This window comes from Mucor mucedo (genome assembly GCF_025094135.1).
Source record: "Mucor mucedo strain NRRL 3635 chromosome Unknown EV154scaffold_121, whole genome shotgun sequence".
NCBI classification, from domain to species: Eukaryota; Fungi; Mucoromycota; class Mucoromycetes; order Mucorales; family Mucoraceae; genus Mucor; species Mucor mucedo.
This window is the reverse complement of record NW_026252405.1, coordinates 1-131,398: the sequence shown is the minus strand read 5'-3', so window position 1 is coordinate 131,398 and position 131,398 is coordinate 1. Positions and strand designations below refer to the sequence as shown.

At 36.4% G+C, this 131,398-nt stretch overlaps 29 protein-coding genes and 2 non-coding genes across 31 annotated transcripts; 13 read left to right on the top strand and 18 right to left on the bottom strand.

Moving 5' to 3' along the window:
• Positions 1–1,205: 1,205 nt before the first annotated feature.
• EV154DRAFT_575419 (uncharacterized protein) lies at positions 1,206–4,169 on the bottom strand (the record flags this gene model as incomplete). Its single annotated transcript, XM_051606452.1, has 2 exons — positions 1,206–3,497; positions 3,543–4,169. 2 exons carry the CDS (start codon positions 4,167–4,169, stop codon positions 1,206–1,208), a joined length of 2,919 nt encoding a protein of 972 aa, XP_051453218.1.
• A 1,140-nt stretch (positions 4,170–5,309) lies between these two features.
• EV154DRAFT_485736 (uncharacterized protein) lies at positions 5,310–6,640 on the bottom strand (the record flags this gene model as incomplete). The annotated part of the gene is made up of 4 exons (XM_051598776.1): positions 5,310–5,395; positions 6,104–6,329; positions 6,467–6,490; positions 6,527–6,640. The coding sequence occupies 4 exons, from the start codon at positions 6,638–6,640 to the stop codon at positions 5,310–5,312; spliced, it is 450 nt and encodes a 149-aa protein (XP_051453217.1).
• Positions 6,641–15,733: 9,093 nt separating this feature from the next.
• Positions 15,734–15,805, top strand: EV154DRAFT_t108. The gene has a single exon. It is a non-coding gene; the product is annotated as a tRNA-Asp (tRNA).
• Positions 15,806–28,567: 12,762 nt separating this feature from the next.
• EV154DRAFT_523339 (uncharacterized protein) lies at positions 28,568–30,143 on the top strand. The gene has a single exon (XM_051603087.1). It carries the CDS (start codon positions 28,619–28,621, stop codon positions 30,002–30,004), a length of 1,386 nt encoding a protein of 461 aa, XP_051453216.1. The 5' UTR covers positions 28,568–28,618; the 3' UTR covers positions 30,005–30,143.
• A 37-nt stretch (positions 30,144–30,180) lies between these two features.
• Positions 30,181–34,882, bottom strand: EV154DRAFT_450422 (uncharacterized protein). Its single transcript, XM_051597206.1, has 9 exons — positions 34,671–34,882; positions 34,505–34,603; positions 34,261–34,422; positions 34,078–34,194; positions 33,919–33,997; positions 33,694–33,821; positions 31,786–31,967; positions 31,596–31,731; positions 30,181–31,508 (listed from the first exon to the last, which is right to left on the bottom strand). Exons 1-9 carry the CDS (start codon positions 34,875–34,877, stop codon positions 30,666–30,668), a joined length of 1,953 nt encoding a protein of 650 aa, XP_051453215.1. The 5' UTR covers positions 34,878–34,882; the 3' UTR covers positions 30,181–30,665.
• Positions 34,883–35,583: 701 nt separating this feature from the next.
• Positions 35,584–39,354, bottom strand: EV154DRAFT_41275 (uncharacterized protein; the record flags this gene model as incomplete). The annotated part of the gene is made up of 7 exons (XM_051595528.1): positions 35,584–36,010; positions 36,068–36,689; positions 36,760–37,618; positions 37,696–37,777; positions 37,842–38,277; positions 38,370–39,117; positions 39,193–39,354. Coding segments are annotated over 7 exons (3,271 nt in total), but the record flags the coding sequence as incomplete, so codon positions are not given.
• Positions 39,355–40,016: 662 nt separating this feature from the next.
• EV154DRAFT_523320 (uncharacterized protein) lies at positions 40,017–46,080 on the bottom strand. The gene is made up of 6 exons (XM_051603086.1): positions 45,815–46,080; positions 45,618–45,755; positions 45,447–45,560; positions 40,973–45,378; positions 40,241–40,908; positions 40,017–40,183 (listed from the first exon to the last, which is right to left on the bottom strand). The coding sequence occupies exons 1-6, from the start codon at positions 46,003–46,005 to the stop codon at positions 40,049–40,051; spliced, it is 5,652 nt and encodes a 1,883-aa protein (XP_051453213.1). The 5' UTR covers positions 46,006–46,080; the 3' UTR covers positions 40,017–40,048.
• Positions 46,081–47,642: 1,562 nt separating this feature from the next.
• EV154DRAFT_568262 (uncharacterized protein) lies at positions 47,643–48,207 on the bottom strand (the record flags this gene model as incomplete). Its single annotated transcript, XM_051606067.1, has 2 exons — positions 47,643–48,051; positions 48,116–48,207. 2 exons carry the CDS (start codon positions 48,205–48,207, stop codon positions 47,643–47,645), a joined length of 501 nt encoding a protein of 166 aa, XP_051453212.1.
• Positions 48,208–50,038: 1,831 nt separating this feature from the next.
• Positions 50,039–50,597, top strand: EV154DRAFT_523316 (acyl carrier protein-like protein). The gene is made up of 2 exons (XM_051603085.1): positions 50,039–50,260; positions 50,334–50,597. The coding sequence occupies exons 1-2, from the start codon at positions 50,093–50,095 to the stop codon at positions 50,508–50,510; spliced, it is 345 nt and encodes a 114-aa protein (XP_051453211.1). The 5' UTR covers positions 50,039–50,092; the 3' UTR covers positions 50,511–50,597.
• Positions 50,598–50,746: 149 nt separating this feature from the next.
• EV154DRAFT_540017 (peptidase M24, structural domain-containing protein) lies at positions 50,747–52,865 on the top strand (the record flags this gene model as incomplete). Its single annotated transcript, XM_051604391.1, has 7 exons — positions 50,747–50,763; positions 50,823–50,850; positions 50,914–50,977; positions 51,040–51,188; positions 51,251–52,274; positions 52,335–52,511; positions 52,576–52,865. The coding sequence occupies 7 exons, from the start codon at positions 50,747–50,749 to the stop codon at positions 52,863–52,865; spliced, it is 1,749 nt and encodes a 582-aa protein (XP_051453210.1).
• A 157-nt stretch (positions 52,866–53,022) lies between these two features.
• EV154DRAFT_606117 (uncharacterized protein) lies at positions 53,023–56,078 on the top strand. The gene is made up of 3 exons (XM_051607517.1): positions 53,023–53,881; positions 53,949–54,251; positions 54,310–56,078. The coding sequence occupies exons 1-3, from the start codon at positions 53,123–53,125 to the stop codon at positions 55,921–55,923; spliced, it is 2,676 nt and encodes an 891-aa protein (XP_051453209.1). The 5' UTR covers positions 53,023–53,122; the 3' UTR covers positions 55,924–56,078.
• Positions 56,079–56,480: 402 nt separating this feature from the next.
• On the bottom strand, positions 56,481–57,436 carry EV154DRAFT_428512 (uncharacterized protein; the record flags this gene model as incomplete). The annotated part of the gene is made up of 3 exons (XM_051596423.1): positions 56,481–56,883; positions 56,944–57,263; positions 57,344–57,436. The coding sequence occupies 3 exons, from the start codon at positions 57,434–57,436 to the stop codon at positions 56,481–56,483; spliced, it is 816 nt and encodes a 271-aa protein (XP_051453208.1).
• A 1,875-nt stretch (positions 57,437–59,311) lies between these two features.
• On the top strand, positions 59,312–60,676 carry EV154DRAFT_540015 (kinase-like domain-containing protein; the record flags this gene model as incomplete). Its single annotated transcript, XM_051604390.1, has 6 exons — positions 59,312–59,535; positions 59,602–59,683; positions 59,741–59,831; positions 59,943–60,034; positions 60,094–60,121; positions 60,198–60,676. The coding sequence occupies 6 exons, from the start codon at positions 59,312–59,314 to the stop codon at positions 60,674–60,676; spliced, it is 996 nt and encodes a 331-aa protein (XP_051453207.1).
• An 855-nt stretch (positions 60,677–61,531) lies between these two features.
• On the top strand, positions 61,532–63,416 carry EV154DRAFT_568255 (coth protein-domain-containing protein; the record flags this gene model as incomplete). The annotated part of the gene is made up of 3 exons (XM_051606066.1): positions 61,532–61,559; positions 61,629–62,715; positions 62,792–63,416. The coding sequence occupies 3 exons, from the start codon at positions 61,532–61,534 to the stop codon at positions 63,414–63,416; spliced, it is 1,740 nt and encodes a 579-aa protein (XP_051453206.1).
• EV154DRAFT_41166 (ATP-NAD kinase-like domain-containing protein) lies at positions 63,099–65,819 on the bottom strand. The gene is made up of 6 exons (XM_051595467.1): positions 65,515–65,819; positions 65,321–65,459; positions 65,084–65,228; positions 64,389–65,012; positions 64,141–64,330; positions 63,099–64,071 (listed from the first exon to the last, which is right to left on the bottom strand). The coding sequence occupies exons 1-6, from the start codon at positions 65,651–65,653 to the stop codon at positions 63,479–63,481; spliced, it is 1,830 nt and encodes a 609-aa protein (XP_051453205.1). The 5' UTR covers positions 65,654–65,819; the 3' UTR covers positions 63,099–63,478.
• Positions 65,820–66,572: 753 nt separating this feature from the next.
• On the bottom strand, positions 66,573–67,483 carry EV154DRAFT_523294 (uncharacterized protein). The gene has a single exon (XM_051603084.1). The coding sequence runs from the start codon at positions 67,287–67,289 to the stop codon at positions 66,753–66,755; it is 537 nt and encodes a 178-aa protein (XP_051453204.1). The 5' UTR covers positions 67,290–67,483; the 3' UTR covers positions 66,573–66,752.
• Positions 67,484–67,709: 226 nt separating this feature from the next.
• Positions 67,710–68,262, bottom strand: EV154DRAFT_485721 (uncharacterized protein; the record flags this gene model as incomplete). Its single annotated transcript, XM_051598775.1, has 2 exons — positions 67,710–67,873; positions 68,100–68,262. 2 exons carry the CDS (start codon positions 68,260–68,262, stop codon positions 67,710–67,712), a joined length of 327 nt encoding a protein of 108 aa, XP_051453203.1.
• Positions 68,263–72,123: 3,861 nt separating this feature from the next.
• On the top strand, positions 72,124–72,674 carry EV154DRAFT_540013 (uncharacterized protein; the record flags this gene model as incomplete). Its single annotated transcript, XM_051604389.1, has 3 exons — positions 72,124–72,215; positions 72,274–72,498; positions 72,539–72,674. The coding sequence occupies 3 exons, from the start codon at positions 72,124–72,126 to the stop codon at positions 72,672–72,674; spliced, it is 453 nt and encodes a 150-aa protein (XP_051453202.1).
• An 8,550-nt stretch (positions 72,675–81,224) lies between these two features.
• Positions 81,225–83,460, top strand: EV154DRAFT_606111 (Dbl homology domain-containing protein). Its single transcript, XM_051607516.1, has 6 exons — positions 81,225–81,702; positions 81,759–82,032; positions 82,101–82,152; positions 82,218–82,325; positions 82,390–82,586; positions 82,647–83,460. Exons 1-6 carry the CDS (start codon positions 81,438–81,440, stop codon positions 83,251–83,253), a joined length of 1,503 nt encoding a protein of 500 aa, XP_051453201.1. The 5' UTR covers positions 81,225–81,437; the 3' UTR covers positions 83,254–83,460.
• Positions 83,461–83,625: 165 nt separating this feature from the next.
• Positions 83,626–84,489, bottom strand: EV154DRAFT_523269 (PIG-X). Its single transcript, XM_051603083.1, has one exon. The coding sequence runs from the start codon at positions 84,324–84,326 to the stop codon at positions 83,673–83,675; it is 654 nt and encodes a 217-aa protein (XP_051453200.1). The 5' UTR covers positions 84,327–84,489; the 3' UTR covers positions 83,626–83,672.
• A 3-nt stretch (positions 84,490–84,492) lies between these two features.
• EV154DRAFT_523266 (prohibitin-1) lies at positions 84,493–85,972 on the top strand. Its single transcript, XM_051603082.1, has 4 exons — positions 84,493–84,629; positions 84,706–85,127; positions 85,192–85,382; positions 85,461–85,972. The coding sequence occupies exons 1-4, from the start codon at positions 84,545–84,547 to the stop codon at positions 85,585–85,587; spliced, it is 825 nt and encodes a 274-aa protein (XP_051453199.1). The 5' UTR covers positions 84,493–84,544; the 3' UTR covers positions 85,588–85,972.
• Positions 85,973–86,498: 526 nt separating this feature from the next.
• On the top strand, positions 86,499–87,320 carry EV154DRAFT_575382 (concanavalin A-like lectin/glucanase domain-containing protein; the record flags this gene model as incomplete). The annotated part of the gene is made up of 3 exons (XM_051606451.1): positions 86,499–86,650; positions 86,716–86,953; positions 87,010–87,320. 3 exons carry the CDS (start codon positions 86,499–86,501, stop codon positions 87,289–87,291), a joined length of 672 nt encoding a protein of 223 aa, XP_051453198.1. The 3' UTR covers positions 87,292–87,320.
• Positions 87,321–88,011: 691 nt separating this feature from the next.
• Positions 88,012–89,907, top strand: EV154DRAFT_428537 (major facilitator superfamily domain-containing protein; the record flags this gene model as incomplete). Its single annotated transcript, XM_051596424.1, has 5 exons — positions 88,012–88,386; positions 88,454–88,790; positions 88,850–89,061; positions 89,114–89,411; positions 89,552–89,907. The coding sequence occupies 5 exons, from the start codon at positions 88,012–88,014 to the stop codon at positions 89,905–89,907; spliced, it is 1,578 nt and encodes a 525-aa protein (XP_051453197.1).
• Positions 89,908–89,966: 59 nt separating this feature from the next.
• EV154DRAFT_40860 (thaumatin) lies at positions 89,967–91,151 on the bottom strand. Its single transcript, XM_051595355.1, has one exon. The coding sequence runs from the start codon at positions 90,720–90,722 to the stop codon at positions 90,027–90,029; it is 696 nt and encodes a 231-aa protein (XP_051453196.1). The 5' UTR covers positions 90,723–91,151; the 3' UTR covers positions 89,967–90,026.
• Positions 91,152–91,581: 430 nt separating this feature from the next.
• EV154DRAFT_428500 (uncharacterized protein) lies at positions 91,582–93,327 on the bottom strand (the record flags this gene model as incomplete). The annotated part of the gene is made up of 4 exons (XM_051596422.1): positions 91,582–92,160; positions 92,260–92,846; positions 92,889–93,123; positions 93,217–93,327. 4 exons carry the CDS (start codon positions 93,325–93,327, stop codon positions 91,582–91,584), a joined length of 1,512 nt encoding a protein of 503 aa, XP_051453195.1.
• A 708-nt stretch (positions 93,328–94,035) lies between these two features.
• On the bottom strand, positions 94,036–95,937 carry EV154DRAFT_545573 (uncharacterized protein; the record flags this gene model as incomplete). Its single annotated transcript, XM_051604663.1, has 3 exons — positions 95,282–95,937; positions 95,015–95,131; positions 94,036–94,780 (listed from the first exon to the last, which is right to left on the bottom strand). The coding sequence occupies exons 1-3, from the start codon at positions 95,836–95,838 to the stop codon at positions 94,036–94,038; spliced, it is 1,419 nt and encodes a 472-aa protein (XP_051453194.1). The 5' UTR covers positions 95,839–95,937.
• An 804-nt stretch (positions 95,938–96,741) lies between these two features.
• EV154DRAFT_540005 (WD40-repeat-containing domain protein) lies at positions 96,742–98,215 on the bottom strand (the record flags this gene model as incomplete). The annotated part of the gene is made up of 5 exons (XM_051604388.1): positions 96,742–97,335; positions 97,397–97,728; positions 97,780–97,902; positions 97,975–98,096; positions 98,166–98,215. The coding sequence occupies 5 exons, from the start codon at positions 98,213–98,215 to the stop codon at positions 96,742–96,744; spliced, it is 1,221 nt and encodes a 406-aa protein (XP_051453193.1).
• A 128-nt stretch (positions 98,216–98,343) lies between these two features.
• On the bottom strand, positions 98,344–99,682 carry EV154DRAFT_523257 (fatty acid desaturase-domain-containing protein). The gene has a single exon (XM_051603081.1). The coding sequence runs from the start codon at positions 99,598–99,600 to the stop codon at positions 98,437–98,439; it is 1,164 nt and encodes a 387-aa protein (XP_051453192.1). The 5' UTR covers positions 99,601–99,682; the 3' UTR covers positions 98,344–98,436.
• A 2,848-nt stretch (positions 99,683–102,530) lies between these two features.
• EV154DRAFT_40769 (putative peptidase) lies at positions 102,531–103,889 on the bottom strand. Its single transcript, XM_051595345.1, has 4 exons — positions 103,583–103,889; positions 103,390–103,496; positions 103,158–103,323; positions 102,531–103,090 (listed from the first exon to the last, which is right to left on the bottom strand). The coding sequence occupies exons 1-4, from the start codon at positions 103,700–103,702 to the stop codon at positions 102,956–102,958; spliced, it is 528 nt and encodes a 175-aa protein (XP_051453191.1). The 5' UTR covers positions 103,703–103,889; the 3' UTR covers positions 102,531–102,955.
• Positions 103,890–103,915: 26 nt separating this feature from the next.
• EV154DRAFT_568237 (uncharacterized protein) lies at positions 103,916–107,177 on the top strand (the record flags this gene model as incomplete). Its single annotated transcript, XM_051606065.1, has 3 exons — positions 103,916–103,978; positions 104,046–104,115; positions 105,418–107,177. The coding sequence occupies 3 exons, from the start codon at positions 103,916–103,918 to the stop codon at positions 107,175–107,177; spliced, it is 1,893 nt and encodes a 630-aa protein (XP_051453190.1).
• Positions 107,178–123,148: 15,971 nt separating this feature from the next.
• EV154DRAFT_t107 lies at positions 123,149–123,220 on the bottom strand. Its single transcript has one exon. It is a non-coding gene; the product is annotated as a tRNA-Asp (tRNA).
• Positions 123,221–131,398: the final 8,178 nt, after the last annotated feature.

Below are 131,398 nucleotides of genomic sequence, written 5' to 3'. Positions count from 1 at the left end.
AGATCCTTTGAAGCTGATATGGGATACTGACTTATAATTTAGTTCAATGTTGTATACGTTTTTTAAAGAGGGAGGTATTTACCTATGTAATGTTTGTTCCCAGCACTACAGGACGTTTTGGGGAAGACCAGATATATCGCTTTGGTTTCTTTTACAGGGTATAAGGCCGTTCTCAGAATTTCAATCTTATCTTGTACCTAACAATTAGAACCAAAAAGTTATTCGTTTTGTAATGATTAATATATTATGCAGAGTACTTAACAAAATAGGGAGCACCTGGTGAAGCAATCAATATGAAGGAGAGAACCGAAACGCGTTTGTCGCTTAAAATACTGATAGCAAACATAGGACTACCGAAAAAAAAAAAAAAAAAAAAAAAAAAAAAAAAAAAAAAGCCTATAAACTCTCAACGGACCTAAATCTACTTGAAGAGAGCGTTTGAACTATTCAGCAAATTAAGTAGCTAATACGTAGGATGACAAAAAAGGCATTATTTGCTTAAAGTGTTTGTAACCAGCTTCGCATTACTAAGTACTACAGTCTATTAATTCTCAACGGACCAAAGTCGACTTGGAGAGAGTTTTCAAAGTATAACCGTTCGTCAGCGCATCCTTCAGCCCATACAAGTCTTACCAGATTACGCATTCCCCGATGGCAACAGCACCTTAATCAATAAGCGTAGGAGTGATCCCATAGAATGAAGAAGAATTCAGAATGAGTAATTGTTATAAATTAAAGAAAGTTCGAGAGAAAAATTAAGTCAACAAATACCCCAGTTATTTTCTAGCTCTAGAAAAACCCAGTCACACCTGAAAACAATTTTGGCTCAATTTTCCTCAAATTTTCGTCCGATATAGACGGGCCTCCCGCTCCCTCAAGCATATGGCTTATAGTATTAGGCTTGAAAGCGCTAATATCTTAAAAAACAGCATGCTTGTTTTTTTTAAACAGCGCAATTTTTAACACCACCGTAGATTTTTAGGGCCTAAAATTAGAATAGGCATTTTTCTGTGTTGTTGATTGGCTCAAATAAAAATACTTTGTGTAATTAGTGTTTTTTCAAAATAGACCTTCCTTTGAAGGCTTAGGGTCCTATAACGAGGTTTTTTTTGGGATTTTTGTGTAATTGAAAAAAAAATAGACATAAACATATTTATTAAAAGGGAAAACTTTGTTATACAAAATTCTTTGAATTTTTTTTTTAATTACTGCATGTTTTTGATTGGCCAGTAAGAACCAAATTTGTAAATATTGATGATAAATGTACCATCACCTTGCTTATAAACATTTAACACACCCTCCACCTCGAGTTCAGCTTGGGATATTACCGTCTTGGTGTTGTCAACTTGCACCAGCAGGTAGCCTCTTTCTGGAGTTCGCTCATTTAGCTCTACAGGCAACACATTGGGCCCTTGAACGATACCCACAAATGATTTCGCATGGCCTGGGTTATGTACATCAGTACTATTGGGATTACTTTTAAAAACAGCGAAGCTGCCTTCTGATATTTTTTTGTAATTTGGGTCAGTATTGTCAATAAATTCCCTTGATCCACCCAAAAGATTGAGATAAAACATTGACTCGTTAGTTTTAATAAAAGACATCACATCTTCTGTTGTTTTTTCCCGGATGCCATCTTCATTCAGCCACGAACCGCCTTCAAGTACATGCCGCATCATAGATTGTTTAGCAAATTTTAGCCCAACGTCTCTGGAAGGATTCAGCTTATTGGTGTAGGTGATATGCTCCCTAATGTGCTTGTTAAACTGTTCTCCTTTTTCGGTCTCATAATGCAACACTGTTCCAAATCGACGTATGTCTTCCGGAATGTGTGTCAATAAATGAACTTTGACTTTTCCTACGTATGCATTATGACCAGGAATATTACAATTCAGATCATAGTGGTGAAGTGCATTGATAAAATCCTTGATAGCCAATTCGACAGATGTTATATATTCGTTCAGATCTGCCTTCATCTCCCTTACAAAAAGTAATGAGCATAGCTTTCCGAGATAAACAAACAAAGTTGTAATATCCCTCAAAACTGCCTCGTCAGAAAAATACTTCGTAAGCACAATAGGAAGAATTTGGACTAGTACTTTGAAGTCTCTACCCAAAAAGGAGCCACAATGTCTCAACTGTCTTGTGAATTTTCTTGATAAGCCCATGCTACCTTCTTGAAACTGATCAATGGTTTCTGAAAGTCTGTTTAATAGTACGGCTTGATTTTTTAATACTGTCTTCACTAGATCAACGACTAAATATTTACTGATTCCAAGCAAAATCGCGTGAAGAACCTCCACCGGAGTGTCTTTTGCCGGATCGTATGCTTGCAATTCTAATAATTTGTCAGTCTTTCTGTCCTTAAAACATAGATCTTTAGCAGAAAGACTTTCTCCGGTTTTGGGTGCATTATGTATAATCGTAGCTCGTCGGGAATCCGAGGCCGCATTCCAATATTGATTCCTGGTTCGTTCAGTATGCGTTGAAGTGAAGTAATCAGAAGGTTTGGAATTGGCAATCCGCTTTCGAAGTAAAACGTAGCACTTTCTACAAGGATATAAGCAAGTAGGAGAAAGCAATCCGCATAGCTCTGAATGACATGGAGTATCAGCTTCAATCCATAAAACAGGTGCTACAACTAAAACGTCTTGATCTTCTTCGGCCGAATAGGCTATAATTCCACTTTCTAATGTTTTCAAATCGTCGACAATAGCAGGCAGGAGAGATATACCACTTCCACCATTTTTTTTTGGTATAGCAGAAATGAAGTGCACGTTTTTGATTGACGATCTTTGATCAAAATTCAATCCAGCAAACTTCATCGACCAGCTCTCATAACCATTGAACTGTTTAGAAATATTACCAGAGGTGTCGTCCGTAAATAAAATTATTGGGGCAATTTTAACTTTATAATATTCCTCTGTTCTTTGGTCTTTGAGCTTTCTCCAACGATGTGAACCACGTAACAAAGCAGCATGACTATCTGTCAGTGGAGATACCTCAGTGGGACTAATGCTGAAGCATACACCAGGGTTTAAATAACCAATCTTACACATCAAAGCTTGTGCCAGAACATCAGTCTCTTTTAATTCAATACCAATCTGGTTGCTATTGCGAGCTTGGTAAGTCAAATGTCCCCTTGCATACATATCTTTGTTGCAACTGTGGAAAGATTTAACCAAGAAATTCATATTTGGAGGGGTATTTGACAGTCGCACCCAGTCTCCATTCCAATAGTCAATGCTGTTGACTGTCCACATGGGCTGCTGAAAGTATTCATGCGACCTCCATTTTTCCCCTTGCTCTAATCTGTCAAACATGTTGCTGCTACGATCAGGTACAGAACAAATCAAAGCAGATTGGTTAGGGTTGGCCACGGAAAGTCTTACGTGATCCGATGGTAGATTCAAACATGCAGTAATTGTACTATTGTCGGTCAGCGAAACATCTACTAGCTTTGATGGAAAGATAGGCATGTTGTTTCCTTGTCTTTTCTGGTAATTTATAATATTATCTAGCCTTGGTAATACGAAACTTACACCTTCATTATCAGCTTTTTCTTTGACTTTCATAAGAAGCGATATGACAAACAAAATCTTCTTCATTATTCTGCGAGATATCATGTCATTGTCACCATCCACAAGGGCATGTAGAATCATAGTCTGCATATTTGCAAAAGGATGCGTATCGGAGACATTGCTATTCCAAATTGTGCTCTGCGTAAAAGAGCTAACATCAGCTTCAACATCGGATGTCGGATTATCCATTGAATACGACATTTGCCGACGCAAAGTTTGAAACATTTCATCCATTGGATTTTCATTGCCAATTGATTCGTCTTCATCATCAAAATCATTGTCAGCAATATCATTGTCTTGATATTCATCAAGCTCATATTCTTCCTCAACGTCTGAGTCCGTATCTGTATCGAGAGAGCCCTCAGGATAATAATCTGCAATCAATTGCTTGAATCCATCGGTCGTGATATGATGTCGCGTAATCAAATGCCTTTTAAGGTTCCTTATTGTGTCAAACGAACTATTTTCACAGAGCGAGCATTTAGGTCTTTCAATATCAGTCTCAAGCCGAAAGTTGATCTGACTACTGTTTTTCGCGACCGGAACGGGAGTTTTTCGTTTTTTATAGCTTCTTTTATCACGCTGCATTATAATATCTACTTGGTAAAGAAAATCTTTAAATAGAGGGAGAAAAACAGTATTTCGATTATTAGATGAGTCAAATATATTTCAATTACATAATGCATTGTTTACTATTCGCATCTTGTGGCGTAGATAAGAATTTTTTTTTTATTTTCATCTTCTTTTTATTCTTTTTTTGTTCCATTACAAGACTAAAAATCTCAAAATTCTAAAGAAGTAATGTCTTATATTAGTCTCTTTTATTAAAAATTAAGTGTAGGTGTCTGTGAAGCGTCGCAACTTTTTAATATCGGGTCATGGACGCGTGTCATTACAGAGTTTTGCTATGTATATAAAATGTTGGTATAAATATAAAAGGCTATTCGTAACTATCCAGTCTTCTTACCTCTAGTTTCTATAGATCAAGCAAAAGACTTATGCGATTCATCGAGTACGGTAACTATGCAATATAATTTTCGTTAGTAAACAGCTATTAATTTCATTTCAAAGTAGATAATGGGATTCTTATGTGCTCCATCAAATAGGGTAACTATGCGATAAAAGATTTTATTGGTAACAACCTATTAACTTTATGACAGAATAGTTAATGCCGTTGCAAGAGACATATTAAACATTAAATCCAGGTAATAATGGTTTACATTCAGACTAAAATTTATACTAAGAACCATCATCTTCTTGATCATAGCTACATCACCTTGATTTTCCTGTAGGCTGGAAAATACGTCCTCTTCCTTTGGCCAATGTAATCCCATGAACGGTGGATTCCGTGATATGCACAATAGCTTTATGAAAACTCCTGAAGTAGAATACCATCTCTAGCCAGACTGGGCTTCTATTTAAACTAAATACGATATGCTGTCGACAACTGATAAAGGATTATGTAGTATATATTATATTTTAAAAATAAAACCACTGTTATTTTAATCCTGAAACAAGTTTATAAAAAAAAATACTTAAAATACGACTTCCATAAAAGTCAACCGAAATGGTCCTTACACAAAGGCCATTTTTATTTTTAGAAATAAACAAAAAAATCTTTGGTGGTGAAGGAGTGATAAAAAAATTTGGGGGTGCGCGGTGAACCCTTCCACCCAAGAATACAGCTCATAGTGTTAACGTTATCCCTTTATTTTTTTCTAAAACTTGTCAAATAATACTGCAAATTATGCGTCCTGTGGTCAAAAGGTCATAGTCGTAGATCCCACCTAGATGTTCCTCTAAATCCAGTAAACCTAAATACGAATGTAGTCATCTCTTCTTTTTTTTTTTTTTTTTTTTTTTTTTTTTTTTTATTTGAAAATACTGACGTTCTTTTAGGTGACATCTTCATTGAATAACCATGACAATGCACTAAATAACCCAACCTCAGTTTTTTGGTACAGCAAAAAGAAATTTTTTTGTAAGCATTTTAACTAAGATTGATTCCAAATAGGACATGGAGGTAGACGAACCTGAGTTCATTTCAACTCATGAGCCAGTCCAAGAAAGAATATTCCGCTGTTGAACATGCCAACAACCTGGGCATTTACGGAGAACTAGCCTTTTGTGCCGCCAGAATAGTAATCGTGGCCACCAGACTATAAATCAAGCAAAGCAAACTCAAATACTGCCCAGTAGACATTGTTTGGGAAGAATGACGACGATGTGTTCTGAATGTAAGGTATTCATGTGGGTCGAAGAAAGATTAGAAGCTGGTCTTGACCCAGGCAGGTTTCAACTCTGTTGTGAATTGGGAAAAGACAAAGTGACACCATTTCACCCTACACCAGGACTTATATCCAACGTAATACGCGGAAATGATCAAAGAAGCAAGGCGTTTGAAAACACATACCGTCTTACAACAATACCTTAAGCTTTACGTTACAGAGACCAGGTACACCAAACTAGATTTTTGTTTTTTCGATGAGTTCTTAAAAATCCTCAGATTAATATATACCTACCTTGGTTAATGGGATGGGCGACCTTTAGTGTCGGATAATCCGTTTGTTTATGTTGCTTAACGCATATGAGTGACTTAATACTTATAGACGAATACTTATCCAGTTGACAATAACTGAGATGGATCAGGCAACTTTTAGGTTTTAGTGTGCTCCTGTTTTTTATTAATCGAATGAGTACGTATTCGCCTACTGACAGATACTCGTCTACTGCAGGTGTGGTGATCTGCTATTTTGTTGCTACATTAAATAAATCCATATCTATGACATCAATAAATTAAGAATGATTAAGGAATTAATTACCCAATATAGATAGTTAGTACTATCATATCACAAGGTTACAAGAACACAGTGACTAAGGCTTACTAAAGATATGGAAGTACAATGTGTCTAAGATGACAGTAATTCCAAGTGTAACATATTTACAAAATATGCAGTTAAAGGTGACAGGATACACACTGGGAAAATGATAACAACCTCAAAGATACACTTAAGATAGTGGCACAGCAGATAGTCATTTTTATATAAATACTTGTTCATTTTATTTCATAATAAAGACAATCTTATAAACAGTCTCAAATTACTTATATACTGCCTTATAATTTTACATACCTATAAACACAACAGCAAGTAAATGGAACAGACAAAGACGTTTAGAATGCTATGCTATAGTCTTGTTTTACTCAAAATGAATGGGCAATAACTCTTGGGCTGTTCTCAAGTAAAATTTTCTTCATGTATCGGGGGTAAAGACTTTTCACTCAAAATAGTAGTTTTTTTTTTATTTTGTCAACCAAAATTTATGGGGGGTTGAATATTTTACAAAAATGTAAAAACAAGTGCGACATGACTTAAAACAATATCGCTAATTAATAAATTAGCATGTCTAATTTACTGGTTGTATGTTGGCCACATAGTTATCCTGAATATAGTATAACTATAAGCTAGTACGTACTGTATACTGGGGGAACTATTTTTCTTCACAAATTGAGCAGCTTTTTTTTTAAAACATAGATTGCTTGGGAACGGCCTGGACGGATATCTACTCTTTTTGAGTGAATGAAGTAAGTCTATTTTTGTATTAAATTGTTTATTTACCCAAAATAAATTGATAATCGCTCATGGGTGGTTATCCCCCCTGATTTGAATGGATGTTTATCCCCTGACGGCCATCCGCCCATCTGTCCCCTATTACTTGGTTTAATTAAGTTTTTTTTTTTTTGGCCTAGGGGTGTGCGGCAATAGAGTGTCTTTCTTCCTTTTTTGTTGATGTTGTTGAGCCCTGAAATACGTCTACGTAACAAATAAGGTCTTCCTAAGCAGTGAATTATACCGGCCCAGTGTTTGTTTAAGGAATCAAATAATTTAATCAATTCCTATTTTAAGCAGTGAAATGATGAAATCTATTTTAGTATACGTTTTTCTGTGGCAATAAATCAATACTGTTCCATTTGTTTGTCAAGTTCAAATTTCAAAGACTCTTTACCCCTCTAATGAAATGACTATTTTAGATGATCTGCATAAAAAACAAAAAAAAATACTCACATGGTTGATAGCGCTTAAAAATGTGTATTTATCAAAAAGAATGAGTTTACTTACAAGTATTTCAAATCCATTCTGCTTGGTATCAGATATCGCTAAGTTTTTATAGCCATTGATCTTGAATAACATTTTAAAGAATTTTATTGTTCTTGTTACAGTTGTGTATCTCAGGTGTCACTATTATAAACGACTTGACATTGTACTACTTTTGATGGCAAAGGCTGTACAGTTTTATTCCCACAGTCACAATAGCCATTTCTCATGTGTTTTCTTTCTTTTTGTTTCTATACCTTATTCCTTCCCCTTTTTTTTACCATCCCTTGCTCATCCCTTTCTCATTCCTTTCCCATTCCTTTGTCATTCCTTTGCCATTCCTTTACATCTCTTCACCTTTTCTTTTTTTTTTTTTGTCTTCCCTTTTTTTTTTCTTAATCCTAACCCATCCTTTTTCCCACCCTCCCCCTTATTTTCCCCTTTCACCCTATTCCTTCATTTACCCTTCCCCTTTTTACTTTCTTTTCCCCCCTTTTTTTTTAGTTCACAATTGTTGCCAGGTTCATTCTACAACTCGGGAAGTGGGCCGAGGGTTGTTGGCTTCGGTGAGGGTACTTGATCGTCTTGCTTGTTCTGAAATGAAGGATTAAAGTGACCGTTCTTATCTGGTGAAACTGTCTCTTGCGGAAAGGGATTGGCGGTGTGGGTGTCCACGTACGGTGTCAAGGGATACTTCCTAGATTTGGTCAACTGCACTGAGTGCTTTCTGAAGAATGCTGGTGTCTGGTAAGCCATCCTTATTTATCCTTGTTTATGTATAAGAGCCAAATATTGACATATAATATTATTTTAGGGATTACCTGCTTGCTTCCTTGTAGATGAAACCTGTGATATATTCACTTGTATGGGAGATCATACTGTATGGATACTTGTAGTCTTGTGGTGAAGCGGTCTTGTACTAGTACCCGTATTGGGCGTGTGAGAGTATTTATGACTCCTCCCATAAGTGGATGCTGGCTAACTTTAACTTGAAAGGTAAGATTAGTTGGGGTTGGTTGAACATGAGGATCTGTTTATGTTTTCCTTTTCTACTAGATATTTCCCAAAGTGCTGGTTTCTCTTGGTCAAGGTATCTTACCGTCTTGTAATCTTCTGGAAACAACGCAAGGTCTTGTCTGTCTTCTGTCCAAGTTTTGGTTGGGTTCAAGTCTAGCACCACCAAAAAAAATATAAAAAAAAAACCAAAAAAAAAAGGCCTGGTGCCACCCTTCCTTTGCTCCTTCCGCTCCCTTCCTGTTTCCTTTCCGCTTCTTTCTGGCCTGGTGCCACTCAAACTTTGTATATACTTTCCCTTTTGTAAATATCTCGCAAGCCTGGTGCCCAAGTCTTTTGTATATAAAACATCCGCTGTAAATAGCCTGGGGGGACTGGTGCCCCCTACCTCATACTGTAAATATGTTATCTACTGGTTAGGTGCCAAAACTGTACATACATGGAGGCTTCGTGCCTCCGCCCCATACTGTATATATGATATTTACTTGTACTTTTTCTCTCCTGGCCTGGTGCCGGGAACCTTTGTTTATATTGGCGGCCTGGTGCTGTCCTCCGGACCCATTTGTATATATTTACCCTCCCACACTGTACATATTAAAAAAAATTTAGAAAATCCATGAAAAAAAAAAAAAAAAAAAAAAAAAAAAAACCCTAAAAAAAAAAAAAAAATTTAAAAACATTTAATGTTGGAAAAAAAAAAAAAAAAAAAAAATTCAAAAAAAAAGCAAAAAAAAATAAAAAAAGGTGTTGGACTTGGACTCGACTGAAATGAAGATGGAAGACTTTCAAGACTTTGTGTTGTTCCCATGAAGAATACAAGAGGGTAAAATATCTTGAACAATTGAAACCAAATCCCAAGGCAATATCTGGTAGAAAAGGATGTAATTCACAAGCATTTCCAAGTGTTCGATCAGCTCCTTCTGGTCTTATCTTTCCTGTTAAAGCGCCGGTAATTGCTTATGGGTTGATGTCATGGGTACTCTCTTAAATTATGACCAAACGTGTGCTTTTACTTGTACCGTGGATCTCCAAGGCTACTTGTTGAAGTACGGTATGGTTGAACATGCAAGTGGATGTATCATGGGGAGTAGTTTACTTGGTGGTAGGTAGGTATGAAAGGGCATTAGCATTTGGATGATTGCACTTGGTGTTAGGAGGCTGGGTCTAGGAGGTGTTCGTTGATATCTTGCGTGTCTATCGCCTACAGCGTCAGTTCTTTTCTGGTAAAAGCAGACAGCATTGGGTAATTACGTCGCGCCGTCCTTCCTTAATGGGTGTGAAGATTGGTCGGGATTCAAGCCAGGTTGATAATACTAAAGTTCGCGGAACTTGTTTAGGGTGCTCCTTGTAACGTTTTTATCCCCCGGTAAGTATAGCCCTTGTAAACTCCGCCACCATAGTATCTCGTTGTAAGTATCACCCTTTCACTGACCACACTAATTCCCTTTCTCGTCGTAAGTATAGCCCTTCCACTCGCTTCTTCTATGTTTTCTTTTTTGGGTCAGGATGTGCTTCCACCTTCTCGTGGTCTGACCTGTTAAGCCTATATTGGTACCGAGTGAAGCACACAATTAATATTATTAATAAAAACCAATTATATTATAAACATAAAATGAGTCTTCTACTTCTCCTTACTTCTAAAATATGATACAACGAGGCTCTGTATAATTATTTTCTTATTAAACCAACTGGTCTACAGGAGATACACAATTGGTGAGGTGATACAAGTTATTAGCGGGTAACCATCTAAAAATAGTACAACCGTCCGATAAGATGAATGTTTTGGTATTCAAAAATAACAAAAGGTTATCCATCTTGCAATAGCTATTTAATGCTAAAGTCAAAACTAGTTCATTGAGAAGTGCTTATAAGGGACAGACTCGATTAAAGCTTCCACTACAATTTTATCATTTGTGACCAAATTGTTTGGGTTACAGATAGATTAGCTCAGATTACATTTTCCTGTGACACGAGTTATTTAGGAATACAAGGGGCTGTTTTGGACAGCAATTTCAGAGAAGGGCGAATAACTGACAGTAACAGAATTATGCTCTTGATGAACTGTATTTCACTTTATGCATACACATTATTCCATAATTCGGTTATCTGCCTACTGCTTTTGCCCTACTGATGGTTTCCGCATATGCGTTACCTGTGGTAGGGGCCTTGTAATGGCAAGAAGCTTTGCTAATTTATTTAATGGTAGATCCCTTAAATGTTGTAAATAACATCTTTTATAGCTTTATGTACAAAGAAATCAAAATGGTTTAACGATCGTAATGATCCAAACTTTAAAAGAAAATTCACCCTTACGCTTTTTTAATCTTGAAATGAACTCTTGCGCAAAGTGCGTCAAGAGTTCATTATCTGGATCAATAATGTCGTATTGCGACGGGTTCATTCACAGCTACTACAAACATTATTAAAGGCAAATAGACTCATAACAAGTTAGAAAAAAGGGAAGATCTTCTTTGACCTTCTTTGGGTACTTTATTTAAAGGAGGGCATTCTACTTTGATGTTAAAAATCTCTTAGTCAATTGATTAAATAGCTCAAAAGGTTACAACGTATCGGTATTTTTATATCTTACATTAATAAACATTTCCCTTACTACCAAAATGGCCAATTTCTTAAAGGATTTTTTTGTAAATTACAGCCATCAGATAGAAGTGGGCTTTGCTACGGTAAAAGTAGTTGTTATAAATGAATACATGTAAATTAACAACACTAACGCATGTAGATATTTAGGAATGACACCATGTTCTTAGCATCCCCAATGCCATTTACTTTAGTCTTCTTTAATCCAACTTCATCTTGCCGTAAGCAAGTCTCCAATCTATCTTTGTAACAGTTAGTTTTTCATGGCTCTTAATTTAAGAGTAAGTTCAAACACTGATATCTAAGAAATGTGTGATAGTTGAGGATAGAGTTTGATAGAGAAAAACAAGAAAGTACATTGAGACTGCTTATAAGTTTTTATTAAGAGTAAAAGTAGATTCCAAGATTGAGAGGGTTCTATTCTAACTATCAGTTTGCATATTTAAATATGTTGAGAGAAATTGGATTATGAATTTAGTTTGATGGATAAGTTACACAGCACTAAAATAGTGCTTGTAGTTGGATATGATATAATGCATAAGAAATTAGTTCGTGTATAGGATGATGAAATGAGATTTAATTTAGTATTGTTTTATGGTGTGATTAATAACAACAGTATGTGATCACCACACGAGTATTATCTGGATAAATTTACCCACGACCGTCATCAGCCCATCTGTGATCAATGTCTGAAATAATGTGTATATAAAGACCACCTTTAATTTGTTTAATAAAGCCTTAGTTAATTTTTGCAAGTTTGATAATTTTCTTGTTTTATTTATAAATCTACACCGATTTCCACAGGGCTAGATTTCCAATGTAAAGCAATTGGTCAATAACTTCTGTCGCAGGAGGTCACGTACTAAAACAGTTGACATTTATTTTCATCTCGCTGAGCTGGATTATAAGGCCTATGTAGAGAGAGAAGAGGAGGACTTAGAGCTTTGTCCCATTGCTAAAATATACAAATTACCTTAGTTTTTCCAAAGAGTAAGTGAATAACAAGACAAGTAATAAGCCACCGTGCCTAAGATACACCACGTTGTATGTGAGAAGCGTAACCAACCCCTTTACTGTGTATAAAAGGCTCTATCAAAACGAAGTGATCTTCCTTAGGAATCACCCAGAGACCGTTTCCGACCTTCGTTTAAAACACTCCCAAAGGAATGTTCCCAGGTCGCTATGCACTGGAACAGCTGGTAGTTATTCTTATCTTGTTGAGGTTTAATGCTTTCAAAAACAATAACAAAAAAAAAAATAAAAAAAAAAAAGTTAAGATTATAAAATATGATGATGTCAGAAAAAAATAGTTCAGTGCGCAAAAATTATTTTTGGTCCGACTCGGAATTTATTATTTGACTGGACAAAAAAAATGGTGCGCGAGATTTTTTTTTCAAGCAAAAAGTATGGTGCGCGTATAATTAGCCATAATGTAAGGGATGATGAAATGAGATTTAATTTTAATATTGTTTTATGGTCTGATTAGTAACAACAGTAGGTGGATTACCACATTATCCCCACCCAGGTATTGACTAATACCGACAAAATTATGAAAATCTTTTTATTGTTCTTTATTTAGAGTTTTGAGGATCATTCTTATTTTTAGTCGATTTATTTTTCTTTACCGGGCGAGAGCTTACTTTGTGACTTAAATCCTTCATCTCATTCAACTTACGTTTATTGGCCTTATTAATGGCTTTGATACTCTCAGGGGCTTCACCTATTCTTCTGTAATAATCAGAGATGAACTTTGGATCAGAAAGGTTTTCCCCAGGTTCCAAAGTATCATCAGCTTCGTTGTAACCTAAACATCTGCATCTATATTGGAACTTTTTATTATCATCTCTACCATGTCCTATTATGGCTTCCACTTCGAAGTATTGTTCCTGAGGGATAATTTTATCGGAGACAATTTTTAGGTTTAAAGGTGGAAAGTTCCTAGGCACAATAAATCCTTTTTCATTTCTTAATACGTATGTGCCAGGAAAAGTTTTTCTTACGACAGTGTAATATCCTTCATAGTTAGGATATAGCTTATTTTGCTTTTCTTGAATTAAGATTATTACTGTTGCATCAAACTTTTCCTTTTGTTTATCAGTGACTTTCTTTGTCCGCTCATAGATTGCAGGGTACACTATTTCTCTCATGAGTTTTATTTTGTTTTGTAATTCATTATTTGTTCTTTCCGTGGTTATTTTATCCGTTTCTTTTTTATAATCTGTGAAGTCATTCGGACTCCTTCCGAACATTAACGAGAATGGTGTACTTTTAGTTCGACTATTATACTTGCAATTTAATTCCAACTGTGTGGTGTTTTCATACCGTGAGACTTTAAATTAGTGGCCGTCTTTAACATTTTTTTTATGTCTGACAATGATATAGCAATCATTTAGCAGTAATGTCGAGATATGAATTTATCGTACGTATAATTTTTTTGTGTTATTTAGCATACTCGTATCGTTGGTGTAAGTTTTATAATTTCCAGTTGTGCTTTGAGGTAATTTTAATTGCAATGCAGTTAAAGAACTAATTGAAATTCTTCATACCGTGTTTAGTTCAAGAAAAATAGGTTTCAAGTATCTATATAAAATATCAGTGACTTTGCAACGTTCTTAAGATTAGGCGTTGTTAATATCATCCGAATATTTAAGTTTCTATCTTTGTTGCCTGTTTTATATATGTGTTGTACTCATTTTTAGACACTTGTATTGTTACTCTACCTTTTTTTTTTTTGTTAACAGTCTATTCAGCCTTAGAAACCCATTGTTTTTTGACTGCATTCTTATTCTTTTTTTTTTTTATTATTATAAAAGGACCTCAAAAATATTAGTTTGTTTTAGTGTTCGAACTTTTCGAGCTTGCACAGATCTTGCGCCAGTTCGAACGAAGCTCGAACGAAGCTCGAACCAAGATTTTGTACTCGACCTGGCGAGCATCGATCGAAGCTCGCTCGGCTAAAATGTCGATAGTAGTCCTTTTAAAGTTAAGGTCTGTTGTATACACAAATATCTCGTAGTGTATACAAGCACTATTCTGTGAGTTACTTTAGCGAAGAAACTCGAAATAGTTATTTTGTGTCACCTCACGTACACGCGGTTTACACGCAACATCTGCATTAACAAATGATAAAAACAACTTATAAATAATATCACAGCTTACAATGCACGCATGGTCCACACATGCTTACTGCAATATGTTCACATTATAAATCATTCTCTCAGCCTGCTCTATTAATTGACAAGTACCGAAAGGACTTTGTCAATTCCTATATAAACCATCCTCTAATTCAATAATAAAACGATATTCAATTTAGCCAGTCTCACAATTACCTTTTTTTTTATCTTATAAACTGTCTATCTTGTTTGATAGAACAAGGTCCTTGAAAGACTAGTGATGGCATTTCCCCTTTGATTTTAATCTTTTCTTCCCTTTACCATTTTTTTTTATTTATTTATGCTCTAATAATTCGAACTAAAGTGCTTTAGACTTTTATTTAATTGTACAACCAACAAACACATTTAGCATAGAAAATGATTCACTGTTGCGCACTTAACCCAACTAAGCCAAATTTTTACAGCAACCATAGTAACATGACGTAGCAGAGTTAATTTATACTTTCATGTTCACAAATTCAACTGTATTATATTTATAGATGCAGTAATAGTTTGATTTAAGTATCCGAATTTGGTGTTAAGGCGGGTGAAAAAAAAGTTTTTTTTTTTTCTTTTTTCAACTTCTATTTCAATAAATAACAATTTTATTATCATAAGTTTCTGTAATTAACATCACTTTGACGTGCACTTTGTGTGAGCGAGTTCGAGCTATCGTATTTGTAACCGAGCCGAGCTTAAGAAACTTCGAGCGAGCTCGAGCTGCCAAAAAACGCATTCGAGCGAGCTTCGACTGGAACACGATCGAAGCTCGCTCGAGAGTTTCGATCTTCATTCCGAATACTAGTTTGTTTCTTACGTAAATCTGAATAAGTTTTAATACTTTACGTCTTAGTGATTTCATTTTTATTAAAATTGCTCGTAATATCCTTCCGTAAATCAGCATTGTCAGCTATTCTGTCTTGTATTTAATTATACCCCTACGAATAACACTCTTATATGATTCTGTCGTATATATTACCCTCGTATACATATATTATCTTTTTTAGTTGACAGCTGTATTGTTTGGTACTCACTTTTCTAAGAACTTTTATTTTAAATTATATCTTTATTTTATTCTATACTTTTAGTGAAACTTGCCTGTAACAGTATTTGTAAATCATGTTGTGCAGTTTTATAAGGCAGCGTTTGCCCCCTTTTTATACCCATTAACCTCGCTTGGACCAAAGGCAGTTCAATGGACGAATAAGAATGCTTGCACGTGGTTATCACGTGATACGTTAAGGTGTTTGTTATGTGGTTTTGTATTATTGACACTCTTTTGAAACATAACCAATCTTCGATAGTATAGTGGTGAGTATCCCCGCCTGTCACGCGGGAGACCTGGGTTCAATTCCCAGTCGGAGAGTTTTTTATTTTGCCTGAGTCGTTGGCGGAGTGTCGTGGCTTCGGTCACACAAGTAGTTTAATATTTAAAATAGTGTTCACTAAAATATAATAAAATCATCTTTTGATCTCCTAAATAATCTTTGATATATTCGGTCGTTACATAACAATAGTTCCTCGACAATTGGTAGCACCAGTTTATTAAAAAGAATTGTTTTTGTAAAAATAATAGAAGTAGTAACAACAACGATAACAAGAATTTCATGTTGGAACAATCTCAAGAAAATTTAAACAAATTTGAAATTGAGGAAAGAATTGAAGCTGCCTTACCAACTGCATTAAAAGCTGCTTACCATAAATTAAGAATTATAAAAGCAGAAGACATTATTGTACGAATTAAATCAACAGAGAAAAGAGAGGCACATTGGAATTCAATAATCAAACCATTAGTTGGAAAATATATATTGGAATTATCGAAACAACACTTAGAACATAACAACCAAGAATTTTCGAAGCAACACTTAGAACATCACAACCAAGGAGCATCAAATATGGCTGATCAATATACAAACGAATTATCCATAGCAAACACTATTGCACTTGCGGTGAAAGAAGGAATAGCTCAAGCAATTGGGGCAATCAATGCTTCCAATACAAACCAACAACAAAATAACAATATGGAAATAGATCTTATTATCAAACCGATGAAATACAATGGATCTAGGGATCCTTTCGTTATCGATAATTTCATCAAGGGAATAAATGATTACAAAGCATATAAAGGATGGGATGACGAGCAGACGTTTAAGTTTGCTCGTACGTTGATGTGCGACATTGCATCCATATGGCTGCGTAACTTGGAATTAAATGACAATGATGCACCAACTACTTGGACTAGCCTGCGTGCGAAAATTATTTCAGGTTTCAAGCCAACGAATTCAGCTTTAGTGTTTCGAGAACGTTTAGAAGAATTGCGACAAACAACCACCATATCCCAATACATTCAAGACTTTTTGACTCTAAAACTTGGTGTGCCAACAATGACGGACGATGAAGCGGTATCTAAATTTATCAGACATCTGAAAAATAAGGATGCGCGTGTACATATTCGAAATTTGTATAGAGGTGACAAATGTCCTACCATGGATGAAGCAATCCAAGCTGCTTATGTATTTGAATCTGCCCGTAATGAGCATGGAACATATTCATTTTTGCCGAACACCAACTCCATGTCTGTACCTCAACCAATCGATGATCCGATGGATCTCTCCGCACTTCGTGATATGGTCAATTATATCAGTTCCAATAGCCGCGGGATTCAACGTGGTAATTATCGTGGTGGATATAGAGGTAATTTTCGTGGTGATTTTCGGGGTGGTTTTCGTGGTCGTGGATTTTCTCGTGGGGAATCTAGAGGTGGATTTCGAGGGGGTTTGCGTGGGCGTGGTTTCTCTCGGGGACAATTTAGAGGTGGCTATCAAGGACATCAGCAGTATTATGAACAAGAAACTCGGTCATGTTATCAATGCCAGCAAGTTGGACATTTACAGTACAATTGTCCGCAAAACCGCCAAGAAGCTCATTATATGAATGATGGTTTTTATTACAGCGACAATTATGATTACGATAATGAACAACAACATGACTATTATCCGCAATCACATCCCTCTTCCCACCCCAATCCTACCCCTACCCCTCAACCAATAATGGATAAATCTACCAATAAAGATAAATCTTCTCAACAGTACTCTCAAGAGCCTTTTATTCTTTATGCTGTATTGCCATCATCGGCTTCCTTTGTGCAACCGTTAAAACTAAATAAGGATATGATACAAAAAGATGTTGAATTCATGTTAAATGCAAATTCTACTCCTAACAAATTACCACTATATCGCATACTTATTAACGGTCATCCATGTAGCGTATTAATTGATTCTGGGGCTAGTGCAAATTACATTCATCCTCGACTTATTCCATACGTATCCAAAACAGCACCGACGATACAGGGTCAATCGGTTGAAACGGCGAATGGTCAATTAACAGCAATTTCAAAAATCGCATCGTTTTCAATAGCACTAGGAGATTATACTGATCGAATTGAAGCCTATGTATTTGATACAAAATTCGATGTTATCCTCGGTCGATCTTGGTTATCACAGGTTCAACCTGTTCCTCATTGGCCTACCGGTGAATGGCAAATCCGAATACGCAACAACCCATACCAGATAACAACTATTCGTCCTATGAAAATCCAAGTGCGTCAAGCAATAAATGAATTAAGTATCAAGTTAGCAGATCAACAGGAATCAAAACGGGATAAGCCAAAAATTACTGATATAGCAAATAGTACTAACAACGATCTCGATTTTTTGTTGACGGCTAAACAGCTCGACACATTGCTTAAGAAAAAGAAAGTAGAAGAATGCTTTTGGATCGACATTTCGGCAATCTATAGTCCAGAGGAGCTTCATGTTATGATGGAGACAGAATCAACAAAGACGCTTACGGATGAAGAAGCTGCAACAAAGAACATGAATGAGGCATGGTGTCAAGAATTCGCGGCCGCCTACCCAAAGGTTTTTAAAGGTTGCATTGACAGTTTGCCTCCAATGCGTGAATCAGTTGAGGACATGATTGTATTGGAACCTGGTGCCAAACTAGAATCGCGAGCTCCTTACAAAATGAGTCCTATTGAACTGCGTGAGTTACGACGACAATTAGATTTATTATTAGATCAAGGCTTAATTGAACCAACATCGTCGAAATACGGCAGTCCGGTTTTATTCGTAAAACGTGCGGCGGAAGGGAATCAACCAGCCAAATTACGCATGGTATGTGATTTCAGATCGGTAAACAAGGCAACAATATCTCAACGTATTCCTGTTCCCCGAATCGATGAATGCTTGGAACAGCTTCATGGCGCGCATTTCTTTACCTCGTTGGATTTGCAAAGTGGATTTCACCAGCAACGATTAACAGACGCTGACGCGGAAAAAACCACGATTAATACTCGATATGGGCAATTTCGATGGAAAGTAATTGCTTTTGGACTACGTAACTCGGGTGCTCAATTTATGAAAATGATGACATCTGTTTTAAAAGAATATATTGACAAAATATGTATTGTATACATAGACGATATTCTGATTTTCACCAAAGATAAGGATATTGATGTCCATAAGCAACATGTCCACCTCATTATGAAGAAATTAGACGAAGCTGGATTGATTGTTAATCGTGATAAATGTAAATTTAATCGCAAACAATTGACATTTTTAGGATACGATATCATTGCAAATGTTGGTGTCCTTCCTTCCAAAAAGAAAGTAAGTGCTATTATTTCCTGGCCGATTCCGAAAAATGTTCAAGACGTGCGCAAATTCATTGGCCTATGCCAGTACTATAAGTCATTTTTGCCTTCCTTTGCATCAATCGCGGCTCCTATTACGGATTTAACGAAGGGTGGTGGATTTAAGCGTAGAGAAATTGATTGGTCAACCGAATGTCAAATTGCATTTGATAAAATCAAACAAATGATAACATCGGCCCCAGTATTATTAACGCCTTGTATGACTCGCCCATTCCGCATAGAAACTGATTCTTCCGATTTTGGTTGTGGTGCAGTATTGTTACAACAGGACCCAGATGATAACAATCAATGGAAGCCGTTAGCATACGAATCGCACAAATTTAGTACTCAAGAACGTGCCTATCCCGCTCAAGAACGAGAATATTTGGGAATACTTCATGCATTAAGAACATGGCGATGTTTTATCGACGGTAATGACTACGAAGTGTATACGGATCATTTACCGCTAAAATATTATCAGGATACCTCAAAAATCTCACCTCGTTTAGTTCGCCGGATGTCCGAATTGAGTATGTTTTCCCCGAAAATCATATACAAACAGGGTGTGGATAATATTGTTCCAGATTTTTTAAGTCGTCGTGATGGATCCAATTGTACTCCGAATGATATATCCTTTGAACCAAGATATTTGTATGATTCACCTGACACTTGCGCTGCAGTGAATTCGCTCAATAATGATCGGTCCGATGATCCTTTGATAACTGACCCTCTCCAAGACTGGCCCCTACATTATTTCAAAAATGAAGATGAATGGCCAGAACATTTCAAAACTCAATTAAAACAACAGCAAGATCGCTTTATGGTGAAGGATAATCATGTGTGGCGTCAATTTGTGGATAAATCAAAAACTACTGCTGATATGCCGGTCAAGGAAACATGGGTAAAATTTATTCCTTTTAAACGACGAGCAGACCTTGTTGAAGATTTTCATCGTGGATTTGGACATCAAGGAAAAATAACAATAAATCAACTCATGAAAACACGGTTCTGGTGGCCTAAAATGTTAAATGATATCACAAACTGGCTGTCTCAATGCCCAGAATGTCAATTACATTCACGCAAAGAAAAGAATGTTCATCATGCGCCAATGAAACCTTTGGAAGTCCCTCCTCCTTTTTCTCGCTGGCATCTGGATTTTATCGGTGAGCTACCTTTAACCAAGAACGGAAATAAGTGGATAATTATGGCAGTGGATTACAACACGAATTGGCCAATAGCTAAAGCCCTTCCCGTTGCTAGTGCGTCGGCTATTGTCAAATTTATTTATGAGGAAATAGTGATGCGTTTTTCTTGCCCTGTTGAAATTGTGACAGACCGTGGAGCCAATTTTATGTCGAAGATATTGAAGCAGTACATGGCCAAAATCAAATCACATCATATTTTTACCAGTGCCTTCCACCCCCGTACCAACTCGAAATGCGAAAGATTAAACCAAACATTTAAACATATGCTTACCAAATATGTTAAAGGAGAGGTACACAGCTGGGACGAATATTTGGAATCTGCATTGTTTTCTTGTCGCATTCGCAAGCATGCAACCACAGGTCTGAGCCCTTTCTTCATGACGTATGGTGTCAATCCTGTACTACCAGGCGATTTATTACGACCTTTCATGGATCCGTTAACCGAAGAAGATCCTGAATTAATAGCGGAAGATGCATTAACCCACCTACGCTATTTACGTGAACAACGTTTTCAAGCCGAAGACCGTCTTAAAGTTCAAGCTGAAAAGGATAAGGAAAAATGGGATGCACTCATTAAAGGACAAGAAACTCAAACTTTCAAAATTGATGACTATGTGATGCTTCGACACGAAAGTAAAAAGGGTCTGGAATTCAATTGGATGGGTCCGTATCAGGTTCTCAAGCACAACCTAGACTTTAACACGTACCAGATTAAAGAAGTAGATGGAAAGGTTTATTCGTCCTGGGTACACACTGACAGACTCCATCCTGTAAAATATGACGGCTCCCCAATCGACAAGGCATGGTATATTCCGCGTATAGCAAGAGCAAAAGAAAAATAATATTTTTTTTTCCTACCTTGAGCTCTTTTTGGAAAGGGGGTATTGTCGTGGCTTCGGTCACACAAGTAGTTTAATATTTAAAATAGTGTTCACTAAAATATAATAAAATCATCTTTTGATCTCCTAAATAATCTTTGATATATTCGGTCGTTACATAACAATAGTTCCTCGACAGGAGTATGAAATATAAAGATAGAAAGTTGAGTAGTTGGTAAAAGATGATCTTTATTATTTTGCATGATTAAGAAATATATATGCATATGATTTGTACTCTGAAAATAATTTATTTCTTGATCTTTGGTTTCGTGATAGTTGTTATAATATTTTAGTACATTGATACAATTCGGCTACTTGGGGTGTAGTTTTATTGGTTGTGTTCTGAGTTTGATGGAATAAGGATTCAAATACTCGATAAATATATATCACAACGGCGAACGTTTTGGTGAAATTATGCTTCTCGAACACATGTTTTACACAAATTATTTAGCCTGACTAAAACTATTTTAATACTTTGATCACTTTTTATTATATATTCCAAAACTTTATAAATGTTTTGGGGTTTTAACATAAGCTTTGATCACAAAACCAAAATCAATCGAAACGAGTTGCGTTTTACGGCCAGAGTTTTTTTCACGCAACAAGTATTTATATTGCCCAATAACTTTGTCTGTAACGATATGCAAATATGTCGTGTTGATACATCAAACTTTTAATAAAAAGACTATGCATTTCAGTTACGGATAAAAAATATTTTGTCACAAACAAATTATATTATTCCATTGTGACATATCGTGTTATTATATTTTGTGAGGCATTTTATTTAATTGATACAGAATATATATATTTGTATGAACGAGTCTATTTACAGTGTCATAGAACTAGTGAGTAACGTTAGTTATGCGATCCGTATATCATCATATCTGGATTATGTCCATAATTGAATGAGTCTGTTCATAGTTATTTCATAAACCAGCAACGAACTTTGGTTAAGCGACCTACTTATCACGATATACAATATATGCATTAAGTAACTTGTTGAATGTATGTAATGCCTTTTTGTGAAATTTCACAAATCTACCATACGTAATGCTTAAACAATTCTAATGTAAAGGGTTTTTTAATGTATTACAAGAACATATATAATGAAAATTGATTCAATTCCATCAATACTTATGGTTATGATACAGAAGATAGAATGGTATCTAGTTAGGGTATGAAGGAGCTGAGGAGTATAAGAAGCCTGTGATATAAGTAACGATAATAGTATCTTTATCAGAACAACAAAAGCAGGAATTACTGATTGGTTAATTTTTTTTTTTTTTTTTTTTTTTTTGAAAAATATGCAAAAGAAAAAGGAACAGAAGTATAACGACGGATAGCGCACCTTTAGGTTTTAAAAAAGGAGTCTAGTTTAAATTTATGAGAGTTTATACAAAATTGTTAGCCTAATATATTTAGTTTTATTTTAGTAGATGTTCCAGCATTCATCCAATCAACAAATTAAGGAGAAGTAGATCAAAAAAAAAAAAAAAAAAAAAAAAAAAAAAAAAAAAGAGAAAGAGCAAAAGAGGCGAAAGTAAATGAATTCCACAAAAACAATTCTTGTCCATGGTCTTAGCTGAGCCTGAAAATCATGGTTTGTTGGAAAGGTACAGTGATTTATTCAGCACAAGCAGGAAAATGAGGCAGCCCTCTTGGCAATAATTGATACAAAGGAAAAACACTGTCTTGGTAACATTGGTGTCCCAGCTGTGATCGAGAAAAACAAAAGGCAATAGGCCTGCTGCAAGACTGCTGTGCGTGATGTGATTGACAACATTGTTGAATCTGTTGACTTTGTGCAGTACTCTGCAACGAAAAGCAAATTTGAAGTTGTCTGGCCAAATAAATAATTTCATACAAAGCCTTGGACGAAAAATTTTGTGGGCAAACAACTGATTACTTGTAAATGAAATACAACGTTTTAGATCAAGTTTATCTTCAGTGTTTAGAGTCTCAAATTTGTAATATATTAAAAGAAAAATTGGAAGGAAAAAAAAAAAGCGCAAGAATTTATGTCGTATTTGGGTACAATTCACCTATGTATAAATAAGCAAATCGTTTAAATAAATAAACTATGGAATTAAAACAACCTTTAATGTTGCATATCAGTATAAACTTGTATATTGCTATATACTTCCCCTACTATGTGTACACATTTTGGTATTAAAGATTGCATGATTGGTCTACATATATATAAATAGTAAGTGGTCATGCCTGGTCAAAAGTAGGAGAATCAGCTTATGTCAAATATACATTGGAAAGATATGGGGATTAATTTGAGTGTTGTCGGTTGTGTTTCTTCATTTAGTACTTTTAAAAAAAAAAGACGCATGAGAGCAGGCCTTTGAAAGAAGAAACCGCTTCCTATGATACTGTTAATTTGCTCGAAAATGGTATGGATGTTCTTGATAAACACAAAAATTATAGACTGTTGAATGTTATAGATAATTAAAGAATTCGTCATTACACTGTTTTTTGAACGCTATATTTTAGAGATGCCACAAATATCTATTTATATCACCTTACTTACTTTTTTTGAACCCTATGCATGAATTTTGGTCTAAAATTGAAGGACACAATAAAGGAAACACTTTAGACAGCAATTTAATGTTTTCACCTAGTATCATCTGGTGTCCGTATGTTTGGATTTATACGGACACCGTTTTTTTTTCGGCCCGGATTTTTTTTCTTTTTTCTTTTTTGAATGAAGAGATAAACAATATTAGTAAACATGGTAGAAGTAAGAAAAAGTATAATGGATTTCAAAAAGGATAATATTTATTTGAGTTTTAAAGTGATAGAAAAGAGTGAAATTTCGATAAAAATCAGAAAACTCGCTTGTACAGATATCTTCGTGAGCTGTTGCAGCTTTTTTGTGAAGACAGTCTATTTCTGACCAACAGGTCATAGGCAATGAGCTTGTTGATTTTGATATTGCTTTTTCGTTCTAAAAAGAAAGAAATGGGAATTTCTCAAAAAAATATATCATTGAGTTGGTCAAATATTAAGTGTCCAAGTCAAAAAATTGGGACAAGAGTTTGTCTCAACTTGCTGTATACAACATTTACTTGATCATATTTGATACCAGTTTCTCAAAAACATTTGGCAAAGGAACTTAAAAGTGCTAGTCTTTAAATGTATCAGCCACCAGTTGTGGGGAGCCGATAGCACGAGACCACATGTAATTTGATCTTCACTGTCAAGACATAGACAATTTCTGGCATGCCGTTTGTTCTCGAAATATTATATATCCAACTCTACAGTTTCATATACGTTTCGGTAAGAGCGGAGAGTGCTTAGCATTGCCGTTTTTGCTTGAATACAATCCTCTTTATGACCGAACAATAAAAGGCCGATTGCTTGAAATCCATAATTACCATCACCTTAGACCAATCAAAGCTAAAGCTTGGTTGGCATCAAATGGATCCAGTTGTCCAAAAAAAAAGCCGAATCATTTCAGAGCAGTACCGTTGTATCTTTTATAACACATATACGGTTTTTTTGGACCAATTATTAGAAAAATAGATACTTCAAAGAAACCTCCTTTAACAAGCCTATGCTTCCTGCTTTATATTCCTTTTTTTTTTTTGTGGGTTTGCGTTTGGGAAGCCATTTACTGTATCAGCCTTGCGCTTCTTACTTCTTACTTTATGGCATCTTCTTCAGGTCGAATCCTCAATTTCTCTCTCTTATTACTCTTAGGACGCCTCTTTTGGGACACGGATTTTGCCGGAGGGAGTGCTGGTTTTCTTACAGTATTCCCGTCAATATTTTCAGTTCAGTTAGTGAAGCAAAATATCTGACATTGCTATGATCTTCAGAGCTAAACATCGATTTCTGGTAGACCGCACCACATTTTTACAAGTGGGCTATGAAGAGAAAGAAAGACATACTTAAAGCCTAACTTTTTTTTTTCTCTGTTCAAATCCTTCAGATAAAAGAGTATATTCTAATGATTGACTATACAGCATGCTTTTTTTCATCAATGTTACGAATCCTTTCTTTTTAACCTTGTATCCTTTTTATTTAATTTGATAAGCCCTAAATCATATCTTTTTCTTGGAGGACACGTCTTTTGTTTTTATTAACATGGTGAACTGTATTACCTTTAAATCACAAGTAATATTTCATATTATGGCAGAAAGGCAGAAAATCAAAAGAAAAGAAGACAGCGAATCAAACTAAAATCCAAAAATCCAAAAAAAAACCCAAATAGATTAACCAAAGAAAGTATGACCAGCATTCCTTAATGAACGTAGGAAAAGTGAAAACAAAAAGGAAGCGAACGGAGAATCAGTACATTGCCTTTGGCTTAGCAATGAACCCAATCATGCAAAAGACATGATCATTACATACTCGATGATTACTACATTCTGATGCTTAGTTTTCATGGTAATACCGTACTCCTTAAATTAAAACCTTCTCAAGACTATTTAAAGGCTACTTGGATGTAATTAATAGTTTTTAGTGACAGCTTGTGTAATTGGTGTGATATTCAATAGGTGATACTTTCCTACAAAAAAAAAAAAAAAAAAAAAAAAAAACTCAATATTACCTATAGATTTTACTCTAGATGCCGGTTTCTTCCTCCAAACTATTGTATCTTTACCATATCAGGCCTCTCACTCGTTTTTTTAATCACTGTCTTTAGTAACTTTTTTCCTATTTGACTTTTTCAACCAGACGATGGAAATGACTTTTTTTTTTTGCTAGAATTATGTAAAAAATAGCCGCTGTCTGTAAGACTGTTTTATTAGATATTGGATGAACCATATAATAAGAGAATATGATGACAATTAGCCATCGAGGTTGCATGTCTTGATACAGAGAATAAAGACTAACTTGGACCTCTAAATATATTGTGTCTTCTTTTTGATTTGTCTATACGTCTTTGGGAGATCATGTGTCTGAATTCAAAGTACGAATAATGTATAAAAACACACACTCTTCTTTTTAGTGTCAATGGTACCTGTAATTTTTTTACCTTATATTAAAAAATTATTTGGTGGGGGAGCTAAAAAGATCAATGCCATGTCTTGTGTTCAGAAAAAAAAAAAAGCTTGTGGGGTTTGTTCACGAGTAAAAATATTGCCTACGATATATGGCTAGCTTGTATTGCCTTTTTTTAATTTTTTGCTTTGACTAAGCAGTTATTCTTTACATTTACGGTATGATTAGCCATGTGTACATAAGCATTCCGATGCCCCGGCGAAATTTTAGAAGGGTTATTTTAACAATCAGTGATATTCTTTAGATAAAATGGGCGGGAGGGGAGTTTTTATTGAAGTGGAAAAACAAAGAGTCCCCCGCTTCTAGAATAGTAAAAGATCTTTTTTCTTGATTGTTTTTTGGACTAGTGATAAATTATCTCATCACTGAAAAAAAGTGAGTGTCAGCTTTTTTTTTTTTTGGCCTATTATAAAGATGTATACTGTAAAAAAAGCAAGAACCATGGAAACAACGTCTATCTGTATCCGTGCTACTTTACCTCTTTTTTTTTTTCGATAGCTGAAGTTCTATAAAAAGTAAGAACTCCAGTTCTAAATAGATAAGGTTGTTTTGGTGTTACAAAAAGGAGGATCCTGCTCTCTTCATATGGGCATGAAATGAGGTCATTTTTTTTATTTTTTATTTTTAAAAATAGGATCTGTTACACCCACATGGCACCACCTATAATGGGGGGTTACTCTTGCCCAATAAATTAACGGAGAAACAGTTTTAACTTTTTTAATAATGTGGCTAATGTACTGAGAGAGAGAGAGAGAAATTTAAGGTTTTTGGATCTTTATATGTTTTAGCATGGATTACACCAGAAATGAAGAATATCTGTTTTTGATCAACATGTTTAATTCAACCTCGTGTAGAAACCTACCTAGATACTTAAATCATGATGTGGTTGTATCCTGATTTAAGAGAAAAGAAGACACGGCCTACGTTTTTTAATCTATCTTATTGTCCCCCGGAAATAATATTTAAAAGTAAAAAAAATTAAGTATAAGCCCAGGACCAGCATCGCCATGGTTTCTATTTACACCCAATGAAAAAATCAAGATTTTCCGATCAAAAGTTATACCATGCGAGAGATCCCCGATTCTAAAAAGCGATTTCGCCCCGCCCCGTCCTCCTTGGGTGATAAGTGGGTGAAGTGATGGGGGTCCTCTTTATTTGTGACACTCGGCATGGCCTTTGACCATCCTCAGCAGTTTAGTACGTTCGTTGATCTCTCACAAAAAAGTCTCTCCAGTGTGGATATCGTGGATTTAAAAAGAATAAAAAGGCAAACACGCGTGGGGGGTTTTAGAAAAGGGTGTGTGTGTTTAACACCCCGCTTTTTTTTTTTTATGAGGAGTGTGCCACCATTTAATTTTGCATTAATAAGCGAGAGTAAAGAGAAAAGTCAAAGGGGGAGAAAACAATAAGATTTTATTTGTTATACGAAATGGAAGAAGGTTTTTTTTTAAGTAGGTGTTGTAATTGATGAATAGGGTCAGTATTAATAAAAATAAATAATCTTATCCGTGGATTTATGATACAACGGTTTAAAAAAAAAAAAAAAGTTGCCTAATTTAACCACACGAACGGGTGTAAAAAAAAAATAGAAATAAATAAAAAAAAAAAAAAAAAAAAAAATGAAAGGGAAAGGCAATGAATTATCCTAGAGAGTACTCGTGTACCAAGTGCTCGGATAAAGAGAGGACTCTTGCTAAAAAAAAAGACGATAGGCGGTGATTCTAAAAAGACAACAAAAAGAAAGAAAAAAAGGGCGGGAAAGTTTAGTATTCTAGAAAAAAAAGACAGAGCCATGTTACACATTTCAATGAAAAAGGGAGACTCAAATAAATCGAATGACTTTTTCTTAAACTGAAACATTAAAAAAGAATTAATGTCATTTCGATCATGGTACAACATGGGGGATAATATCAGACCATTCTGTCAAAGGCCAATTGAATGCATCTTGACTTTTTCAGCCATGCATATTCATATTATACATTGATCATGTTCCTGTTTATGAATGCATTGAGTCTCACTACTATTACCACTCTTCACTAACCGCATTCTACTACTACTAATTCCCCTTGAATCTTCAAATAACACACTCATATTCCAAGGGGGGGTCACTTTATACAAGAGAGGTAATTAAAAAAAGAATCATTGTAACTAAAAAAAGACGTATGATTTTTCATTTTGAATGTGATGATGGGAGATCCAAACACACCTTGTGTTGAGAAAAGGGATGTGTAACATAAAAAAAATACTATTTTGGATGAATCGCTTCTACTCCCCCCCCCTTTTTTTTTCAAATATAAAGGGGGGGGGGGTGAGATATCCTTTATAAAAAGGGGGGAAAGAAAAAAAAAAGTGGTACAAGTTTTATGCATCTTTTCTCTCTTGTTTAAATGACAACAATGGTTTCCTTAGAGCCAACATTATCCACGCATACTTTATTAAACAACGGACAACATGAATTATCCGACTTACAAAGATCCATCATCGATTCATTTGCACAAGTTTGTTCAGTTGAACAAATGGAAATTTGTCAACGATTAGGCTTATTATCTAAATCAGAGCAACAACAAACTTACAAGATGGCTAAATCATTAATCGAACACGGACATATGCCACAAGATTGGAACGCCTTAACTGAATGGGTCATCATGCTGAGAGAAAGATACACTGCACAATTAGAATTACAAAATATCCGACAAATCACCAACGATGGAGAGCGCTTAAGCCATCTTGACAAGGTTCAATATTTAAGCGGATTATTAGAGGAATACGGTCAAGCCCATGACGATTTAACTGATTTATTACAAGCACTTAAAAAATTACGTAACGATTGGAAGCATCGAAAGCGAGATGTAGAAAATATCGTTCTCTCCATTTTATCGTCGTGTTCCAAGAATACCGAATACCGCGTCGTCAAGGTGAACCGAACTCATTTAGCTACCTTGGGTCTTGGACTTGGTTCGATTGGAAAATACTACATCATTTACGAAAATTCAATGACGGACGAATCCAAAAAAGATATATTAAATAATCTGGCCAAGGATTTTAGTATGGTGTTTGGAGAAAATGCCGCTCAAAATTTAGCAAGAATGGCTGGCAGTTATCAACGCATTTTCAATCAAGAAGAACATGTCGATCTGACGGGTGAAATTCAAAAATTGTCTCAGCAAATACATACAAATCGACCTCATTCAGTGATATTACCTTATCCTCCTAGTTTACCCATGTCTTCTACCGTGCTGGACACCGAAGAAGGTCATGCTGAAAGTAGTAGTCATTCACCCACAAATAAACGAGAATCTACCTTTCTGGAAAGAAGAAAATCCGTCATTTTGTTGGACAATGAGCAAGATGAATCCACTCTCTTTCATATGGCCAAGCCCTTATTTGAACCTGCTGGCTGGGATTGGGCAAACATTCTCAAATACAAGCGACCCAGATCCAGAAGTAGCGGGTCCTACTACTGGTGCAGACAAATGCTTTCTACACATCCATCCGGTAACAACGAAAAGGCAAGAGAGCAACAATTTGATGGTGTCTGGTCCACTTCGATTTCAAGATTGTCAGAGCATTTTGCCAAGGTTGGACAAGAATATTACTCCAACATGCTGAATAATGCTAGACTGATGCATTCTCACAGAGCACAAATGTTTGAATTCGCTACTCATTCTTTATTAAAAACTTATCGTGCGTTACAATTAGAACAAGGCTGTGCCAATCTAAGTCGTACTTTAGCCTTCTTGTACAGACTCGAGCAAGAGTCACAAGGAATTTAATCATCTCTTTCGTTTTTTTTTTAATTTACTATTTTCATCCCTTATATATTTCTCCCTCTACTGTAAATAATAAATCCTATATTTTTTTTTTTTTTTTTCTGTTTAAAAACATATTTATAAAAAGGGAGGCATTTCATTTATCCCCTCTCTTTGTCTCTCTCTCTTTCTGTTTGTTACATTTTAATTTAATAGCTTACAAAATTATATTATGCAGGTGCTTTTTATCGAGAAATGGTGTGGTCCAAGAGTTTTTAATGCATGTGGTGTCAAATAGACTTTTTATAAATGTAGTACCACTCCCAATTATAAAAAAAACTTTTTTTTTTTGGCTGGGCGCGTCTTTACAACCCCGAAAAAAGCTCCAAACATTTATCAGTGTGATACGAAAACTTTCTTTGCACATGTTTAAATTCTAATAGGAAACAAAAAGAGAGAGAGAGAGAACAAGGTTTTTTTTATATAATATATACAAGGTAAAGAGATAAGTTTCTTGGTAAAAAAAAAAAAAAATGTATAAGAACTATAGCTAGATGGGTGTGTGTGGGATATATGTGTTATGATATAAGAAAAATGGGTGATATATATATAGAAAATAAAACAACGAGAAAAAAAAAAAAGAGTTAAGAGAGAGAGAGAGAGAAATGGAATAAACATATACATTTTACAAGAGACGTGTTGTCTTTTTCGGTACAGCTAATGAAGGTCTCCCCAAGGCTCGTGTAGAGTTTAGAATGGTTTGCTTTTTGGAGGCAAGTGTAGCAGAAGGCACAACAGTAGGTCTTCGGGAGGTTGGAGTAGGTCTTGTCACAGGATTGAGGGAAGGTCTTGTCACAGGATTAGGGGAAGGTCTTGTCACAGGAACAACAGAAGGTCTTGACAAGAGGGCGGTTTTAGAAGAAGGTACAACAGAGGCTCTTCCTGACACGGGTTTTTGAGCTGTCATCGGTTGGGTTTTAGAAAGCAGAGAGGAAGGCTTTCTCGTACTTACAGCGGTTGGTGTTGATGGTTTTACAGAGGTAGAAGGTCTTTTGGTTTTGGTGGCGGAGGAGGGAGGAGGAGGTCGTTTACTACTGATGAGCACAGAAGGTCGTTTCCGATTATTATTATTAGAAGGAGTTGAGGACAGATTAGTAGACGTAAACAATGGATCGCGTTTCATGGCTTGTTCCAATTGGGCTAATAAAGTTTGATTCGTTTCTTCCTTTTGATCCATTTGCAATGATTGTTGTTGTAACTGCTCTTTATAGACGGATTCCAACTTATGCATTGTATCTTCCACTAACTGACGTTTCTTTATCTCTTGGTGAAGTACAGATTCCAACTCTTCTGCACGGTCGACTAATCGTTGCTCTAGTTGTTTGTTCGAAGTCATGATCATTCCAATCAGTTGTGCTAAACCCAGAATAGGTGTACGCTGACCCGATGTAGCCATCGCCGTCATGGCAATTTGGTTCTCTACCATGGCCGCGGAAGGTCGATTGGTGGTCTGATAGTCGCCTAAAATCTTTTGTATCTTGGAAGCTGTAACCATGGTGACATCGTGATGTTGAGACGTACTCTTGTTGTTTGTAATCACGGTGGGTATGGCAACGGGAGATCGAGAGAGTAATAATCTTCTGGGCACATAATGCTTACGACAGGTATCATCGGGTGGAAGAAGTGATGTATTTGATGTGATGGAGTTAGCCCAACGTTTTCCAGCGTCTGATTTGAATTGAATCTTGTTGCTGTAACAGGAGGAAGGAGAGGGAGATGCTGATGGTTTATGAGCGTGTTTCAACAAGATATTTTTGGAAGATCGTTCGACATCGTTCATCCAATCGATGACGACTCTATCCTTGTTGGAGTGACTGAAATCGTCCTTCTTTGCAAACCATTCTTGAAGAGCTAATTGATCTGGTTGAGGCTTCATTTGTTTATCATCCACAAGGACAGTAGCGGTTGGACAAGGAACGATTTGATCCTGAAGAATGGACAGTCTTTTACGTTCGGCGGTCGAGGTGGCTAATTTCTTTAGGAATCTTGATCGAGGTGGAAATTCGTAATGTTCTTGTTCTGCTGTTAATGTTTGTGGAACAATGATTTCCTGCTTTCCGTCAGGGTAATTCTTGATGATGGCCTAAAAAGAAACAAAAAGAGAAAAGAGAAAAGAAGAGAGAGGGTGAATAAGCCGTAATAATTGATTTATGAAACACATTTTGTTGTACTATTATTATGTTGAAATATTTGTTCACCTTCTATCCTCCCTAATTTTTTTTTTTTTTTTTTTTTTTGGTCGTAACACGAATGAAATTGATCCAAATTAGATACTCCAAAATAACAACCGCAAAATTTAGAAAAGGTCATTTTTTTTTTTCACGCAAGAAAAAAAAAAAAAAAAAAAAAAAAGAGGAGAGAGAAGGGTCATAATAATAGTAACAAAAAAAAAATGTGCCTAATAAAGTATATGTGTGGAATTAATGATATAAAAAAAAAAAAAAAAAAATCGGCGCACCTTCTTCCGGTCGCCCCACATCATAAGTGACCGGGGTTCGCGTCTACGATGTAGCACTTGTGCCATTGCTGTTGCTGCTCTGGCTGCTATTCTTTTTTGTTGCTTCTCTTCTGTTGATAACGACATACTGTTGGATAATGCGGTGGGGCCCGTGCGTGTCTGTTGTAATGGCCGTGCTCTACTCTCCTTTTTTTCATTTTTAACCAGCTCATGCATTTAATTACGAAAAGCCTTGATAAAATGTAAAAAAGAGGCAATCGCCTTTTTTTTTTTTTTGTTTCTTGTTGCGTCTCCCCCTTTTTTTTTTATATATCTCTTTTCTTTTTTTTTTTTAAATGATTGAATAATAAATTTTTCTTTTAAAGAGAGGTTGATGAAAAACTCGCTCCTTGTTCACCAAACGTATATATGAACATGTAAAAAAAAAAAAAAAAAAAAATAGAATATAAAAGATGAAAGATGAATTTGCTTGTTATAAAATAAAAAAAAGTAATCTTTGTAAGTGTTGTCTACCCCTTTTTTACAAAAAAAAAAAAAAAAAAAAAAAAAGAAGCGAAAAAAAAAAAAAGTGAAGCACAAAAGAAAAAAGAACAAGTTAAATGTAACAAGAAAAAAAAAAAACCTTGTTGACAATCCATGCAAAAGGTTACACACTACGATTAAGACTCACATGAGTAAATTTTTTTTTTTCTCTCTCTTTAATATTTGCATTGGTAACCCATCATCTGCTTTGATTTTTACTCGTTGTACATTTTTTGAGGGGTAAGTGGTGGTGGTAACGTATTTCTAAGGAGAAGAGTGTGTTATTTAAAAAAATAATAAAATAATCATACTATTATTTTTCCCACAAAAACAAATTTTTTTTTTTTTACCCTGCAGTGTTTGCTGATGTAGCTGTTGGTACCTGATTTGTATCAGCAAAGGGATCAAATGGATCATCACTTTTTATTCCCCTCTTTTTCATTAGTTCATTTATTCTCTTTTCTTTAACATCATGTGTTACTTTTCTTTTTTTTTTACCTTGGCTTGTATTGGTGTCGAGGAACGGCTGATGCATCTGACGAAGAGTTAACGGGAATTAATTCTTCATCAGCCTGATATGGTTGTTGTTGTTGTTGTTCATCCTAAAATCACGATGAATAAACATACACTAAATAAACTGGTTTTTTTTCTTTTCTCTCTCTCTCTCTTTTACCTGACCACGCGTATGTTGATAAAGTGTTTGCGAATTGACAGTAGCTTCATTGACAGCATGCTGTTCAAGCATCTCATCATAAGATTTAAAGCAACTCAAAAGTTCATTATTAGCATTAATCAATCCAGCTATTTTTAAACCATTTAAAAAATTACAAATTAAATTAATGTGTAACCCAGCTTTCCTTTCCCTCCCTTCCCCTTTTTTTTATATTAAACACCTTACATATGACGTCGGAATCTTCACAGGTTTCTAAATGAGAGGCCAACAATTGCTGTGCCTGCTTGCATTTTCCATAAAACTCCTATTTACTCTGCTATTTCAGTACTTTCTCTTTCTCTCTCTCTCTCTCTCTCTCACACACACACACACACGTTTCTTTACCTGAATAAGCTCATTCTTGGAGATATCTTCCACTGTTGGGTCGGTGAAAGAAAGCGTCTGAGAGAATAATTGCGCACTGTTCTTTGCAAGCTCAATATCCCCCTTTACATCCACAGGCTAGTTTTATAGGGTGCGATTAATAAATATAAAAAAGAGTCATGTTTCTCAACTTACACGAGCCACTTGTCTTGGCAGGGAGGGTTGTCGCCCTTGTTTAGGTGTAACATGATTTAGCATAATATCATGAGCTCTTCGAATAGCTCCGAAATTAACGTCATTTCCAAACTGTCCATACCATGTCTCCAAGCACTGTGCTAATTTACCATGCACTCTATCATCCATCGTCTGTCATCCACATGTTTATTAGTACCCCCCGCCATTTTAAACTATCTTACTCCCGTGTGTCACTTTCCCCCCCCCAGCTTACCTTGGACGAAGCCAAGTGGTAAAGGTCTTCACCAAACGACTTGGCGGCTAATTGTGTTTGAAACTTTGCAGTACAGTTTTCTGCTAACGAGTTTAAAATCTGTGAAAGGGGTGGGAATTAGAACTTTTGTCACTTTTTTTTTTTTTTGGTTAAGTTCTAATGTTACCTCAAGAGCCAAGACTTGTGTGTTGGGATCGTTCGACATCATTTTCTTTTGTAATAGCTTACGTGCTTCTTTCGCACCCAAATCAGTGGAATTGACGGAATCGCAGATTTGAAAAACAAGAGCCCAGTCAAGCTCGTTGCCATAGGTGGCCTTTTCAATACTGGCAGTAATGTCAGTAGGGACTATCTTTTTGGAAAACAATGGCATGATGGGAAAAAAAAAAAAATTAGAAAGAAAGATAAAAAAAAAAGTGGTGAGTTTCAAAAAAAGAAAAAGAAAAAAAGGTCTATTGTACTCCAAAAAAGCATTGATGTCAGACAAAAAAGATTTCAGATAAAGGAGGGGTGTGCTTCTGCATTTCTCATCTTTCCTTTTAAAAGAGATACATGCTATTTTCCTTTTTTAAATGATGATAGTCTGGGTGTTCAACTTGATATACATAAAAAAACAATTCCTCTTTATCTCATGTTACTACCTTATGTTATTAAAGCACGTCAACAGAATTCTGGAATAATGGTGACCTATTTTAACTCCAGCGGCATGAAATCAAAAAAGATCAAATTTCTTTTTTAAGAAAAAATAAAGTGCGCGAGCTTATTTTACATAATTCCCCCCATGATTTATAATAATAGAAAGACAGAACTAGATGCTGTATTTGGACATAATACTCAATGACTATGCCATCATCAGTAAGAAGCTGAATACAAATCCAAAAAAAAAAACGAATGCTCCGTGCGTCTGTTGCAGATGACTGTCTTACCTCAGTCTTGTACAAGTGATAAAAAAAAATCATTTTAGAAGAAGAAAACGTAATTTGGCTGTACTATGTTTAAACACACGCTGCCTATGACTTTTTAAACTGTAAATCTATGTTTTGTCAGCAGTGTGCATATATAATCATGAGAAAGTCAAGTTTAGAATTTATTTATTATCGATTAAATATATATATTTTTATTGGAGCTTTTTTTTAGTTGTTAATCAGCGACTTGGCGAATTTACTCGTAATCCATAAACAGCATTCTCTTTTGCCATAGAAGGATGCATATACATAGGTTTCTTGTTAAGTACATTGAGTGTACATTTATTTTCAACCGCCAAAGAAAGTTTCTCATTACTGGCAGCTACCTTGATATTGTCATTGATCAAGGCGTTTTGACACTCAACACGAACATAAATACTGGAGCCCTTCATCTGTAGACTCACTTTAAAATGAATCATCTCTCCCTTTTCTATTCCAGTCACTGTCGGCGGTGTAACTACTCTTGCTTCCAATATCTTTTTATGGCTGCTCGTTACAAATCGACTGTCCGAATTCTCTCTAGAGTCACATGAAAATATAGCTATATATATATATAAAGGTGAGCCAGAATACCACATTTCACATTATCAGATATTACCAATGACAGCTTCTTTAGGGTATTCAATGTATACTTCTTTGGTGTAGATACTACACTGTCCATTGTGTAACTCCTGATCCAACTTGACAAAATAATCCAGACAATTCTTGGCATAAGTCATACCATGAGGTCCATTGACAATCTTGCACATGGAATCTGCTATATCCGTCTTTTGGAATGGAGCCTGTACTTCTAAAGCGAGTGATTGTCCTGCATATCCCTTGACTACCATACAAGGATTCAAACCAAAAGAGACCGCACCGTGTGAAATAGCAGTGGCGTTAGTATAGGGAACATGAACAGCACATTTGCCTTGAAATTCATCACTGATTCGTTTCTTTAGGTATTTGGACTGCGAGAATCCACCAAACAACAAAATGGCATCTATCTTTTGGTTCCCGTTGGCTTCTGCCTGTCTTTTCTTTCGATAGAGGAGATCGAGAATGGTATCCACGATAGGGTCAAACACCTTTACTTGCATATCTTTGTTGGACATGCGAAGTGTACTATCATTGTTAACTAATACGTATTGGTTGGATTGCTCAATGTTTTCCCTGGGAATACTGACTGGCAATGGAATATCATAATAACTGTCAGCACTTGTACTCGGCATAAAATTATTCTTTTTGCAGAAAAAAAAATGTGTGAGTATTCTAGTAATATGAATGCAATACAATGAAGGGAAAATCTACCTTTTGATAACTTTCAAAATTTTGCATTACACTGTCAAAGTTTACTTTGGACGCATGAATATCTACTCCCATATCACTGTAAAACTTTACCAGATAATTTTTGAATCGAATATTCAGGTAATTGGAGCCACACATCTCACCAATGCCTTTACCACCTATTGCACAAATAGAAGAATCTAATACGACATCATCGAATTCATCAAGTCGCTCTTTGGCATCCAATTGAAACGCCAACAAATCTACAGTTCCTGCACCCGCATCACATACAATAAAGTTGGTGCCATCCGGTTTATCAAAGAATTCATTGAACTTCTTTTCACAAGAAAGTGCGGCTGCCTCAGGCTCAGTGATAATCAAAAGATCATCCCGCTCATTTTCTTTAATGATGGTGGCATCAATAGCTGCCTGCATCATAATTTCCAGCGCCTGGGACCCCCACATGGCTGGTACTGTGATGACATACTTGACCTTGTACTTCTTTAAAAGCTTTCCCTTGTTATAAAACGTGAACGTGTCATCGGTCTCTCTGTCAATGATATATTCAAGTACGTGGTTCTTAAAGAGTTGAAGGTAACTGGAAATGATACTGACAGCATAGTCTTGCTTTTTGGCAATCTCCTTTTTTTCTTCTCCAGGGCTTTTGGGCTCTTCACTAAAATCAAAATAGCTGAGGTTGTTCTCGTTGGATCGTTCCTTGTTCTCAGGACATAACAAAACCTTAAAGTTGTCGAAAAGGGTCAAGTGTTTGTTATAACAGGCCTTGAGTTTGGCTTCTTCGCCCCAATACACTGTTTTGTTTTTCTTGTCGCGTGTCAATAAGGTGGGTGTCTTTCCAAAAATGACGGAACTTCCTCCAGGCCTAGATAAATACAATGAGTTACAAAACGTAAATCACTTTTTTTTTGTTTTGTAAATCACTTGAAATAGTGACATTACCAATTTTCAAAAATGGTTTTGATTGTGTTCAATCCATTTTTAAGGTTGACATAGGAACATCCAGAATAGGCAGTACCGTAATCTACAACAAATACCTATTTTTAGCCATCATCTCCCATTCTCTTCCGCTAACTGTTAAAACTGACCTATGCCGATGATAAAATCATACTTTTCATTTTCTTTGTTACTTTTGTCACCATGGTTATCGAGCATAGGCTGTGCTGGGTTGACCGTAGCGGCAAAAGGGGTTTGTAAATTACTTGGTCTTAATGCTGAGGAGACTGCCCCCGAAGAAACTGTGAGGTACGACTCTTCAAGAATAGCAAGATTTTCATTTATAAAATTGTTGTTCAATTTCTCTTTTAATTTTTGGTTGAAAAAAATATCAGCGGCATATTTTCCAGATAGAATAAGTTTACAATCGCCATGTGCCTTTAAAACACCTGCAATGTGTTGTATGATATCTTCAATCACGGGTAGAAATACCAGATGGTCTAAGTCTACGTAAGGTATACTGATGGGATTGTGTTCAGTATTTAGAACTCCAAAACTCACACGTTGAGCACATTCATGGAAATTATACTAAATCCGTTTAAACAGTGATTAATCAACGGTTCTTTCATCCTCCTCTCCGCACGATTAGGGTTTTTTTTTTTTTTTTTTTTTTTTTTTACCTTGATATCTCGAAGAAATACCGCTACCAAATTTTCAATGATGATGGGATCCAAATGCAATTCATTGCTGTTTTCCTCTAAATACTTTCTAAATTTGACTTCCAAATGAGTAGACCCATTATCAGAATTTTCATAAATAAGTTCAACGGTACTCATAGACTCTGTCGTATCCACTTTGACTTTAGCTATTCCGATCGAAATCTCACCCACATCACACAGCAAGTAACTTTGATCAGCCACCAATTTAGTAATATCTCGATCCAGCGACACTTGGTCATATGCAATCGCTTCCACATCTGTGACAAATGACAGTCGATGCTTTTTTTCGTGCTCTTCAATAATTCCAGCGCCAATAAAGCAATTCGCCATAAATGTTTGAAGGGACTTGGGACAGGCTACACGATAACGAATGTTTGACACATTATCCAAATCGTAATCTGACTGGAAATAGGTGCTTTGACGAAACATATCATGCGCTTGCAATCTCTCCAAAGCCAACTTAATAAAGCACTCCAGATAATCCGTCACCACTGTTTGGATTGTTAGTCCTTCCTTCATCTGACCAAGCTTTTCATCGGCTGAGGCAAGATCAAACAGATACTGCTTGATGCTGGGTATGTAAGTATCTTCCGGTCCTACGTAAGGTGAATGCGCACCACACAAGAGCTTTTTCTCACCATCCTTGATATACATGATGGATGTATGGAAACGACGTGGATGGTTGATGGACGTTTCTGCTACCTGGCCCCTAGATTATAGGGCGAAACATTTATTTTAGTATATATTTACAGGCATACGTAAAGCCTTTTTTTTTATGGATTACCATATGTGAACTGTGTATACGTTAAACGGATCATCTACATGCGCAATGGACACTTCAGAAGAAACTGCTCCGAAATCTACTCCTACAATAAACTTTGGTTCCAAAACAGTATTCATTTTTCTTTGTTTAAAACTATTTTTTTTGTTTTGTGAAAAATTCATGGTTTATATTGCTTTGAGGATGGTACACTCAAGGGGATTACTTGCCTCCTAGAATTACTATCGAGTGCTATGCACTCAGCCTATGTAGTACGGATGATCCGTTTGTGTAATGTTTTGTTTACGCCTGATAAACATTTCTTTGTTCATACTCGATAAACATTTCTTTGTTCATATCGTATTTATTACATACAATAAAAGCGTATAACGTCCTATACAAAATCTGTATGTTGTAAAATTATATTTTTTATTTATAAAAAATCGGACACAAACTACAGTCATTATAGATACATGCAATAAATAAAAAAAAAAAAAACGCCAATGTTGATCAAAACCTTAAAATGAGGGGTTTCAGAATAAATCGGTAACGAATCCGATAATTACACAAGCTGCTAGATTTCTGTAAAAAAAAAAAAAAAAAAAAAAAAAAAAAAGGACCGCGTTTTGTTTTTCACATCAAAAATTACGGACCGATGCATTCTTTGCTGCTCGCATATAAAACCAACCCCGAATCAGCTAGTATAGGTTCGATAAGAATAAACCAACTCAATATGGCACTGATTAAACCGATAGAGAATAAAGTTGTTTATTCTAACAAGTATTGCGTAAACGCCTCATTCTTCATAACTGGAACTCACACTCCCAAAAGAAAGAAAATAAAAGGCATCATGTTTATCAATTAATTTATTAGGAAAAATCTAAGCATAGTAAGAAGGAGAAATAAGCATATCACTTAATAATGATAACTGGTCTTCATCAAATTTATACATATCCTCATGCCATGTATCTGAATGAGTTCTTCTAAAATCTGAAAATGTTTTACGAATCGTAGCCTATATACAATAGTTTTAATTTACATCCACCTATCCTCTTTGTTTTTTTACACATACCTGAATTTCTGCGGCTGGATCGGACATACAGTCCGCTAATTGACACAATATCACTGGCATCCATTCTGGGACTTCGTAAGGAAACGCATTGATCAAACAAGAAATACCCAGTACACCTGCGTGTTTCCTCAAAACTGCCTCAGCAAAACCAGCAGGCTCTACATTCTTTCCCGTCACCTTATCTCGCTTTCGTTTGGGGATACGGACTCGGATCTTTTCACTAAATTGGGTCAGCAGAGACTGGATGGCGTCTCTTTGCGAACAACGTACTAAACCGCCTAAAGTGACGGAGGCTAATTGACGCACTTCGATCTGTGTATCCATCAACATTTGACCAATGACTTCCATGATACGGATCAATTGATCACTACTCATGACAAACAAATGTTTAAAGAAGAAAATTTGTAACACGGGTAATGCACGGATACGGATATGCCAGCTGGTGGATGTGGTTAAAATCGTCAGGAATTGATCAATCAAGGTGGGTAGCATGCTGGGTGGGTACGATAGTCTAGCGGTCAAGTTAAGTACGCGCGTCGCCATCACTTGTAAATCTTGATCATCGTTCACTTCTTGCATGGCAAAAATACGCTGTAAGAATGGAACAATATAGGGTAAAGTACCTGACAAGTTCCAATGGTTCAAAGCTTCATGTAACCAGCATAACACTATTTTTTTTTTCTCAAAATAAATATACATGACGTAATAAAAAGTCTCGGTCTGATAATTTACCTGTTTTACTTGCATGAGCATAATCACTGGATCCACTTGGTGCCGTGTTATCCTTATTCATCTCTTGCAACCAAATATCCAATTTATAAATTACACCTTCAATTCTATCGGCTTGAATGGGTGTTAAGGTCGTAGGTACGTTACCAACACCATCGGTCATCGCGTTGGATACTAACAAATTTTGTACAGACGGGAATGAAGGAATCCACTCTAGCTGTAATAATTCATTGATATTTACACCAATGACTTCACGTACTTGCTTATAAGGATGTTGGATATTACTAAAGTAAGTCGGCAAGACCTTTTGGATCAAAGGTTCAAAACGCCATTGCAAGGTGACGACCAAAGCACGCACAAGTAACAATTTTCGTGATTCGTTGAAGGCAGCATCGGAAGTTGGATCTAGCTCAGCTTCCAAAATTAAGTTCATCAAGGGTTGAATTCTTCGAGGATCACGACGTGTAGCACAGAAACGAACAAAGGATTCCCAGTATGTTAACGAATCAGGTGTGATACTATTAAAGACCTTACGTAAAACGGGTGTCAACCAAGCCCAGAGTGATTCCAATTTGGTCAAATGCCAATGCTTGGTTCCTCGAATCAAACCAGCCAAAATTTCAGAGGCAGCTCTTTGCGAATTCTTTTGGTCTGCGGCCTCACATAATTTTTCAATATGCTCTTTAGCACAAGTCAAAGGTCCATCCCCAAATGTCTGGAAAATACTGCTGAACAAACGAGCATCGGATGAACTAAATCTATCTTCTTGCTTTTGATTCACTTCTTGCGACAAGTAGTCACATAATTTTGTCCAATATTCCGAACTATGGAACGTCTTTGAGAACTCTTCATACGCCTCTAATGAATCAGGATCAATGGTATCCAACAAAAAGTCTTTGGTGTTCATCTTATAAGCCGTATACTGTTTAGGCCAAACATACCAGCCCAAAGTAGAGTTATCCACAAGAATACTGGTGCCCATATTCTCGGGTGTCAAACCTTGATATGATGCTTGTAACAAATTTCTTCCCATCATGGCATCATCATCGACCAGCACATCCACCTTGAGTGGGTTACGGATACTTCTGGTAATCAAAAGATCTTCATTTCCACCGGCTAAAGTACGCTGTTTGATGTAAAGCAGTAACTGAATTGTGGCACTAATACCAATACGACGCATGGTGGGTAACTCGGACAACGCAGCATTATTAGCAAACGCAGCCAAGCGACGAGAAGGCTTGACATCCGATCGCAAAAAGACTTCAATAAAGTTGGCGGCCATGGCAGCAAAACGCCAATGCACTCTTGTATTCAGCAAAAAGTCTAATAATTGTTCAATCAAATCGTAGTAGGCTTTTAATCTTTCATCTGCACGAGATTCAACGCAGCCTGCAATCTTGGTAGCCCTTGCCATAAATTCCGGAGTAGTCGATGCGTCGGTCAGTTGAGAGATAACGGGATTTAAATCGTTTTGCGTAATGACACGGAAAGAGAATGAATTGAAATGAGAGATATAATCCAAGAACACTTTACGGATCAACTCTTGAATAGTGAGTTTATCTTGATGTTGGGCACCACAAATAGCCATGACAAAAGTTGGGATAAATTGCCAGTTTCGGAGACAAGGCATGATGATGGATTTGTGTGTCAATAAATAAAGCGCTCCCTTCATACGATCGGCAGGTACATCGGGTTGTAAAGCGTCCAAAAGAACGGGCATGATTAACGTTTTACTGTCTCTGAAACAACGCGCTGTAGCAGACAAAGCGGTTTGACTGACCTTTCGAATCTCTGCATAAGAACCCAATGACATTTCTAACAGGTCTGATAAAATGGCATCATGGAGCGGTGTACGGATACGACTTTGTACATTCTGTCTTAATCTCAACATGTGGTGGTTATAAGCTCTTCTGATCAATAAATTTCGGGGATATCGCTTTTTACATAAGGGTGTTTGTCCAATATTCTTGGCGTAACTATATCCACTCTTACTGTGATCAAATTGAGATTTTTCAACACCACGTTCGGACAGAAACGTGCGAGCAATTTTGATGAGAATCTTTACACTTTCGACATCGTCCTCACGGTGTGCTGTAAAATAGTTGGATAATTGATGGACGAGTTCACCAATGGTCTTTCGGATTCCTCTTGCGTGTTGGGTACGTGGATCGGAAAGGTCGGTGAATGCATATCCTACTTGTAACGTGGGAATATGAACCACTTCGTCGTCATCGGTGGCAGTTTCGACTACTTCGACACCATCATCTGCGACCATCGTAGCACTTCCCATCAAACAATTACGTAATACAGCTAAATTTCGACAGAATTCGTTACTGATATCATGACTATTTCCTACTTGCTCCAGCGCCATCATTTCATTCAAGCGGTTGATACAGGGTGTTAAGAATTTCGATAAATATTCTAATGCGAAATCCTTTTCGGGTTCGCTCGGTGTATGCCATTGAATTTCCAAATTAGCCGGATCTCCGGGCTGTCCCCACACTTGGTGTGCATTTTTTTCCATGAAATCCTTGTCGTTCCACTGTGAAGGGTTCAAACTTCTATAATCCAAGGGGTAGATGTTCAAAATGGTACCCAACACACCACGTATTAATTTACCTGTCCACATCATACCACGTCGGCTGCGACATTGGTTGACCATCGCTTGTGTCATGTCCACAATTTCTTGCTTGTACACCAAAAGTTCAGGTCCCAGGCTAGATACGACGGAGAATAATACATTTTGGTACCAATGGAAGGTAGCATCCGAAGGAATTAAATTCGATGCCGCAGAATGTGACACGGTGGATGCAGCACCGTGCTCCAGTTCCATTTGAATGTTTGTGATACAGAGCGGGATAAATGCTTTAGCAGCCTTTTTGGGATGGATACTTGTCAGGGCATCACATAATTGACCCACAGCACGCACGGCGTTGGGTAAAACACGATCACCCACAAACTCCTTCACCAACTTTAACGCTAAATCATACAGCGAATCCGATAACTGGTTGAAAATAATATCACAGGTGTGTAACAACATTTGGGTCAATCCCACTTCCATATTTCCTTGCTTCTTTCGGTTTTCTTGAGGCAAATTTTCAAAAATTGTGAACACACGACGCATGAATTTAGCCAACCACTCTTCAAATTCTCCCGTCGTAGCCTTCACAAGATAATCTTCGGTTTCTCTCGATAACTCAACACCTTCCATATATTCTTCAGTGGGAAAATAATCATTGGGTACTTGCGTTTGGTCAAAAATAGGGATGGACATGAGTGCGGTCGATATAAACATGAGGGAAGAAATCGTCTTCAACGGATCGTTCATATCAATACCGGGAATAGCCAATTGTAGTAATGGCAATAAATGTTTACCTCCCGCAGGATAATGGTCGCGTGAGAACAAAGGTAAAGCGATATCTGCCAAAATACTGAGGGCACTTGATGTACGATGTGTTTCGGTTAAAGTTTCTAATGATGGATAAATACGTTCCAATAATCCGGGGAAGATCAAGCCCGGTTCAAGCCATGACAAAAATTTGAGGGTGAATTGAGATGCACCCACAGTGTATTGATCTTTACCGAACATACTAAGGTAGGTGACGGGACGTAAAATCATGACAAACTTATGTCGGATCTCAGGTGTTAATCGACGTTCTTTAGGTGTTTTACAATCTGGTTCTAACTCTTCTCTCCAACGTTTCAAAAATTCGGATGACAAATGGCGAGCGAACGATGTCAAGAAATAAGACCATTGACCATGGTTTGATGGATGATAATACAACTCGGTAGCCTGAATCATTTCGGATAAAAGATCTAACGAATAACTGGAATTGTTGGTGTCAGGTATAATTGTATAAACAATGAATCGAGCCAAGGATTTGAATTTTTCCGGTCGTTTACGTAGTAATAAAGATGAACCAGCCTTAGTATCTACGCGAATCCCCTGTGATCCATATCCCGTAGTTGTTCCACCTGCTGCTCCTCCAACTGAACTACTTCCATCGCTACGACTACCTACGGGTAAATTCATCATACGCAGTCCGGTTGTAAAAACAGTCTTTACTTGTTGTTTAGTGAACAATCCGATATCCGAGTTTCCTACATCCAAATTACTCTCAGCGATGCGAGATACGAGCGAAGCAAATTGGGTGTCATATGTGGATGAGCATGTAAAAATCGACCATAATGAAAATATCGTAGATAAATAGTCTTGGGATTGTAATGTGTAGTTGGGTTGGTTTTCAACAGGTAAGAATAATACAATATATCCCTGAGCACGAATGGCTTCGGACACAGAATGTGTAGTGAATTTTGGGAGGAATTCATCGAGGATTTCTTGGCTAGATGTAGATGAAAAGAATCTTTGTGCATATCCAGTTAATCGCAATACAGCACCTAATAATTTTCTATCATAAGAAAGTATGTTAGTCCACCCGTATGACTCATACTAAAATATATCCTTTGTTTTATTTACGATTCGCTGATTAAGGCTCTTTGTCTTGCTTTGGGAAATAAAGTTTTATCGATAATCTCAAATAATGGGCGCCATTGCAATTGAAGATCCTCAGGGCCGAGTCTCTTATTGTGTCTTTAAATAGTAGTCAGTGAATAATTATTCAATGCTACAGCTTAACTGTGCTTTTACCTGATTAACCGGATACAATTATTGGACCATAATTCCACTAGTGCAGGTTCCATTCCCGGCATAATCACCATTTCGTACAGTAGTTTAGCTAATTGTGCTCTTATGTGTCTAGGTACAGCGTGCTTCATATCCATATAACTGTAATATTTCAATTAATTTCTAAACATGAACCATGTTAATTATTATATCAGTTTTACCTTGATAGTCGTTTTACCCAAGATAAAGCACCACGAGTGAAATCTTTTGCTTTGACACTCAGTGCGAGATTGACACAAATATCGTCTAACCATTGTTCTGCTTCATGTTCCAGTAAATTGGCATAGGGTAAGCACTGAGAAAAGTGCATCGTATGTTGACTATCGTCATCGATTACTGACAATGGTATCATTTCTTTCCTTGGTTGAAACTTTTGTCTATATTTGTTATAGATGAGAAAAGAAAATGAATGAATATTTTATTTTTTTAAAGAAAAAAGAAGGGCAAACTAAAATGGTATGACGCGTGTTTGTCGAGTTTAAAACTGAGATTCAAACCTTTATCTCTCATGCGACATCAAAAGGTTAAAAAAAGATCACTTTATATCTTTATGGCATCCATTGCTATCATATATATATAATTGTTAATAAATCAACCTTATTAAATCCTGCTCTTACCAATGATAAACACCCCAATTCATTTTTTCGTGTTTCGCATGGTAACATTATATTAATTAAAAAGCATACGTATGGTTTAAAACTTTTCATGTCAATGTATCAAAATAACAATGTCGTAAACTTACATTAGCCCGTCCACTTTAAGATAAATAGATGTCTGTCAGCAATTTAGTGATTACGTTGTATGCCCAAATTAAGGATGCATTGAGAGTATGAGTGGATTCCCCGTAATACATTACTACGCAGTGATACGAGGTTACTCGTTATACAATAGCCAGTGGCGAAAAAAAGTCATTACAAGCCTTCCAAGATCATTTATCACTTGATGATGTGTCACCAATTTAATTATTTCTATTTACAATGAGATAACTATACGGACCAAAATGCCTCATAGTCAGTAAGTCGTACTCATTTGAACGAAATGACCTTTGAACGAATGTGTTTACTTTCAACCTGCCATCTATATCGCTACCCAGAGCTTAAATTAATGTGGAAATTTTGCGCTTAGTGGCAATCTTCCAAATAAACAATTAAGCAGACATTTAGAAAAAAAGTGTTAGAGTGGGAACGACTATAATTTATTTGCCCTTTTAAACGAAATTAATCACAATTGTTATATTTATTTTTGAAAGTAATGCATTATTTTATCAGTTTCGAAGCAACGTCTCCTTTTTCATACCTTGCTACTGATTTCTTTAAAGACACTAATAAGCTCCTAAATCATGTTGAGTGATTCAGCACAAAAAACTGATTTCAAGACAATATCCCTAAATAATCCAAAAGAAAAAAAAATCATAGCGGATCGGTTTTGCAAAGCGCCTTAAACACTAAGATGTACAACACATGTACAGTATTACTCACTGTCCTGGCTGATCAAATCCAAATAATCAAATGAGGCTGTTCCAGTATCTTCCTTACTACAATTAATAGTTTCTTTATCCCAGAATTAGAAAAAGGAAGGCTTACTACATGGTTTCGAATGTAGAGCAGCTAAAAAAAAAAAAACTCCTTGGACCCCAGCACTTTGATCAGAAGCCATGGCACCTTATATATAAATCATCACGTTAATTAATCCATTGAATACATCTCTTCCGTGTTAGTGACACATAATAGCTTCAGTGCTGAAGGGATCAAATATTGACTTGATGGAGCAAAGGCGAGCCAAAACAAATAACGGTAAACTCCATACTGGGCCATCTGTATGTATGATCCGGAGAGGAGAAAGTGTGACTAAATATAGATCAACGCATAGATTCCCAAACGAATAACAAACACCAACGGCTGAATTTTAAGTAAATTTTTTTTTTTTTTTTTTGCTGCGACGCGATATTGGGAAGTTTTTTTTTATTGAAAAAAAAAGAGAGAGAGAAGACTACAAGTTGTCATCCATGAGAATATCCTCTGCTTCGGCCATGTAAGAGGTGATATCAGCATCCAATCTTGCTTGCATAGTTTTTGGGTCCTTCATCATATAATCATCCAAAGCTTTATCAAGATCTTGTGCAGAAGCGGGTTTCTTGACCACCTTTTTCTTTTGTACTGGTTTCTTACCGATTGTTGTCTTCTTCTTTGTTACAACATGTTTGCGAACAGCTGTCACTTTATTACTCTTTTTTACTCCTCCACCAATCTTTCCAAGTCGACTTTGAATCGTGTTCTTTGCACGAACAGGTTTGGCGCCACGAAGACGACTGAATACACTGGAATTAGTGCTGGGACCAGAAGGACGTGTTGTGGTAGGGTTGGGCTTGCTTTTTTGACTGTTTACAATTTTACTGAATCTGTGTATATACTATTAGCATTGTACACATACAGACAGCTTTGCATTGCTATATTCAAACTTACCTCTCATTAAGACCACCTGAATTGTATGAAACTGTGCGGCTGGGCTGACTGGCCATAGGGGTATTGACTCGACGGTTGGAATTGTAAGGCATTGTGTATGTATGTGTGTATATCTACAGGGCCCTTGTTAATTATCAACGCAAACAAAGTGCTCAATTGTAGTTACTTACATTGGTTTTTTTCAAATATACAGATGAAGAGAAAAAGAATAAATTTTTGAGAAATAGAAATCATTGGAAGGGATATATACAACCTGGGCATGATTGGTTCTACATGTTTAGCAGTCCCCTTTTTCTATTTTTGGCCCAGGTGTGTGACCATCCAAAGCCCGTTCATGCACCATAGGCCATTCTCTTTTTTTGACCGTTATGAGAGACTCATGTCGGTGAATTCAATTGTAGATTCACATCTAATTAAAACTTCATTCAAATCGTTTTTAATTGTTATTTGTTAATCCAGTCTTCGTCTGTCACGAATGTGAAGAGATAAAATTTGAGGGATCGTTTCTACTCCTTTTTTAAACACCATCGCTGAAGTAATTTTAAGGAATTCAAACCTGATGAAATGTCGTTACAGTCTCTGGCAAAATAGTTATAATGTCGTCGATTCAACCAATTATTGAATTGGATGGTATTATTAAGATATGGGACTTCGATGAGTCTGAGATACTACTGCTTGAGATGTCATCGTTTTTTGGTTTGAAAGATAAACCCGAACAGAGCATGGATCATCTGCAAATCACTTATTAGGTGGTTCACTTGCACAGATTGCGAAACACTGAAGAGTCTAATTAGAAACCGAAAAGAGCGTCAAGGTATAAAAACTTTGGCCAACGTTAGATATAAAAAAATTGCTTTCAAATGTACATGATTTATTTAATCATTACTATCAAAAGATGTTACTTCTGGCATTATACTTTTCTAACGTTGGTGGATCTAGACCAAACAATGAGGTTGTTGCCAGTCTGAGCAAAGAAATAGTGATATACATTGTTTGGTTGGGCTTTTTTCTTACTTTCTTCGATGAAGCCAACGATACCATCGTAGCAATCCTCTTTATCGAAGATGGTCTTGATAAAACGTTCCCAGTTGCTTCTATCATCATCACACTCGAAGCATTGTTTGAACGATATAGCCTACTTGTTATATCAGACTTGAGGGGACCATAGTTCTTAGGAATCTTAAATCTGCACTTGACATTCTTTTCTTTGTAGTATCTTTTTTGATATGTGAATCAAACAACGGTTATAAATTATTTATTATTGAAATTTTAGCATAATGCAATTGTAATTATTGCCATTCTTTAACAGTTATCTGCAGAAACAGTGAGTACAAAGTCCGTTTATGAATTGGTTTCTGTTGGTCTGAATCAGCATTTCTTATTACATGGTTTATGCAGTTGACACAACATAGTGGTAATTTATTCAATATGCCGACATGTTGCGCCAGATGGCAATAGGTCTATCCAACTTCGCCCGTGCTTTTCTGGGTTACTTTAAGTAATGCGTGAGTCAGTGTACACAATTTTCAGAAAATATTCTGATACAATACTATTGATTCTCTCAGGCCTTAAAACAAAACCGCGTACTTCCTTTTAAGTGTTTTTTGTTAAAATACAAGAAAAAGAGGAGTTACAATACTTGATTTTCCACAAATATTATGTCAATTTAGGCCACCTTTCACCAGATATTGTTTTTCTCAAATCCCGACGAGATTTCTTTTATCCGTCAGATAATTTCAGTGTAGATTAGTGAATATGCGAGACATATCACATAGGATGAAGATAGATGATTGATTAGCAAACATAACCTTAAATTTGAACACGCCCAAAAAAGTTTGACGTGTGGGATGACGTAGACTATGGACTGAGAGGAGTCTCAAAAGATAGCAGGGTTTTTTTTTGTTACATTTTTTTTTCGTTAGAATTGTCGTTGTGTTTTTTTTCCTGTACTAAATAAACCCCCCTCTCCTCTTTACAATGTTTCTTCGTCCTACTGTTCTTTTGAATGCTGCCTCTAGAGTAAGTGCCAGTCGCATGGCTGCTCCCGCCTTGTTCTCTCGCATGTATGCTACACTCCCTAAGGAAGATGTTCAAACTCGTGTTCTCGATGTCGTCAAGGGTTTCGACAAAGTTGACGCCTCCAAGGTAAGAAATGCATTTGTGTAAAAAAAGAGAGATATGTATGGAGGATAATTGACATCTGGGGGAATTAAATTAGGTGACAGCCGAGGCCAATTTCATCAAGGATCTTGGTTTGGATAGTTTAGATACAGTTGAAGTTGTTATGGCTATTGAGGAAGAATTCTCTGTTGAAATTCCCGATAAGGATGCTGATGCCATTCAAAGTGTTAGACAAGCCATTGATTACATTGGCAAGCGTGATGATGCCCACTAAATAATTTAATATTAATAAAACAACAACTTGTCAGCTTACACACCCCCGTTGTGTATTGTATTGTACACTATCTGGGATCTAAAAAAATACATATAGGACGTTTTTATTTATTTATTTTTATTCCTTTTTCTTCCCTGTATACACACATATAAAAAATGTTGTCTCGTATACTATTTCCACAAAAAAGAACCTTAACGACAAACGCACTGTCAAAATTAAATGCATTAAGAGCGACCATGAAGGTGGATGCCTTGTAAATAATACAATTGCTGATAGCCTCACAATAAAAGTATTAATCCTTGTATCGAATAGTGTCATACCTACCGAAGATGCTCACCAAGTAGGTATAGAAGAGAAAGCGATAGAAACAGACCACACTAAAAAAAAAACCTTAATTATTTAGAGTGAATACACAGCCGAATGCGATAATCGTAGATCCTGGTTGTCAGGGTTCACGGGTTCTGCAGGTATAAAAAGGGGAGGGGGTAAAAAAAGCTCAATAGTAGATATTTAGAAAAATAAAGATTAGGCTGTGCTATTGTGACAAGGGAGAAAGCTGCATTATTTACAGATGGAAGATATTTTCTGCAAGCTTCCCAAGAATTGGATTTGGAGCATTGGAAATTAATGAAACAGGGATTACCAGGTGTACCTACATGGCAAGAATATTTGATTAAGGTGAGTGTCCTATTTATTCCAGATTTGACATGTATTTATTAATTCCCCATCATTTAATTTAGGATATACCTGCCAATTCAAGTGTGGGTATTGATCCTTCCGTGATCAGTGCAGATGAAGCAAGTAAACTGGAAAAGGATCTTGGTTCGATAGGCTCTCGACTAATTTACTTGGAAACCAACCCTGTGGATCAAATTAGAAGGGATCGCCCCCAGCGACCTTCGGAGCCGGTTCATGTACATCCTATCCAATATGCAGGGAAATCCGTTCAATCTAAATTAAATGGCCTTCGTAGTGCTTGTGATGGTCACCCCACAGTGATTTCCTCGTTGGATGAAATAGCCTGGTTATTGAATTTACGTGGTGCGGATATTCATTGTTCTCCCGTCTTCTTTTCTTACTGTCTTGTCACTAAGGATGATGCCACATTGTATATTCAACCTAGTACGCATTTATCTACTGCAGTGAAATCGCATTTAGCTGAAGGGGGTGTTCATATCAAAGCGTATGAGAACATTCTCGAGGATCTAAAGACAATAAACGATACTTTCTCTCTCGACCCACATACCACCAACATGTCTATTCTAGGAAGCATTCAACATAAAGAATATCAGTCATCACCATCTTATATCAGTCTTGCCAAAGCAGTAAAGAACCCGTCTGAATTAAACGGAATGCGACAATGTCATAAGCGAGATGCAGTTGCCTTATGTAAGCATTTTAGTTGGTTATCTCATAGTTTGAAAAGAGGAGATAAGATTCGAGAGTTTGAAGCAGCCAGTCACTTGGAAAGCATGCGAGCCACAGACAGGAGTTATGTGGGACCTTCATTTGATACAATTGCTGCCACGGGACCCAACGGAGCGATTATTCATTATCAGCCACATGAGACAGACTCTGCATGGATCGACCCTACACGAGTCTATCTTTGTGATTCAGGTGCACAATATGTAGATGGTACTACAGATATCACACGTACTTTTCTGTTTGATGGTGTACCTACCCAGTTTCAAAAACGAGCATTTACAAGAGTATTACAGTCGCATATTGCAGTAGACACAGCCATCTTTCCTCAAGGCACCACAGGTAACTTCTTTGTTTTTAGGCGGAGTCAACAAAAGATCTCATAATAATGTTTAAATATAGGCTATCAGCTGGATGCTGTGGCTAGAGTGCCACTATGGAAAGACGGATTAAATTTCAGACATGGCGTCGGACATGGAGTGGGAGCTCATTTAAACGTACATGAAGGACCGCATGGGATTGGCAGTCGATTAGGATATAACAACGTGGCACTTCAGCCTGGGATGGTTGTGACCAACGGTAAATAGCATAGAGTGGGGGGCTTGTTTTAAGATGTACAGGGCTAATACATAATAATAATTAGAGCCTGGTTATTATGAAGATGGACAGTTTGGAATCCGGTTGGAGAATATCATGACAGTGCGCCGAGTGAATACTGCGTACCGTTTTGGACAGGTGGATTCACTAGGATTTGAGCATATTACGTTTGTGCCTTTTGGAAAAACTCTGGTAGAGACAGAGCTAATGACCAAAGAGGATAAATTGTGGTTGAACGCCTACCATCAAGAATGCCGAGATATTTTGGAGCCGCTTATAAAAGATAGTCAAACACTGACATGGATTGAAAGAGAAACGGAGCCAATCATTGAATAAATTTGGACTCCCTTACAGCAAAAATCCCCTTAACATTTTCATTATATTTTTTTGTTCAGCGCTTTAAATTAAACGTGACACACATTTTACAAGATAATTTTTTTGAAACCATTAAAAGGGAGATGAAATTAAACATGAATCTAGACTAATGTTTATTCTTGAGCCCTTTGTTTAGACAGAAAAAACCTCAACTGCACCCCCAATCCACACACACCCCCCCTTTTTTTTAAAAAAAGTCCCAAAAAAAAAAAAAAAGGATGCTACCACCTTTCCTAAAAAACGATGTAAACAGTCGGTCTTCTTCTTCCACAAATACGACTGTAAAGACCGAATACACTAAACATCGAAAACCAAGTCAACACCTCGACATGCTTTCACTTGATTTGGGACCTTCTAACAAAAGCAAAAGCTTTTACAAAGATAAAAAGTATAATTTAGCTGCCAATACAACCAGTCGACGCTCTTCTTCTAGTTTATTATACCATCAACAATCAAAATGGCTCAAATTGTTTCTGATTGTCGTAGGCCTTTTATTCATCTTTGGCTACATTCCTTTCTTTCGTTTTGTCAAGAACGTACCCGACTATAAAACTCACCCTTCTTGGAATCTGGAGGAACCCAAACCCATCCATGTCGAACGAGACCAAATCATTCTTTATCGCATCATTGGTAACGATTTGCCTCCTCGTCACAAAGAAGGTCAAACACTTTCCAATCTCCAATTCATTCTCGACCATGAACCTGCATTTCCAAACACCCAAAAAATATTCTTGCTCAACCGCATTATAGATCCTGTAAACGAAGCAACCATCATTCGACTACTCGATAGCTATCAAATGGATTATATTCGTTTGCCCTTTGACCAGTCAGAATATGAAAAACTCGACTTTCAACTCGAAAAGTTTCCAGACGCTGATTTCTTCCATTCTGATAATTATCGCCGTTATGCAAAAGTATTGAAATTACGAGCCTTGGATTATACCTATCATGTCAAGAACCTATACGCAATGAACAATGTAAGTCCTTTTTTTTTATTTGTACTAGTTTAGTTCTATAAATAACAATGGACTCTGGTATTATTAGAATGGCGGACGTAACACAGCCATTCAACACGGCCGCAGTTTGCCCAACGCAAAATGGATCATGCCCTTTGATGGTAACTGTTATTTGAGTAACAATGGCTTCAAGGAAATCACTTCGCAGTTAGATAAGTTTGGAAATGATACAAAATACTTTGTCGTTCCCATGACAAGACTCTTGAATAACTCTGTCTTGCTCAACAATCTCGATGAAAGACCAAAAACCCCCGAAGAACCTCAAATCATCTTTCGTCATGATGCTACAGAAGAATACAATCTCAATATGCGTTACGGCAGACGAAGCAAGGTTCGCATTTCCTTCCAATTTATTACCATTTTCGATCTAACCTCCCTTTTTTTTTAAGCTTGAGTTGCTATGGTGTCTGGGTGCTTTGGAAAATCGTCGTTTAAATAGACCAACCGTGCCATGGGAACCAACCGAGCGTCCCTATAGCAAAGACAAGGGTAATTTCAAAAACATTGGCTGGGTCTTTCGATTATTTTCAGGTAACCCATCACAAGAAGAAAACAAAAAGGAAGCTACTTCCATTCGGGCTTTTAATCGTTTAATGGCGATCCAATCTTCACTGGATAGTTTGGATGAAGGTATTGCTCGCAAGACTTTCCATCATGACAAACTCTTCTTGTACGATGAACAATCCATGAATAGTGTACGTTATGAATATTGGACCAAAGATGAGGAAGTCCGTGTAGCCATTGAGCGCTTAGAATCAAAAGCAGAGGTCATCCTGGAGGAGAGCCAAAAACGATTAGCTCCCATGTCTTCAGCCACAGATAAACAAGATGGTTTACCGTTTGACACTGTACCCGAAAAGGATGAACTCGGTCCTCTCTCTCAAAATGTAACCATCCTGACCATGGCTAATTATTTCACAGGCAATGAAAAATTCGGTCGCGGTGCTGCTAACCTGATTCGAGTTCATTTCTTGAATGAATATGCCGTAGAAGATGAAGATGAATATAATTCAGCACGTAGAATACCAGATGATAGTCACCTTTTGGACTTTTTATCAGACCAAGGCTATTATTTCCCAAGTTTAAGCCGCATCTCTCATGTCGTACCCAAATACAGTAACAATCGCATTTTAAATACCTCCGATTTAACAAAAACAGATGTTTCTTCTCTTTTGGACTGCATGCGAATCTTGAGACACATGCAAGCGCTTACTCACAAGGAATACATTGATCTTCAAGCCATCACCGCTGAATTTCTCGAATATCTCGTCACTTCCCCTACAGGTATTCATCTGGCTCAAATGACGGATCATCGTGGCGTTTTGTACGACTTGCAAGTTACAGCCATGGCGGCTTTCACAGATGACGTAAGGTTATTCTTAAGAGTTGCCAATCGATGTCGTATGCGTATCGGCAAACAATTTAAACAAGATGGTACCCAACCCTTTGAAGAAAGTTCGACTCGTGGCCGTTTATTATCCTCCAGTACTTCAGAGGTTGATCCCAAGATGGAGTGGAGAGCTTTATTACATTATGAAACTTTAAACTTGCAATACTGGACTTTGTTAACACGGGGTATTCAAAATGCTGGCATTGCCAAGGATATATGGCACTATACAGCTGCCAACGAAGGTCAGATCTCGCATTCAGTTGTAGCTCATCTCAAGAAATACTCGGACGCTTTACCAACCCTGACAGCGGGGGATGCTGCCTTTGTCAAATCTCGTTTACAACCCTTGGCCTATATGGCTCAAGCGGCTTTTAGTCATAGTCATTATGCTCAGGTACCCATTGATGAACGTGTACAAAAGACAACCGAAAAGGATCGTTTATGGATGGTACAACATTTAAATGATTTTGGAGAACGTTGGGACTTGCTGGGACAAGAACAAGATATGGAGGGCGCTGATCTTCAACAGGATATTGCAAAATTAATGCATGATGATGAATTGAAAGGAAGATTAGGCATTCCAGCTTTCTGGATGCTTAGTTCATCACCATAAAAAACCAAAACCTTATATATCTAGAACTCTACACACACACACACACACTTTTTTTCTTTCTTTCATATAAATATATACACACACAACACCATTTTACATGTAAACATATAAATTAGACACATAAAATATGAAAATATATAAACATTTCAAATCTATTCTAAGCGTGTTTTTTATTCCTCATCGTCATCATCGTTAATCAAAAAATCCTTGATTTGATCTAATAATCGGCTATCTCGACTTTGATCCACAATGGATTCAGCCATATAAGGTGGCAAGTTTTCAATGGTAGTCGAGTTATAATCTTTAAGGTTTACTTGACAATTGTAACACATGAATTTGTTCATATCCACCACAGCTTTATCTTCCTTCTTATCAGGTGTGCTACAGCATCCACCTGCAGTAGAACAGTCTCCACATCCATTCTTTTCTGATGGTAATTCGGATCCCTCAACATCTGTCACCGTAATATGTCTTCTCCATTCTGCAATACCTGCTTCCAAAGGCCTAACATAAATTTTCTTAGTTTTTACAATTCTACTTTGCTTACTTAATGAGACTTACATTAAACACATGGCACATGTCTTGGTTAAGTCCATGGTGGCAGAAGGTTGCAACTTTGTGATGGTACGACAAATCGTACTGACTGTAGAAGAAAACTCACGTTCGATACTGACAATAAAATCCTCTGTTAAGCGTTCAATAGAGGATTTGGCTGGCATCATGGTGCTAAAGTTATAGGCAGGCATAATGTAACGATCGATCTTGTTAAAGTAGTTGTAAAAGCCGATTTCCTTGGAAAGCATATCCTTCATGGGTCGCATGATACAGACATCTTTAAAGCTTAATTCGTTATCCACACCGATATCCAAGGGTAATGTGTAACCACGACCTTTACTGGTCATGGCAATCATCTTAATGGCTTGACGTGTGGCACTATCTCCCATAAAAATAAACGAGCAACTAGATAAATCGTAGATAAATGAATTTATGGTCTTGTGTTTCTCTCAGTAAATAAATTACCCTTCACGGCGAGCGATGGTGACAAGCATCTTCATCTTGAGATTCCAGATCAAATCTTCTTTGGCAGCTGTTCTCTTGATACTATTGAATAATGCCTGTAATTGCTCTGCTAAAGGACGATTCGAATTCGATTGTACGCACTGTACAAAGTGTTCGTATTCACCATTTTCAACACCACCTGAAGTGGACTTCAAAATCTTATTGAATTCTCCACTGCTTGTGAATTCAGGTCCAAATACTTCCTCTAAACGATAACTGAAATATTCAAAATCGGCGAAATCCTTCTTCATATTCTCTGTTAATTTCTCTGAATATCCCTTCTATAATACATGGTATGAGTGTGACTAAGGGGAAACTTACAGATCAAATATGCAAGCAAAAAAAAAGTGTGTTACCTTACATTATTTTCAAACAAGGTACTTTCGTCGATATGACAAACAATGGCTTCAGGAATTAATTGTACTTTTTTCTTTTCGGTGGGTACTACACGCATAAAGTTTTTGGTCAAATTCACCATGGCACTGTATATTGAAGAAAAATTATGATTAGACACACAATTTTCATTTTTGTTGGAAAAAAAGTGAATTTACATGGAGGAAGGTCCACCAGAACATGCAAGCAAAACTTTGCCATTTTGTCGATTACCGTTTCTCAAGCGAAGTAAAATCGAGCGATACTTTCCAACAAATGTAAAATTAAAACAAGATCTGGTGTAGAAAGAGGGTGTCAGTCCTTTTTGAATTAATTGATTGAAAGTAGCTAATCTTACTGGCAGTAATAGGCTTGACGAATCAAGACAGTGGCAGCTTCGGTTTTACACTTGCAACAAGTTTTGTCAGAAACCTTCATGTTTTTGTTAGTGCTTTGATGAGAGTAACTAAAAAAAAGCTTTTTTTTTTTCTTTACTGCTCGGTAATGGTTTTCATTTGATTTGAAGTCCCGTCAAAGCCACGTTTTTCCAAACGCTTTTCTAAGTACAGTCAGAATACCTTGAAAACAAGATTATACAATCAAAAACAATGTAGTGGTATATCTCATCAACAAGACACAGGAATATACTTGCTCTTCTCCAGGTGATAGAAATACATATTGTGTTTTATGTGTCGTAACTGCTCGGTCATGTAGACTATTATGAGTATTAAACGTTTGCATCATTTTGCTCTTTCCGAAGTGGTTCAAAAGGTAAGCAACTTTATTGTGTCTAATGTCATATTTATGATGTATGTATTATGTCTGTTTCTAACTTTATGATATAGGAACCGTATGGAATTAATTTAAAAACTAAATTAGACCTCAAGAGTCTGTTTTGAAAGATGAAAGAAACACCATATTAGATGATTTACTTGACCTTCAACGCTGATACATGGATAATTATCTTCCCTAATAAAAATGTATCCACTTTTCTTTCAAAATAAAAATCCTTATTCCCGTTATATAAGGAAGATTTCTTAGACAATTGTTTACTTTGTGAAGCGATCGAGATTAAGTTGTTAAAACTATTGTTATAGTAGCCTTTCAGGTGTTGGAAGCTGATCTAGTAAAAGAATGATTTTAATTAAAGATTGTCCGCTCGTTCGACGCTAGACCAACCTTTGTTCGGGATTTCCTGCCAGCCCAATCTGTTGTATTGTACCTGTTTCATTCCTGAGCCATTCCTGTGGTCTCATCAACATTCTTACCATTCTTTTAAGCCATGCTCAGATCACAAAAACGGAAAGTCGAGTAACAACACGTTGATTCCGAAACCAGTGTCATTGGGCATGTCTATATATTCAGCTGCAGTTATCCCAGAGTCAGTCGTAAATTGAATGTTCACAATATCAGGGTTGATTATAGTTGTTCCTTCAACGGCAGAGGTACTTCCTTTTAACTTGTCTCGCGCATTCCCGTGATGCACTGACTTAAACCGCCTTCTGCGTTTGCTTTTGTCAGTTATTATTCTAAAAGAGAACGTGGAATTGCGGCCTTTTCAAGTTCTTTGTAGTCTGACTATAGCCCCTCGTATACTTGCTTAAATCGTTCAAATAGAGCCATGCCCATGGACTGTCTGGGAAGCATCGTGATAAGGTCGTTCATAAACTTTATTAAAAACGGCTGCTTGTTGTTCATATATAATTTTCGCTAAACTCAATCACTTCAATTTGAATAGCACGAAACACTCCAGACTTATACAAGTTTAAGAGGGATTGTGTAAAAGCAGAGGTGAACGACAAAGTCTACCTACTGTTTCCTAATTGAGGAATAACAGTAGGACTGCCTTTTTTTAAAAATATAAAGTTTTGTTTTGAGTTTTGTTTTTCTTTCTCTTTTTCTTCTTTTTCTTCTTTGCAAGCTCAAATAAAAAAGTTCCTTTTTATAACTGTGGGAAATGAAACAAAAGTACAACGGCAACAAAGCTGATGAAAAGAAAATACGTTTGAGCCAAGAATACGGGGGCTCACCTTCAAGCTTTTCTTCCCCAGCTAGGAATGGCGCAGCATCCTCCACACCAGCACACAGATCATCGCAAACTACGAATCAACGACAATTCAAAGACCCTCCAAGTATATCGGACTACACATTTCTGGAGAAGATTGGTCAAGGTAGTTTCGGGTAAGACTGTATCATTCGCTATTAATCCTGAATGTGAAGGCTGACGTGCATTTAACCACATTACAGTGCGGTTTATAAAGCGAGAGATAACAAAAGCAATGGCTTAGTTGCCTTAAAAAGAATTTTAGTGGACGACGAAAAGGAAGGGGTAAGTATTATTAACTTTAAATGTAATTTATATAAGAGTTAGTCTCACTTTTATTAGGTACCCATCATGGTTATCCGTGAAATTAAAATTCTTAAACAATTGGACCATAAAAATATTGTTCCATTACGTGACGTTGTGGTTGAAAGAGGTACGTTCGATTATACTTTGAGACTGTAATATGCATCTTAAACTCATCTTTTTTTTGTAGAGAAGAGAGTTATATATATGGTGTTCCCTTATATGCATCATGATCTGTCAGATTTAGTATATAACCCAAACGTAGGATTAACCCCACTACAAATTAAGGCATATATAAAGCAACTATTGGAAGGGACCGCATATCTACATCATGTACAGTATATAAAAAGTTGTAAAACATCAGTTTACTGACATTGTCTTTTTTATGAAAGAATTACATCCTTCATCGCGACATAAAAGGTAATTCCCATTAACAAAAGACAAAAGACATAGCACTTGGTGGCAAAGTTTGCTGACTTAGCTGCCTTTGTTATAGCTGCCAATCTCTTAATCAGCAATGATGGTGTTTTACAAATTGCAGATTTCGGTCTTGCACGTGGTATGGAAGATGACAATAGGGAATATACCAATTCTGTTGTTACTAGATGGTATAGGCCACCAGAGTTAATTCTTGGTGAAAGGCGATACACTAGTGCAATTGACATGTGGGGCGTTGGATGTGTGTTCGGCGAGCTTATCAAATCAATGCCTATTTTACGAGGCCATGACGACTTTGATCAATTGAAAAAAATATTTAGCTTATGTGGCTCACCCAATCAGAACAACATGCCCAACTGGGATAAGTTACCAAATGCTAAGAGCGTCAAGTTCGAATCAAGCGCACGACATGTTCGAGATGATTACATCAGCTTTGATCCTGTTGCTGCCGATCTGATTGACAAGTTGCTGGTTTTGGACCCCAAAAAACGATTAACAGCTACAGAAGCTCTTGATCACGATTATTTCTATTCTTAACCTTTGCCGGGTGGACCCTGCCAAGTAAGTTTTTTTTTTTTTTAATATTTCGACTGTCTGCAGCATCTCTTTTATTGATATTTTGAATTATTTAGACTTCCCAAATATGAAGCATCACACGAATATGATTGTCATAAAGAAAAGAAAAGACGACATAATTAGGTATTTTATTAATATTAAATTTTTTAGGGTGTGAAAATCAACAAAATGTTTTAAGTTTTCTGTTTTACGATGTGTGTTCTTTTTTTTTTTTTTTTTTTTTTTTACCTATATATATATAAGACCTGGTGTAATGAGCATTGAGTAGGAAATGGACTGGTAATGTAAAACTGGGTCTTTAAATTTGCGGGCAATTATAATACAAAAAAGTATTGGTTTTTTCACAATTGTTTAGCTTATTACATCGTCTGAAAACGTTCATAATGGTTTTGAAATCAAAGGAATTCATTTGTGAATAAATAGATAGATTTAGCTATATCACATATTGAAAGGATCGATAAGATCATTACGAATTATAATGTGGATTTTCTTTATGACTTTGTAACCATAGACACTTTAACTAGCAATAGCACCTTTTGCGCAGTGAAGATGTTTAAGAATCCAAAAAACACGTTCTCGCTGTATTAGTTTAGCCGGTGTGTGAATCATAGAGTTGTTGCATGTTTCTTGATATCTTTTTTTTTTTTTTTTTTTTTTTTTTTTTTTTTTTTTTGAAAAAATAAATAAAAAGGGGTTTCATATTTGGCCTTTCCCCCAATTATTGTCAGTAAAACGTTCATGACTGAGACATGACTTTTTTTTAAATATATAACCCAAACAAATTCAAGCTGCATGATTTCTTCTTATCAAATAAAGATGAAGATTATTATAGAAATATTGCTTTGTAAGTTAGACGACACTGGTGGATTATGAGTCCATTACTTGCTAATAAAACAAATTATATATAAAGTAGCACTTGCTGTTGTGCCTAAAGTAGTCGAAGCCCAGGAAACCAACAATATTATTGGGTACAATGTTATCAATCTATTAAATGCAAGTGAATCGATGGGAGTCGTTGTCGATGATGTTACATATCCAATGTCACTAAATAGCACAAATGGAACAGACATTCTTTACTCGGGTGATGCACCCGTAGCCAAATCAAATTACAAGTATGTCCGATTTTTCAGCAACCAAAGTAGTGTAACAGAGCCATTTGATCGACAGCCTTCAACAGAAGACACACCCAACGAATTTTTTAATCGTACATGGAACACATACGACGTATCTCGATTACCAATTATTTACCCTCCACTCCCCGCCATTCATCGTATCACTACAGAACTTCATAAGCCTGGTCAAATCCCGACAATTCATATCGTAGGAAATCAGACAATGATGGATGAAATGCACCAAAATAGTACAGAAGATTTTACCGTAGTGACAAACGCCTCCTATGTTGGTTTGCATGACGTTTTTTCGTTCCAAAAAGCTGAATTATCTCTGGCGGGTCGTAGTTCTCGGTGGTTACCCAAACTGTCTTACAATCTAAAGTTTTCTGGTAAGGACATGTTGTATAGTAATAGCCGGATAAAGCTTCGATCCATGGATACGGATCCTTCCTATATTCGTGAACAATTAGCGTATGACATGGTCAACTGTACAGGTCTGGCCTCTTCTGGGTTTTCATTTATCCGTGTGTTTATGAATGATCATGAACTCGGTTTATTTGGAATCATTGAAACCTTTCATGATAATTGGGTTGCAGATACCTTTGGTGGTGGAGATCCTAAATACAAGAACGGGTATCTGTATCAAGGTGTTTTTCAAACACCAGCTTCGGCTGCTGTAAACTTAACTGCGGATCTAAGATATGTCGATAATATCACAACATATGGTTTAGGTCAATACCAAATTAAAGAATCAGCGGCTAAAGGAAAAAGTGTGAACTGGAAACCCTTGCAGGAACTTACGAAATTCATAGCAAATGCACCTACAAACACTCCTGATGCTGTAAACGAATGGAATAAGCACTTGGACACAGCATCCGTTCTCCGTGGGTAAGTTAAAATTATACATCTACATAAAAAAAGAGGGAGAAATTTTGTACTGATGTCATAAATTTGAAAAAAAAAGTATGGCACTTGAAGTTCTTTTAGGTTATGCGGATGGATATCTTGCACTGGTTGATAATTACTATGTGTATCAAGACCTAGACACGAAAAATTACTTTTGGATACCATCAGATATGGACCTTACCTTTGGTTCCACGATGTTTAAATTAGAAGATATGTGGAGTGGGAATTACAGCACTTTTCCAGGCATGAACATTCGACCTCTGACAAAACAAATACTCAAAGTACCTGAATTTCAACAAACCTATAACCATTTACTTCTTGATATTAGTAATACACTTGTGAACCCTGATCAGACGTACAGATACATTAGTGATTTAGTCAATATGATTTCTGAAGACGTTGCGTGGGATCAAGGGTTGGTACGTGCTGGAGAAAGTATCATGGCCGAGCAAACGCCTGGTACAAGCGAAGGTGACACGACATCTGTCATTGAGGCGGTTTTAGGAAATGCCATTCCAGGCGATATGGATAAAGCGACTGCAGAAAATTTCGCGTCCCGTATCAATGCGACTATTCCGTTTATGACAGCTGTCAATGGGCCCACTGGTTATATTTCATTGGCTGGTGTTGTACAGTGGATCGACGCTATCCACCAAAATATTACAAAGTTTTATTCAAATTGATATAAATAAAAGCAAAAAGATATAAGTTTTTTTTCTTAAAAAAGGTGGTATTATTATGATTATTATTTGATAGATTTGGATAGGGATAAAAGTTCCAGTTCTTGATTGATTTTACTGGCAAATCGAGCCTTGATAATCTCTTGATCAGTCCAACCACCGAAACCATCCTCTACCGATGAACCATCGTCAGAATCATCGGAACCGAAAAAGTCTGTTTCATTAACATGTTCTATGTCCTCTTCTTCTTCAGAATCATCCTGATAATCATCTTCTATAAACATGGCAAACACTTCATCATGTAATCCGTCTGAAGAGGATGTGTAGGATGGTTCTGTGGGCGATTTCTTTTGTGATAGTGGTGGAGACGATGATCTACTCTGGTTATTGGATGCAAATCCTTTCTTACGTGCAGTATTGATTTGATTCATGGAGGTCATGGACATTCCATGATGATGTGATGTTGTATGTTTGGGTGTAGGTGGTGTACTTTTATCCATACCACGATTAGATTCTACAATTGCAAATGATTTTTGTCGCTGACGTTTGTTCCAATGCAAACACTTTGATAATGAGTTGAACCAATCTGTAGCTTGATCCTCTTTACAAACGGTCGGGAAAGAATACTTTGATGCCGTTACTTTAATATGATCCCCCTCTTTTTTTTTTTTAAAAAAAAAAGTAACGATTTAGTTTTCTATGGGATTTCATGTCTAATATAACTCACGTTTCAATTCGATCCTTCCACGTCCGTCAAAACTAGCCCATGCCGTATTTCGAGAATTGAACGGTACACAAATGCGAAGTTCCATCGAATCTGGAACTAAAGTTGGTCTGAAGGATAGTGTGTGAGGACAAATGGGTGTAATGAGTGTGGCACGAATTTCGGGATGAGTCAATGAACCATTGGCTGACAACTAATTTTAAAGGCGGGAAAATTAATATGTTTAAATTGGGTCTTTAAGGGAAACTTACGGAATACGCTGTACTTCCAGTCGGTGTTGATATGGCTAAACCGTCAGCCTGGACGGTTGTCAGATGTTTATCATCGCCAAACAGCTCCAATAAACTCATATAAGGACTAGGTCCTCTATCGACAACTAAATCATTGATGACTTGGTATTTTTCCACGGGTATAGTTGTGAAACATGGGATTTGTCTTTGTTCAGCAAAATCATCCTCGGTGTTATCGTCTAAATTACTCTGATGGGCGTCGGTTTCTTCGTCATGATCATAGTCCTCACCATCCACTTCACCAAACTTTTTTAGATGCTGTTTATCCTGATTTTTTGTTGTAGTGGGTGAACACCAATCACCTATTTTGATTTTACCAGTGATCGGATTACGCAGCACATTTCTAAGCTTGACGGATGGTTTCTTATGATTTTCGGTGTTAACTCTTCGATAAACGGTGCAAGTAAGTCTGCCTCTCAAATTGACTCTCATTCCACTCTCCATCACTCTTGTCAAGTATACATCGAATTTGTCAAAATCAAAGGGAGTCAAGAATCCGAGAGAGCCTAAATGAAAAGGAATGACAGGAGGGACGTAGGTTTGAAATAACCAGGAAGCAAATAGAACTGTGCCATCCCCACCAAGCTAAAAATAAGACACGCCTTATTGTCAATACATATATTGCTTTTGTGCATCCCCTTCTCATTTTTACTTACTGTTACGATAAAATCAAACATTTTTGGTTCCAGGGCACATAGTTCAGGTGTCCAAAACCCTAATCTTTCCTTGGCTTGAGGATAATGCTGTAATATCTTTTGGTACTTGAACCCTCTTGAATTTTTTAATTTTTCATCGACAAATCTATTGTGTGGAAATCATGTTAATAAATCAGCATATACAGAAGAAATTTTTTCGTTTTTCAGTGCTATCTAAATATTATGTTTACTTATTACACTTTAACACCTTGACAAGCTTTTGAAGTCGTCATAAACCAAAGAGCCAAGTCTCTTGTCATGGTAATTAAAGATACGTCTCCAGGTTTCGTAATCACCATGACTGTTCTTGGGTTATCCCACTTTACCTTGGTCTTGCCTTTTGTATTATCATTATCAGCCCCCAACCTTTGTTCAGTTATTCTTTTACATACCTATTTTTTTAGAGACTTCACGCACAACTTCAGCGGTATCAGAAAGTCTGTCTGTATGGGAAGCATGCAGGTTTTGCTTTTGAGAAAGATTCATGGTTTCTAATGGCTGTACTGTTGATGCATTATTCCGACTCTCCATTCTAGTAAAAAAATAATATGACGAAAAAAAAAAGGGAAAATAAAATAAATAAAAAATTTTAAGGTTGTGTGTCGCCCAGGGACAAAAAAAAAGGCGGTTAATTATTACTCCCCCACTGCTCCCCAGGGGGCGGTATAAGTAAAAAAAAAGCCTCAAGTATTAAACGTTTAAAACATTTGGGTATTCATGCTTCATTGTAAAGAACGTTTTCTCTCTTTCTTTCTGCCACAGGATCGTATGTGTGCGTCAAATAGGAAAATAGTGGTAATTAGCTCATACTTTACGCCAATTCACTGTGTCACTCCTTAAAACGGAAATACTATAGCTCCACTCTATAGATCCTGCAAATAAAACGCTAGTCTTGAAACGATCCAATTACAATTTGACATATTGTCAAGAGTGTCGTGAGCTAAAAAAAAAAAAAAAAAAAAAAAAAAAAAAAAATCAAAAATAGGCAAGAGCATGCTAGTAAATCACTTGATGTGTCATTTGTGAATAAAGCATGACGCATACGACCACCGGCCATTTACTATTAAATATAAATACTCAATCCAGACACATCCTGTCATTTTCCATGAAATCTCTCCGCTTTAAAAAAAACTATTTGCGGGTAACGAGTGTGACAAAAAATGAAGGAGAGGAAGAGGGTCCCCGTCATGGCGTATGACCACGTTATAAAAATAGGTTTAGCTATTGCGTTCATTGTTTGTTGTAAAATGCTGGTAACTGATAAAATAATAGGAGAGAGGGGGGCTGTTGCACGAAAAAATAGTAGTAGCTGCTGTCAATTTCCTTATTGTTACTGCTCTATATTATTTTAGGTTAATTTGAAATGAGTTTTAGCATTATTATCTTTACCTCTCCTTCACGGTATAAAAAAGGTAGTTGTTCAGCACAATATGAAAATAGATGAATAGCCTCTATCCAGTCATGTAATATATATAAAAAAAATATAGATATGATGATAGAAATATATAAAAATAGTTATATAGTTCAATTTAATAAAAATAACTTTTGTGCTACCGATTGTACTACAATTTATTTTTATACAACAAGGAGAAAAATAATAGGAGAGAAAGTAACAAGAGAAAAAAAAAAATTATAAAGTAACAGTAGCTGAAATGGGCACCAAAAAATCGTTTTTGGTGTCAGGTGTAGTGGTATCATTTTTATAGTTTGTTGTTAGTCTAGTGAAAAATAAGGGATCTGCACACATGGTTGTATTTACTGAAAGAATTGGACGCTGTTTCTTCTTTTTTGTCATGATTGAACTCATGAAATACTCATCTGCTGTGTTGCCAGGCGGTGTATTTGGACTGACATCTGCACTAGAAATCTCTCCACTCCCTTGGTCTTCGTCTTTCACAAGATTTGGCGCACAGTTTTCGATGTTTAAGGATAGTTGGGGTGTTGATCGTATAACATTAGGATTAATTGTATAAAGGGTAGGTGCTGCAAATATGTCGGAGCGATCATATTCTTCGGCAGAGTATGTTTCCAGAACAGTAACTTTGGAAGAAAATTGAACACTTTTCATTGTACGTTTACGTTTGAGTGGATTAATGTGGTTATTAGTAAGAGGGGAAGTATTAATGGTGGTGGTAGTGGTGCTGCTATTAGAAATTGAATGGTTCATTCAAGTGTGTATGTATTAAAATTAGAAAAAAGGAAAGAAGAAAGGGTAAAAATAGAGAGGGCAAATGGTTTTATATAGAAAATAAAGTTTCTTTTTTGAAAGGAGTGTATAATGAAGCTTTATATTATTTTGCTCCTGATTGTTTTAATAGTTCATGATGAAAAAAGAAAATAAGAAAAAAAAAAAACTAAAAACATTTAATTTGTATCCCTAGAGACTGCGATAGTTTGTGTAATCCAACATCAATTTAGTTTCTGTAGTACACTCTTTTTTTTTTCAATTAAAGACTTCTTTGCTATAAATAACGTTTTCTTTCAGGGCAACTTCCTAAAATACTTCTTCTTATGACATTCAATTGCTCCCCGAAATAACCCCCTTTGAACCCAAATGAGAAAGTTATCTTCTTTTTTAACGCGGCTGTTAAAGCGCAGTCCTGAAATTCTTTTTGGATACGCCAGTCCAATTACCAAGAATGAAAAGTACCGAAAACAATGAGCAATTTAGAATCATACAAGAGATGAATCGATACATAAACAGTCTCCTTTTTGTCTTAAAAGGAATTACAAGGGATCCACATAGAGCAGCTACAACTATTTATAAACATGGCTTATACGCTGGGCTTTGTCGGTTTATAAAAAAAAAATGTTTGAGAGCTACCCCTACTCTGTTGGAAGAATTCCGGACGTTTGTGTTCCCCAAAAAAATAAAAAGGGGGGAGGCTAATTTGGACTAATTCTGTTTGGAATCATAAACAGATGCAAACACACTGTTCGTCTATAGAGACTCATCTCACAACCATTGTCAACTTACAAATGATACATTGCTTGTTTGCAGTTTTTGAGTCTAAAAAGCCTATTAAAAACATGGACTCGCGAGCTAGTGGTAATGCAGAAATGAAAATAGTTACAATCATATCCTGTAAAACATAGTCGGTGAAACGAGCAGGTTTAACCTTAATATAGATCGTTGGCATCAGAAATAGGCTTCAAATTGATTTAAGACTGACGCTTGTTTTCATCATCTTTTGTATCACTTGTTTAAGGTCTTGGCCGTCAAACAAGAATGAGTAGGAGTAGGAGTAGGACCACAAATTACTTATCAACTATTTAAATTAACAACGAGCAAACAGATACTTTTACAGTGAAGAGAAATCATACATAAAAAAAAGAGGCCTATGCCAAACAATAATAATGCTTCTAAAAAGAAGACCTTTCAATTAATGGTGACCTAATAGTCACGCACAGAAAATGTCTGGACAAATAGTAACAAATAGTTTCGTTCTCAATGTGCTCTTGATGTTAGTTACATGCATATGATAACATTACACATTTTTATTTTTTTTACTCACATGAATTAAATTCATAGTGCTAGGATTTATTGTCCGTGTGCGTGTTTTTAAATTGATATTTCCAAATTGTTCATAATCTAAAAATGGTTTTGCCCTGTTTCACACACAATCAATTACATTTAATACATGCAGTAATGGTGCTGTTACTTTGGCAAATCATCTAAAGAGAGAGAGAGAAAGAGATCGAAATAAAAAAAAAAGACTATTTTAATTTCATTGTGTTCCTTGAGAACATCTCCTTTTTTTACAAACAATTGCTAAAGAAATTGGGTATCTATTTATAAAATTTCTTTTTCCACAACAATAAAATAAAAATAGAGCGCAGAAATATATATTGTTTGCAAATACTAATCTTATTAAATGTTGATCACAGGCGCAGCAACTATAGATATTTGATAAACAAACATCACTTAATATGTCCCCGGAAATCCTGACGATTCAAACCAAGCGATAATATTCGCATATACTTCATCTCCATATAAACTATGCAAATGGCTTTGATGAGAGAAATACAGAAAAGATGTCATCAGTTAAACTCCGTGTATTGCACCATTCATGGCACTACTTCTCAAAAGTTTTGATACAACTGCTGATTATATTTACTGCTTGTTTGCATTATTTTAAGTGCCACATAAAAAGAAAACGGCCGATATTAATCACGTGTGCTTTTTTTTTTTTTTTTTTTTTTTTTTTACGTAATGCGTCATATAATATTTACCCGATAATGGATAATTTTGTGAGTTTTGCAATTTGTACATGGAGATTCAAGTTATATTTGAAAGGTGATACATATTTGTTATCCACTGAATCACAATATAAATTCGCAGCTTGTAACATGGCTTTCACTGGACTCAATTAGAGTTGGTCTGGTTTTACTATACTTATTCATATCGATCACTTTCTTAAATTTAACTCCACCCAGGTCTGCTTTATTATAACTGTGGCAATAAGCATGTTTGAATAAACTGTTGCATTTAGTCAATCTCTCTGTGCTAAACGTAAACACATCAAATCATTAGGCAAAAGATTTCGACTGCAATATGTTTAAAAGAGGTATTTATCCCCCATCAATCCACTTAATGCACTTATGCCAGTCAAGTATGTTAGACCCAATGATGAACAGACTCGAAGTAGATATTCAAGTCTTGAGTATTACCATATATACTCGTATTATCACTAGTATCTTTTAAAACGTCTTTAAATTACGCCATACAACTGGGAAAGAATATGACAACTACACCTGTAAGTTTTATATTCATTTTTTTTGATGTTTATCGATGATCCTTTTTCTTTCTTTCTTTTTTGCATGCTGACTTCCTATTACCTTTTTCTCGAAGGTGGAATTGACTTTCAACTACAAAGCTTCCAAATATTTTGCACCCATTAGCTACCATATTGTTATTGCATTACATTAGACACATTTGTATTTCTTTAGTAAGCTGTACAGTTGATGATAATTTAAAACATATCATCAAGAGATACATCATTGCCAGTCTATATATGATTAGATGACTTGTACAGACAAGGCTTGATAATCTTGTACCGTTCTAAATCGTAATATATTACATGTTCCATGGAGCACACATAAAGTTTATCCAATATATTTATACAGTCAACAATTACCAATAGAAAACTTTGGTTTGTCAAAAGTTAGAAATCTTGATCAATTGATCCCAGAAATGCTATTTCTTCTGGACGGTAGTGAACTGAACAACTCAATCAATCGCATTCTACCAAACACATTTTATGATTCTGATTACTACTCTAAAATACGACTTTCTCCTAGCTTATATATCATACCAATTGCTTATGCTGTTCCTGTAGAAAGTAATAGAAAAATGGTTGTCGTATCTAAAAAAATTCCATAGGGAAATAATACTCTAAACTATGACTGTTCTGTTTTTATGGCTTTTACGAAAATGTTACGATACTGTGCTTCCTGTTCAAATTAGTCTCACTATTTTGGGCAAATTAACCTCACACAAATAAAATAATTCAAAAAAGTGGGCGGACTTTCCAAAAATTCAGTAAATTGAGAGTGGTGTTTGAAGCTAGTTTGCCCAGCTTTTTAAGAATAAATTCACCAATTTCTAGTCGAATCTCTAAGTGGTTATAAAGGTTTTTATTAAGGCATTGAGGGAAAATATCGATAGAATGCTGGATGAAATTTTACAAGTGCTAAATTGGAACATCTTTGCTTTCTTCAATAACCCTAGAAGTAAGATTTTCCATATTACTGGCTCGTCTCCTTTTACTCTTATCTTTAAACATTTTCTAGAAAAGAGATTGTCTACACCTACGTACTTTCTTATGTGCCTGTTTTTTTACGTCTATTAATACGCCTGTTCTCTAGTATGTGAAGACTCAAACATATGGATGATTAAATAAACAATTAAATCTTCCTGACATAAGCCAGCTCTTGTTTATCAATTTATAAATAAGATTTGCGCCCACGGTCTTTTGACTATAAATAAACAATTAAGTCATCCTGACATAAGCCAGCTCTTGTTTATCAGTCTACAAATAAAACCCATTTAAACATTTTTTTCCTTCCCTTCTTCTGTTCATCTTTCTTTTTTCTTTTTTAACGTATCCTGTTGTAAACATTGGGGAAGAAAATCGAGTGAGTCGTCGTTTGTACAAGGCTAAAAACGATAAAGGCTGTGGTATTTTACTGGCGCCGAAACTCCAATTTATGCTACAGCCTCTAGGTCTTTTCAAAGATCAAAAGTATGTAAGAAAAAGAATGGATCACGCGAATTTAAAAAATACGTAAAAAATTTACAAAAATACGTAGGTGTAGACATTGTCTTTTTTATGACTACTGGCAGGGTCAACCAGGTAGCAAAATATTAAAGACCGTAAGCTTTCAAAACAATTTGGAGATCATCACTAAATTTACTGACTCGTTCAATAGGAAGGAAGTAGTTTGTCTACAAAATTAAAGGCAATTAAAAAAATTGATCCAGTATCAAAGCTACAACGAGTACTACAAGAAGTTTCGCGTTTCATGTAAGTTTTTATTTATTTATTTATTTAGTGTATATGTCTAACTTTCCTATTTCTACGAGTAGACTTGGTTTACATGTACATAAGCCGCATTTTTTCAAATTTTTTAATCTCCTGGTCAATCTAACGACTGACCAAAGAGTGATCACAAGGTTAGCTTGTGGTTGTATGTACAACGGGCAATCAGCAGGAAACCAACAGAATATAGTATTATATTCTTAGTAGGATCCTCAGAGACTACACGCGATGCCCCAATGGTCAATAGATCATTGGGTGAAGATATAGTCCGGTCCATGATGATCTTGCGACCGTGAAAAAAACATGGTCCGTAATGAAAGTATGGTGAATACGCTTGGTAATGAGGAAATTTTTTGTGGTGGTGAAATGCGTAGGTGGGTGTTGTCGCTGGTGTTAATGGTGGCAATTCAGTTGAAGATCGTTCAGGACAAATGGTTGATGTTGCAATGTCCCAATAATATGCTCCTTTACTCAGAAGAGGATTTTAAATTAAAATTCTGGGGTCATATTTTTGAGGAACTCTTCAGTACGTCAAACGTCTGTTTGCACTGGTAAGTTGATTTAACAACCTGATACTGAAGCTTTTGCAACAACTAAAATTTTTGTTAGGGGGGATACAGTGCCATTTATTTTTAAGTATACCGAAGCCTCGCCAAAAGTTGACTTAAGGATTATATCCACCATGAGCTGCAAAGAGGGTGGCCATTCATTATGTGAATTTTCCAAGGTGGCTGAAACAACCAGATCTTATCAGGATAAATTGAAGCTCACATTAATGGCAAAGCATCATGTGAATTCACTTATCGACAACTACAACATCCATAGCCATTATCCGTGTGATGATGATAATAGGATTCAATTTCGTGATTATGAGCTTAGAATTTGTTGAAGGTATTGGATATGTAATGAAGCAACTTGATCGCTGTTGCTTTCCTATCGCAAAAAAATCTGTCGATGAAGGAGGAATTGAAACTTTGATCAAATGTATTTCTAATGTCAAGGTAAATTAATACCACTAAAAGTATCAAACATAAATCGACTGTTTTTAAAAGCTCTATGTGTCCAACATTAAAGACAAAATCGAAACCGAAAGAAAACAGAATGCGATGAATAGGTTTGTGCATTTAATTGGTAGTGAAGGAAAGAAAAAGGCAAAGTATAGTACAACACCAGTAGTTTGGCCAAAGAGTAGAGATGGTTTATTTTTCGTTGAAATTTCTTCCGATGTTCAAGAAAATGTTCCAGAATTGTTCCTACAAAGAAATCAATCAAACTATCAGGATAGTGATGAGGAAGAAGAAGAAAACGAAGGAGAAGAGGAAGCTGAGGAAGCTGAAGAAGGGGAGGATGACTGTTTATATTATTATCCATCCTTAATGTGACGTGACAATTAAATTTATTATTATATCTATGATATCCTCAACAATGACAATGATGACAACAGAGACATCTAAGATCCTGCTTTACGTTTATCGGCATAATTAACATTCTACAAATTATCTGGCAACTTCACTTTTATCAATTTAAATATTCAAGCAATGATAGTTTATACAAGATTTACTTAATCATATGTTTATTATCCATGAAAATAAAAACTCGAATTTTTTCAACAGTTTTTTATTTATTTACGTAATAGCCCCATGTATTATAAGGGTTCCTTATTTAAGCATTTAAGAAAGCAGTTTACAGAATGCTGAATGAAGTTCTGCAAGTGTTCAAGAGGAACGTCCTCGCTCCCTTCAATAATTCGTGAGGTAGGATTTTCTACATCATTTAACTTGTTTCTTCTGACTCTATCCTTCAAAACTTTCCAAAACTGCTCCATAGGATTAAGCTCTGGAGAATAGGGAGGAAGATGTACAGATATATAACCCCTCTTGATAATTATTGGATCGACAATCGCCTTAGCATGAATAAGAGCGTTATCCATAACAAGATGAAATCCCTTCATGTAGTCATACTCATATGATATTCATTGTGTCACTAATAAACTGAACATAATGTCCTGTTATAGTTCCCTCGGGAATTGCTTTAACTGTCGCATCAGTCGCTTTACGTTTCTTGGCACCGTCGACCTTTCTTTTCTTCTCATTTCCTGCATCTCTTAAAATTACGTTCAAAACATCTTATACTGCAATAGCACCAATAATGGTATGGGAGAAAGCTTTTGCAGAGGGTGTTTCAATAATTGCTTGAGTTCCTCGCTTTGACTAACCCCTTGAGCGGTGCATGTTAATATCGAAGCCAGACTCGTCAATAAACACACAATTTTGCATAAAAAGCATACCCTTCTCTGTCCACTCTTTTACGAACTGGGCGCGTTGGTCTAACGTATCGCTGCAGTTTCTTCGCTTGGGATGACAAGTGACCACTTTTATAGTAAGGTTGCAGTCTTCCGCAACTCTGCTCTTCTTAATTTCCAAGCCCTCAAAGTTCTCTGTCAAGCTCTCAACAGCGTCTTGTATAACAGCTGTTTTATTTTCGTCAAAAAAGTTTTGTATAAAGATCTTATGCTCTTCGTTTAATTTACTCACAGGTCTGTTTATGCGATTTGTTTTCTGAAGAGGAATACCCTCCTCAGGACTTTTTTCATAAGCTGTTTTCCACTTTTGAGCAGTTTCATATTGAACATTGGCAGCTTTAGCTGTTTGAGAGGGAGCCATGAGTTTCTCCTTAATAAAAAATATCTTTTACAGTCGTCGTCTGATTAGGTGTTATACGTAAGGAGTCCTTCTTTTTTGCTGTTGCTTCCTTCATTTCAACGTTATTTGTTTCATCTTCGATCAAAACCTTTTTGTTTTTTATGTATTTTTTAAATTCGTCAAATTGGTTAAGCGAAATGAATGCTCTACCAAGTAAGCGTCTGGTTCATTTCCAGATTCCTCTACAATATTGCCTCTACCATTTTTAAAATAAATATTTAAAATACAAAAAGTAGGTCTCTATTTCCCTGTGAATTATTCTCAAAAAAGTGGGCGGAAGCACTGTATCCCCGCCCCACTTTCTGTTTTAGAAGGGTACGGATTATTAAGGTTAGTGCTGCCTTTTAGAGAAAATAGCAAAAATAGGGGACTATCTTTTTTTTCTGGCTCGAGAGCGGGTCATGTAGAAAACGGTAATGTCCGATCTCACTCTATATTCGGTCAAATAGAATCACTAAAAATAGAATAGAAAAGGATTTGCATGGAGTGAGAAAACATTTCTACTGCGCAAAAGGAAAATCACAAATCTGTCCTCCGTTTGACAAAAAAACCACTATCACTCAGCGCAAGTTACTGGTATGAATGTTCCCGTACCCTCCTCTACGTTTACGCAATGACACCTGTAATGGCTTTTTTCAATATATAAATATATACGCTTCCATGGGAATAAATGTGATATGATTAAATCTAACCTTTGGATATATTAATTATTAAATCAAATATAAACTATGAACAACAATTTTTTTTATTATTATTGAATATATACAGATATTAAAAGCAGCCCGAAGGCATGACAAAATTATCACTGATAAACAAGTCCACAATAATCTTATTGTAACATATTTATGGCAACATGTGAAATCCAAAAGTCGCAGTCAATGAGTCATTTCCAGTATTATTTCCAAAGTGTTAACAGGCCTGAGCGGGGAATAACAAGCATATCAGCTGGCAGGGGACTTTGTTTGAGAACAACGAAAAATACCTCCCTGAAATTCGTTCCAAATATTCGTAATGATATTCTTGAGGCCATCTGTGACGATGTCTGCGATAGATATTAGAAACGTGCAATGAGAAGTATTACCAATGATTTCAACTAGTACACTGTCTCTTTTAAACGAACTTGTTATATTCTACACGTTTGTCTACACCTTTATTTATTTTCTTTTGGGCTACTTTAGGCGTCATGATGGAAGCAATATCCTTTTTTCAATAGCTTGGCCTGGGAATCTTCGTGAATTGTGTGACCAATGAATTCCATTATTTTACTTCCTAGCGCCACATCCGTTTTAGCGTTACCAATCGAGCTGCTGAAGGTGTAGATTGAGTATGGTTTTAATGCATGGTTTTGGTAAACTCTTCAAATACTCTTGCCAATGAATATGTACTTTTTTAATGGAATTTGGATCTTGATTGTCTGATTTGAGTCAAAGGGTCTCCCCCCATAGTGAGTAGATGCTCACTACTCTAGTATCAGTAAGCTTCATGGCATTTAAATCGATAAAAAAAATACGTGCATTGGTGAACGGATTAAAGATTTTGGTGGACGCACTGACCTCAGGAGCAATATTCAATCTGCTTTAAACGAGCCCGGCTGTAAATGGCTTTGATCAAATTGTAAATAGCTATGATCGCATCATCTACCCAAATACTTGAAATAAACAAAATGTTGCAAGTGTTGGAGCCAAGTAACAATACTTCCAAGTTAGCGTAAAGAATATTTGTGATTTTTAGCTTGTTAGGATATTGGGATTTTAAATCCGGCAAGTATGACTGAAGCGATAAATTCTCGAAATGAACATCCATACTCGAAAATCTGCAGTATGGTTCAACACCATTCAAAAGACCAATGGCGTCAATTTGGTATCAAGAGTTATCTTAATTCCTGGCAACAATGACGGCGATAGTTATTGGGCCAACAAAGATTTAAAAAATCAGCTGAATGATGTAATTCCTCTTTTCAATGGCTGCCATCTATCGTAATCGAAACAATCATCAAACGTCCTACTATGAAATACATGTGTGGTCTCCTCCACCGATGAGAGTTTAAGAGCTCAATATTTTCATCTGTTTACATCGTGTAGTCATCAAAGGTGTATGGGATACTTTTGAGAACTTGTTCACATGGTAGGTTTGCAGATGGGTTGTTAATATAGACGCAATTTATTGGTGACAAAGGCTTGTCACATGGGGTGGATATTTTAAGCTTTTTGACATTTCTGTCATCCACATCAAATCTGCTGCGATTTTTTACCGGGGATCATTATTATAATTAACATCAAATGGCGATAATTCTAGGGCGGAAATAACGTTTCGAAGAGTAATACTTGTTGACCGATTTATAACATTCATTACTTTTCTTCAAAAGGATAATATGCTTGAATATAAGAAAAAAGATTGCGGACGAACTTTATTTGTAAACTGATAAACAAGAGCTTATGTCAGGTTGATGTAATTGTTTATTTAATCATCCAAAGTGTTTGTTTGGGACTTTATTATACCGGAATCATCTGCAGATTACCCTAAGCCTATATATCTGGATTTTATTTTCTAATAGATAACTTGAAGAGCAAGTGTATTAACTTTGTTAGTTGCTTGTATCTGTCAATTAGTGTCTTGTTGAATAATGCACTATGAGCTTAGACTGCAGCTGCAAGGTAGAGTACTGTAGGACGTTCAGGAGAATATATCGTTCAATTTCTCTCGGATTTGCTATATCAATTTTTTGTAGTTTTGATCATTTATTCGATTTCTTATTGTTTTGTATTTTAGAGATCATTCTTCCGCTCCGGATGAAGCGACATCACAAAAATATTGTTTTTACGCTCTAATTCGCAACAGATATGTATCCTTTAGTTACAGTTGTGCAAGTCTGTTGGTGAACAACCAGACCCTTGCTAATATTCTGCTTATTAAAAATAGCGAGGATGTTCTTGTTGAACGCATACATAATTTCCATTCAGCACTCGATCTATGTACTATCTAAATGCTTGAATAAAAAACCTTTGCGACCATTTTAATATTTAGTCAATATATCTTCTTAAAAATATGCTCCCAGGGCATATGTGTTTAAAAAGCTGGGCGGGGTTTCCAAACATCCATCATTTTTCAAATGTTGACCTTTTTGGGAAACCGCACTTTAAAAAAAAATCATAACCGCCCATTGGATGAATCAAAACCGCCTTTTGCAAAAATATAACCACCTAGTGGGGGAAAATTTTATAGTCTCATTTTTTTATTAAGAAAAAAGAAACCTCGCCTTGGCATTAGAACGACTGTGCTCATAGCTATTTTGCTAAATAGTACACTTGCAAAAGATAAGACTAAAATGCAAAGATGGTTACGCCAGTTCAGGGTAGCATTTCTTGTACTATCTATAAAGCGGTAAACTTTAGCCGAAGAGAGACGGATCATCCGTAGGCTATATATGTTTACTTCAAAAAAAAGAGGAGATAGTATTCGCTTGCATAATCTTTAGTCAACCATCTAACTATGCTAAAAACAAAAACAACCAACTCAACGTGACGTTTATCAGGGAAACTATTATACTTTCTCGTATAAATCTGTGTTTGAGAATTCTTATTATCTCACATAATCATTTAACTTACGTGAAATAGTCTCATTTGAGTACAATGATCTAATATGTTGACCGAAGAAAAAACTCTTAATATCGTAAAAAAAAAAAGAAAAAAATGCATCAGTGCGTTATACACAAATATTTATTGTAGAACTATTGTACTACTTTAAACAACCGGGCACATGATACCCATCTATGCCCAATCATATGTCAATGCTTTTACAATTTTTTTTTTGTCTATAAACATGTGAGGGTTTACAGCAGCATTTATTTTCCCATAGGACAGTCTTCATTTTGTTTATAATATGAGACAGTCTGGTTAAGCTTACGGTAAAATATTTTATGTGGGAACCGAAAAGATTGATTTCAATGTTATTTGTAGAGTGTTTTTCGTTTCAACCTCAAACACAATCACAATATGTAGTTATAATGGCGTTAATAAGGCCAACATTTAAAAAATCAATTATCCGTTTTAAGTAATTAAGGTTATACTTTACTATAGCAATTAAAGTAAACAAAATAAACTCATTGTGTCAGGTTAAGGGATCACACGCTCACGGCATAAGTTAGGTACAAATAAGAAAAAAAAAGGGGTAGGGGGGACGAAGACATGTTGATAAAACCAGTATAGATAGATAGGCAGTTTAGTTTGTTAATAAATTGAGTCTGTAACTGATTTCAATAGATATCCAAATCTGTTGTATTAAAAAAGGAAACGGTGTAGATGAGATCGCGTCCCTGATCAGAAAAAAAAAATTAAAGTTTTTAGTTGACCAATGATGAAGTTGTTTAAATTACAAGGCACTTCATGTGGATTGGTGGGAGAATCCATATTTTTAAAAAAAGCATTTGACAGATTGTGTTAAACTGCACATGCATTATCTTTTTTATTTTATTTTTTTGTTTTATTCGAAACTAACTTGACGCAATCTTAAAACGTGCATACGAGTAATCAGCTTATTTACTAACATGGCGGGTCATTTTTTTTTTTCAATATGAATTTTTTGCCATCTGAATCTTCCAGAACTTTACACTTTAGCATTATACTAAGACATTGGGCCCATGTGACCAAACAGAACTAAATATGGGTTAGTACCCGACTTGCTCTTCTATTGGGAGTGGGGCTTAAATGTGCTGCTGATCATCTTGATCTGAATTACTTAAAAGTGGTTATGATTTGCAGAAAGGACAAATGTATCTGCACTGTTGCTACATACTCTTACCTGTAGAATACTTTAACAAAAAAATTTGGTCAAAAATGCAATATACGGAATAGTTATATTACTACAAAAAGGTGGTTTTAATAGCCAATAGAGACGAATAGCTATCGGTTACAAAGGGTGGAGAGGATCCACATTTGTTCGATTTCAAGTTTTGCAATTGAAAGTTGTGTGTATGATTAGTGAATTTTAATATGCATTTAATTTGGTTGATTAAAGAAATACTAAATGTTGATCAGAGAAGATTTGCCGCTTTGTGAGATCTTTCTGATGACAGACATCTGAAAATAGTCAGTGGCATGTCAAAAATTAATACAATTTAATTTCTCATCAGATACATGACCAGTGAGTCACCATATTGTTCTCATAGAAAATCATATAACGTATGATATCTGCTCCAAAACCAAAGCCATTACTATAGAATTTTAATGCTGTTGATTTTCTTTGGTAATCAAGTCTAGAAACTGTTGAGTTACGGATGTACAATACGGAAATAAGAAGCATTCTTCCCAGAAAAAAAAGATACATTTCTGAATGTCACACCATCCGATTCACAAAAAAAAAGCCTAATTACAGATTTTCCCTAGGCTAATGGCGTACATAATTTATCCAATAGTGGCAAATAATCCCGAATCATCGATGAAGAATTGGGAATAGGTTTAGTATTTATTTCAAAAGACCTATTTTTTTAACCCAATGCATGGTAATTCCTTGTTCAAAAAAAACGGCTCATACTGTTTAATTAATTATGATGCAAAACTGGTTCATATTTATTGTGCATAAAAAACGGTTTAAGTGAGCTTTTACAATTACCATTTAACTGTGGTCTAAGTTACGTTTGTGGTTCTTCATCAGATTTATTGTCTGTTTGATTTCTTGTTCGTTCATGCTCTTTTTTCTTTAAATGAGTTTATAGGTGCCATTGTGTTGCACAAATAAATGTTGAGGGATTTAGTAGTTTTGATATAGTATTTAGCATATTTGAATCCACTACTTTCTTTATGCCGAAGTTTGGTGGCGAAAATATAGCAAGACATCAAATGAAATATTTTTGATGACATACTCCGCCAGTTATTTAATGGTTGGAACTTGTATGTAGGTCAAGTTGGAGGCATATTGGATAGGTGTATAAACAAGAAATTCTATCTCAAATGACTCCAAATCAAGAGAGACAGTCGAAGGTGTCTAATTTAATTTTTCAAATAATAAAAAAAAAACTGATCCAATAAGATTTCAGAAAGCGTCTAATTTTAGACTTTTAAAAAATGCTGTTGTATTTAAATGGTTGGTACGACAAACAAACCCGAGAAAAGCAAAAGTGATTCAATAAGAAGATTCAGTGAGTCAATTGAGGAGCGGGGGTATAGACAGTCAAATGCCGTAGATCAAAACAAAATAGAAGGAAGTGATAACAATTGTAAAGATATGTGTGTAGTTATCAAATGCCCGACGAAATATTGTGCACATGATGCAATCCCAATATTAACTTCCCTGATAAAATACTCAGTGCCGGTCTGCGTTTTACTTGCCACAAAGAATAATGTGGGTGATACACGCGTAGAAATGGACCGAGAAAAAGGGTGATAAGAAGCAGTGGTTCGAAGTGTACCTGCAAAATTTAAAGTTTTTCTGGCTACCAAAAAGGTATTCAATGGGTAACGTATCCATAATCTCTTTTAAAATACCTTGGCGGTAACAGAAAAAGACATATTTGTGCATCGTTATCAATCATTTTGTATCAGGCATAAAACCCTCACGCACGCACGCACACACGTATATATATATAAGTTGTTTATTTATTATTATTACAATTTCAAGGAACATAAAATAGAGTAGGACACGTTACATATATAGCAATAGTCACCAGATCATTTGTAACAAATGAAGAATAACGTGTAACGTAGCTTATGCGCTCGGGGACAATATTCGCACACACACCATGAGTCCCCCCCTTTAAAAAGATAAGTAATCAAACAGTAATTTTTTGATCCACAGATGTTTATGACAGGGGGAAATCTTTTTTTTTTTTTTTTTTTTTTTTTTTTTTTTTTTTTTTTTTTTTTTGTAATAAATCTGAGAATTTTACTATATTAGCTTGTGCTCTCTTAAAATTTCGGTTTATATATTTTAACCTTTCGTTACTATATTTCTCTAATTTCTTCTCTTTTCTCCCTCTCTCTCTCTCTTTCAAACTATTGCCTTTCGTTTTACACACACACATATACACACATTTACAAATAAATACAATTGAATAAAAAATAATATACAAAAGAATATATGAGTTCGATTACGACCGACGAAAGCAGTTATGGGAGTCATTTATGGCGGCAACCCTCCGTCATGTCTGCAGCCAGTAGTAATTTAACATCAAGTAGTGGAGCAGATAGCTGTATTTCGATGGATAGCGGCTGTATGACCTCTACCGATCAACTTTCCTTTCTTACACATCGTTCAGAAAACTACCATCAGTTAATGGACGATTTAGCCATCATTGATGAAATTTATCAGACCTTTGACGATGAGGTCGAATCAGAGCCCTATGGTAACTAAATAAATGGAAGGCGTGTGCACACCTGAGATATACTAAACTGATTTTAGAAAGACAAGTAGCGGATGCAGCTAGAAACGTAGCACAAAAGAAAAGCGTTGCTGATCAGATGTGTCAGTCCGAGCAACAGCATATAAATGATATGTTGAATTTCGAACGTTATTATCTCACACCCATCAATGAGTGGATCAATGATCCCGCCAATGCTGGCATTTTCGCTAAATATCCTGGCCTTTGCTCAAAACCCGCCATGAACAACCTTTTTGCCGATACAGCCGAAATGACTTTGGCTCATCAAAATTTCTGTAGAGTTTTAAAAGAAAGGTATGCTCGCTCTCTCTCTTTTTTTTTTTTTCAACCAATCACGATGACTAATCTTTTCAATTTAAAAGACTTGATATGTGGGGTCCAACTCAATTCATATCCGATATTTTTGCCCATTTCGTAAGTCCCATCATCCAAATAACCAATAAACCAAATTGTCTTATTCCGTTATTTTTTTTTCTTAGTATGACAAACTGAACGTGTATGAAACGTTTTTAAATGGTTACCCAAATACAATTGTAACAATCGACAGTTTATATACTAAATCCGCGACTTTCCCAAAATACATTGAAGTGAGCATAAAAAAATCAAATTGATACTAAAGTGCATTTTCTCATCCCCTCATTTATCTTGTAGAATTACGTTTCACAAGCAAATAATCCCACTGTAAAAGACCTTGTATATTACTTGAAGAGCTCCATTAGTCGACTTTCCTCTTACTCAATTTATGTTACTGAACTGGCTTCAGCAACCGAGCCATCTCATCCCGATTATCAGGCTTTGAATCGTATCAAGGATAAATTTGTTCAACGTGAGAAACAATGGAAAACAATGTATGTGTGTGAAAGATAATACCGTTGCTATTTATAACTTTTTAACTAACACAATAATAGTGTGAAGGACCGTTTAGGTCATGTTCGTGTTCTAGAAGCATCAAGATCTATTCAGGGCAACATTGCTGTTGTAAACATTGCAAGACGATTATACATTTCCAGTGTGATTACACAAGTGGATCTTACGGAGCCTCATTCAACAGCAGATACACGTACATATGTATTGTACAATGATATGCTCATTTACTGCCAAAAGATCAAGAGTTACAGTAAGAAGGCATCAAAATCAGGATCCGGTGGGCCTGTTAAATTACAATTCAAGGGAATCATCAGTTTGAAGGTGGCCGAGGTTCTTCCGCTGTCAGCTAAAACGATTGCCAAAATCTCCGAAGTGAAAAAACACAGCGCATTAAGCTCATTTATGCGCAAGTCTGAGCCACAAACTACTGCTGGACCTCGATTAGTGTATGGATTTGAATTGAAAGTACAAGGATCTTCGGATGAAGTAATGGGACTTGGAGATAACTACGTGTATCCTATGCCCACACACGGTCCCTTAAGTATTGTCAAGCGAACTTTGATCATGAGAACCCAAACTGAAGCTGAACAAAATGCTTGGATGACTTTAATTCGTAGAGTGCATCACAATGTGACACGCAAGAGATAATCTTCTTTCTCTTCCCAATCCCTTCCTTTTCCTAACCAACCAAAAAAAAAAAAATATATATGTCATAATTATCTTTTCTCTCTCTCTTTTTTTTTTTTTTGTTCTTTTTTTTTACAACTCATTTACACTTCACACCTCCACACACACCATATATATGCATCATGATGAATTCGAAATAAAAATAAATAAAAAACCCCGCTGTTAAATATACATTTGCATAATTATGCTTCCATAGATGACGTGCCAACACATTTTATACGTGTCATTCATGGAGATTGTCACGCCATTTCAAGCATAAAGGGGTTCTGTAGCTTTAGCAAAAGAGCCCACCTACATGATTTACGCATTTATACATTTAGCCCATTACTATTATTACTTTTTGCATATGTGTGTATACTTTTTATTATTTTAATACAGCTTTATTCGGATTTCCTTCTCTTTCCTTTTGCCTCTAACCTTCTTCTTTTTCGTACCGATAAATATACAGCATACACAATCCAAAGCGTACAAAGAACCACGGAAACAAAGGTACCATAAGTAACCACCGTAGCATCCTGTACTTTACCAATAGGAACGGATAATATTAAGGGTGTTGGATCATTTGAGAGTCTTGTAAAAATAGCAGAAGAGTCCAACTGTGGTGAACTGATTAATTCGTGCTCGATAGGAGGCCACAAACTATCACTACCACCGCCACAGGTCCAGCCTGCCCATGGAGCTTGTATAGTAATGGGTTGCTTATCCAGATGCTCTGAGGGTTGTTGGTATCGAAGATGAAGAGGTAATGTCACTTGCATTACGGGTAACGTTGTTTCTTGACGTAAAAAGACAATACTGCCACGCCATTCTTTGACTTTCTCAAGAGGTAATTCTAAATCGTGTTCACCGAACACTGTGGCCTTTCCAATAAGTGGTGCCAAGTCTTGTAGTTGGTAAGGGTCTACAAAGACACTCGCTGGTAATACATAGACAATATCGAAATGGCAATTCTTTTTTTCATTTATTTGGATGGTTGTCTTAATTTTCGGGTGTAAACTATTGGCAGCTTCAAGCTCTGAATACACTTCACTCATCCTTGGGGGGTTAATCTGATGAAGATGAGTACATTCGGAGTTTCCGCCCAACCTGTTTAGAAACCATTAAAAAGCCCGTCACACTGTCTTACCTGATTGGCTTAAAAAAATAAAAAAGCAGAGCTATGGCTGGATGCCCATGCTCATTATATTCTCCCCCTCGATAATTATTTTTTTTATATTTCCTATAAACTCTTTTCAATTAATATTAATCAAAAATGGCACAAGCACTTGGAACACTCGCTAAATGGGCTATTCCCTTGAGTCTCGCTGTTGGTGGAGCTCAATCAGCCATGTACGATGGTAACGAAACTGTTGTTATGGGAAAGCGCGTATGAGTGTCAAAAAAAGAGTACTAAATGCTTTTGTATATTATTAGTCCAGGGTGGTCATAGAGCCGTTATTTTCGATCGTATTCAAGGTGTAAAGCCTGTTTCTGTCGGCGAGGGTACTCACTTTTTAGTACCTTGGCTTCAAAGAGCTGTTGTTTTCGATGTGCGTACCAAACCCCGTAATATTTCGACCACAACAGGTTCCAAGGATATGCAAATGGTGTCCTTGACACTCCGTGTTTTACATCGTCCCGAAATCAAAAACTTGCCTTCTATTTATCAAAACTTGGGTCTTGATTATGACGAGAGAGTTTTACCTTCCATCGGTAACGAAGTCTTGAAGGCTATCGTTGCTCAATTTGATGCCTCTGAATTGATTACTCAACGTGAAGTCGTTTCCGCAAAGATTCGTGAAGAGTTATACAAGCGTGCCAGAGATTTCAACTTGGCCTTAGAAGATGTTTCTATCGTAAAGTATTTCCCTTTTTTTAAAAACTGATAGATGGGGTTAACTCATCACCTATATTGTATAGACACACATGACCTTTGGTAAGGAATTTACCAACGCTGTTGAACAAAAGCAAATCGCACAACAAGAAGCCGAACGTGCCAAATTTGTTGTCGAACGTGCCGAACAAGAAAAGCAAGCTGCTATTATTCGTGCTGAGGGTGATTCCGAAGCTGCCGAGATGATTTCCACAGCATTGGCCAAGGCCGGTGAAGGGTAATTCATGAGAATAAAAAAAAAAGAGAGAGAGAAGGGGCTGGAAGGATATAGGGTGACTAACTCTGTTTATTATAGTTTCATTGCTTTCCGTAGAATCGAAGCCAGTAAAGATATTGCACAAACTCTTTCTCAATCTCGCAACGTCACTTACTTGCCCAGCCAAAATGGAGGAAGCAACATGCTTCTCGGTATCAACGCTTAAATAAATTATTAGATCATGGGGTTTTCTACCCTTTGGAGTACTTGTATAAAACAATTAAAAAAACAGTTCAAAAAATAAAATGTGTGTGTAAAAAAATTGGAGAGAAAGAAGAGAGAGAATATAGCCTTTATTTATTTTTCAGCGGTCTTGGCTTCTTCCTTGCACTGACAGATCTCGCTCTTTTCTAAACCGGCCAAAGCTTGATCAATATGCTTTCCACAACCTAATTTTTTCCTTAGTAATGACATTAGAGATTGCACACTAAATCTTTTTTTTACCTTTCCAGGTGAATTTTTTGCAATCGGGACAAGTTACGCGCATACACATTTTGGAGTTTCTTTTTTTGTTTTGTTGTTGGGAGTGAAAAAAAAAAAAAGGTAAGGCCTCTATTTGACTCACACCCTTACTGAGAAAAAAAAAAAAAAAAAATGCTGTGACGGAGTTTGAATTGCTGACGCGTTCTTACGAGGCTTTTGAAGCGCACGGGGAAATATTCTTTTTGGGTGCAATAAGCTCAATTTTTATGCAAAAAAGAGAGACATCGATGAACGACCCAAATATAATCCGATATTTGTTTGTGTAGATTCTCAGTGTATTGTAAAATATTTGGTTATAACAGAATCTTCTTTTAGGAATAACTCCCATTTCAATCTTTTTATTATTTTATCCCTTTTTTTTATTTCTTACGAATCATGTTATTGCGAGATGCTTGTGTGGTATTATTTAGTTTGATGAGCATGACAGCTCAGATCAGCGCACAAGGAGAAACAAGAAATCAGCTGAGTTTAGATGAACCTGTAGTATGCGATTGTGGATTTATTGATGAAGATAACAATGTTTGGTCGGACGTGTGGTACGCAGATTATGGCACATACAAATCAAACTTGCAGTACGATCGAAATTATGTCGTCATGGATTATACCGTCAATGCAAAACACAATAATACAATTGATCGTGTCTTTGTTCCCTCTAATGTCAAATTATCTCAGACAGACGGCATTACCTTATCCGTCCAAAAGGACGCCCAAGGAAGATACACATCCGCAGCCGTAGGCACAAAAAGGTAATAACAGATGCATGTACAGATGTACATACATACATTAATTTTTTTTTCATTCGCTACTGTAGGTCCGATTTTTTATATGGCACCTATCGCGCCAGAATGAAAACAAGCAATGTAGACGGCACAGTAGCCGCTTTTTTCTTTTATCGGAATGACACGAGTGAAATCGATATGGAATCCCTGAGTCGAGTCAAGGACCCTTTTAAAACATATTTCGCTATTCAACCTCAGATCTATGAAAAGGATGGTTCTGCCTCACCCTTGACAAACGAAAAGCACGGTCTCGACTTTAATCCCACAGAGGTTAGCCTTTATTTAAGAATATAAAATGAAAATAACAAACTAATCATGGTAAGAAGGACTTTCACGAGTATCGATTTGACTGGTTACCAAATTCTGTCAAATTCTACATTGACGGCAGCTTTGTGCGTGAAATGACAACAAATGTGCCAGATTCACCGGGCCGAATTCTGCTTAATCACTGGACAGATGGCAATCCATTCTTTAGTGGGGGTCCTCCCACAGAAAACGCAGAACTGAGGGTCTCGCATCTTAATATGTTTTTTAATTCCTCCGAAGCAACACAACCTCCATCCTGTTCCAAATCAGAAACACCGTGTAGTATTTCAGGTAAGAGTTAAAATAGAGTAAAAGAGTGAGAGTAAAGAAGAAATAAAGAAAGAAAAAGAGAAAGAGAGAGAGAGAGAGAGAGAGAAACTACATATATATATATATATATGTAAGCACTTTATTCCCCCCTTTCTAATTCTTCTCTTATGAAAATGACATACTAAAAAAATAACACTTAAAGATATCATGAATAGCAATTTATTACCCGAAAGTGCAATAACTTCCATGTCAAGGATGGCCATACCAACTTTTACTAGTATGATCATGATGATCTTTTGTCTGATTATTTATTTTCACTAGGTTTATAAAAACTTCCGATTTTTTTTTAAAAAAAAAACATAATCATGTACCTACTAGTTTATTAGATTAATTAAAACTGTTTTTTGTATATTTCTTGAACATGTTTCTTTTTGAAAAGGTTAAAAACTTTGATAAGAAGAATACATTGCATATCTGCAGTCAAATGAAATTTGTTGGAGCAGCAGCAGCAGCAGCAAGGAGCAAGGAGCAAGGAGCATTAGAAAGAGAGCAGCAAATTCTGAGATTTATTTTTAAACAACCGGATGATCTTTCTTGCTTCCGTTCTGGACTAATAAAAAGTGCTTACATGTAATAATTTCTAAAGCATTCTCTTTATTTATTAAAAAGAGTGATCTCTCTGTCTTATCTCCCTTCTTTCTTTTTCCTTTTTATTTCTCCCTTCAGAAAGATAATGAAAATATTTCTTATAAATGTCAGAAAATAAAAAAATCATTGACATCAAAACCGACCATGTTTCACAATCTGTCAAGATTACAACTGTTTCTCACTATGAGAACGAAAATACTAGTGATAGTGGCACCTCCATCTATACCGGAAGGGGTGATTCAAAAACAACTTGTTGGACTGCCATCATGGGTGACATTTATGCAGAAGACGACCCGCAACTCTACTCGACAACCAAAAAAAACATCATCATCTTTATCATTGCACTTTGTGGTATCAGCAGCAACATTGGCAATATGATTTACATGCCTGATGTTGTGCGCATATCCCAGGATTTGAATACTACTTTGACTGGCATGACAGGAACTATCTCTGTCTATGTTGTCTTTCTAGGTGTAGCTGTAAGCATCTCTCTCATTTAAATATACCCTCTTTTTTTCGGTTAAGCTAATATTTCCATTTATATAGCCGCTATTTTGGGCATGCATGAGTGATACCTATGGTAGAAAGCCAATGTACGTGATTAGTCTAATTTTTAGCATTGTCGCTTCCATCTTGTGTGCCGTCTCTTCAAATATCACCATGCTCATCATATTTCGTGCTATTCAAGCTTGTGGAACAAGTTCAGGACAGACCTTGGGAGCAGGCGTCATTGCTGATACCATAGATCCTCCAAACCGTGGCAGAGCGTACGGTATCTTTTATGTAGGCCCACTCTTGGGCCATGTTATCGGCCCAACTATTGGAGGTGTTCTTTGTCAATACCTAGGCTGGCAATCCTCGTTTTATTTTCTAGCCATTCTAGGTTTGTACTTTCTTTAAAAAAACAATTTACGCTCTTATAATTTAAACATACAATCTTAGGCACGGTGCTACTCATGCTGGTGATTTTTTTGTTACCCGAAACCCTACGTAAAAAGCGTATCGTAATGGATGAGAAACATGCAAAGGACCGATTTAAAGCTTTAAAAAACTTGAAGGCAGCTTTTTGTCCCATGATTGGCATGTTGGGAGACCCGACGGTTCTTTTAATCACTTTATATAATACAGTCATTCTCTCTTGTTTTTATTTTTTGGTAAGTTTAGTTAAAAAAATCAAATCTCATAAAAGAGACTCAAAACAAAAAGACTCCCACAATTACAGAGACATTTCAAGCATTGTATAATTATACATCATTTCAAATTGGACTCTGTTATATTTTTTATGGTGCAGGTCTGGTGGTAGGCTCGGTTACCAGCGGCCGGTATGCAGATTTTGTGCTGGCCAGACTACGAAAGAAAAAGGGCAAAGAAAATGTATACCCCGAGATGATCCTGAAAGCTACTTTTCCTTCATTCATCCTTATGCCTGCTGGCTATCTTCTCTACGGATGGTCAACGCAAATGGGTGTTGCAGTATATGCCCCTCTAGCTGGTCTTTTTATCTGTAAGTAATTTAAACAAAGAAATTTCTCTCTCTCTCTCTCTCTCTTTTCCTCTCATTCACTCACACAAACCAAAAAAAAAAAAAAAAAAAAAAAAAAAAAAAAAAAAAAAAAAAAAAAAAAAAAAAAAAAAAAAAAAAAGACTCGTTCGGACAAATGTTCGCATTTGCACCTTCGTCGTTATACCTTGTAGATTCTAAACCAGGTCGATCTGCAAGTGCAGTGGCTATAAATAACTGCGTACGGTCGGTTATTGCAGCGATCACCGCGATCTTCTCTAGTACATCGTTAAATGCTGTGGGCCCTGGAATTTTATTCAGTATTCTGGCCGTATTGAACGTGATCAATATTATCACTGTATTACTAGTCATGGTCTATGGCAAAAAATGGCGCACAAATTTTGAAGAGAGAATAGGTACAGGTGAAAAACCTACTGTCTCTGATAGTTTAGATTTGGAATTAGCCATTATTCATTCAAGGATAAGTTCAATCCGCTAATGATAAAAAAAAGAAATATCCGAAACATGTGGGAGGAAATGGTTTCTTTTTTTTTTCCAGGGTTTATTATATATATATATTAGAAATAAAGTGTAAACAAAATAAGAGCGAGCAAATGATTAACAAAAGTTTACAGTGAAACTTTCTGCAGCGCATTCATAAGTAGACTTTTGATCGTCATATGCAAAACTATAAGCATCGGGACAGGCTTCTTTAATAGCAGCTGCGTTTTGGCCTGCTTTACAAACATTAGGATCATTATGCTCACCTGTACAACAATCCTCAGGACTACCGCTTTTAGAACAGTCACTTTGACAAGAAATTACATTTCCAGTAGAATCCAATACGGAAAATTCCTTGGGACAAGAAGTAATGTGACATTGGGGAGATCCACAGCTGTAACCACTGGGATTGGCACCACCGGTGGGCTCGATATTCATTGGTATATTAAATCCGTCCACCAGACTAATATCATAGAAATCCTTACCTCCCGTGCCCTTGAAAAAGAACTCAGCCAAACTAGCAGGGTTTGAGGCACCGGGAACACCACACTTGGAAAGATCTTTACCAGCAGAACCAGAACACATGTAACGGCCCCAGACGCGACCTCCCCATGAGTCCGCTTTACTAAATGAATTGGTTGCACCTTGTGTCAAATCAAAGCTCATCTCGGGAGCACCTGCACTTACACCATTTGTCAATACACCCACAGTAATTGTAGTTGGACAGTTGTTCTTGACCGTGATTTCTTTATTGGCTTGTGAGAGTGCTACCAAAGTGGTTGCAATGGCAAGAGAAATATACTGAAAATGCATTCGTGTAAGTTGGGGGTTTTTCCTTACAGAAAAAAAAAAAAAAATAGAGAAACGTGTAGAACAAAACTTGATACTAGAAGAAATGAACCCTCATTTATATATACCAGATGTTTTTATTAAACCTATGGGTCCAGAAGTATCTAGGGTTTTTGATTATAAAAAGTTTTTTGACATGTTCAAAAAAAAAAAGCATCTCCCCTGAACTTGCTTTGATTTTTGAATTTCCGCTAACAGAAACCCTTTTTCTTTATTAAGCTGTTGTTCTAAATGATACAAAAAGAAAAGTAAGGGTAGAAATACAAATGAGATGTAACAAAATGAGTGTATAAAGGAGTATAATGGGAATAGATATGTTTAAAAAGTGGGAATAATGGGTAAAAAAAAAAAAAAGTCATGTTATGTTATTACAGTGGTCTCACCGTAATAAAAATAGTTTCACAAAATAGATACTCTAAAAGTAATCCATTTCCAGTTCGGCTTGGGCGCAGTTCTGATCACTCATCACAGAAGAATTGGAAGAGCATTTGGATCCTTCTTCATCCTCATCCTCCAGTCGACAGTTAGAAAATAGGCTCCAACCTCCATCCGCATTGGCATCATCGGATAAAGCTTCATCCAGCATCGATTGATACGCAATCTCATTCATTCCAATCTGATGTAAGCTCAAGAATCCCACCAAATCCTTTTCTAATTGGCTCTCATCAAATGATCTTCGTGTAGGTGTTTGTTGGTAAAGGTGTAATAATATCACCAAATAAGCTCTACTCACATACACCAAAGCAGGTGATCTGCCATACTGGGAAACATTTGCCTTTTTCAATAACATTAGCGGGGGCCATGTCACTTTACTTAATTTTAATTAACTTACACTAAATACATGTTTCGCACTCATAAAATGATACAAATAAGGTCTAAAAAAGCAATCGAACCCTTCATCCGATTGAATAGACGACTGAAACCAGTTTTGAAATAATTGAATGATAGCCACAGACGCCTGCGATGTATACAAAATCGCTTCCGTTTCCTTTGGCGTGAGTGCTCGCTGAATAGAGGCGGAAGGTAATAAAGGTCGATACAAGCTAATCCAACACAAACAATAATCCAACAGGATGCAAAAATAATTACGTCGACTCCATACAGAAATATCTGGTCTTTTATCACGATTGATTCCACACTGTCCAAACCGTAAAACGTCCGGTAACGCTTGATAGAATCGTAAAAGTCGTTTACGGAATTTATTCACAATCGCTCCCGCCTCCATTTTCTTACCAGAAGCTTCGGTAATCGATGCCGCTAACTTTCGTATTTGAATCACATTGATCGCAAAGATCGCTTGGTCCTTTTCTGTTTGTGTGAAATCGGGTAAAACGGTAGGTAATTCTACGGATATCTCATTCAATTTGATGGTCGACAGTTGATCATGAAACAAATGCGTCACCTATTATAAATAAATAAAAGAAATGGGCTCAGTCTTTCGTTGTTTGGTAGTTATTCAGTATAGAATCCCTCTCTCTACCATATTATCGTAAAACCAGACGGTCCAAAAGATTCGTTTGGCTTGTTCTCTTTCAAAGGCGGATTTACAATGCAAATAGCCTTCCATGCGATGCAGGTTCAACATGAAACACATGCGTATAGCAATACCAATATGTAAAAACGCCCTTCGTACTCTTCCCAAATCCAAATCATAGGTGATTAGTAAAGTACGCTGATGAATATTCGATAGATTGGCCGGTTCATCAATCCCTAATAAATCATGCGAATGATTATAAAACTTGTTTCCTAATTCTCGGAAATCCTGAATCTGTGTCAAATGGGGGTGATAGATACAGACATGCGGTACACTATGACTGAACACGGATGATAATACCAATGGTTTTAGCTGCCCTTGTCGATAATGATTTTCAAATCGTGTTGGGCTTACCAGGGTAGGAAACCCACACTTATGATGTTGATGGATTAATCGTGTCATCACATCCGTTTCCAAATACCGCTCTTCATGACTACTGGGCGCTGAATGATGATTTTTCGTACTCGTGTATCGGTTCAAACTCTCGAAAAGTGTAAACGAATGCTCTTCTTCATTGTTATTGGTAATCGCATGGTTGCTCACCACAGCTTGTACTTCCGCTTCCTTGTCAGAAAGACTGACAGGGTGAGGTGAACGGTATAACGGATTCCCTTTTTCACTATAGATTAATTGCACCGTACTCTTTAATGCTGCACTCAGATCTTCGAAATTCTTAATGGTGGTGAAAATGGTCTTGAGACCTTGAGCACTTTCAATGACAGGCCAGCCTGTACTGATAGCCCAGTCCACGACACTTGGGGGTAATATATGTTGTTGTTGTAAAATGACATTCTGTTCCTGCTGCTCTTGTTGTTGTTGTTGTTGTTGTTGCTGTTGTTGTTGCTGCTGCTGTTGTTGTTGTTGGGGTTGCTGTGGCAACGGCAGAGGATGCTGTGTGACCGTACTTGAACCGGCCAATTGCACGTGTGTATGGTTGATTCGGGGTACAGAAGTACGGTAATCTTTTTCTAGATTGGTAGCGAAGGAAGTTAACCAACCCACTTGATTTTCCAGCTCATCTAATCTTTGACGCATGGACACGTTATCTAGACGCAGTGCATGATTACTATATTGGCATTGGTATCGATCTTTACACTGTCCACAAATGGGTTTGCCACGATCGCAGCCTACTCTTCTTTCTCGACACTTATCACACGCATAACCGATATGTTGACGCTTCTTTTTTTTAGGTTGTTGTTCTTCCTTTTGGGAAACGACGGAGGAGGCTGAAGAGGAAGAGGATGAGTCACTGGTAGGAATACGTTGACGTGAATTGACTGGGGTGGAGGACGATGCGTGCGGTGCATCGGGGTATTGAACATAGACAAAAGGTCGAGCTTGTTTCTGTGAAGAATCAACGTACATTTTTTTTCTTGTATCTTGAATGGGGAAAAAGAAGAGAGAGAAAAGAAAAGAAAAAAAGAAATTTTTATTTCAAATATGTTTATCTTTTTTTTTTATGTGTGTGTGTCACACAAAGCTTGACCATACCCCTTTTCTATTTTTAAGCCTCCTTTCTTTTCATTATAAAACCTGCAACAGGAGAGAGTGTGTGTGATGACGAAGATTTTAATTCTATCTTGTACAGAAAATAAAAATAAAAAAGTCTATTCATAATTTATTTGTTTGTGTTTCTAATCTTTCTTTTGCGTAAATTTACATAACATTTATTACTACTAAAAAAGGTGCGGATATTGTAAAAAAAAAAAAAAAAAAAAAAAATCAAAAAAAAAAAGCTGGGTTTCATGCATCTTGAAGGTGTGATGATGGGACAAGTCTTAAACGACAAGGTTCAGTAGTTCTGGGTAAAGCCCTTTGAGGAATATCTGAAAATAAAGCCAAGATTCTATCTTTTTCATTATTCCAATGAGCTGAACAGAGTTTATATTCGACGGGCACCCAGGATTCATCCTGTCTTTGTACAATACGATATCGGGTTACAGACGATTGAAAGTAAGGACCGCCACAAGTGGAACACGCCTTTGGTCTTGATAAATAATGCAGCAGATGGTTGGGTAACCTTTGATAGGACGCTTCTCTTTCCCGTTGCTGCTTCTTTTTGGCCTTCTTGTTCTGTATCAAATCGGATAAAATAGGCTGAATCATCTGTCGGGCGCATGTCTCCACAAGACTAGGTGGATTATGCACCAACTCTTGCTCTAATTCGTCCACCACAAGCTGCTGGCAGTTCTCTAATTTAATCGTCGTCATCGATAAGGTCGTGAGGAGTTCGGCTGGAATCGAAATTATCTCGGTGCTCGACAGATCCAATAAACTGAGCTCCATCAGACGCGCCAAGTTGGCAGATACTCGACGCACTGGATTATGCGACATGTCAAAATGGGTTAGCTTGCACAATGAGTAGATACCAGAAGGTAATTGAGAGAGTCGATTATGCGATATATCCAGATGCTTTAAATGTTTAAGCTGGTCCATGGATGATGGTAGTTTTGTCAACTTGTTATGCGATAGATCCAATTGCGTTAGTCTGGTCAATAGCGATACTTGTGTAGGCAGCACAAATAAACCGATATTGCGACTATTGGAAGGGTTAGGGTTAGGATTTTTTAATTTTGGAATGTAAAAAAGCAGTGATATTTACAGATCAAGGCGTGATATGGAAGTGACGAGACTAATGGTCCTGTTTAGTACCAATGCATGCACACTAGAGGCCGATTGCTTTTCATTGGTGGGTTTTGTAATCATGGCTAAATTATGAGACGCATTGTAATAGGTTTTATCTACATAGGTGAGATCATGGTCTAAAGCAGTAGGTGAGAACAAATGATGCATAGGGAAATGGTCAATTGACCTTGTCAACGTGCGAATAGTAAAATTACTACTCATTTTTGTTAAAGTAGTTAGTTGTTAACAAAAGAAAAAAAAAAAAAAAAAGAAAAAAAAAAAAAGGTATACTTGATATTTATTTATATGTTATTTCTTTGTTTTAAGAACGAGTTCAAAGTTTGTTTATAATGGACTTTCGGACCATTTTGAATCTTGATCCCATTTGCTAATAACTTGAATCTTGTTTGTTCGACCAAACCTAATCGCATTTTGAACCAACATTTGACGCTGTCGAGCTTCCTCTCCTGTCAAGAGCCCAATCTGACCTTCGCCATTGACACATTTTAAAGCAACTGTACCAATAATCTCGTCCTTGTCGTTCACCATAACCCACGCATTACTCTTTGGATTGTTCTGTATCTCGGCCAATGCTTGGGCTATTGTATCTGTAGCCAGTCGTACCTTGTCCCCGTATTTTTTGCATAACCATTGATACCAGAATAGACCTACACCCGCACTCCATAAGACCACTTGAAATAATATAGTGGGTAATGTTGTAGAGAAGCTAGAGGCAGCTTTAAGTGAAGTGTAATGAAGACCAAAAATACCCACTAAGCCTGCTTGCCAAGCTCTTTTCGCACTCTGACTTTTTTGTAAGGCATGCAGGACTCGGGTTTGTTTCTTTTGAAGTTCAGTGGCGAGATAATACTTTTTTAACTTTTCTTGATCTCTAGTTGTATATTGTCGAATCTCTGTCATGACGGTGTGTTAAGGGATGGAGAGAAAGAATAAAAAAAAATAATAATAATATTGCTGATAAAAATAAAAAATATAGTTACAAAAAATTTAAAAAGGGGGTGCCTCGTTTGATAGTATATAATTCCACCTCGGTTACTTTTTTTTTTTTTTCTCCTCTGATATCATCATTGCCTAAAAATGGATCGAATCAAACAACAAACAAGCGAATAGGTAAAATAGAACATTTAGTACAATTCTAAATAAAAGTTTGGTACACCCTTCAACGCTTTGGAAAAAATTTAGAGTTTTTGGGGGGGAACAATAGACATTTTTTAATTGGCCCAAATAGGAATGTTTGCAATCCTCAGTAGATCACCCGCAGAACAGTTTGAGTCCCTTCTTTTCCTACCACGGTCAGATCAGTGTAGCAATTCATTTCCCAGTCAAAATAATCATTGTAATCTGAAGGGAGGTACTTGATTATTTAATCATATAGAATGGCATTTCGTTTAAACATGAAATATCTAGCCGTGTGTTACCATGGACACTGACACGAGATTTGTACAAAACAATAAAGTCAAATTCCAATGGAAAGAAAGTCCAGTATACTTTTAATTTAGTTTGGCAATTATAGATCGCTATTTATCTTCAAATCCAAAACACTGTACATCTATCCATTACTTCCTAAAATGAGCATACAAACACTTGACATAACTTTTTTTATAAACTCTCCATAAGAAAAAAAAAAAAATTAAAAAAAAAATAGTAAAAAAAAAAAAAAAAAAAAAAAAAAGAAAAATTCCCAAAAAAACATATTCATCCATTTAAGCGTTAAAATAACGAGCACGGTAATCATCACTATTTTTTTTAAAAAAAAAGGCCATTAGTAAACATTCCTTATCAAACTCACGACAGTTCCATTATTTACCTGCATGTCAAAATGCCATTATCCACAGGTGATGCAGCAACACATCTCACAAGATTGTTATGACCTGGGATTCTCTTCACCAAGGCACCCGTTTGTGTATCATAGCAAATGACATCTGTAGAGGATTCATCACCAATCATGATGAAATCTTCATTGTAATTGAACGAAGGCTGTAACATTTGTAATCGCTGCTCATGTCCCTTATACTCCATCAGCACCTTGCCACTGGTGATATCCCATAATCGCACAGTACTATCCAATCCTGCCGTCATCAAATATTTCTCATTGCTGGTAAATCTTACACTCGAAACAGCTGTTCCACCATGCGCTCCATCCAATGTCTTAATACAATGCGAAGTAGTGCTATCCCAAATACGTACAGTGCCGTCCAATGATGAGGTCGCAAAAATCTTACCCGTGTTGGAGTATCGGATTTGCGAAATAGATCCACGATGCATATCTGCATTACTTGAATTTGTATAACATTGAAGTGTCTTTACGTCGTAAATTCGCACTGCAGCATCTTTTGTACCCGCTAATAAAAAGTCTCCCGAAGGATGGAAAGAAATGGAGTTGACAGGTTGTGCATCCTTTACATATATATATGGTAAGTGTCTTGGGAGGCTAAATACATGTATGTTTATAGTATACCTGCAAATATCGAAATGCTCTCTTGACACCCGTCTTGGACAAGTCAAACAATTTAATACTTTGGTCATTAGAACAACTGGCCAAGACAAGTCCGTTGGGATGAAAACTAAGATCATTGACTGGCTCCAAATGATCATACAATGTACGAATCACGGGTTTATCCCCTGCATCCCCTGACCGATTCTTCATTTTATTGACATCAAGCAATTTCAGCGAGGAATCATGAGACCCGGTTGCTGCAAACCGTCCATCCCCACTGAAAATAGCTGTTCTACAAGGTCCTTTGTGTTGCGTGTAATATAACTGGTTGTATTCCGGTGCCGTCTTGGGCTCTATGAACATATTTAACAAGCGTGTTTACTTAATAAAATAAAAAGACTTACGGGCATTACGCATAGACTCCACGTCAAAGCCAGATACATTCATGTGCACATCCATGTCTTCCCTAGGTGATTCACGATCAAAGTCCTTTCCAGAATAATCGTCGTCTGAATCTTCCTCCTCGTCTACAAAAAAAAAGAAGAGAGTAAATACCAATTGTAATGTTGTACATGCAAAAGAAAAGGTGATAGGCTTACTTTTGTCTTTGGCAATTTGTAAAAGTTCGGAGAGCCTTGCGCTTGGCATCATGTCGGTAGTTGCACCTGTCGCGTCAGCCACACTTTGAGCTACAGCGGAATAGCCATACGCAACCAATTGACTGGAGGGGTTGTTAGTGTTTAGCTAAACAGTCTTATTTTATCTATTTTTTTAAAAAAAAGAAGCATACCTAATCACAAGCGATAAAACCTCGTCTTCTGTTATACGGTTTGAATTCATGTGTATACAAAGAAAGAAAAGAAAGGAAAATAAACAAGAAAAAAAAAAATAGGAAGGGTTGCTTATAGGAAGGAGCATTTGTGACGCGTAATTTTTGACTAGGACTACAGCATAGACATGGTATTTAGGTCAGAGAACAGAGTTTTTAATTACAGTCTTAGGGATTCGATATTTTTATTGAAAAAGAGAAAAAATGCTAATGAAGACAGAGGGTATTTCTATTATTGAGTAGTGACGGGTGTTTTGGCCTTCTTTGATAAATCGTAAGCACGCATTTTACCAAGTAAAGTGCGACCCTTCTTGTGATCATCGTAGGTACGAATCACACGAGATTGAGGACCAACGGAAGGTTGAGAAATGAACTTGTAATGGACCATAAGCCAAGAGGTATGATAGGATAACTTGTCATAGTAATCTTTAGCCATGGCACGAAGAGCAGGGAGCTTGGACCAAGGGATCTTTTGGAAATCATGATGTTCATTGTGATAACCAATATTCATGAATGGGAAATTCAAGATACCATAATAAGAGTAAGTTTCTTGTCCATCATCAAATGTATAATGTTCTTGTACAAAATGAGCGGCTCCGGGATGAAGAGAATAACCAAACCAGAGAGAGGTCAATAAGTAGACCAAACCACGCCATCCACAGAAATAAACGATAAGAGCATCAGAGCAGATAGTAAAGATAACATTGATAATTTCCCACTTGGATGGAGTCAAGTTACGATCATGTTGCATGACAGCACCACGTACAACATACATAACAGGGTAGATCATGATCCATAAGAACTTGGATAAAGCATTACCACGAATCAAACTCTTTTCCCAATCAAGAGGCAAATCAGGATCCATACCTTCAACACCTTGCCAAGTGTGATGTTCAATATGATAACGACGGAATGATTGTGCAATGGGTACAGGTAAGGAAATATTAGCAAATAATCCAACATATCTATTCATCCATTTTGTCTTGAACACTAAACAATGACAGGCTTCATGAATGATGACACCAATCATACCTGTCAAGGTACCACCAATGAAATATGCTACCAGAGCAAAGATATAAATAGGCGGTGTCCAGACCTTACCAAAAGTATAAGCAATGCTTAACTGAACCACATTGATGGCTAAAGTCACGTAGAGTGTGCGAATATCCGTACCATATAACTTTTCGACTTCGGGATGTTCTCTCAAGATGGTGTGCTTACGCTTTAAATGAGGTTCATCCATATTGTCACGGGCGAAATCTTCATCCTCATAAGGAATCGATCGCTTCCAATCACCGAGATAAAGAGGATGTCTGGAATCAGGATGGCCTTCATCTCCTGCCTTTCTTGATCGAAGACTGTTGTCCTTTTCTTCACTTTCAACAAAGGGAGGCATTTTTCTTCTTTTTTTATGAGGAACGAAAGAAAGAAAAGAGAAAAGAGAAAACTGAAAAAAATATTTATATGTTAAAAAAGGCACCAATCCGGGACAGTTTGAGTTTCTTCACGGAAAGAGTCGAATGGAAGGGCTTTTCACCCAATCAAAATGTCTAGCCAAGGTAACGCAAGAAATTTATATTGTGTAGCTAGATCACTTTTTTGCATCACCCTTTTTTTTTTTCTTATTGTTGTTGCCTTTTTCCTTCTGCAGGGACTTTACTAAAAAAAATAGGGGGGAGGGTTGGATATCTTATTCATATCATTCTTATGAGGTAACAGGATATCCTTTCACACTAATTATCTCTCTTCAATTAAACATGGCCAACAACATTCTGTCTAGTTGGCTGGATCAGATAAATCTGAGCCCTATGACATTTAGCGTGTGTGACTCACTTTGCTATTGGCGCTAACTTTAAACACAGACAATCTTTCAATAAAAATAAAAAAGATTTTGCGGATGGACAAGAACCAAAAAGATGTCAAAAATGTTTAATTTATATACAGGTATTCGACAGACTAGGTATTTTTCATATATTCTAAAGATTATTCGTCTACATTACAAAATATTATTAGTACACAATTTCCACACACACACACACAAAAGATTCCTTACCATGCTTATGCTCTTCATGATGGCTACCACAGCCACATCCGTCACCACCTTGTTGAGGCATACGATCACCCATGACTTCCTTAAAGAATTTCTTAATGGCATCAGGGTTATTGGTACACAAGTTGTTCCAGCTATCAAAGGCTTCTTCCATCGTAAATCCTTCGGTATCAACACCAGAGCACTTCAAGACAACCATCAAAGCATCAGCCACTTCTTGTGTAGGCTCTTCATCATCGTTCATTTGCATAAACACGGTTAATGCGTGGAACTTTTCCTCTTCTGTAGGTAACTTGGCTTCTTGGCTCATTTTTATTGTAAAAAGGGAAAAAAGATGTGTCAAAAATTAAAAAAAAAGGTTTTATGTGGTTCCCCCGGAAACCGTTTTTATTTCCAACCAATCAACTCGCCTGTACTTTATAAGCCGACCCAAGAAAATCCAACCACTAAACAAGAGATGCTGCCATCACCATTGAGAATGTGTAATATGTATATAAAATTCAAGTGATAGAATATTCCCCTTTAACCAAAATAAAATCTTTCATCATTTGCAAAATAAAAAAGTAGATATCCTCTGTATGATGGGTGCTCACTATATTCATACTTAAAGGGCAAATACTATCTCCATCTTTACATGAGAATACAAGATCTTTACATGAGAATACAATATACTTTACATAAAAAGACACGATTTTACTTTATACTTTATTTTAAACAGTTTTATTTATTTCAAACGTTGTGCTTCTCTCAGTTCTCAAAAGCAGTCATTTAAGAGCTACAAATGATTAACAGGACAAACCACGAGAAGGTGGAAGCACATCTCGTCCCAAAAAATTAAAAAATAAAAAGATGTTTGCACGCACCTTTTTGAGACAGCAACGGAGGTTATCATCAATAATAGAAGAGAGAAACAAGCTCTTGTGCTCGATTACTTGTTAACTCTTTTTACTACGAACAAGAAACACAGTTGTTGTCTGTGTAGGGATATCCAACCGGTGAGAACTGTCCATACTAACCAGCCTAAAAGAAACCCTCTCCTTTTACGGTTAAAAGTAAGTGAAGGACTAGTCACCCTATTACCCAACACAAGAAAAGGAAGAAAGTCAATGACTTAAAACTACTAAAAGAGATTCGAAAAAGCTTCACTGTTTACGTCGTCCACTTTTTCTCAGTCTCCTCAAACCACAACCGAGGCTGTGTGACTAGTGAGTGCGTAGTTATACATCAGAATGTACAATGACCTTTGGGCACCGAAGTGAGACCATGTAATTCCCATCTAAACCAACCAATACAGAAAGACCCACAGATAGAATCGCTACTAACTGAGGAGGGAGAAAAAAAGCAAACATGAGGGGGATGTTGTATTTATATCCCCGTTTCAGCCACCGCTGATGTAAGCACTTTTTAAGGCCAATCAAATTTCTTCCAGTTGGGCATGTGGTGTGATGAGGCCGAATAGTGTGACGTGTAAATGAACAAAAAAATAAGAAAAGATAAAAACTGTGAGCAGCCGTGAAAGTGATCAATTATGACCACCTGATACTGGCTAATTCAGGCACACAGTAGTACAATGTAGAACAAGAATTAATTATAAGATACAGAAAAACCCAAAAATAATAAAACAGAGCCTTTTACACCCCAATCAAATATAAACCAATATCCGACCATTAAAAGTTGGATTAGTTATTATAGTCAAGAAGAGTATCAAGTAGTACAATTTACTAAGTCAATAGGTAATTTGAATCCCTATACAACAGTGGGAAAGGGGGGGGGAAATCCAGCAGCAGCTATCTAAAGTAAAAGACTTTTATTACGTACAATGTATCTGTATGAATATCCATGTATACACCTTTTAGGATTTTTTTGTGATTTTTTTTTTCAGTATGAACTACAGGGTCTCTAGAGGATAAAGATTAAGCTATACGGACAAATGGGCTGCATGAATCTGAATTGATGGTCGGAGATGAATGCTCTAAAAAATGTCACAAGTCTATTTTGTGTGTAATAAGAGTATCTTTTGTAAGCTGTGAAAAGGCCTATCTCCCGAGAGAGATTGATATATATTTTGTTTCTGTATTTAACGGATTGGGTACTCCTTTAATTACGAAGTCTTTCCGACCCCTTTGCCGCCACGTGGGGTGAGGGGGGGGGGGAGTAGATGGTACCATCCCTCAAGTGTGTCAAAAAAAAAAAAAGTTCTACTACCCCCTTGGGAGAATAATTAATTTAATTATATAAAAGAAGAAAGGGTGATTTAATTAAAAAATGAATTGCAATATTTCATTATATGAGAACAAATCTTTGTATTTAAATTTTTAATGATAAAATGTCCTTTTGAGAGGGAGGGAGGGAAAGTTTAACAGTTCATTGCAACTTTAAAATAAGACTGTTTGTAAAACCTCTCCCCCTAAGTAAGGTGAGCTATTTGGTCCTTTGGAGTTGTTTTTCTAAATATTAAAAGATTCCTTAACCAAGTTGTGCACAGAAAGAAAAATTTTTCACTCCATGATTAACTTGGCGGTTTATGACACCCTTCAATATGAGAAAAACTCTATCACGGAAGTCCTTATAAAGACAGGCTTAATTTTATGACAGATCCCGTTTCTATAGTAACCACACACCCTTTTTTTTTTTTTTTTTTGAAATCCCGTTTATTATTACATACATATATGCAAAAAAAAAAGGGTGTGGGGAGAGAGAATTATTCATCACGCCCAGGATGATAGACATTGGTTTGAACCCTGTCCTTATTGACAGGTTTCTTTTCAACGGGTCCAAATCTACTGGGTGGCCATAAAATGTAGGTGACTTTAGCATTGATCAAGCCAATAGGAACCTTTTTTTTTATACATAAAAGGATGGTTAGTTCAGTACAAATATATATATATAAAAGTGCTTCTTACGGTGCCAAAGGAGTTACTGTCTCTCGAATGAAAGGCCTCATCGCCTTCTACCCAAGCATGACCTGCAGGAATGGGGACAATCTCGTCTTTTCGAAGGGGTTGTACGGTATCTCCCGGTAATGCAAGAATACGTTTTGTGATGGTGACTTTGGGATCGATGGGTGATCTATGTGTATATGTGTATGTAAGTGTATGTGTGTGTGTTTTTTGGGGGTAGGAAAGAGTGAGTTACTTTAAAGTGACGACTTGGCCTCTATCGAATTTATGGTCTGTGGTAGACCACTTGTTTAACAAGACAATGTCTTTTTCCATGAGGTTGGAGTCTGGATTGAATGTTGGCTATTATTATTTTTGTTAAAGTTGTGGGTTTTATTACAATAATATATAAAAAAAAGGGGGGGGGGAGAAAGCTTTCTTTTTGTTACCTGCATAGAACGACCGCTAATGACGGCGTAACTATAGCCATGGTCTACGAAAAAGATGGCAACAGGAACCCATGCTAAAGCACTTAGCACGGAGCGTGTATATGGGTTACTAAAGGCCATTTTTTATTTTTTATTTATAATTGGATTTTTTTATGGGTTGAGATGCTGCTGCTGTTGCTGCTGGGAGAGAGATAATAAGCCACCAAGAGGTGGAAGGAGGGGAGGACCCCAGTTTGGGGCCGGCAAATATTTTTTTTTATGGGTGATATTCATTCCCGCCCTGTCGTTGACATTTTTCTTTTCTTTACATATATATATTTTTTTTAAAAAAACATGTCCTTCATTTTACGTCCCTTCGGAAAGAACTTGTTGTCTTGTTCTAGCCAAGTGCTCAAGGTGAGACGGAAAAGAAAAGAGAATGAGAAAGAATGAGAGTATTAATGTAAATGGTGGGTGAGAATAGAGACACGCTCATAAGAAGGCCAATATTCAAGTCAAGTTGAACCAGTTTGTTGAAGGTGTTGGACTTGAAAGTAAGCAAAGAAAAAAAAAAGAAAAAAAAAAATGGGGCTCCCCTTCGGGTCGCTGATCCCATTTTTTAAAAGGCTTATTAGACGGCCCCTCCGACCACATATTTTTTGACCTGCGCTGCGCTGCGGTAAAAATACGTGGTTCCCGGAGGGTAAGATGACATAATACATGGTTCTCAAAATTGGCTGCTCACAACTGCTGGTATGGAGAGGTAATTATTTTCAAAAATAACCGCATTGATAAAGTCTTAAGACATTATTGTGTCAATATTGAGAAAGTCATTTTTCAAAAGAAAAAGAGCAGAGTAGATTTGTTTGACTCAACATCATTATAAGTCATCTACATGGTGTCCGATGTCACCATCAAAAGTTTTTGTTTATCTTTTTCTTTCTTTTTCTCACATTGTTGAGTTCTCTTTTCAATATTTTATTCAAATTACTAACACTTGGCACATAATGAGAGGGTTTTTATTTTTCAGATGGCATACTATGGCTTGCCATATATGGTCATTTTTTGGTCATTTTTGTATTTTTTTCTCATTCAATCTCTAAGGCTTACAACTACGTATTTTATACTCCGTCTAATAAGCCAAAAATGTGGGCTAACCAGCATTAAGCCTCTTGTCTTTCGAGCTAGTCATACCGGAGGTAGCATCATGTTCAATTCTACAACTCTCTCAGAACTGCAGCGAGATTATTGCAACTCCATTTACAAGAAGTAATGGATGGGAGTGTTAGCATTTTAAAAGGAAACCGATCGCAAGCGGAAAACGAAAGCATGCTATCCCCTCATAATTCTTCCTGTACCAGCTTTAGGCAACAATGTTTGTAATGTTGTCACGGGTTCTAAGATTGTCTCTGCAATTTTGTTTTTTTTTTTATTTTGTTTATTGGGTCTATTTGTGACTTCGCCCATTTTGTATTATTATATAAACCGTAGACCTGGATGCAATTGAGAGCCCCTTTTCATCGGTTCTCATACTTAACAAATTGCATTCATTTCTACAGGTAATATTAATTAATAAAGTCATCGGTTCTCATACTTAACAAATTGCATTCATTTCTACAGTTGCTGAGTTGTCTACCGTTCACATTACTTTTAAAAAGAACAATTTATTTCCCCGCAACATTTGGTATCGGCGTCAAGTGGAATACCTTCCAAGTAGTAGTAATATTTAAGCACAAGTACAAGCAGACCAAGCATCATTTCAAACACAAGTTTTAGTAAGCTCAATCAGATAGAGACTGAACACCTCTCTTCTGACAGCAAATCACCAAGCACTCCAAAAACACATCAACTGACAGAACAATTAGCCCACTTACAATTGGAGGAAGCACTGCCTAGTTCACCTGCTACTCCTACCACCACTACTGATTTTAACATCAATTCACAAAACAATATAAATTCTATTAAACCAAAAACAATCATGTTCACGAAACCACCTAAATACAGTAAAGACCAAGACTTAGAAGTCTTTTTTTCTATCTTTGAAACAGCTGCGGAACTGAATGAATGGAGCTCAGACAAACAAAAGCTGCAACAAATCCATCAATGTTTCAAGGGAAGGTTACTAAATTGGGTTGTTTCACGAAAATTTGACGATTGGCTTGTATTCAAACAAGAGCTGCGAGAGAAATTGGACATACCCACGCGTGACGATATCTATTACTTGAATGAGATGATGGCTATCAAGCGGAAAAACTTTGCGAGCGTTTCGAAATTCATCACGAAGTTTGACGATACCATGACGGATCGGGAAGCTAGTTTCAGACAACAGGGTAGTACAAACCAAGACTCTGAAACAAGAAACAATGAAACAAGTAGCACACATGACACCAAGTTCTACATTCAGTTGTTTATACGTAACTCGTCACCAGCTGACATGAGACGTTTCCTAAACTCTAAGAAGGCCGAGTCAATTAAACAAATATACAAATCTGCAAAGGAATATGAAGATGACGACTCATCAGACAATAGCTCGTCAGATGATTCGGACAGTGATACGGATGCAAGTGATTCCGACGAAGACAAGCCTACGAAAAAGGCCAAAAGAAAATCCAAATCTAGCAAAGTGACATCCTCTACACTACCGGACTTCCAATCTGCCCTACTATGTGTCCTGGAGCAAAACAATAAGTTACTATTACTGCAGCAAAATGCAATGAACAAGCCTACAAGTCCACGAGTAACAGGTGCATGCTATAACTGCAACGTCATTGGACATCTAGATCGTGATTGCCCATCTCCCTGTAAACACTGTAATAGCACGGAGCATAAGCGCTACTTCTGTCCAGTCAAGCCCGCAAGAACAAATTATGGTAGACCTACGCCAGATGATGCACGCGCAATCACCAATGGAGGACCTGCTGCTCTGTTAATGGGAATTACAGATGATCTTTGTGAGGGAATAGTTGGAGAAGTGTTGATGGTCAAGCGTACTAGCGACGATGCTGAAATCTCAAGAAATAATATCATCAAAAAGAAATTGCGTAGCCAAGTCGCCAAGGAAGTTGGAGAGCCGCCCTTACTTATGGAAACTAAACAGAAGGACACTGAAAATACTTCCTGCAATGTTACTGAAGCCACTACTTCCACGACTGAAGAAAAGGAGGATGAAAGCAACAGCTGCATCAAAGAGGTCCGGTTAGATTTGGACGACTTCCATTGCGACCCCACTCTTGGTACTCGTACAACAGAGGATGAAGAGACAATTGGCAATGAAGCTGACCATGATTGTGCTGATTCCAGGGTTGAGATATTTAATTCCAATGATGATGCGTCCCCCCCAAAAACCAAAACTCCCACAGCAAGTTTGGTTAAACAATTAAGACAAAACAAGGTGTTCCAGTTATCTTTCGATGACATTGTAAATCTATCTTCCAAAGCACATACGGAATTTAGAAGACCAATTGAAAATACGAAGGCGCAAGAGAAAGTAGCAATTACCGACATCTTGTATCAAAAGTTGGAGCTCGATACTATTGTAACTCAAGGAAACCACGCTCCAAGGATCAAAGGAAAAATTGGTAATAAGTGTACTAAAATCGCACTATTTAACATATAAAATCGCATATAAAATCATTCCATCGATCCTTGATCGACAGGTACATAATATCATAACACTCATAAAAAAATAATAGCATAAAAAATATCCTGAGTTATACATTTACAACTCAGGGTTACTAGATATTCCAATAGAAGATCCCATTTCGAATAATAGATTGGCTACACTGATAAGGCTCATCAGTCATTAGTAAATACAGCCAATAATACCAAGTGAACACAAACGAGCCATAATTTTACCCACGCTTTAAATAACTATAAATACCCCCCTTTCTTTCAGAGATGAAAGAGGGATTGACTTTAATAAGAATAAAAAAGCCTACAAGCAATATTAATCTTATTCTTCCTGTTTTTTTATCTTTTATTTTTCCGTGTCAAACAAACCGTTTTTCCACATTTTTTAAGATTACCTCCTTGTAAACTTTTTACTTCCAACTACTATCCACTACTATGACTACTTCTGGTTCTCCTTCCGGCCCTAGTGCCTATGACCAACTCGCTTCTGGTTCATCCAACAAGGAAATGTCTGCTGGTACTCCTGACGCTACTTTAAACACTCCCTTGAATGAGCAAGCCTCTGCTGAATGGCAAGCTGCACAAGATGAACGTGTACATAGGGAAATAGATGAAGACATCGCCCGTATTCCATTTGAGCAGGATAATCAGGAAGTCGATTTAGACACTGACATGCCTTTAGCTGATCCTATTACGGCTGTAACTTTACAAAGCCCCACTAGTATCATTAATAATTTACTTAAGCAACGTGAAGCTACTACGGAAGCCATGGTAGCTATTCTTTCTAGCGGTTATGTATCTAAAGAGGATCATGATCGTGCCTATGAAATGTCCCTTGAGATTGAGAAAAAGAATTCCATCATCCAATCTTTAGCCTCTACTTCTAAGCCTGTACCATCCATCGGGATTAAAGGTACCGAAGCATCAAAGTACGCTACTAACCCAGCCTCAAATGAAGGTTTATCATTAAATCGTACAGATCTGCCTCGTCTCCAAATTACTGGAAAGACTTATGCACAATTTCGTGGTGAGAGAGTTTTTAAGTCCATTGATGATTTCATCAAGACTTTTGAGGAAGTCGTATTGTCCGCGAATCAAAACGTGAAGACTACGTGGAAAAAGTTAATTACTGTTTCACTCGCCGACGTCTTGAAAGCTTGGATGAGAAAAGAACTCCTTGTCTGTGACTCTTGGGCCGAAGCCAAGAAAGTCCTTGAAAAGAAATTTGGCAATCGTCAGATGCGTGTCCTTGCTACCAAGGAATTAATCTCCATGTGTATGCACTCAGATGAAAATATCTCGGACTTTGATAACAGATTCATTCAAATGGTCGAAGAATCTGAGTACCAAGTTTCGGACCGAATCATGGCCGACTTGTACTTCCTTGCCTTGCCTGCTCATTGGCAAACTAACGTAATGACAGTTGTAAATTCACACCAAGTGGAAAATGTCCCCTGGACAGCCGAAGATGTGTATAAGGCTGCAACTAATGTATTTGGGGATAAAACGCCCAATAATGATGGCAGTTCCTCTGGACACAAGCGTAAGTCGTACGACACGTCTGATGCCAATCGTGCGCCTAAAAAACGTACGAACCACGATGCTAAATTTTACTGTAAGTATCACGGAGATAACAACTCCCATGATGAATCCACTTGCAAGTATGCAGGTAAGTCTACCGATGACACCTCTCGCACCTTCGATGGCCCCAGTCATCAACGAAAATTCCTTGGAAGTCAGAACCGACCCAAGCCTGCTACCTCTTTTGTCCCCTGCACCCACTGTGGTAAGAAATGGTCTCACGGACATCGTTGTCAAGAATATCTTGATAAATTTGGTGATAAGAAAATCCTCTCTGTCAACAAAGATCGTAAAGGAAAGAAGCCCGATCGTGGCGGCCCATCCAACAACTTTGAAAATGACAGTTATGAATGTAAGAAAGCAAATGAAAATGTATTCAATCCTTACAAATCATTAATCACTCCTCTCATTCTTAATAATAGAAAACTGAAAGGAAAAGTAGACACAGGAAGTGACACCACATGTATCAATAAATACATTTTAAATAATCTCTTTCCTCAAATAAAAATAAATATTACAAAAGGCAATTTAAATTTCCTCTCTAACTCTGCTAAAAGAATCGGTCAAACTGAACCTATGAAAGTTAGATATCTTAATGATATAAGTTTTGAATTTTGTTTTGAAGTGGTTGAATTTTTAGATCCACTTGATACAGAATATGACATATTGTTAGGCACAGATATCCTAACTCATTTAAATATTGGTTTAACTAATGTAGCACATAAATATCCAGATGATGAAGAATCTGAAGATATTCAATTCGAAAACGCTAACTATGATCCTTCGGATAAATATGATCCTGAAAATGCTGAATTTGGCACAGCGATTGAAAGAGAACAATTTATGAATTTTATTGAACCTTCTGTAAAAAGAAACGCTGAAATTGAACCGGGTCAGTTTTGCAATATTCCTGAAAGTATCGTTAGAATACCTATAAAGAAGGATGCCACAAACTGTTACATCCGTCAGTACCCGTTACCTTATCATGCTCGACCTGAAATAAAGAAACAATTAGCCGAATGGTTAAGTTCAGGGGTTGTAGTAGAGAGTAAGCCAAGTAACAAATTTAATTCACCATTATTAGCCATTGGAAAAAAGGATGAAAATAACAATCTTACCAATACAAGAATCTGTCTTGATCTCAGAAGACAAAACATGAACATAGATGATTCGTTGGTAGAAGATTTTGCTGTCCCTAATATCCAAGATATTTTTGACAAGGTATCTACTGGAGTTGTATTTAGTCGGCTTGATTTAAAGTCTGCATACAATAGCTTCAAAGTGGATGAAGCCAGTCAAGAAGTACTATCTTTTATGTTTGATGATAAAACCTATAAATGGGTAGGAACTTGTTTCGGTCTCAAATTTGTCACTAGTCAATTTTGCCGCGTTATGAATATCATTTTTAATGGTGAAGCACAAATAGCCACGTACGTTGATGATTGTTGTATATTCTCTGATGCTAAGAATCATGCCAGCATTGTAAAGAGAGCAATCGATAAATTAACTGCTGCTAATCTAAAAATTAATTACGCTAAATGCACATTCTTTAAAACCAGTATCTACATGCTCGGGTTCGTTATTGGACCTGGCATCACAAAAATTGATCAACGTAGACTGTCTAATATCCACGAATGGCCTATTCCTAAATCAGCTGAACAAGTCAGAAAAATCATGGGTGTCGTCTCATATCTGAGAAATTACGTACCAAAGATATCTGACATAGCTGCTCCTTTAGATAAATTGCGAAATGATAAAGATGTGAAAAACAAATGGACACAATTTCATACTGATCGTCTAAATAATATCAAGCAAATACTACTGTCTAAAGCTGTGTTACACACACCTCGTATGGAAAATAAAATGTATCTTGAAACAGATGCCTCGCAATATGCTGCATCTGCCGTTTTAACTCAACGTGATGATAAGAATAGAACCATCATCATCGCTATGGCAAGTACATCTTTACCTACATCGGCTCAAAACTGGTCAGTCAATCGACGAGAACTATTTGCCATTTATTACGGATTCCAAAGATTTCGATCCTTATTACTGGGTCATCCAAAAATAGAAGTCTGGACCGATCACCGTGCTATTACATTTTATTATACCACGCACGTTCCAAATCGAACAATTCAATCTTATATGGATGTTTTAAATCAATTTTCATTCACGGTCACCTACATCAAAGGAATTGATAACGTCTTGCCTGACCTGCTCAGCAGACTATATCCACCTTTAGATGATGATAAAGAACTTGAAGAAGAAGATAAAAAGATCAAACAATTGAATCGAATTATTTTGGAAAGAAGAAAACGAAATCCCGTTGAAAGTTTTAAATCTACCGATAAAATCACATCGACAGATAAGTTTATTTACAAACGAAGCATTAAGAGCACAGACGCAAACCTTAATGTATTAGCCGTGAAAATAGACTCTCCACAGTACAAAACAAATCCTACCGACTATATCGCTCCACCGATTGAAAACAGACATAAACTATTACGTGATGCACATAATCTGGGACATTTCGGTACAGAAAGTATCGTCCAAAGATTGCACGAAGAAGGATTACACTGGACTGGAATATTCACCGAAGCTAAACAAGTGGTCAGCAGTTGTATTGATTGCGCACGACACAATATAGCTCGAAAAGGGTATCATCCATTAAAGTCTATAGTAGCTGCCGAACCTTTTGCACACATTGCATCAGATATGGCTGGACCCTTCAGTGTAACTGCTAATCAAAATGTCTACATCCTCATTGTCGTTGATATCTGTACTCGCTATATCGTAGCAAAGGCTCTCCCGAACAAACAAAGTGATACTGTTGCAAATGCTCTCTGTCAGATCTTTGGCGACTATGGTTTACCTAGTACCGCAATTTTAACAGATAATGGGTGTGAGTATCGGAATGGGTTGATGGCGTCGATTACAAAGACCCTCGGCATACCTCATCGCTTCTCCACACCTTATTACCCTCAATCCAACGGTTGCGCAGAAAATGCTGTGAAAAATATCGTAAATACGGTTAGGAAAATGTGTGGCAATGATACAAGCAAATGGGACACGATCTTACCAGCAGCACAATTGTGTTGTAATTTAAAAATACGCAATAGAACAGGCAGTAGTCCTTTCTCACTTATGTTTGCTCGACAGTTCCCTACTATACAGGATCGTAACGACCCTTCAACACAATCTTCTCTTCCAAATAAGGTTTCTACAGTGGATGACTTGATAAAAAAGGCTGAATACATGGCTGACATCGTCTTTCCCGCTATACACCAAAGAACGAACGAATTAATGAAATTACAGAGAAAAAGATTTGATGATAATCACTACCTTATTGATATTCCCATTGGATCAACTGTCATGGTGAAATTACCGTCCCGAGCAAGCAAACTCTCTCCTCTATATGAAGGACCATTTACCGTCGTCACTAAAACCAAAGCTGGTACATATGTGTTAAAAGATGAAATGAATGAGATGCTCCACAGAGACTACGTACCATCAGAACTGAAAGTTGTTACCATCGACGAAAGTGCCATTGAAGATAAATTATATGAAGTGAAAGAAATTCGCACGCATAAAGGGCCAGTCAACGATAGACAATATCTCGTAAATTGGGTAGGCTATGGTGAACGAGAAAATTCCTGGCTTGACGCAGCTGCATTCTCGGATCCCGAAACAATTCGCAAATACTGGGTTAAAGTAAATGAACAAAAGAAATTAGACCAAGAAAGAAATGCTAAACTGGTCGCGGATTCTAATAAACAACAACGGAAATCGGTTAGCAATGCATCGTCAACAGACAATGAAGTTGTAAACATACCATCTAGTAAAAAAAGAAAGCACAACAGTAAAAATAGTTCCAGTCAACTACGTGAACGTGTCTTAAGAAGTAAAACAAGAAAGAACTGATAAGAGGAAACCCCTTGTACAAATAATAGGCGTATAAAAAAAAAAAAAAATTGTATAAGCCCCAATTTTGTATCTCAGTCCCACTTTCTGGATTTTGACATTCATGCATAATAATTATGGTTACTACAAAGTATAAAAAAAAAAAAAATGGTACTTAAAAAGTAGTAGTTGTATTTTGTTGTACATCAATTAATAATTCCTTATTTCGCGAGCTGCGCTAACGCTGGTGGGGGAGCATGTACTAAAATCGCACTATTTAACATATAAAATCGCATATAAAATCATTCCATCGATCCTTGATCGACAGGTACATAATATCATAACACTCATAAAAAAATAATAGCATAAAAAATATCCTGAGTTATACATTTACAACTCAGGGTTACTAGATATTCCAATAGAAGATCCCATTTCGAATAATAGATTGGCTACACTGATAAGGCTCATCAGTCATTAGTAAATACAGCCAATAATACCAAGTGAACACAAACGAGCCATAATTTTACCCACGCTTTAAATAACTATAAATACCCCCCTTTCTTTCAGAGATGAAAGAGGGATTGACTTTAATAAGAATAAAAAAGCCTACAAGCAATATTAATCTTATTCTTCCTGTTTTTTTATCTTTTATTTTTCCGTGTCAAACAAACCGTTTTTCCACAATAAGGAGTATAATCTGATCTGTGACACTGGATGCACACCTTGTATCATTAGTCTGAAGGTAGTAGAAGAACTGGGTCTTGAAAATCAGTTGCGTTTGGTGAAAACGGGGCACATGATGGTTGGAGATGGCAGAAAGGTGTTGTCCAAGGGTATTATTGACGACCTGATCGTTGAAGTCTTGCCTGGGCATCAAATCAAAACTAGCGCATTATGTTTGGATTTGCCTCCAAACTCTTATGAGTTCTTACTGGGACGCATTGCTATGGCGGAACTGGGTATTGGCGTGGATTTAGCTACATCGTATTGGTATTTGCGAGATGGACAGGAGTTTCACAAGTTGAACGTCATGCACACCGACCCTTATCATGAGAGTACCGGGGAAAATGAGTCCTGCTATTTGGTATCTGTCCGAAATGATGATCTGATTGAAGAGACGGAGCAGAAGACAGATGTAGACAAGATGAGTACACTGTTGGAGCAAGTAGAGGTTAATAAACTTCTAACTGAGGAACAACGAACCCGCCTTACGGAGTTATTGATTAACAAAAGGGATGCTTTTGGTACTGGATATAAGGACGTAAAACAAACTAGTTTGGTGAAATTTCACGTAAATACAGGTGATGCCAAGCCGGTGATGAAACGCCCTTTTCAAGGAATGACTTATTCTGAACTAGACCTTCTAAAAAGGGACCTCAAGGAGATGGTGGAGAGTGGTATCTTAATACCAGCTATGCACTCTAAGACAGAATCAAGTAATGGTGGATGGGCTTTTCAAGTCATGTATGTAGCAAAGAAGGGTGGGACAAAAAGGTTGGTGACCATGTTCCAGGATCTCAACAAGGTTACCGTACGGGACCCATGGCCGTTACCACTAATTTCCAATGTAATTGAATCATTCCATGGAGCCCAATTCTTTAGTGGACTTGATTTACTTAAAGGCTTTCACCAAATTGCTTGTGAAGAAGAAGACATTCCAAAACTTACTATTGCCACCCAGTTTGGGAATTATTCGTACCGTGTGTTACCTTTTGGGGTGGTCAATGGACCAGCTACGTTTAGTCGAGCTATTCACTTGGCATTGCAAGAATTCATACCTGAATTCTGCATAGCATACATTGACGATTGCACTGTTTTTAGCAAAACTTTTGAAGATCACTTGCAACATCTAGAAAGGGTACTGGATAGGCTAATTGCGGTTAACATGACTCTCAATCCCGACAAGTGTAATCTATTTCAAGATAAGATTGAATTCCTAGGGTTTGAAGTATCAAAGGAAGGGGTGTTGCCATTGAAGCATAAGATTGATAAGGTGAAACTCATTGCAACTCCAAGAAATAAAACGGACATAAGGGCATTCATCAATATGGCTGGGTTCTATCGCAGGCATATCCACTATTTCAGCCGGTTCACCACTTTAATGACTAATTTGTTAAAGAAGGATCAAGAGTTTATTTGGACGGAAGACCATCAAGCTGAATTTGAAGGGCTGAACGAAGCATTAGTCGCAGCAACTCAACTCAATTACCCATCCCCTGACCTGAAATATCGGGTTTACTGTGACGCGTGCGATGTTGGAATTGCGGGTGCATTGGTGCAAATTTCGGAGGATGGAGTGGAACTCCCCATTTGTTTCGTCTCAAGAAAGGTCAATCGCGTTGAGTACAATTGGAGCATTGTGGATAAGGAGTTACTAGCTTTGACTTACTCATTGTATAAATTTCGCAAGTACCTACTGGATCAAAGATTTGAAGTATTGACTGATAACATGGCGGTAAAATACCTATTTGAGAAAAGAGAACCAAATACCAGATTGCAAAGATGGTGTTTGGCGCTACAAGAATATGACTTCTCTATTCGGCACATCAAGTCCAGCAGTAACAAGAGTGACTTCTTTAGTAGATACCCTTGTAAGGAAGAAGACATCGGTGGAGAAGAAATGCTGGAAGAGTTGTACAATATGGTGATGTTACAGGACAATGTAGACTATGAAAGCGAGTTAAAGACTATGTATGGGTATCTTTCCAACGTAGAGGTTGAGGTTAACAAGGCTATGGCAACCAAAGCAAAATTCTATATCTTGAAAGGGGACCACTTGTATCGAAGAGTAGGTGGGGCTGTAGGTCGCTTCGTAAAAATCCCCTTCTTAAAGGAACGCAACCAAGTACTGAAAGAAATTCACAATGGACATGGTCATTTTGGTCAACATTCTACATGGGCTATTCTATACCGTAGTTACTGGTGGCCGGGAGTATACGAGGAGGTAAAATCGTACGTAAAGTCATGTCACGAATGCCAGTTATTTGCGCCAGCGCCACTCAGTAGAAGTCCATTCGGCGGTCGCAGCATGAACGTTTTGAACATCTTCGAGCAGTTCAGCATTGACTTTGTCGGCCCCTTACCGGTTACTGAGTCAGGTAGTCGCTATATTTTGGTGTGTGTGGAGATGTTCACTAGGTGGCCAATGGCGGTACCCACAAGAAAGGCAGATGCGTTCACGGCAGCTTCGTTTTTGTATGAGCAAGTGTTCTGTACTTACGGACCAATCACCAAAATTTTGAGTGGTAATGGATCCCATTTCCGCGCAGATCTGGTCAAACACTTAGTTAACATGGTAAAAAGCAAGCACGTACTCACGACACCGTATCACCCCCAATGTAATGGAATGGTTGAGAAGTTCAATGGGACCTTGGTCAATGCCCTACGTAAGATGTCGTATCTGAAGAAGGATTCCTGGGATGCGTTTATCCCTACTGTTCTGTACGCTTACAGGGTTCGAGCGCACGAAGTACTCAAGATGTCACCTTATGAACTAATGTACGGGGTAGCACCTTTGCCTGCTGATGAAGACCCCCTTTTGAAGTTCGCACGTTCCTTGGGGTATGAAAGGTTGTCATCATTGCCCTTAATACGGCAGGGAGCTGTAAGAAAATCTCAAGCAAATCGTAACCCGCCTAACCAAGTAAATTTGTTGAAACCTGGTACCTTGGTGTTGAAAAGACGTATGAACAAAAACAACAAGTTGGACTCTGGCTGGGAAGACATAGTATACGTAGTTGTGGTCGGGTTTGCTAATAATACTTATCAATTGGTCAAGAAGACGAATGGAATCCCTTTGAAGAATCGTATAAATGGTATTCATTTGAAGGAGTACTCTGATCGATTGATCAACGAATAGGTGTGGGAAGATGTCACGGGTTCTAAGATTGTCTCTGCAATTTTGTTTTTTTTTTATTTTGTTTATTGGGTCTATTTGTGACTTCGCCCATTTTGTATTATTATATAAACCGTAGACCTGGATGCAATTGAGAGCCCCTTTTCATCGGTTCTCATACTTAACAAATTGCATTCATTTCTACAGTTGCTGAGTTGTCTACCGTTCACATTACTTTTAAAAAGAACAATTTATTTCCCCGCAACAATGTAGCGTTTGAATTTCAGTCACCTAACTTTCTGCCACACAGAAGAAACCTTGGATGATTTAAGAAGAAATTTCGAAGTTTTCAGCCGTATTATGGATGCTGTCGTTTTCCTCAAAAAAGATATTTAAACAATTATAACTGTTTATCACATCGATGCATGATACTCCTTGGTGGAACTCGCCATCTTGTAGCTTCAAAGCCACTCGGTACGATAAGCTTCTCTTTTGTACGTATAGTCATGACACTACTGGTACTCATATTGCTCGAGATTGTCATTAACGACGTGCCAGAACAGCATCAGTCAAGTCCCAGGCTCAATCTTAGTAGACCTACAACGCAGAGCATCTTCGTCATATAAAAAGATTACTTTGATTGAGGTGTTTTGAAAGCCTGTCCCATCATAGTAACAGCTATCTACCATAAACAAGGAATATATGAGGATCACCAATAGCAAATCAATGACTTATCCAACAAGAACATTTAATGCATCTGCAAGCGCAGATTGAAGCATTTAGTAAAGGATGATCTTCTACCTAATTGGAATTATTGGTTCTTACAGGCATCGGGTATTGCAAATGGGTATGAGAGCATGTATCACATCGTTTAATGTTTTTCTATCGACTACTAGTATTGGTAACAGTGTACATACACACATAAAAGGATTCTTCGACAAGGATTTAGTAAACTGAGAATTAAGTCCATTTAATTTAAAGATCCAAGTTGGTCTTTATTCTCTGTATCAAGACATAAAACCTCGATAGATAATTGTCATCATATCCGCTTATTATCTAGTTTATCCATTATCCAACAAAGCGACAGCCTTGCAAAAAGCGGCTATTTTTTACATAGTTCTTGCTAAAAAAAATGGGCATTTTCATCGACTGGTAGAAGAAATCTAATAGAAAAAACTTAATAAAAGCAGATATTAAAAAAGCGAGTGAGAGGCCTGATATAGTAAAGATGCAATAGTTTGGAGGACAAAACCGGCATCGTGTGTAAAATCTATAAGTAATGTCGATTTTTTTTTTTTTTTTTTTTTTTTTTTTTGAAGGAAAGTGTCACCTATTGAATATCACATCAATTACACAAGCTGTCACTAGAAGCTCTTGTTTGCATCCAAGTAGCCATTAAATAGTCTTGAGAAGGTTTTATTTCAATGAGTACGGTATTACCTTGAAAACTAAGCATCAGAATGTAGTAATCACCGGGTATGTAATGATCATGTCTTTTGCAGCATTGTGTTCATTTCTAGGCTAAAGGCAATGTACTGATTTTCCGTAGGCTTCCTTTTTGTTTTCACTTTTCCTACTTTCATCAAGGAATGCTGGTCATACTTTCTTTGGTTAATCTATTTGGGTTTTTTTTTTTGGATTTTTGGATTTTCGCAGTCTTCTTTTCTTTTGATTTTCTGCCTTTCTGCCATCATATGAGATATTACTTGTGATTTAAAGATTATACAGTTCACGATATTAATAAAAACAAAAGACGTGTATAAGGTTAAAGAGAAAGGATTCGTAACATTAAAGAAAAAAGCGTGCTGTATAGTCAAACATTAGAATATACTCTTTTATCTGAAGGATTTGAACAGAGAAAATAAAGTTAGGCTTTAAGTACGTCTTTCTTTCTCTTCGTAGCCCACTTGTAAAAATGTGGTGCGGTCTACCTGAAATCGATGTGTAGCTCTGAAGATCATAGCAATGTCAGATATATTGCTTCACTAACTGAACTGACAATATTGACGGGAATACTGTAAGCCAGCACTCCCTCCGGCAAAATTCTTGTCCAAAAAGAGGCGTCCTAAGAGTAATAAGAGAGAGACATTGAGGATTTGACTTGAAGAAGATGCCACAAAGTAAGAAATAAGAAGCGCAAGGCCCATACAGTAAATTGCTTCCCAAACGCGAACCCGCAAAAAAAAAAAGGAATATAAACCAGGAAGCATAAGCTTGTTAAAGGAGGTTTCTTAAAAGTATCTATTTTTCTAATAATTGGTCCAAAAAAACCGTATATGTGTTATAAAAGATACAACGGTACTGCTCTGAAATGATTCGGCTTTTTTTGAAAAACTGAATCCATTTGATGCCAACCAAGCTTTAGCTTTGATTGGTCTAAGGTGATGGCAATTATGGATTTCAAGCAATCGGCCTTTTATTGTTCGGTCATAAAGAGGATTGTATATAAGCAAAAACGGCAATGCTAAGCACTCTCCGCTCTTACCAAAACGTATATGAAACTATAGAGTTGGATATTTAATACTTCGGGAACAAACGGCATGCCAGAAATTGTCCATGTCTTGACAGTGAAGATCAAATTACATGTGGTCTCGTGCTATCGGCTCCCCACAACTGGTGGCTGATACATTCAAAGACTAGCACTTTTAAGTTCCTTTGCCAAATGTTTTTGAGAAACTGGTATCAAATATGATCAAGTAAATGTTGTATACAGCAAGTTGAGACAAACTCTTGTCCCAATTTTTTGACTTGGACACTTAATATTTGACCAACTCAATGATATATTTTTTTGAGAAATTCCCATTTCTATCTTTTTAGAACGAAAAAGCAATATCAAAATCAACAAGCTCATTGCCTATGACCTGTTGGTCAGAAATAGACTCTCTTCACAAAAAAGCTGCAACAGCTCACGAAGATATCTGTACAAGCGAATTTTCTGATTTTTATCGAAATTTCACTCTTTTCTATCACTTAATTCAAATAAATATTATCCTTATTAAAATCCACTATACTTTTTTTTCCTTCTTCCATGTTTACTAGTATTGTTTATCTCTTCACTAAAAAAAGAAAAAAAAAAAAAAGAAAAAAATCCAGGCCGAAAAAAAAACGGTGTCCGTATAATTCCAAACATACGGATACCAGTGTTGATCTCAGCTATCAGATTTTCTTTTGTAGAACTATGTTTTAATACCGAAAGTGATATAAAGCATACAGGTTGTGGCACATTTGGATTTTAGAATGGAACAGAATGTGGCACGAATTCATTCATTCTAAAGTATCACACTATTCAGTTTAGACATATTATTGTTTCCCTTTCCAACAAAAAAAAAGTTGACAGTTTTGAGTAATTGTTTGGGCTTCCAAGTTTTCAATTTTGCTTCTTACAATGTTCGACTTATATTTTACAAGCAAACCAGTTTAGACTATTTGTTTTTCAGGACGAAATAAAAAAACCAATTTAGACCGTTCGACCTTTCGACTCTTCGGTATTTTGTTTAAATGCATCCGGCTTTTCGTTTAAATGCATCCAGATTTTTGTTTCAAGCCTAGCTACTTTTTTGTATATACTGTATATCCCAATAACTTTTGGAATATTTTGACCAGCCAAAAACAAATCTTTGACAATAACTTATTAGCAATGTTTGATGATACGAGGTGAAAACATTGAATTGCTGTCTGAAGTGTTTCCTTTATTGTGTCCTTCGATTTTAGACCAAAATTCATGCATAGGGTTCAAAAAAAGTAAGTAAGGTGATATGAACAGATATTTGTGGCATCTCTAAAATATAGCGTTCACAAAACAGTGTAATGACGAATTCTTTAATTATCTATAACATTCAACAGTCTATAATTTTTGTGTTTATCAAGAACATCCATAACATTTTCGAGCAAATTAACAGTATCATAGGAAGCGGTTTCTTCTTTCAAATGCCTGCTCTCATGCGTCTTTTTTTTTTAAAGTACTAAATGAAGAAACACAACCGACAACACTCAAATTGATCCCCACATCTTTCCAATGTATATTTGACATAAGCTGATTCTCCTACTTTTGACCAGGCATGACCACTTACTATTTAGATATTAAATCCAGTTTTATCAATGAAATCACGATTTTTTTTTTTTTTGTAAGTCAACACCAATTTCTTAATAGCTTATTATTTAAAAGCGAAGCCAAAATGCTCTTTCAGAATTTCTATACAAATTATACTAGGATGCCTTCTCCTTTGATAAATGGCAACTATTCGTCAAGTATTCACACAAAGGAAAGACTGAAACGGCTGGCTCATCAAATTAAATATCTAGTTCTTCAAACACTGAACCAAAGTAATTGAGGGTTTCTTATTGAAGTATTGTATAAGAAAAGGCGTCTGCTCATAAAGACTTTTTTGGGGTGTTCCTCTGTTGTCGGGAACCTGTCACAATTCATGCAAGTTTCGAAGCAGTTACGTCCTACTCAAGACCGCAAATATGAAAGACTCTTGGAACTTATCAACAACTAAACACCGTTTGAAACACTTAGTCAAATCATTGGGTAAGTCCAGTCTCAAAATAAGAATTTAAAAAAATAAAGTACATTCATTCATCTGTCGTTTAGTAGTATAACATGTATATATATGTAGACCAATCATGCAATCTTTAATACCAAAATGTGTACACATAGTAGGGGAAGTATATAGCAATATACAAGTTTATGCTGATATGCAACATCAAAGGTTGTTTTAATTCCATAGTTTATTTATTTAAACGATTTGCTTATTTATACATAGGTGAATTGTACCCAAATACGACATAAATTCTTGCGCTTTTTTTTTTTTTTTATTTTTATTTTTTTGCCTTCCAATTTTTCTTTTAATGTATTACAAATTTGAGACTCTAAACACTGAAGATAAACTTGATCTGAAACGTTGTATTTAATTTACAAGTAATCAGTTGTTTGGACACAAAGTTTTTCGGCCAAGGCTTTGTATGAAATTATTTATTTGGCCAGACGACTTCAAATTTGTTTTTCGTTGCAGAGTACTGCACCAAGCCAACAGATTCAACAATGTTGTCAATCACATCACGCACAGCAGTCTTGCAGCAGGCCTATTGCCTTTTGTTTTTCTCGATCAGAGCTGGGACACCAATGTTACCAAGACAGTGTTTTTCCTTTGTATCAATTATTGCCAAGAGGGCTGCCTCATTTTCCTGCTTGTGCTGAATAAATCACTGTACCTTTCCAACAAACCATGATTTTCAGGCTCAGCTAAGACCATGGACAAGAACTGTTTTTGTGGAATTCATTTACTTTCGCCTCTTTTGCTCTTTCTCTTTTTTTTTTTTTTTTTTTTTTTTGATCTACTTCTCCTTAATTTGTTGATTGGATGAATGCTGGAACATCTACTAAAATAAAACTAAATATATTAGGCTAACAATTTTGTATAAACTCTCATAAATTTATGCTAGACTCCTTTTTTAAAACCTAAAGGTGCGCTATCCGTCGTTTTACTTCTGTTCCTTTTTCTTTTGCATATTTTTTAAAAAAAAAAAAAAAAAAAAAAAATTAACCAATCAGTAATTCCTGCTTTTGTTGTTCTGATAAACATACTATTATCGTTACTTATATCACAGGCTTCTTATACTCCTCAGCTCCTTCATACCCTAACTAGATAACATTCTATCTTCTGTATCATAACCATAAGTATTGATGAAATTGAATCAATTTTCATTATATATGTTCTTGTAATACATTAAAAAACTCTTTACATTAGAATGGTTTAAGCATTACGTATGGTAGAATTGCGAAATTTCACAAAACGGCATCACATACATTCAACAAGTTACTCAATGCGCATATTGTGTATCGTGATAAGTAGGTCGCTTAACCAAAGTTCGTTGCTAGTTTCTAAAATAACTTTAAACAGACTCATTCAATTATGGACATAATCTAGATATGATGATATAAGGAATCGCATAACTAACGTTCTTCACTAGTTTTATGACACTGTAGATAGACTCGTTCATATATATATATATATATATTCTGTATCAATTAAATAAAATGCCTTCCAAAATATAATTTGTTTGTGACAAAATATTTTTTATCCGTAACTAAAATGCAAAGTCTATTTAGTAAAAGTTTGGTGTATCAACACGACATATTTGCATATCGTTACAGACAAAGTTATTGGGCAATATAAACACTTGTTACGTGAAACAAACTCTGGCCATAAAACGCAACTCTCGTTCTGATGGATTTTGGTTTTGTGATCAAAGCTTATGTTAAAACCCCAAAACATTTATAAAGTTTTGGAATATATAATAAAAAGTGATCAAAGTAGTAAAATAGTTTTAGTCACGCTAAATAATTTTTGTAAAATATGTGTTCGAGAAACATAGTTTCACCAAAACGTTCGCCGTTGTGATATATATTTATCGGATATTTGAATTCTTATTCTATCAAACTCAGAACACAACCAATAAAACTACACCCCGAGTAACCAAATTGTACCAATGTACTAAAGTATTATAGCAACTGTCACGAAATAAATCATTTTCAGAGTACAAATCATGCAAAATAATAAAGATCATCTTTTACCAACTACTCAATTTTCTATCTTTATATTTCATACTCCGCCAGCGACTCAGGCAAAATAAAAAAACTCTCCGACTGGGAATTGAACCCAGGTCTCCCGCGTGACAGGCGGGGATACTCACCACTATACTATCGAAGATTGGTTATGTTTTGTAATCCTCAGATGTCCAGTTAATCCTTACGTAATATTGCAACACGTGATAATCACGTGAACCTGTTCTTATTGGTCAGATAGCCTTTTCAACAAGAGTTTTAAAAGTACTTTGAAGTACAGGAAGTTAGAGTATAAGATAAAAGATAAAGTTTATTTCATAGAAGATTGGGGGATATTTATATTGTATAGTTTATAGGATTATATCATGGCTAAGTAATTGTTTCAGTCTAAAATAGTTTATATTTATATTTATGTTGTTGTTGTTCGCCTGACCATTACGATATTGATTCTTGATTTCTTAAATGGTCTGGTCTTTGGTTGTTTAGGTTTGAACCTTCTTTTGGGCTTGGGCAATTCCATCATCTCGTGATAGTCGTAACTACCGGACTCTTCTACCGGACTTACTTCTAATGCTGGATGTGCGTTGACAGTTTCAAAAGAGTGTCAATAATACAAAACCGCAAAACAATTACCTTAACGTATCACGTGATAACCACGTGCAAGCATTCTTATTCGTTCATTGAACTGCTTTTGGTCCAAGCGAGGTTAATGGGTATAAAAAGGGGGCAAATGCTGCCTTATAAAACTGCACAACATAATTTACAAATACCGTTACAGGCAAGTTTCATTAAAAGTATAGAATAAAATAAAGATTGTTGAGGATATCATAGAGATAATAATATTAGTTAATTGTCACATCACATTAAGGATGGATAATAAATATAAAAGTTAATCATGAATCACGCATTACCCCGCTTGTTCTCATCCTACCGTTGCAGTTTGTACACAGGGCACATCCCTGTGGCGAGTAAATATTTATTCTGCAAAAGCAATACAATCGAATGGGCCTGGGCTATAGAATATTAATAGATCCTGAGCACAAATATTACTCTTGTCATTTGATGTTATAACTGTTGATTCCTCTGACTAATATTTATATACTCAGTATGGAAGGGCTAAATTTAAAGACCTGTTGAATATTTACTATCACCAGATTATTACATCATAATCCAATAAGGCGCTTACAATTCTCCCTAGAACTATCTCAGTTCTTTATATAAATATCCATAGTTTTTTCTCATAGACCATGAATACATTTTGAATACATTTTTTTTAATACGGGTTTAATTATATTTTTTCGTCCATAATAAGTGGTATCCAAGTTCTAACAGTATCACTTTTGGTTTATATTTTATTTTGTTCTTCATGCAAAACAAAGATATAATTTAAGATAAAAGTTCTTAGAAAAGTGAGTACCAAACAATACAGTTGTCAACTAAAAAAGATAATATATGTATAAGAGGGTAATATAAACGACAGAATCATATAAGAGTGTTATTCGTAGGGGTATAATTAAATACAAGACGGAATAGCTAACAATGCTGATTTACGGAAGGATATTACGAGCAATTTTAATAAAAATGAAATCACTAAGACGTAAAGTATTAAAACTTATTCAGATTTATGTAAGAAACAAACTAGTATTCGGAATGAAGATCGAAACTCTCGAGCGAGCTTCGATTGTGTTCCAGTCGAAGCTCGCTCGGATGCGTTTGTTTGCTGCTCGAGCTCGCTCGAAGTTTCTTAAGCTAGGCTCGGTTGCGAATACGATAGCTCGAGCTCGCTCGCCCTTTTTATTACACAAAGTGCACGTCAAAGTGATGTTAATTACAAAAAATTATGATAATAAAATTGTTATTTATTGAAATAGAAGTTGGAAAAAGAAAAAAAAACTTTTTTTTCACCCGCCTTAACACCAAATTCGGATACTTAAATCAAACTATTACTGCATCTATAAATATAATACAGTTGGATTTGTGAACATGAAAGTTTAAATTAATTATGCTACGTCATGTTACTATGGTTGCTGTAAAAATTTGGCTTAGTTGGGTTAAGTGCGCAACACTGAATCATTTTTTATGCTAAATGTGTTTGTTGGATGTACAATTAAGTAAAAGTCTAAAGCATTTTAGTTCGAATTATTAGAGCATATATATATAAAAAAAAAAATGGTAAGGGAAGAAAAGATTAAAATCAAGGGGAAATGTTATCACTAGTCTTTCAAGGACCTTAACTTTAAAAGGACTACTATCGACATTTTAGCCGAGCGAGCTTCGATCGATGCTCGCAAGGTCGAGTACAAAATCTTGGTTCGTGCTTCGCTTGAACTGGCGCAAGATCTGTGCAAGCTCGAAAAGTTCGAACACTAAAACAAACTAATATTTTTGAGGTCCTTTTGTAATAAAAAAAAAAAAAAGAATAAGAATGCAGTCAAAAAACAATGGGTTTCTAAGGCTGAATAGACTATTAACAAAAAAAAAGTAGAGTAACAATACAAGTGTCTAAAAATGAGTACAACACATATATAAAACAGGCAACAAAGATAGAAACTTAAATATTCGGATGATATTAACAACGCCTAATCTTAAGACAGTTGCAAAGTCACTGATATTTTATATAGATACTTGAAACCTATTTTTCTTGAACTAAACACGGTATGAAGAATTTCAATTAGTTCTTTATCTGCGTTGCAATTAAAATTACCTCAAAGCACAACTGGAAATTTTAAAACTTACACCAACAATACGAGTATGCTAAATCACACAAAAAAATTATACGTACGATAAATTCATATCTCGACATTACTGCTAAATGATTGCTATATCATTGTCAGACATAAAAAAAAAGTTAAAGATGGCCACTTATTTAAAGTCTCACGGTATGAAAACACCACACAGTTGGAATTAAATTGCAAGTATAATAGTCGAACTAAAAGTACACCATTCTCGTTAATGTTCGGAAGGAATCCGAATGACTTCACAGATTATAAAAAAGAAACGGATAAAATAACCACGGAAAGAACAAATAATGAATTACAAAACAAAATAAAACTCATGAGAGAAATAGTGTACCCTGCAATCTATGAGCAGACAAAGAAAGTCACTGATAAACAAAAGGAAAAGTTTGATGCAACAGTAATAATATTAATTCAAGAAAAGCAAAGTAAGCTATATCCTAACTATGAAGGATATTACACTGTTGCAAGAAAAACTTTTGCTGGCACATATGTATTAAGAAATGAAAAAGGATTTATTGTGCCTAGGAACTTTCCACCTTTAAACCTAAAAATTGTCTCCGATAAAATTATCCCTCAGGAACAATACTTCGAAGTGGAAGCCATAATAGGACATGGTAGAGATGATAATAAAAAGTTGCAATATAGATGCAGATGGTTAGGTTACAATGAAGCTGATGATACTTTGGAACCTGAGGAAAACCTTTCTGATCCAAAGTTCATCTCTGATTATTACAGAAGAATAGGTGAAGCCCCTGAGAGTATCAAAGCCATTAATAAGGCCAATAAACGTAAGTTGAATGAGATGAAGGATTTAAGTCACAAAGTAAGCTCTCGCCCGGTAAAGAAAAATAAATCGACTAAAAATAAGAATGATCCTCAAAACTCTAAATAAAGAACAATAAAAAGATTTTCATAATTTTGTCGGTATTAGTCAATACCTGGGTGGGGATAATGTGGTAATCCACCTACTGTTGTTACTAATCAGACCATAAAACAATATTAAAATTAAATCTCATTTCATCATCCCTTACATTATGGCTAATTATACGCGCACCATACTTTTTGCTTGAAAAAAAAATCTCGCGCACCATTTTTTTTGTCCAGTCAAATAATAAATTCCGAGTCGGACCAAAAATAATTTTTGCGCACTGAACTATTTTTTTTCTGACATCATCATATTTTATAATCTTAACTTTTTTTTTTTTATTTTTTTTTTTGTTATTGTTTTTGAAAGCATTAAACCTCAACAAGATAAGAATAACTACCAGCTGTTCCAGTGCATAGCGACCTGGGAACATTCCTTTGGGAGTGTTTTAAACGAAGGTCGGAAACGGTCTCTGGGTGATTCCTAAGGAAGATCACTTCGTTTTGCACAGAGTCTTTTATACACAGTAAAGGGGTTGGTTACGCTTCTCACATACAACGTGGTGTATCTTAGGCACGGTGGCTTATTACTTGTCTTGTTATTCACTTACTCTTTGGAAAAACTAAGGTAATTTGTATATTTTAGCAATGGGACAAAGCTCTAAATCCTCCTCTTCTCTCTCTACATAGGCCTTATAATCCAGCTCAGCGAGATGAAAATAAAGTCAACTGTTTTAGTACGTGACCTCCCGCGACAGAAGTTATTGACCAATTGCTTTACATTGGAAATCTAGCCCTGTGGAAATCGGTGTAGATTTATAAATAAAAAGAAGAAAATTATCAAACTTGCAAAAATTAACTAAGGCTTTATTAAACAAATTAAAGATGGTCTTTATATACACATTATTTCAGACATTAATCACAGATGGGCTGATGACGGTCGTGGGTAAATTTATCCAGATAATACTCGTGTGGTGATCCACATACTGTTGTTATTAATCACACCATAAAACAATACTAAATTAAATCTCATTTCATCATCCTATACACGAACTAATTTCTTATGCATTATATCATATCCAACTACAAGCACTATTTTAGTGCTGTGTAACTTATCCATCAAACTAAATTCATAATCCAATTTCTCTCAACATATTTAAATATGCAAACTGATAGTTAGAATAGAACCCTCTCAATCTTGGAATCTACTTTTACTCTTGATAAAAACTTATAAGCAGTCTCAATGTACTTTCTTGTTTTTCTCTATTAAACTCTATCCTCAACTATCACACATTTCTTAGATATCAGTGTTTGAACCTAATCTTAAATTAAGAGCCATGAAAAACTAACTGTTACAAAGATAGATTGGAGACTTGCTTACGGCAAGATGAAGTTGGATTAAAGAAGACTAAAGTAAATGGCATTGGGGATGCTAAGAACATGGGTGTCATTCCTAAATATCTACATGCGTTAGTGTTGTTAATTTACATGTATTCATTTATAACAACTACTTTTACCGTAGCAAAGCCCACTTCTATCTGATGGCTGTAATTTACAAAAAAATCCTTTAAGAAATTGGCCATTTTGGTAGTAAGGGAAAAGTTTATTAATGTAAGATATAAAAATACCGATACGTTGTAACCTTTTGAGCTATTTAATCAATTGACCAAGAGATTTTTAACATCAAAGTAGAATGCCCTCCTTTAAATAAAGTACCCAAAGAAGGTCAAAGAAGATCTTCCCTTTTTTCTAACTTGTTATGAGTCTATTTCCTTTAATAATGTTTGCAGTAGCTGTGAATAAACCCGTCGCAATACGACATTATTGATCCAGATACTTGACGCACTTTGCGCAAGAGTTCATCTCAAGATTAAAAAAGCGTAAGGGTGAATTTTCTTTTAAAGTTTGGATCATTACGATCGTTAAACCATTTTGATTTCTTTGTACATAAAGCTATAAAAGATGTTATTTACAACATTTAAGGGATCTACCATTAAATAAATTAGCAAAGCTTCTTGCCATTACAAGGCCTCTACCACAGGTAACGCATATGCGGAAACCATCAGTAGGGCAAAAGCAGTAGGCATATAACCGAATTATAGAATAATGTGTATGCCATAAAGTGAAATACAGTTCATCAAGAGCATAATTCTGTTACTGTCAGTTATTCGCCCTTCTCTGAAATTGCTGTCCAAAACAGCCCCTTGTATTCCTAAATAACTCGTGTCACAGGAAAATGTAATCTGAGCTAATCTATCTGTAACCCAAACAATTTGGTCACAAATGATAAAATTGTAGTGGAAGCTTTAATCGAGTCTGTCCCTTATAAGCACTTCTCAATGAACTAGTTTTGACTTTAGCATTAAATAGCTATTGCAAGATGGATAACCTTTTGTTATTTTTGAATACCAAAACATTCATCTTATCGGACGGTTGTACTATTTTTAGATGGTTACCCGCTAATAACTTGTATCACCTCACCAATTGTGTATCTCCTGTAGACCAGTTGGTTTAATAAGAAAATAATTATACAGAGCCTCGTTGTATCATATTTTAGAAGTAAGGAGAAGTAGAAGACTCATTTTATGTTTATAATATAATTGGTTTTTATTAATAATATTAATTGTGTGCTTCACTCGGTACCAATATAGGCTTAACAGGTCAGACCACGAGAAGGTGGAAGCACATCCTGACCCAAAAAAGAAAACATAGAAGAAGCGAGTGGAAGGGCTATACTTACGACGAGAAAGGGATTAGTGTGGTCAGTGAAAGGGTGATACTTACAACGAGATACTATGGTGGCGGAGTGTACAAGGGCTATACTTACCGGGGGATAAAAACGTTACAAGGAGCACCCTAAACAAGTTCCGCGAACTTTAGTATTATCAACCTGGCTTGAATCCCGACCAATCTTCACACCCATTAAGGAAGGACGGCGCGACGTAATTACCCAATGCTGTCTGCTTTTACCAGAAAAGAACTGACGCTGTAGGCGATAGACACGCAAGATATCAACGAACACCTCCTAGACCCAGCCTCCTAACACCAAGTGCAATCATCCAAATGCTAATGCCCTTTCATACCTACCTACCACCAAGTAAACTACTCCCCATGATATACCACTTGCATGTTCAACCATACCGTACTTCAACAAGTAGCCTTGGAGATCCACGGTACAAGTAAAAGCACACGTTTGGTCATAATTTAAGAGAGTACCCATGACATCAACCCATAAGCAATTACCGGCGCTTTAACAGGAAAGATAAGACCAGAAGGAGCTGATCGAACACTTGGAAATGCTTGTGAATTACATCCTTTTCTACCAGATATTGCCTTGGGATTTGGTTTCAATTGTTCAAGATATTTTACCCTCTTGTATTCTTCATGGGAACAACACAAAGTCTTGAAAGTCTTCCATCTTCATTTCAGTCGAGTCCAAGTCCAACACCTTTTTTTATTTTTTTTTGCTTTTTTTTTCTTTTTTTTTTTTTTTTTTTTTTTCCAAACATTTTTAAATTTTTTTTTTTTTTTTTTTAGGTTTTTTTTTTTTTTTTTTTTTTTTTATGGATTTTCTAAATTTTTTAAATATGTACAGTGTGGGAGGGGGTTTGTAATATACAAATGGGTCCGGAGGACAGCACCAGGCCGCCAATATAAACAAAGGTTCCCGGCACCAGGCCAGGAGAGAGAAAGTACAAGTAAATATCATATATACAGTATGGGGCGGAGGCACGAAGCCTCCATGTATGTACAGTTTTGGCACCTAACCAGTAGATAACATATTTACAGTATGAGGTAGGGGGCACCAGTCCCCCCAGGCTATTTACAGCGGATTTTTTATATACAAAAGACTTGGGCACCAGGCTTGCGAGATATTTACAAAAGGGAAAGTATATACAAAGTTTGAGTGGCACCAGGCCAGAAAGAAGCGGAAAGGAAACAGGAAGGGAGCGGAAGGAGCAAAGGAAGGGTGGCACCAGGCCTTTTTTTTTTTGGTTTTTTTTTTATATTTTTTTTGGTGGTGCTAGACTTGAACCCAACCGAAACTTGGACAGAAGACAGACAAGACCTTGCGTTGTTTCCAGAAGATTACAAGACGGTAAGATACCTTGACCAAGAGAAACCAGCACTTTGGGAAATATCTAGTAGAAAAGGAAAACATAAACAGATCCTCATGTTCAACCAACCCCAACTAATCTTACCTTTCAAGTTAAAGTTAGCCAGCATCCACTTATGGGAGGAGTCATAAATACTCTCACACGCCCAATACGGGTACTAGTACAAGACCGCTTCACCACAAGACTACAAGTATCCATACAGTATGATCTCCCATACAAGTGAATATATCACAGGTTTCATCTACAAGGAAGCAAGCAGGTAATCCCTAAAATAATATTATATGTCAATATTTGGCTTCTTATACATAAACAAGGATAAATAAGGATGGCTTACCAGACACCAGCATTCTTCAGAAAGCACTCAGTGCAGTTGACCAATCTAGGAAGTATCCCTTGACACCGTACGTGGACACCCACACCGCCAATCCCTTTCCGCAAGAGACAGTTTCACCAGATAAGAACGGTCACTTTAATCCTTCATTTCAGAACAAGCAAGACGATCAAGTACCCTCACCGAAGCCAACAACCCTCGGCCCACTTCCCGAGTTGTAGAATGAACCTGGCAACAATTGTGAACTAAAAAAAAAAGGGGGGAAAAGAAAG

Excerpts from the sequence above, each read along its gene's own strand:
- EV154DRAFT_523339 (XM_051603087.1), top strand. The coding sequence starts at position 28,619 with ATGACAACAATGGTTTCCTTAGAGCCAACATTATCCACGCATACTTTA.
- EV154DRAFT_450422 (XM_051597206.1), bottom strand. The coding sequence starts at position 34,877 with ATGCCATTGTTTTCCAAAAAGATAGTCCCTACTGACATTACTGCCAGT. Across the intron at positions 34,195-34,260 it reads AACCCTCCCTGCCAAGACAA|CCTGTGGATGTAAAGGGGGA; the intron begins GTGGCTCGTGTA and ends CTATAAAACTAG. Across the intron at positions 33,822-33,918 it reads TGAAGATTCCGACGTCATAT|CTGGATTGATTAATGCTAAT; the intron begins GTAAGGTGTTTA and ends GTTTAAAAATAG.
- EV154DRAFT_523320 (XM_051603086.1), bottom strand. The coding sequence starts at position 46,005 with ATGATACCATTGTCAGTAATCGATGACGATAGTCAACATACGATGCAC. Across the intron at positions 45,756-45,814 it reads TGGGTAAAACGACTATCAAG|TTATATGGATATGAAGCACG; the intron begins GTAAAACTGATA and ends GAAATATTACAG. Across the intron at positions 40,909-40,972 it reads TGCTCATGCAAGTAAAACAG|TGTTATGCTGGTTACATGAA; the intron begins GTAAATTATCAG and ends AAAAAAAAATAG.
- EV154DRAFT_523316 (XM_051603085.1), top strand. The coding sequence starts at position 50,093 with ATGTTTCTTCGTCCTACTGTTCTTTTGAATGCTGCCTCTAGAGTAAGT. Across the intron at positions 50,261-50,333 it reads ACAAAGTTGACGCCTCCAAG|GTGACAGCCGAGGCCAATTT; the intron begins GTAAGAAATGCA and ends GAATTAAATTAG.
- EV154DRAFT_606117 (XM_051607517.1), top strand. The coding sequence starts at position 53,123 with ATGCTACCACCTTTCCTAAAAAACGATGTAAACAGTCGGTCTTCTTCT. Across the intron at positions 53,882-53,948 it reads ACCTATACGCAATGAACAAT|AATGGCGGACGTAACACAGC; the intron begins GTAAGTCCTTTT and ends TGGTATTATTAG. Across the intron at positions 54,252-54,309 it reads GTTACGGCAGACGAAGCAAG|CTTGAGTTGCTATGGTGTCT; the intron begins GTTCGCATTTCC and ends TTTTTTTTTAAG.
- EV154DRAFT_41166 (XM_051595467.1), bottom strand. The coding sequence starts at position 65,653 with ATGGAGAGTCGGAATAATGCATCAACAGTACAGCCATTAGAAACCATG. Across the intron at positions 65,460-65,514 it reads TGAAGTCTCTAAAAAAATAG|GCAAGACCAAGGTAAAGTGG; the intron begins GTATGTAAAAGA and ends ATAATACAAAAG. Across the intron at positions 64,072-64,140 it reads TGGAAGGATCGAATTGAAAC|AGGGGGATCATATTAAAGTA; the intron begins GTGAGTTATATT and ends AAAAAAAAAAAG.
- EV154DRAFT_523294 (XM_051603084.1), bottom strand. The coding sequence starts at position 67,289 with ATGAACCATTCAATTTCTAATAGCAGCACCACTACCACCACCATTAAT.
- EV154DRAFT_606111 (XM_051607516.1), top strand. The coding sequence starts at position 81,438 with ATGAGTTCGATTACGACCGACGAAAGCAGTTATGGGAGTCATTTATGG. Across the intron at positions 82,033-82,100 it reads TGTAGAGTTTTAAAAGAAAG|ACTTGATATGTGGGGTCCAA; the intron begins GTATGCTCGCTC and ends TCAATTTAAAAG. Across the intron at positions 82,326-82,389 it reads CTTTCCCAAAATACATTGAA|AATTACGTTTCACAAGCAAA; the intron begins GTGAGCATAAAA and ends TTTATCTTGTAG.
- EV154DRAFT_523269 (XM_051603083.1), bottom strand. The coding sequence starts at position 84,326 with ATGAGTGAAGTGTATTCAGAGCTTGAAGCTGCCAATAGTTTACACCCG.
- EV154DRAFT_523266 (XM_051603082.1), top strand. The coding sequence starts at position 84,545 with ATGGCACAAGCACTTGGAACACTCGCTAAATGGGCTATTCCCTTGAGT. Across the intron at positions 84,630-84,705 it reads TCAATCAGCCATGTACGATG|TCCAGGGTGGTCATAGAGCC; the intron begins GTAACGAAACTG and ends GTATATTATTAG. Across the intron at positions 85,383-85,460 it reads TTGGCCAAGGCCGGTGAAGG|TTTCATTGCTTTCCGTAGAA; the intron begins GTAATTCATGAG and ends TGTTTATTATAG.
- EV154DRAFT_40860 (XM_051595355.1), bottom strand. The coding sequence starts at position 90,722 with ATGCATTTTCAGTATATTTCTCTTGCCATTGCAACCACTTTGGTAGCA.
- EV154DRAFT_523257 (XM_051603081.1), bottom strand. The coding sequence starts at position 99,600 with ATGCCTCCCTTTGTTGAAAGTGAAGAAAAGGACAACAGTCTTCGATCA.
- EV154DRAFT_40769 (XM_051595345.1), bottom strand. The coding sequence starts at position 103,702 with ATGGCCTTTAGTAACCCATATACACGCTCCGTGCTAAGTGCTTTAGCA. Across the intron at positions 103,324-103,389 it reads GGCCAAGTCGTCACTTTAAA|ATCACCCATCGATCCCAAAG; the intron begins GTAACTCACTCT and ends ATATACACATAG. Across the intron at positions 103,091-103,157 it reads ACAGTAACTCCTTTGGCACC|GTTCCTATTGGCTTGATCAA; the intron begins GTAAGAAGCACT and ends ATAAAAAAAAAG.